General features: G+C 41.4%; 2 protein-coding genes across 2 annotated transcripts; one reads left to right on the plus strand and one right to left on the minus strand.

Moving 5' to 3' along the window:
* The first annotated feature begins 11,930 nt into the window (after positions 1–11,930).
* Positions 11,931–32,245, plus strand: NT5DC3 (5'-nucleotidase domain containing 3). The gene is given in 15 exon segments (XM_039708042.1): positions 11,931–12,070; positions 12,072–12,127; positions 14,956–15,140; positions 18,227–18,301; positions 18,767–18,822; positions 21,201–21,291; positions 22,949–23,086; positions 24,385–24,445; positions 24,680–24,782; positions 24,923–25,024; positions 26,108–26,189; positions 26,528–26,614; positions 28,040–28,180; positions 28,541–28,605; positions 29,691–32,245. Coding segments are annotated over 15 exon segments (1,629 nt in total). The 5' UTR covers positions 11,931–11,945; the 3' UTR covers positions 29,953–32,245.
* A 1,107-nt stretch (positions 32,246–33,352) lies between these two features.
* On the minus strand, positions 33,353–113,159 carry STAB2 (stabilin 2). Its single transcript, XM_039708353.1, has 67 exons — positions 112,898–113,159; positions 110,590–110,723; positions 109,550–109,665; positions 105,458–105,543; positions 104,552–104,621; positions 102,688–102,783; positions 101,446–101,571; positions 99,746–99,942; positions 98,866–98,999; positions 94,761–94,894; positions 93,118–93,200; positions 92,320–92,469; positions 90,882–91,025; positions 90,040–90,102; positions 89,828–89,947; positions 88,853–88,906; positions 87,971–88,051; positions 86,726–86,875; positions 81,912–81,998; positions 81,287–81,398; positions 79,879–80,059; positions 78,721–78,814; positions 78,367–78,525; positions 77,873–77,968; positions 77,061–77,156; positions 76,022–76,069; positions 73,111–73,247; positions 72,629–72,743; positions 71,637–71,714; positions 71,397–71,489; positions 71,173–71,280; positions 68,622–68,753; positions 67,464–67,589; positions 66,781–66,837; positions 65,271–65,366; positions 64,382–64,577; positions 63,344–63,439; positions 62,362–62,407; positions 61,219–61,295; positions 59,604–59,729; positions 59,043–59,116; positions 57,652–57,723; positions 55,697–55,816; positions 55,269–55,316; positions 53,732–53,815; positions 53,496–53,642; positions 52,977–53,102; positions 52,605–52,664; positions 52,024–52,200; positions 51,853–51,942; positions 50,388–50,534; positions 49,027–49,083; positions 48,522–48,645; positions 47,458–47,607; positions 45,587–45,691; positions 45,114–45,221; positions 44,295–44,488; positions 43,177–43,318; positions 41,796–41,929; positions 40,935–41,100; positions 40,596–40,702; positions 39,891–40,010; positions 38,521–38,679; positions 36,611–36,718; positions 35,810–35,938; positions 34,647–34,766; positions 33,353–34,057 (listed from the first exon to the last, which is right to left on the minus strand). The coding sequence occupies exons 1-67, from the start codon at positions 112,979–112,981 to the stop codon at positions 34,007–34,009; spliced, it is 7,497 nt and encodes a 2,498-aa protein (XP_039564287.1). The 5' UTR covers positions 112,982–113,159; the 3' UTR covers positions 33,353–34,006.
* Positions 113,160–144,179: the final 31,020 nt, after the last annotated feature.

Raw genomic sequence — 144,179 nt, forward strand, 5'->3', positions numbered from 1 at the left:
ACAGGGAAGGTGCAGCCCACGGCTTGCTTTTATTTCTAGAGCCTCTTTCTATGCAAACAGCTGCTGGACATTTGCAACAAAGACGTGAGAGTGAAGAAGTGACGGCAGGTCTATCTGGGAAAGAAGATACAGAGCATTGTGCGCAGTTTAAAAGCTGTTAAGAAAAGGCAGTACTTTGAGAGCATCTTCTGTCTTGACACTTTTATCTATGTAAAAGTTTTATCTATGTAGACCAGCAAATGCCTTCTGTCCTGGCACATCTGTCAGTCAGAACTGCAGCTGAAAACGCTTTGCTGTAACAATAGTCTCTGTCACTTTGAGAGAATGTGCCGATGTTATATATATATAGTTGAGAAGGAACATGCGAATCACTAGTGTGTTTCATTTAGTTTACAGACTGCAAACTATTACGGCCAGCACTGCCTTTTTGTTGTAGGACTTTTTCTTTGAGAGCAGCTGCTCCATCTACGTGATCTCTAGCTGCTTGGACATGATGATAATGAAAGAATATGAAAATATTTGTGCTGTGAATGTCAGTTTGCACAGGAAAGAGGGTAGACCGGCAAATGCCTTCTGTCCTGGCACATCTGTCAGAACTGCAGCTGAAAACACTTCGCTATTTTGAAACTTGTAAACTGCACAGCCAATAATGAAATTATTCCTCTCCCTTTTCTGCTACATGCAGGATCAATTCTGTCAGTGCCCAAGAGCCAGGATCCACAGTGGACTGGTCTAGAAAAACGCTTATCTTTTTCTTGGGCACTGTCAGCGCTCATCGAAATAACCACACCACGGCGCTGTCGACCTACAAAAGAAAGGCACGCACCGACCCAGCTCTAAACCACCCCCAGGACACAGCTAAGTCAGAAACGTCCCTGCTCTCAAATCAACTGTGTCAGGACAAAAAGATTTAGCCCATCTTCCCACTTATAAACTGCACAGCCAATAATTAAATGATTCCTCTTCCTTTTCTGCTACATGCAGGATCACATTCTGTCAGTGCCCAAGAGCCAGGATCCACAGCGGGCCGGGCTAGAAAAGCTCTTGTCTTTTTCTTGGTCACTGTCAGCGCTCATCGAAATAACCACACCACGGCGCTGTCGACTCACAAAAGGGCACGCACCGATCCAGCTCTAAACGATCCCCAGGACACAGCTAAGTCAGAAACGTCCCTGCTCTCAAATCAGCTGTGTCAGGACAAAAAGATTTAGCCCATCTTCCCCTTCCAAGTGGGTACTCTTCTTTGCACCACACTGAAAGGTCAACATGAACTCCTCTTCCCTAACAAACTTTTTCAGTCTTGCAGAGTCCAGTAACAAACTTGAAAACATCTGCCAAAAACAGAGCTTGCAAAACTGTCAGTGGAGGAAGATCTTTGCTGCCTACAATTTTAACTGCAGCCATCAAACCACAAACACACACCGTGCTATCACCACTTTCCTTCGCAGCTCTAGGTACCACCGTAAGCCTTCAGTCTCACAGAGTCAGGATCCAAATGGAATGGCACCAGGGACTGCTCACACACTAAAGCTACAAGGGACAAAAACTTGTCCTGCAGAGACCTGGTCTCTGCATTTCCACTGACAGTTCAACAACTCTAACCCAGAGAACTGCCTATTGGGAAAAGCCTTTAAATTCACTGAGACCATTCAAAAGTGCCCATCCAAACTTGCTTTCTTTGCCAAAGAGAGGAACTAGATGCCCATCTCAAAAGAAATGGCATCCCCTCCTCCAAAATCCAAAACATCCAGGGCCTGATCCTATACCAAGGTGTCAGAGCACTGGAGTTGGGCATTACCTGTGCGGGGCACTAGATGTGCTGCACACCAAGACCCAGTGCAGCTGCTTACCTTTTTCAAAAGAAGTGTGCTGGCAGAATTTCAAGAAGGCTGCTGCCAGTGGAGGAAGCTCTTTGCTGCCTACAATTTTAACTGCAGCCATCAAACCACAAACACACACCGTGCTATCACCACTTTCCTTCGCAGCTCTAGGTACCACCGTAAGCCTTCAGTCTCACAGAGTCAGAATCCAAATGGAATGGCACCAGGGACTGCTCACACACTAAAGCTACAAGGGACAAAAACTAATCCTGCAGAGACTTGGTCTCTGCATTACCACTGACAGTTCAACAGCTCTAATGCAGAGAACTGCCTATTGGGAAAAGCCTTTAAATTCACTGAAACCATTCAAAAGTGCCCATCCAAACTTGCTTTCTTTGCCAAAGAGAGGAACTAGATGCCCATCTCAAAAGAAATGGCATCCCCTCCTCCAAAATCCAAAACATCCAGGGCCTGATCCTATACAAAGGTGTCAGAGCACTGGTATTGGGCACTAGATCTGCTGCACACCAAGACCCAGTGCAGCTGCTTACCTTATTGACCAAAAGAAGTGTGCTGACAGAATTTCAAGAAGGCTGCCTCCAGGAAGTGGAAAACAATGCCAAAAGGATTCTTTCAGGAGGGAGACTGCATTGCAAACATGGATACCGACTCCATGATTTTACAAATTGAGTCAGTGCTTCCAAACCAAATATGCCAGGACAGAAAGTTGCTTCTGCCCTTAAGCTGCATGACACAGCTTCTTATCTGCACCTCCAACACTGGGGGTAAGTTCTTTCCTTCCCATGAGAAAGCATTGCTGTTCTCATTCAGGAACTTACCAAGCAAAAGTTGCATACTACATCTGGTACTGACTATGTCCAACAATGGCCCCTAAAAGAAAAGGCCTCCAAAGGAATACTAAAATATTGTTGATTAGGAAAAAAAAATTCTAATTAATTTTGTAAAATCCATTTTTATATCAATGAAAAACCCTAGTGCTCGTTGTATGTCCAAATTTACTTAAAAAGAATGTCAAACCTTATTTTGGGATTGTGAAAGGAATATTAAGGATAACACCACCATTTTTTCCCTTACTAGACTAGTCTATATTGACCAGGTGCAGATGAGTCTAGCCAGGATATCACCTTGAACAAGCCAGGTATACCTAAAGCAGAGCCTAAAAGCAAACTAAGGCCCAATCCTGAGCTTAACTGCAGCTCAGGAGCCAAAGAGCAGGAGGTGTGTGGGTGAAGCACAGACAAGCCTTTCCCAGCTGTTCTCACAGGACCCTGCTCCAGGTTACACAGCTGTGCTGCATCAGAGCATGGCTTGAACACTGGCAGCTGAGGCTTTAGAGGAGGGAGGGTGGATGATGAGGGTTACAAAGGTTTTGTAGGGAAGAAAGGTTACAGACTCCTCAAAGTAGTTATAGCCTTTTTGTGGGCCTGGGATTTTGGTTCTGAAATGTTTCCTTTTTTAAGTTAGGGGATAGTGAGATACACTGGCTGAGGTGCTCCAGCTATGCAGACAAATATGAAATCTCTCTTCTTACTGCTACTATGGGGTGAGTTCAGGAAACTCCAGTGACTCCATGTACTTTTATCACTGTAAAAGCACCAGGTAACATGAGCAGCTTGGTAAGTGAGCTACTGGTTAATATAGTGAAAAAGAAATGAAATATTTATTGATCAAGACAAAACTACTTTTTCTCTAGGATGTGTTACTCTTCTCCACTGCAGTTGGTTTCCTGGTTCTAGAGTACACTAGTTGCAAAACTCCTCTTTAGGTCTTCTCTGTGTCATTAGATCATCCTTTCTGTTCCTGGACCAAATGATTTAACTGTTTCATGTGAAGTGGAGCAGCTTTAACAGGATGAGTGACAATATCTGTTTTAGAATACTCAAGACTTCCTGTCCAGATACTTTTCTCATGTGCTTTCAGCTTGGCATTTCTTAGTCATTGTAAGAGCCGATTGATTTGACTCTGTTCTAGATCTTGGTGTACAAGTGTTTAATCCATAGCTGCTTTGCTACCCTCTTGTATTGGGTGTTTTCTCATCTATGTTGTGTATTCTGAATTATAATACAGAATTGGAGGGTTGAATATAAAGAAGTAGTTTTGAGATTTCATTCTGTTTGTAGCCAAAAGGTTATGAAAATGCCTATAGGAATGATTATATAACAAAAGCAGACAATAATAAAATTTAAGATAGAGAAATAGACTTTGCATCTGACAAGATGCTGTGTCAGATGAAATGCTGTCATGCCTGGCTCATTAAATCTACAGGGAAAGAAGGGGGAGTGAATCTTCTGCATTCTCTCTCAAAAGACAGAAAGAAGAAAAAAAAGCTGAAATCTGCTATAATAGCTTTGTAACAAGTGACTCACAAGTTCTCCAGCTACAAGACCTAGACAATTCTAAGGAAATAAATGCTTTGCTGTGAGTTTTTATTAACACTATGCTAATGTACATTCTTCTAAAGAAGCAGCAGAATGCAGTGGATGGTGTGGTGAAAATATCAATCTGAAGAAACTAATGAAGTCTTTCAAAGGATTTGCAGTAGATTTTTAAGAACAAAAACATCTATGGTTTCAGATTTTCTGAGTAAGTTGTATTTTAAGAATTATGTGTTACTAGGTTTTAATAGATTTAGCTGTATTTCTTTAAATAGAATTTCAAAGACTTCCCTTATCTGAATGTAGATCTATCACTAGGTATCCAGAATTTTAGAATGTATAAGTGCTCAATAGGACATCAGAGTCAAATGTTAATCAAGACTTCATACTCAGTCTGTACCCAACAAGTCCTTATTATTGCTGTTAAGTGAGAGCTGCTTAGCCTTTAATGGTTCTAGAAACACTGCCTCCTGTAATTAACTCTTGGCTCAGTCCCAAGGAAACAGAGGCAACACTTCTGTTGGTTTCAGATGTGCATGATAAAGTCTTATTGATAATACGGACACTTAACCATGTGTGTTACACTGCAATGAGAGATCTCTCATAATATAATGTACTGTTAGGTTATCATATTGATACTGAGTTTTTTCTGAACTCTCAAGTGCATGAGAAGTTTTCTTTATCTTCCAATTTTTATAAGGTTTTCTTTCAATTTTTATAAGCAGCAGAGAAGGCAAGAAGATACTTTCAATTATTTGCCAGAAATGGATTTCTGTAGGAACTTCTTGAATTGTATACACTAGAAATGAAGTGTAGATTAGAAAGTAAGATTCTTCATGTGGGATGAATTATCATTGATTTAAGAATGATGATGTTTCCTGAGAGGCTCATTAAAAATGTTTGTAGTGTTTAATTCATGCAAGATAGACACCAGGAACTTGCCAGGTGGCATAGTGCCACACTGGATGGCTATAATGTTATATTTCTTCTGTGTACAATTCTTAACAGTAAGAAGTTTCTAGAACAAACAGGATTATTAGCTTTATGGTGCGCAGTTCTTCAGGATATTGAGACTTCTTGGATGGGCATCTGCTGCTTAAAATATCAAAAATAAAGGACAAAGGCAAACGTATTTAATTTTATATCAAACTGTAGAGAACATGAAAACCACTATAAATTAACTGTCTATTTACTCTGTTTGAAATGACATAGTCTGAGCCTTTCTTCCGATAAAATTAATTACAGGGTTCAGAAATTACTCAAGACTGCAGACTCAAGCTGAACCAATTTTATCTGAGACATCACTGTAATTGCAGCAGTGAAGTGCCTGCAAATTCATGTTGCTTAGTAACATTATGGACAAAGTTTTGGGGATAGAGTCATCCTTTTACTGGCTTCTCTGTTGGAATGTCATTCACAACTTGCATATCACTATTTTATCATTATGCCCTGGCAAGACACAGTTTGTGAGTCCTGTGTTCTTGGAGCTTGTGCCTATGAAGACCCCCCTCAGGGAATGAATTTGTGCAGTCAGGAGCTAAAACTCCAAGGATATTCCTAAGTCAAGTGTATCCATAAATGTTTGCAGGCTCCAGACATGGTGTAATTATGCTAAACTTAGTTACAACCATGGTGCAATGCAATGGAATAGATTTTTAGTAATTTTCTAGTAATTAATTTCTTGCCATATTTGTACTTTTTAAATTACTTCCTTTTATCTTCCAATTTTTTGGGGTGAAGGATATTCCCCTTTTTGCTTCTGTGCAAGATGCATTTTGCATAGCAGGATGAATCCTTTATTTGGAGGTCAAGTACAGCTGGCAGAGTTTTCAAGCCATCTCAAGAAAAGTCAGGGCTATATATAAAGTGTTGAGTAATAAGTGACATATGATATGATCATGTCACCTAAATTTGTCTGTGAAGAAAATTATGGGTTTTGATAAATTTGAAACCTTAATCTGTGACCTGGTATAAGTGCTGAACTCCATAAGTTGTTTTTTTTTCCATTCTGCCATGTTGGGGATGAATTGTTGGACACATACTGAACCTGGGGATAGAAAACCTTCTGTCCTGATGTAAGGCAGGATAAAATTGTGTCCTGACTCCTATGAATGTGATGCCCACATTTTGGGACTGCATTGGCCAAGTCAGGGGTATATCTACATTTCTTTGGGCTGGTGCTTGATGTGTTAAGACAAAATTTCAATTACATGTAGTTAAGAGTGCCTGGTGGATTTGGTTTAGTCCAGGATGTTTTATGAGGGAGTGGTTGAGGATGGTGACAGGTGTTTAGGATGTGCTCCATCTTCCAGATGGTGTGATGGTCTCTGTAGTGTGCTTCTTTTCATTTCCTGTCCATTGTGAATTTTAGTAAAGACACACTTGGCTGTTCCTGCTTTGCCAGCATTTTTGTTTTGAGATTTGGTATAAAATAACTCAGGGTTGCTTATTTTTTACCTTGCAGACTCGGAGTCTCCTTTGGACCAGATGCTAGCTAAGTGCTCACCTGTCACATAACGGGTAGCCTGTGCTGTTCTGGATGGTGTTAACAGAGAATAATGATGGGTTCTAACTCCTTTGCTAAGTTTGCTTCTAAGTGAATCTGTAGTTTAAAGCATATCTCGTGTGAAAAGACAGGTGGTCTGTTGTTGTTTTCTGGTTTTTTGGTTTTTTTTTCTTTTTTTGTTTGGTTTTTTTTTAATTGCCATTTAATCTTCTCAATACACTCTTAGGCTGCAAAGCTAGGAAGTTGGGCAAAAGCAGTTACAGAACTTGCATCCCTATTTAGGATTGCTTGATATTGGTCCCTGGATGGGCCCTTCACTTAAGAGCTGGATTTGATGATCCTTTTTGTGTACCTTTCAATTCAGATTATTCTGTTATTACTGTATCTGTCTGTTGGTTGTGGTTTGTGCTTTGAGGTTGTTTTTTTTTTAAGTCTGTACAAACTGTGTACTATTTGAAATTGTATTAAAATATATTGAGAGTTTTGGCAAGTTTTTAGGATGTCTGATGTAGTGGATGGAATAATGTACGAGAATTCACACTCCAGGGTGCCTGGCTAGTAAAATTGTGCCACTTCAGTTACCAGGAAATCTCATAACTTGTTTGGATTACACATTTTCTTCTGGGAGGAGGGATAGCTGACAAATGCTCGCCAGGCAGAACTAAATAGTCAGAATCTTCTCTACCCAGCTGTGTTGTGGAAGTGTAACACTGAAAGTATTCAGATCTGCTTTACACTGAAGTTTACGAGGAACAGTGCAGGCACTAATATTTCTGATTTCAGTTGCTTTATTTCTCTGCTCTCATTTTAACCATGTGCTTGGCTGATGTGCACTTACATTCTCTCTTTTCCATGTCAGATGTGGCAAATTAATTTCAAATGATGTCTTATTATTGGAATAGAAGCAAAGAAAGCAAGTAAGTAGTTCAGGCAAAAAATAGTTAGATACTTTTACCAAATAGGTGCAAATGAACACAATTACACTTATTTTAAAGTATCAATACCAAAATGGAAAGCGTATCAGATAAAAACAGAGGCAAAAATTTTCACATGAAAACATTTGTTAGAAATTACTCTTGCTAAAGGGACTATAAAAGAGTATAGTTTCCAAGAAGACTTGGGTTAATAGCATCTGATGGTTCTGTAAAAAAGCAAAATAATTTTTGCAAACACATTTAGGAAGGCTTACAAAAGAAGGAAATATAATAAAGATAAGGAAAATAACATACCTCAGATTCTTTTAAGGTGGTAAGAGACTGTTCTGTCTTTCTTTATTCTTTCACAGGAGGTTGTTTCTGTGCTGCCTTTGCCAATTCTCTGTCAGTCCAAGGTCATTCACCTCTGTGATAAATAACAATCTGACAGAATGTGTCCAATGGTTTTATTGCTTAGGAAGCTGTTCTCTTTGGAACACTGCACCACAGAAGCTGCAGTAAGACATTGTCAGCTTTCCCAGCAGTGCATTTTAATTTCATTTAATGGTGCTTTAATGAATTGCAGTATCTCTTAGCCTAGTCAGAGGCTTTAGATGAAGGCTGTACAAGCTGATAAGAAATACATCCTCAGTGACTTAAGTGCAGGAGTGTCTTTATTGGCCAAGTGGTTTGAGGTGTTGAGTGCTCTCAGTGATGCTCAGATGTGGGAAGGAGACGGCAGGGCTGAGCAGGCTGCAGGGAGGTTTGTGCGTTTTCCCTGTGTCAACAAAACTTTCAAACCAGAGAAATTAGATGTGGTGCCTGACCTGTCATCTGTAATATACATGAAACACTTAACAGGTTCTCAGAGGTATTTTATGTATGTACGTGCAGAGATCACTTGACATCTGCCCTGAGCCTTCAGAAGTGCTACAAGAGCTGGTGTTTGTGAATGAGGATACTGTGTAGCCTCTCTCTGAATTACTGCTGGTCACAAAATTCAGCCAAAGTGAAACAGTTCCTAAGTATTCTCTTTAGCTTGAAAGAAATCATGCTTATTATCCTCACCGAAGTCTTAGTTAATTCCACAGGCCATGAATAGTAGTGGGATGCCAGATATAAATCAGTTTGTGTGGTATGTACATAACAAAACTCATGACATTTTCCTTTTAGGCCCATGCTCTTTCTTATTCTGTAAGACAGCCCTCTGAGGTTCTTCTTTGGAAGGTAATTCTTCTGTGAAACTCTTTGTTCTGGGTGTGGGGTTTTCTTTTTATTTTTTTTTAATTGGCAGACATAACTAAACGCCTTTCAGTTTGCACCAAGTATCACAAGTGTGGTCAACGCTGGCAATAAAATGAGGGATAGTCTGGGTTCTCTTGTGCATTGTGTCATCACAGTCATCTCTAGGATCACTCAGACTCATCTGATTAAGAGGTATTTAATGTAACATTAACCTGCAGGATTGTATTTCATGTTAAGTGCCATTTTAGAAAAGAATTCTTGAAGTTTACATCCTCTACTTCTGCATGTTCTCTACTGGTTAAATAAAAGCTAGTTTAAGTATTGGAAGAAGTGATGTGGACCCCAAATAAAGACAAATTAATTTCCACGTGTGCTCCTTCATACCAGTTTACATTATCACATATTTTCCAGTATTTGAGTCATTACTAGGAGACCAGCAGACACAGGAAAGAACAGAGTTGTCTGAAGTTGAATTGTTTAACAACTTATTTTTAAACACCATTACCTCATGTTTGAGTTCTGTCTCTAGTCTCACTGCTAACACTTAGGGATTAGTTTGATCTGTGAGAATAACTTGCTGGCAAAACACCCCATGGAAGTTGTCTTAGCTAACAGAATTACATATAGAAAACAACTTTTCTTTCTATTTGTATTGCATATATCAAACCTTAGAAAAACATATTGTCTGATATGTAGGGAGAATGATTTTTTTTTTTTTTATTGGCTAGTCCTGGTTATCTGGGGACCTAAACTGCTTGCAGCAAAGATGGGATTTCTACCACCAATAATAGTTTGCACATCTAAGGTACATCTAAGCACATGCTTGCAGATGAAATAGAAGTATTAACATTCTAGTCTGATAATATGAAAAAGAAATTAAGGTGAAGATTTAAAGCCTTGAGGTTTCAAGGGATGACTGAGTGCTACAGAATACTGCACTGTCTTTTTCCATATTTCTATTAGACTTTTCTAACCTTAATGTGGGTGTCACAGTGAGGGAACATAAATCCCTGTCTCTGCAGTAGCCTCTTACTGCTTATGGCACAACAAACACCACCTGTGTCAACACATTGACTGCTGGAAATGTCTTCTTCATTACTACTCCTTGTATCATTCAGAGGAGTTCTTGTAATTCTTCCTTGAGAATGCCTCACCTACCAATATAACCAACCAAAGTGGTTATTGTTCACAGTATTTATAATCTTAGGACTTGGAGACCAGGCTAAGCTGTGCTCAGGAGAAGAACAATGAGACTTTTTCCATTAATTTCAACTGAATTGCATATGGGATTAATTAACACACAGGTTGGATTAAAAAAGCTGTCCAGTTATTATACATTTTTGTTTTGTGGAAGGAGTGCTCAGGAGAACAATGAGACTTTTCTATTAATTTCAATTGAATTGCATATGGGATTAATTAACACATAGGCTGGATTAAAAAAGCTGTCCAGTTATTATACATTTTTGTTTTGTGGAAGGTGATGAAGAGTTGGGCTAAATACCCAACTCTACCTACAATACCCAAGAATACTGCAATACTCTAGAAATATACCATAAATTCAAAATTGTTTTTACCAAACTAACTTCACAGATGACTTAATTTTTTTTTTGTAGTTGTACATCAAAAATCTGATGCTGAAAGTTAAATGGCAGTTTTCATTTTTTCTGCTGCAAAAAATATCCTTACACTAGGAACATCAAAGAAGGCAAGCACCAGATTATAGTAATTCTCTAGGATGTTGTTTTTCATCTCACCTTCTCTGTTTTCTAAATATTGATGATCTTGTTCTCTCCTTGTTCCCAGAATTTATTGTGATGGATTTGTAGCGATGCTTACCAGAATCATACTGAAATGACAATGCAATTAACATAAAGGATAATGTAGGAACTTTGAAAGCTGTGTCTGTTCTCTACCAGTAACCAAGCCTGGGAAGTCCAAACCATATCAGACTTTTGGCAATCTCAATTGTAATAATTGTGCTGTCAAGAACTCAGCCTTGGTTGGAAGTACAGAACACATAGCTACTGACAGACACTTTGAAATCCAAAGTTGATTATTTTTCTTTCAGTTTGTCGTGGTTTTGCCTGTAAAAACAAGGTGAGAGTAATTCTTTGTTAAAAAAAAAATAGGATTTTGTCTGAAATCTTTCAGTTTTGTATAGGATTGCCTTTTTTTTTTTTTTTTTTTTTTTTTTTAGATGGATGGGGATGAAAGGCTGAGTAACTTGCAGAAGTAAGTGACAATGAGTTATGTAGATCTCCTTGAAATAAGAACAAATTGTATTCAATGTTTACTGTACTGGAAAAAGAATATGTTCCTTTTGTTGTAAAAAGTTTCTGAGCACATCAGGAATTCTGCATGTGGAGCTGTAACCAGTTCACCAGTTCACTGTGGCAGTGGTCTGGTCTGGTTCTTCTTCATCCATTGCATCATCTATTTTTTTTTTTTTTTAAATTTTTTCTTCAAGTATAGTAGTTATGACTCAAATTCTTAGACTGCCAGGGTCTACAGCTATCGGTGGCCAGTGCTTCACATGGATATGAGGGTCTCAAAACAGCAATAGAACGTCTGTTTTTTTACTTGCAGCTTGTGTTTTGAGCTCGTTTTGTTACGGATGTAAGCAGGTGTACATAGTACCTCGGAAGTGCAAGCGGGTTGGAGTAGTAAATACGTGCTGTTGATGCGGTATTTGTGGTGAAAGAATCCCAGACAGCTCCGAGCACAGCAGAGATCCGAAGAGCAGCAGAGCCACGAGGTCGGGGTTTGTTCCCCAGGCAGCTCCCCTTGACCTTGCTCAGCAGCGCAGGTTAAACGCTGCCGGCGGTGCCGGTGGCTGGGGGGACGCTGCTTTCCCTGCTCGGGACGGCAGATGGGAGACGCGGGGCCCGGCGCACCGGCCGCGCTCCGCCTCAGGCACCGCTGCGGAGAGCAGGAGCCCGGCCAAGCCCTGCCTCCCGCCGCTACCTGCGGGGCCGGGCCCGCCTCCCGGCCCGGGGCGGAGCCCAAGGAAGTGACTTCAGCCGGCGGCGGCGGCGGAGCGGCTCGGCGGGGCTGAGCGCGGAGCATGGCAGCGGTGGCGGCGCGGGCGCTGCTGGCGGCGGGCAGGGCGGCGGCGGGGCCGCGTCCTGCCCGCCGCGGGCGCCGCTCCGCTCTGCACCGTGGCCCCGCAGCAGCAGCAGCAGCCGTCGCCCGACATGAAGAGCTACCTGTGGTCGCGCTACAAGGAGGCCAAGAGGGTCACCAAGGGTGAGCGGCTCTCCCTGGGCGGCCGAGCGGAGCCGTGGTGGCGGCTGGGAGCGGAGCAAGGGCGAAGCCTGTGGGGGAGCGGGAAGGGGCCGGGCGCCGAGGCGTCCGTGTGCGCTGCGCTGCCGTGCTGTGCCCAGGGCCGGGGAGAGCCTCGCCCGGTGGGTCCTGGGGCCCGGACAGCGGGGACTCGGCTCTGGGGCGGCTGCCCCTTCATCCTCCCCTCGGAGGGAGGGCCGAGCCCCTCGCACCATCGCCCGTCCGGGGCCGCGGCTCTCGGAGCGCCTTTGGCGCAGCGCAGCTGCGGCCGGGCCAAGGGACAGGTTTTGGAGGTGTGTTGGGTGTAGGAAAGCAAATGTACCAAGAAAATCGAGCAGTTGGTCGTCTCATTGATGACTGTTATGTATATACACAACGCAACTGTTCTGAAATAGACTGCTTTTCCAAAAAGTTAAAATGCTGTGAAGTTTGGATGACTCTCTTAATTCATAACACTGTGCGAGGCATTATAAAATGCTCACAGCACATACGTGACCCTGGGAAGCCCTGGTCTTCAGCCCAGCCAGGCAAAAAGCTAGAGGAAAAAGTAAGCAAAATGCTTGCCCCGATGGGAAGGGAATTACCAAGATATTACTTGCTTGAAAATGTGGACTTTTCTGAGAGCTGAAAGAAAAAGCAGCAGAGTGTGTTCTGTAATGCCATGGGGAAGAGCGTGTCCTGTAGTGGCAATGGATAATGCTTTAGCTTGCATGTTTTGCCTATAAAGAAAGAAATTATTGTGTTTTCCTGCACTTAGGAGTCTTAAATGTGAACTGGGACTTCACAGCACTGAGTGCAAGCAAACCATTTGTGAATGTAGAATAACGTCAGCATTTCAGAAGTGAAATTAAAAGTCATGTTAGAGATCTCAAGAGAGGTCTGTGGGCTTTGGAGGGTGAGATAAGGGATAGGAAGAAGGGAAGTGTGTTCTATTTTGAATCTATTTTTTCTTTTCCTGTTCTTGGAATTAACTTTCTCTTGTTCTAAACCACACCCAAATAATACTTAGGAGCTGAGGTAGGGTAATGTTGTGAGAAAATAAGTTGGTCAGTGGGTGTGAGCTGGCAAAACATGAGGCAACTGCTTCTAGAATATTTCAGGCTATTATATTACAGCTAAGTCACCCAATGGCTTCAAGTGTGTGATATTTCAGTTAGTTATGATGTTGAGATGACAAGGCTACAAGGCTCTCCTGTTTTTTGACCCAAGGTTTACAGCACTTGTGATGCTGTCTGCTGGCCAGAATGTCTAATAGCTGCCAACTGTTCATACTGCCTGTTTTCAGACAGCCACCAATCAAGCTAGTTTTCAGCTGAAGTGTCTTTTTATCTATATATAGCTACATAAATATTTTTAAAGCAAGTGTTGACTCACCAAGCTGCACAATTGACATTTGAAAAAGTACTTTATAATACAGAAAAGGGTGTTTTAATGTGATCTTGGAAGTTGATTAAAAACTGTGCTTATGACTTCAAGTTAATTGAATGCTCCATGGCCCTTTCTATAGAGGAATAGGAATCTAGTAGGAATATTTGCCTTAATCATAGTATGTCAAATTGTATTTGATTTGATTGCTGGACTTTATTTGAAGTTTGGAATTAAACTCAGTGAATTTTCTTTTTTCCCTCTCTTAAAAATTAAAAGACTTGGGTGTCTGCATCTGAAGTCCCCACACCTACCTGCCTTGATGAGATGTTTTCAGTGGTGGAGCATGTAGGGGGTCTGTCCTCAGAGCTGAGGGTTTTGAGAGAACCTTGGTCAATTCCTTTCAAACCTATATGGAAAGTAACAAAACAAAAGCATATTCCCTTTAAACTCACCTTTCCAAGCACAGATTTAAGATGAATGTTCCCCATTTTTTTCCACTGTTAGGGAAGTCTGGAGTATAAAGAAAGTATGTGAGAAAAAAAGGAAGGAAAACATGCTCATGTTTTATGCTGCCAGGAGAGTAGCGTTTAACCTCCTCATGTTGCTCTTTAAAGTTTTGTAAACAAGAACTATAAACACTCTCAATGTTTAGTACTGACATTGGTGTTGGTCCTAGAGTTACTTATTATATCATAGTTTTAATTTCTCTGCCAGTGTACTTTTTCAGTCAAATATCAACAGAAACATACCCTTAAAAACAGAAGTGTTTTGCACACTCTGTGTGTGTGTGTGTAGAAAATAAAGATAATATTTTTGGTTTTCTGATTCTCTAGAAGGTTAATCAGCATAACAATGTGTATGTAATAGTTGTTATGTACACAGTCACATACAGTTTATTCATATGGGCTGAAATTAGTAAATGTGATAACCTTGAAATGGTGAAGCAAAAATTAAATATCAAAGTAGAACAATGTCAGTTCTGCTTCAGGGGCAGGAGCTGGACCAAGTAATCGGAGCAGAAGACAAGACTCCTGGAGTCTTATTATTATTAGTAGCAATAATAATATAATAATATTTTTCAACTACTAATTAATTTTCAAAAACATTGATAGTTTTTTGCTAACTCAATTAACACATTTATGTCTGGTGTTCTCTGATAAGCAAGATGCCAAAATGCATCTTCTCTTCAAACTTGGACTGCAGACAAAAGCGTACTTCAAATATACCTATGGATCACCAAGACAAGTTAGGGACAGCATGTTCAATAGCATCATATTGTTAACAACTAGGTAGTAAGTGTGAATTAGTTTGATAGTTTCCATTATCATTTATCTATATTTAGCAATTGCTAATGGATTTCTGTGTCTTTATTGAAATAAAGGTACAAGGCTGGTATAACTTTTTTTCCTCTCCCCTGTTCACAGAGTTGGTTCCTTCAATTATGAGTAACATGCTGAACCCAGATGCTATTTTTTCAAACAATGAAATGAGCCTGTCAGACATTGAAATTTATGGGTTTGATTATGACTACACCTTGGTCTTTTATTCTAAACATCTGCACACGCTCATATTCAATGCTGCTCGAGATCTTCTTATTAATGAGCATCGGGTAAGTAAAATCAATGGAATAACAATACACTGATGAATAAAGGGTGTAATAAATAAGTTTTGTCTGAGAGGCATAAATCATTTTTTCACGCCTCAATCCTAGCTTGGCTTCCTTATAGCACATTTTGTACAACAGCTACATATTCACAACAGAAGCCCTGTTTTATTCTCAGCTGCAATTTTGTGCAGAGAACAGTCTGTCAGGGAATACAGTTATATTTGTCTTATCTTTTAGTGTGGGTTTGCGGTTTGTTGTTTGTTCCTGATTGTCATTTATTGGAGTCACATTAATAAATAAGAAGCTTAAAAGTTACCATTACTGTGTTTCATCCCTTGCTGTGAGTGCAGTGATTAATTTCCCTATGAAATATTTTTAGCTGGACTTCACAGCAGGGCTTTGATTGCGCTGAGGGCTTGTGATGTGCTCTGTGTGTACCTGGCATTTCGGCTGCCTTGGCTGAAGGGTGTGCAGTGGTCAGAGCCTGGGTACAGGGAAGTGTTCAGGTCAGAGCACTGCCCTCCTGCCTCTCCAAGCAGTGTTCTTGCATTGGTGACCACTTGACATGCAGGCAGTTTGGAGCTGCTTGTTGTCTAGTTTGGGGATGGGAAAAGCTTCCGTGTGTCAGGAAGTGGAGGGGGAGATGGGTGGCTGGGGAAACGGAAGGTATTTCTGGGATAAAGACTAAAAAAAAATCTGTGGACTAAAAGAACCAAAATTAGTTAAACTGTAGGACTTTCAGGAAAGGAAAAGACAGAAGGTCCATGGAGTATGTTAATAAAGTTGCTGGTGTATTTTTATACAACCGAAATCTGCATGCGTGGTGTTATTCTACTTTCGTATTTGAATCTAAAGGTTAGGAGCTATTTATAAACACCTATAAATATCCTTGGAAGAGCAAACAAAACTTCATGGGTGCTACAAGCATACACAGCTTTATACCCCTGCAATTTTGGCATGTCTTGATAGCAGTTTCTGTGGGATGTGTAAATATACTTTATTAAAGCTATATGGTTCATGGGAAAAACCCATGTTACTGTAGGAGTCAAGATTAATTCTTGTAGACAAAAAAATCTAATGGTGTTCTTCCTTTTCTATTTGAATGGATTTGGGTAGCAATAGCTTTCCAATTTGTCTTGGTTAAAATCTCCTGAGTTCTACTAAACAAAGCTGTAATTACTTTTTGAGCCAGCTTGTTGAAATTATCTCCTTTTGGAATTTATCTGCTTATACTGTTAATATATTTTTTTGCCTTTACCATTAGCAAAGGACCCTGTAGATGGTATCCATTATGACTGTCACAGTCAAGCCAAAAGATGGCCAATTTTGCTCATGGCAGTGGGAGGTAATACATCAAAAATTGCAAAATGCAGTGTAGGAAGCAAGGAATTGTCCAAGAGCATAAACGTCAATTTAATGCTAATCACAGAGGTGACAGCAGGTGTTCTGTGTAAGCTCTTCTTCCTGGGTTCTTTTTTTTCCTGAGGCACAGGCCTTGTGCTTTTCTATCAGGACTGCTGTTTCAGTCCAGTTACATTTGTCCCTACCAAAAGTGGGATAAGCAAACAGTACAATTTTTATAATTTCTTTGTTCGGTTTGCAAGGAAGCTTTGATTTATATGCCAGGGTAAGCTCATGTGTACTCACATGTATCTGAAAAGACAACTTTCTAGTAGAATAATTAAAGTGGCAAGTCAAGTATGCGGAAATTTGATGAAGTCAGAAATAAATTTCCTTGTACATGCTTGATGTGGTTGCTCTGGGGCACGTGCAGTGCATGGTATTTTTTAGTTGATCACATTCTGTATCGTTCTCTGATGATTTCCCTTGTGTCTCTGCTTCATGTTCCCTGACCAAACCTGTGCCTCTTCCAAGCTGGAAGGCTTTTGATGCTGTTTTTCATTCAGATCAGTAGCCTGCCCCACGCTTTCTGGAAGTGCCAGTGTAGGGATGATAGGGCTGTTTATTTAACTGTAGATGCCTGTATTTGCTACAAATGTAGTCCACAGCACTTTCAGAGCAAGTCCTCTTCAGCAAGACAAGAATTTTGGGGGGAAATGGCAGTTTATTTCTTATAAAGTAGCTAGAGGCCTCTTCCAAGCTGGAAGGCTTTTGATGCTGTTTTTCGTTCAGATCAGTAGCCTGCCGCACGCTTTCTGGAAGTGCCAGTGTAGGGGTGATAGGGCTGTTTTATTTAACTGTAGATGCCTGTATTCGCTACAAATGTAGTCCACAGCACTTTCAGAGCAAGTCCTCTTCAGCAAGACAAGAATTTTGGGGGGAAATGGCAGTTTATTTCTTATAAAGTAGCTAGAGGCGCTGTTGAAGCTGTCTAATGCCCTTTTTCACCTGAAGGCTTGTAAATTAGCTGTATATGTGTGGAAACTGTTGCAGAGAGGGTGAAAAACAATGTCTGGGTCTAAGGCTGCTGTAGCCTGTGGGAGGAGAAGGAAGGTTTGCCTTTCAATGTCTTAATCAAAGAAATTATAGTTTTCTCAGGCCTTGTTGAAACTACTGAAGTATTTCACCCTTTAAAAACAAGCAAACAATGCACTTAGCCCAAGACGTGCACCTAACATTTCTTTTCATGGCAACCTGTGTTTAAAGCAGAACACAATTACAGTTGACTGATAATGGGCTTGTGCTGAAAAATGTTAGACTACAGCTTACACCATATAATGGTGTAAGCTACCTGCCTTATATATAAAGAACCTAAGGGAAGAGTACATGACAGACATTCAGTTCATGTGGACCTGTAAATGAATTTTTTTAAATGTATTAAGAATATATTAAATTAAATTTTTTGAACCAGAGGCTAATGTTCAAAGGTAATCACTACAGACTACCTGGATGTCTGACTTCAGATACCAGGATGGCCTTAGATTTAAAACAATGACCTTGGACTTTGGAAAAATGTTTGACTTGTCTTGCAGGCATGTTCCTGCAAATCTCACCAGCCTATAAAAATTCTCCTAAATGATTACAGCAAATGAGAAGCATAGGAAACTTAGACTTGTAAAATTCTGCAGAAACAATTTTTATTGTTTTGATTATGGTTTTAAAATCAAATAATTGCTCTCTTTTCTTAGTATCCTGCAGAAATAAGAAAATACGATTATGATCCCAATTTTGCCATCAGAGGGCTTCATTATGATGTGCACCGGGTATGTATAAATAACTTTGTGATGAGTTATGTAGTGCTGAGAACATAGCCAAAGAAAATAAAGAGAGCTTTTAAGCCTTTCAACTTTGCATTGATGTGTAAGGATTTTGTTTCATGTTTTTCTCTTTAATAGCAATCTTTATTATTTATTATTACTATTATTATTATTACTGTTATTAAAATCATCAATAAGAATAATATTATTTTTAAACGGCCCTTAAGTAGAATATGTTTTGGGTGTTTTGTCTTTATGGTGGGTGGGGAAAGACAACTTAGAGTGCAGCAGGATAGAACTAGGTAAAAGTCATTGATAAAAGTATTTTGGAAGCTGTGAAGGAAGTTGCAAGGAGAGTGCTCGGGTGTTCTTGAGGCAGAAAGGTTGTAGATAAAATTGCTTTGACTTTTGTAATTTCATCTCAAATAGTTGAAGTGATAAAAATGATTTTCTTTTTTTTTTACTTGCAAGGCATTATTAATGAAGATCGATGCTTTTCATTATATTCAGCTGGGAACTGTTTACAGGTGGGTAAAGTTATTTTTTCTGTATAACAACAATGTGTGCTTTTACTTTTGTCTCTTTTAACTGCGTTTATTAGTGTACAGATTGGATTCTTACCAGGCTGACCACAGACATGAATGAGCATTGCAGCCTTGCTGGAAGGGCTTTTCTTTGCATCTCTGTGTGCACGCACAGATGTGTACACATCCAGCACAGCTGAGTCCCCAGATCAGCCCTGGGAGAATTGGCAAGCTGGTTGGTCACATAGTGCTGACTCACTTTGTTTCCGGCTGTTAAATTGTGCTGAAAGACATCCAAAAATACCCTGATTGCTTCTCTGCTGTTGCTTTCTATGTCAATAATTGTCACAGGGTACCTGATAGCATGGCTTTGGCGGGGTTGTGGAGACACTTGAGAGGTCCTGCTGTGTTTGCATAGAGCTTTTTAGTTTGGACACATCAACCAAATCAAACTTGCACCACACTCAGTTCCAGACTTTAAATTAGACAAGAAGCCAGCCCACCTTTCTTAAAGTCATTGGACAGAAAGACTTTTACCCAGGTTTATTCTGTTACACTCTTAGTTGTGTTCCCCCACCCACCATGAGGATAGAACACCCAAATTTGGATTCAAAAGGGGATGTGACATAGAAATTATGGTTTTCATCAGACCTTCATGCTGTTTCCTCAAACACCTGTACAGGGATGAGGGGAGGAAAAGAGGCTGAGGGTCATGTGAGAGCTGCTGTCAGGATGATGTGTGGTTATACAGCTGCACTGTGAACTGTCAGGACTGTGAGACTTGTAGTAAAAGTAATCTGCAGCTTTGCCTAGGCAGTCATCTCCACTTTTCATATTGTCCTCTCTTGATCTGTGCTTAAGTAGCTGCTGATGCATGAGTGTTTTCTCGTGCAGTATTCAAATAGCACTTGGCACAGCTGTCTGCAGACCAGGTGCCTCCTCAGTTCTGATGGTGTTACTTGGTATCTTGGTATTGAACTTGGTATTGAAAAGTTCAATAGGGAAATGACATATTTGATGTTACTCTTAATGGTATTACAGGAACTGCCCAAATCGAGGATTTTCTGAGAATGCAGTAGAATAAATATGTCTCTTTTTTGACACAACAATTACTTAATTTTGTGCTGTAAAAATTCAAGGCAGCCTATGACATTACTGACCTTCACCTCGTCGCCTGTGAGGAAACACAGTGTATATTTTGGTTGCATTTCTTTGTGCTTGCTGCTGTGGAGGGGTTGATGCTGAGCTCTGTATGCTACAAACCCCAAGTATTATCTGCCCTGTTGGTGCACAAGACTGACTTGAATGCTGGAGTTCTGCCAGCAGCAGCTCAGAGTTGTGTCCCAGCTGGTGTGTGGAGACAGAACTGCAGTAAAATACCTGGTTAATGTAGGATTCTGCCATCACAGAAACCCTGAGGAAGTTCATGTATCATGCCTTTCCACTGCAAAGCTGGTATGGACTCTAAGCACTGAAAGCACTAGGCTTGTGAATTAATTTATTTTTATTTTAATGCTGGCAACTCTTCTTGGTCGGACCAAGAAAGGGAGCCACTGAAATAATTGTCTGTCTTACAAGGCTGCAAAACATCATTAAGTAGGTTTGGAAAAAGAAGACCAGCTGACCTGGTTTGCATTAGTGTTTTTTTTTTTAATCCTGAGTAAAATATCAACACTTCTGTGGCCTCTGGTGAGGATGTTTGCATGCCTGCAGTCTTTTAGATGCTTGAGTGCAAGATGCTTGATGCTATAAACATTCAAAACCAAACTAAAGCCTGTACTCTCTTCATAGTTGATAAAATCTGGGGAAATGTTAATCTTCGTCTTCCCCATTTGTTGTTTTATTTGAATAATTTAATTACCAACCATCCTTCAAGTAGTTTTAAATTTTGGGAAACTAAACTGTTCATACATTTAAAAAGAAATTCTTATTTAGTTATTTAGTTAAAGGTTGTATATATTTTTCACTCCCTTAAATCTTCAAGGTCATGCTGCGGAATAATCTGATTTAAGCACTATCATATCATCAGTGCTGTATAAAAGAAAAGGCAGCATGAGGAATTACTTTGCATTAAGAAACTGGAAGTTCTAACCACTTCTTAAAAAAAACCCTGAGGCGTAGCTTTAATGGACACTAATAAGCTCTTTTCCCATAAGAAATTAGAAAGGACTTAAAATTGGAATGTGTTTTGTGTGCATGAGCCTGTTAAAATGTTACTTGTTTGGTAAGGATAGGTGCTGTTTTAACTTAAAACACAAATGTTCCTGTGACATTATTAGGGTTTTAATAAGATCCAAATCTAAGTGTTCATTTGTCAGGGTTTGGTGATTACTTGAAAATTTTAATCTGACTTTTGAACTAAAGCTAGTGTTTTTTTCCAGAGGCCTCAGTGTTGTCCCAGATGAAGAAGTCATTGCAATGTATGATGGTTCCCACGTCCCTTTAGAACAAATGAGTGACTTCTATGGAAAGGTAAAACCACAAACGGATCTTAAAATTGGGTGAGGTTTTTTTGGCATGAGGGTAATGGTGTTTAAATTTTGTTCTCATTATATATTAGTAGCAGTTTTATTTTCTCAATATATGGTTGACTTCAGTTTAGTGCTGTATGTGAAGTTTGCCATCTAAAGTGACAAATTGCTTTTTTCTCTCCTGCTTGCTGTAGTTTATTCTCTGACTGTTCCCTTACCAAGTCATACAGACAGAGTGGTGGAACACAGAAAACCAAGTGACTTGCTCATGTTGCACACAGATTCTGATAAAGGTTGGCAAATGAGCCATATCTGGTTCATGTACTTTACTTTTTCTTAGTGGTCTGATGGCTTTGCTGGAATAACAACAAATAAATGTATGGAGGCAACTCCTGCATGCAGCCTGGCAGAGTCAGAGTAAAAAAGTCACAAAAGATGAGTGACAAAAGATGAAACTTCTATGTGAAATCCTGAACTTTGCCAATAAAGTTTCCTCTGGTGGGTTGCTTCCTCTTTCCCAAATGAAGGGTGAAGATGACTTTTTGCTAAAAAGCCAAGTTTATTTCACCCCTTTTAATGTACAGATGTTGATTTCATGTTGACATGAAAAGCACTTCTTCGTGATGCGGAACGTTTTATTGTTCTTACACTTGTTCTTATTTTAAGGAGCTGAATTTAGAATTCCTGAATCTAGTCTCTGCAGCAGTTTGAATATCACTGTGGCATTCCCAGGGGGATGCCTTGATCTGTTTAGGTCCGTACTTTCTTTGATCTTGGAAAGGACAGTGGCAGGATGAGAGGCAAGGGACACACCTTGAAACTCAGGAGGTTTCCTCTGACCATCAGGAAATGCTTCCTTTGCTGTGAGGCTGCCCTAGCAGTGGCACAGGCTGGTTGCACAGGGGTCTGTGGGGTCTCTGTTGTTGGATACTCAGGAGCCACCTGGACAAGGTCCCGGGCAGCTGGCTCCAGGTGGCCCTGCTTGAGCAGGGGGCTTGGACAAGATGATCTCCAGCAAAACCTTGCGACCTCTGCTCTTTGTTACTCTGATCCTGAGCTTCTTGCCTTACCTCCCTTCTTACTGAGAGGTATTTGGGCTGTATTTGCTGTTATATAATGAGATTTTCTACTTCTGTGAAACATAACTATTGTTATTATTATAACAGCTTTTGCAGGCTAGAAATCTCTTCCTCTCTTACTGTGGTAGTTATTGGAGATCCTTGCGTCTTTTTATTATCTCATTTCAAGGAGGTAAATTGGTTTGCAATCCTAATTAGTATTCCACTTAATACAAACCCCATCAAACTAAGAAAACCTCCATCCCTCATCCATCAGTGCCCTTGTTTGCAGAAGTGCAGACTTCTAATGAAGGCCTTCTCTTGACTTTTAGCTGAGCACTGTCTTGTTTTTATGAATTAAAATACCACTCTTAAGAGTAATCATTTGGATTTATTTGAAGAATTAATCACAAGACTTTTGTTGGAGATAACTTTATTGAAGCTCTTATTTGAAAAACAAGCTTTAGCCATGTGAAGAGGCATTGCAAAAGCTGAATATCTGCAACTAAGCTGAAGTGTTTATACTGAACAAATTAAAGTATTCTAATCTGTGAAATGCCTGACTTTGTTTTTTCTTTCCTTGTCTTCCCATCACTGTAGAGCTCACAAGGAAATACAATGAAGCAATTCATGGATATATTTTCCTTGCCAGAAATGACACTCCTTTCCTGTGTGAATGAATATTTTCTGAAAAACAACATAGACTATGAACCTGTTCATCTGTACAAAGATGTCAAGGTAGGTGTCAAGCTTTGAAGATTTGGATAAATTTGTATATTTGGGTGTCTTCTCTGTGAGCACTTAGGAAGCTTTCACTTGTTGTCCTAGCCTCAGTGAAATACCTCACTTTAGGTTTTGTATGGAGAAATTATAGGTATACAACCGTAAAAATGTAAGTAAAATTAAGGTAGAGTTTGGAAAAGAATAAACTGAAATTGGTTTGAAAGCTGACATTCTAGGACTTTTGCTCTTTTTGTGAGTTTTAGGGGTGAATAGGGGAAAGTGATCATCTTGTAAGGTGATAAAAGTTCTTTTCATTGCTGTTGAACATATCTTTTTTCTCACTCTCAGGGATTTACTAGGTTATAGGGCATGTGAGAGGCTATAGGGAATTCCAGTTTGGAGCTTTCATTTTGGCTAGTGTACAATCATTTGCTGTCTCATACTTTTGAACTATCTATTTCCCTGTTTACCTCTCTTCCTCCTCCAGATAAGCTCTAGTACTAGTCTAGAGTAATTTGACCTTTTTGATTCCTCAGCATGTGTCCTGCAGAGGAGATAATCTTATGTCATGGTTATGTAACGTAGAGAAGACCAGTTCTTGTGGTTTCTCTGAAGCACGTAGAGAAATTTCTGTACTATTCAGCATTACAAGCAGTTTGGAAACCCTATAGTGGTATTTTTGAGGATTTTGGGGACATACCCTGAGTAAGCAGCAAAATGGCACTACTGCTGTTCTCAACAAAGCTGTCTGGTGCAGAGCGGGCTCAGGAGAGCTGTTAAATGCCTCCAGAGTGCCTTGTAAGTACTTTGTTCAAACGTTTAACTTCTTTCATCTGTTCATAAATTTCTTATGTAAATAATCAGGGCATTTGTGAGTGATTGTAATCTAAAATCTGTCAGATGTACGACTTTTTTTTTTTAAGGGGAAAGGAATGTGTTCTGCTCCAAAGGTCACTGGAAATCTGTGATGACTCTGCTTCTGCAGAGGGCTTTCACCCCACTTCACCTTCCTGAGCAACCTTTCACAATTATGTAAAAGAGCCCCTCTGCTATATAGTTTTGTACTTCCCAGAATTATGAAGTTAATTTCTCAGAAGAGAAGCTTAGTCTTTGTCTAGTGGTGACATCATATATATATATATATATATATATATACAGACACACACACATATATAATTATATTGAACATTACATGGCATTTCTGTAAAATTGGAAGTGTTGAGAAATAAGTTGTTTTAAAAACAAATTGCTATTGCTATTTGGTGAACACTTGAAAAGATGAAGTTCTTTACTGCTCATTGCTTTCCTCACAGGATTCAATCAGGGATGTTCATATCAAAGGAATAATGTACAGAGCAATTGAAGCAGATATTGGTAAGTACTAATGGTATAATCTATCAAAGCTTTTCTTAATGATAGTATATGATTTTTCTGGCTTCTGTATTTAAAGATTACAAATTCTAAATTTTTTAAGTCTGAAAGACTTATTCCCACTTGTCCAAGGTGTGTTTAAGTATAACCTTGTGTTCTGAGCTCTTGGTTAAATGCATACAAAGTTTTTCACAAGAGTTTTCTCAGTTAATGCTGTGTTTTCCCCAATCCTCACAGAAAAATACATCTGCTATGCTGAACAAACTCGTGCAGTGTTAGCAAAGCTGGCTGATCATGGCAAGAAGATGTTTCTCATCACAAACAGTCCCAGCAGCTTTGTGTACGTGAGCAGTTGTTTGCTGTTTAACTATGCATTTGTAAGGGGTGGGGAAGATGAAGTTCTCTAGTATAATTCACTTTATTGCACAGGCAGCTGCATTTTGCTACTGTTAATTGTTAATATTCCTCTGTCTTTTTTAGGGACAAAGGCATGAAGTTCATTGTTGGCAAGGACTGGAGAGATCTCTTTGATGTGGTCATTGTCCAGGCTGAAAAACCAAACTTTTTCAACGATAAGCGAAGGTGGGTGTCCAGAAAGTAAAGAATGATTCAAGCAGCTCTTCCATATATGGCCAGAGAGTGTGTTAGGAAATATTCTCCTTTGGCTGCAATGTAAAATGAAATCATATTTGATGAAATCCTGGGTAAGGTCATTACAAAATGCAGCAACACCCAATGCTGAAGTCTAAATATTTACCTTTTTTGCCTAAGAAAGTTCTAGGTGCTGTCACAGGGGTACTGGAATGAATTATGGCCACAGAAGCCATTTTTAACTTCTTGTTTGCATGTTGGTGAAGTGTGCTTCTTTTCTAATAAACCTGAAAGGTCTTGATGCCTTTCAAATCAGACCCTTATCTGGAAATGTCTTCCATTGCTTCTGGGTTTGTTTGTTTTGTTTTTTTTTTTTTTTTCTTTCCTAATAAACCTGAAAGGTCTTGGTGCCTTTCAAATCAGACCCTTATATTGCTTCTGGGTTTGGTTTTTTTTTGTTTTTTTTTTTTCATCACACATGATATTTAAAAGACATCTGGCTAGCTGACAGACTGGAATATTTGGACTAGTTGTGATTAAGTAAACACATCTCTAATGTGTGTGCCCTACTTTTACCCTTGAAGAAGACCTGTTCCTTTATGTGTGCTTATGAAGATGGGATTATTTTCCCTTTACTTTTGGCATTTAATTAAAAAAAAAAAAAACTTTGCTGTATGTCTTGGCCCCAGTCCTGTGCTCTCTCATCTTCAGGTGTCCAGGTGTGCAGACTGAGGGATTGGGCAAGATTCTTACACATCTATTTTTTTTGTGTTCTCTCCTCCTCAGTGGCAGACAATTCATGCTGTTTCCTCTCTTCTGCCTGGGGTCCCTGACTTACTTCTCAGCAGTTGTTCTCAAACTGTGTTTATAAATGTCATAGGTATACTGGAAAGTTACATTGCTTTTCACTGGTTAAAGTGGAGGTTTTGGAGTTTTGCTTTTTCTCTTACAAAATTCAGATGCTAGAGATATTTTTTTCCTTTTCAGAGATGAATATTTTTAATGCTAATACTTTAATTTCCTAAGAAGTGTCAGGATTCCTACAGCAACATAACAATTGCATTTCTATTCTAGACCATTTCGAAAGGTGAATGAAAGGGGAGTCTTGCTCTGGGACAAGATTCACAAGCTGCAGAAAGGCCAGATTTACAAACAGGTATGCTTTCAATAGACTCTTTCTATTGAAATTTCATACCTATTTCCTAGAATCCCAAGCTTCTTTGGATATAAAGGTTTCCAAAATGCAGATGCATTCTTTAAGAGAGTTATTTTAATGTCTGAAGTTGTACAAATTAATTGTTGGTATTGTATGTCATTGTCTCTTGGAGTGCTACTATCACTGGAATCACCTGTAAAATTTGGGATTCTTAATGTATACACTGAGGACAAGATTTGTGCTGTGTAATATTTTTAGTGGTGTACTAAGTTCCTTTTTTGTGCCTGTGAAGGTGCAAGTCACATGCTGCTACAATGTCCATGTCATTATTTCTGCAGGGTAACTTGTATGAATTTTTGAAGCTTACTGGCTGGAGGGGCTCTAAGGTTCTCTACTTTGGTGACCACATATACAGTGATTTGGCAGTAAGTACCTTGCTTTCCCAAAATTAGAGAAAAAATTAGGCTTTCTGTTAGTTTTTCTCCCTCCCTCTGCAGTTATTCAATGTAACACACTTTCATTTGAGATTTTAGAATACAACAAAATTTGGTTGTTAAGCCATATTGCTTTTTTTTTTTTTCAGCAAGGAACCTTGGTGCTGTAAAATGCCAACCATATTTTCCACCTGACTTGTAGCATTTAAGTTGTTTACTAACTGTGGTCAGGAATGTGTGAGGTTGTATTCCTGATCCTGATACTGATTGTGTCAGATGTTCTGGAGAGTAAACACAGATATCCAAATGTAGAGGATATGCCTGACTTGGATTACAGCTCAATGAAATACTGTTTTGAATGCAGGAGTCAATCTTCCTGTCACTAATTGTGAATGTTCTTCCCAAGATCTTGCTCTGATTTGTATCCCCACTCTCCAGTGGGGATTTTTTTTTTGCCACCTTATGAACAAATGCTCTGTAAATTGTTACTTTAGGGTAAGTGACCACCACTTGGCTCTTTTGTAGTTGATTCCTATTGAATGCCTGGGTGTGACTTTTCCACTCCAAGCTTTTGTAACATGTTTCAGCAGCAGCAGATGTTAACATTTTCCCCTCAGTCTGCTTTTAAAAAGAACAGTAACGTTGGATGCTTCATTTCCCAAGATCCTGCTCTGATTTGTATCCCCACTCTCCAGGCATTTTTTTTGCCACCTTATGAACAAATGCTCTGTTAATTGTTACTTTAGGGTAAGTGACCACCACTTGGCTCTTTTGTAGTTGATTCCTATTGAATGCCTGGGTGTGACTTTTCCACTCCAAGCTTTTGTAACATGTTTCAGCAGCAGCAGATGTTAACATTTTCCCCTCAGTCTGCTTTTAAAAAGAACAGTAACGTTGGATGCTTCAGCAGACGGAGGGCCAAGAGGAGGATGCAGCTCTGTTTCACTCTGCCACAATGCAGAGGAGAGCACAGGTGGCAGCTGCCTTGTGTTGTACCTGTCAGGAGCAGCTTGAATCGCTGGCGCTCCTGGTTGTAGCCTTCTGTCAGCTGGGGGTGTGGGTAACCAGCACAAACCCAGCACACAGTTCCTCCAGGTACTGCTGGCAGCAGCAGAGCTCTCATCTACACAGGCATTTCCTGCTGTTTCTTTTAAACCTAATGAATTAGTGCTTATTTGCAAGAGCTTGTGTGTTCTTCATCTCTCTCTCTCTTCAAAAATGTAGGATTTGGTGCTTAATCTGAAATTAAATTCTATTGTCCATTGGCACAGTTAAGTCCCACTGTTTCATACTTCTATTTGTACATAAAAACCAATTAAATTAGTTCTGCTTTGGGATAAACAATAGTCAGATTCTTTTCTTTTAAGTAGTTCTTTTTAAGACTAATACCTGTATTTTGTAATTCTTGGTAAACAGGACTTGACCCTGAAGCATGGCTGGCGCACTGGTGCGATTATTCCAGAGCTACGATCGGAGATTAAAATCATGAACACAGAGAAGTACATTCAAACCATGACCTGGCTGCAAACCTTGACAGGATTATTGGAACACATGCAGGTTTGTGCTCTCTGTGTGTGTAATCAGCTCTGGAGAGCCAGAGGGATCCAGCCAGGTTTCTAAATGCTGGACATTGATGTTTGCAAGTGCTTTCAGTCTTGCTGAAGAGTTGGACTGTAGATAAATGCAATTGTTTGTGTGGGTAGTTAATAGGAGTTTTCTCAACATCTTGTCCCCTTTCTCCCCTGGTCAGCCTGGATCAATTCCTGCTTCTGGTTGTTTAAAATGCACGTGGATAAGTTCTGTATAGTGATGTCTGAATTATTGCTCATGTCCTGTTAGCTTCTAAGGGTTTATTAATAGAAAGGTTTATTTACAGACTTATCCTTAGTTACAGGTTATCCGTACTTCACATTTCAGGTTCACCGTGATCCTGATTCCCAAATGATTTTAGAAGAATGGAAGAAGGAAAGAAAGGAAATGAGGTAAGACACAGGGCATGAAGAATTTGCAGTGTGCTTTGGTAGCCAAGGGTTCTATGCAATATCTTCCACAGGTTTCTTTTCCATTTCTTTCTATCCCTGGTTTACATTCCCTGGTAGTTACAGATATTATAAAATATTTTTGAAGCAATATTCTACCTGTCTCTTGTGCAGCTCTTCTCCCCTCTGACACTTTGTACATATGGACCCTTTTGCCTGTTCCCTGTCTTTAGAACAGATGTAACTTTTCTGTGGGTAACACCCTATCAAATCCCTTTCCCTCTCACCTTGATTGTACTGTCCCTCTGTGTTCAGCTGTTACTGTTGATGACACAGCTTCTGCACAAATAAAAACTGTATTTCTTTGTCAAGGCTTAGGTCACTTTACCAGGTTTTTTATGTGATTTCTGCAGATTGTTTGTAATACATCTTAGAATACATAGAAGCTGAGATCTGCACTAGGTTGGATTTAGCATGGATTTATCACAAAGTTAGGTAATAGGGCTAGAAGTCCTAATAATCTGTTGCTATGAAGGAGAAATCCCTAAATGCAGGGGGTGTGAAGTGCACAGTTTTCAAGGCCATCTGTACCACCAGCAGCCTTCTCCAGAAATGTGGTAATAAATGAAATGGGAATGATACTTGGCAGTGACTAATGCCCAGAACTTAATTCCAATAGGTATTTAAGCTTTTTGTGTGCATGAAGCCAAATCTTTGCTTTTCTTAAGAAGTCTCTTATCTTTGGAACATTGGATTTCATTAATATTTAGATAAAGGCAAAATCTTCTTTGACAATTCCTAGAAAAGAAGGCTTGAGATGTCATGTTTCTGATGTCAGAAGCAACTGATCTCTAGTGGGGGATGTGTGAAGCTCTTCACAACTGTGATTTCTAGACCTGGGTTGTACATGTGCAAGAGGTGAAAAACTTCTGTGGCACATTCTAGTATTTTGAAGAGCAATGGGAAGAGAATAATGCATAGAACAGGTTTTAGGATCTGCTTGCTTCAGGTTATGGGTGCCAGCTGGTGAAGAGATGTGTGCAGGTCTGCTCACTTTGCTGTCTTTGTTTTCTCTTTCTGGGGGACAGGGAGATGAACAGGAACTTCTTCAATGCACATTTTGGAAGCATATTCAGAACTGATGAGAATCCAACTTACTTCCTGAGACGTCTCTCTAGATTTGCAGATATCTACATGGCATCACTGAGCTGTCTCTTGAACTACGAGCCTGATTACACATTTTATCCAAGAAGGACTCCTTTGCAGCATGAACTTCCTGGCTGGTCAGACCAGCTGTGCACTGGTACATTCAGAATACCTTTCCTGCAAGAGACAGTTCAGATCAAATAAACTCTTGGTGGCTCTTCTCTAAAATGGACAAATATCTGTTGGTTTTCTTGAATGTACCTGTATTTTATTTAAGTCACTTAAATCTGTTACCTTGGTTTATATGCATTTCATACTTATTCTCATAAGCTTTGTACCTGGTTTTCTCCTCTCCTGCTCAGACATGTGAAAATTCCTCTTGCACACAGAAGAGATGATGGACTGCCAAACTAGTAGTGGGCCAGGAGGGAGGGCACATTGGAGTGAGAGGACTGCTGCTGTTCTGGGGTGCTTGTTTCAGCTTGTTCATTGAAAACTTTGATCTGCAGCCTTGTGGTTTACAAAGAAATACCAGAACTCTCTCTTCTGGCCCTTTTCAGCACTCCAGCTGGAGCCTGCAATGGATTGTGGCATGGAAGAGCTTAAATCCAGTATTAGTAATTCAGTGATACAAGTTAGTACCCAGCTTAGGGTGAGACTGAGAAGGAGGGGTCACACTTTTTACCTTTCCTTGCTGCTACAGACGGAGCCTTACCTGTGAGGGGCCGAGGGCTGGAGTGCCCTGGCTCTGCTGCACTGGGCTCAGGCTCCTGGGCTCTTTCTCCTGTCTGTGCAGTTTCTGTTCTTGCCATGTCTGTGCTGGGCTGCAGGTGGACCTGAGCCTAAAGTGGAAACTTGCAGTAGCTTGGGCTGCTTCAGCTTCCTTCTCTTAACTTTTAGGTACCCTTTTTTTGAGTTTCAGAACACTTCAAGTATCCACTCTCCAATAATAGTAGTTTCAAGAGGTTTTGCATTTCGAAGTGCAGACAGATCTTCTATCGAGCTTTAGTTTGATCCTAAATGCTGCTTTTAAAGATTTTAAACAGTGTCTTATTCCAGTGGTATGCAATGTGGCTTTGCTGTTTCCTAGGAGAGAATGTATTTTATATAGCCTTCAGTAACGGACTTCTAGAGTCAAAAGTAAACACGCACAATGGGAAAAGGACTTAGAGGAAGAATTAAGAAATGAGAAACCCAGAGTTTTCTGATGGTGTGTTTTTAGCTCAAGCCCTGAAAGCTAAATTAGGAGTGGTACGCATTTTGAATAAAGAATAATAGTTTTGGTATAGATTGAAGCTTTACTGAATTACTGATACTGAAGGTAATGCGTGAACACAAACTCTGGGTAGCATATGTGTTTCAAAGATTTGAGATGAAAAATGTCTATTTTGCACAAGGAAAACATCTGTTGATGTATTTCCTCAAAGAGGCACTTTATAGAACTGCTATATAGTTGTTTTTAAATAATAATTGTTTCCTTTCTCTGAATCCAAAGGAAATGTTTGTTTTTTAAAGTGGTGCTTCCCACCCCAGCCACTTTACAAGGCATAAGATAATTAATAATTTCAAATTTTAGTTATTAAAGGCTTGGTTTTTAAAAGCATGTGATTAACAAAACATATAGCATTTGGTGTTCATTTAGGGATATCACTTGCTTTCTATCATGATTGCAGGCAAACAAACTTTTGTTGACCAAAAGTTTTCTGGTTTGGTTTGTTTGTTTGTTTTTTAACCTGTCTGTATGTGCAAGTACCTGTATTGAATTTCATATACAGTATATTTCATGTTTTTAAAAGCATGTTTTGCAAAGTAAAGAATGTACTGTAATTAAGCCTGCACAATTTTGTAAGTAGTTTTCCTGTATGCTTGAAATCAGTACAAAGTTCTCAGAAGTGGTTTAGATTTTATGATTTTCTTATACTCCTACTTCAAACTTTACTGAAGTGTGTGATTTAAACACCCCTGTGTTTAAACAGATGAATATACTTGAAATGAGTAAGTTCATCTGACTGCCCTGATGTTTTGCTAGAATAAAAAGGTAACGTGTTGCAGGAAGTAGTTTGACTGCAATTCATCAGGAGTTGACTTGGTGGGGATGTGCAAGAAATATTTAGCATAACTTGATAATGAAATATGAAGATGGAAATATCCTGATTTGCCTTCAGTTCTTTAGCCTAATGCTCAGCTTCAACTGAACTTGGTGTTATGTGAGTGGAGCATCTTTCATGCTCCAGAGATTTCAATGCACTCTTTAAGAAAAAGACCCACCCAAACCACTGTGCATTTATCCTGTGTTAAGCAGTCTGATTGGCTTGGATGGTTATATTATGCACATAATGCATGTTTTAGTTCAAGATTTTCTTCTCTCTCCCTTCCTTTCTCTTAAGTTTGATTTCTAACTTTTCTACCAAGCTATGTTGCAACAGCCAGCTGAAGTAAAATATTGTTTGTATTGCATGACTTGTTGAAATAAACAATGTTGCATGAAAAAAGTTAATTATTGAAGGGTTATGTTTCTTGAAAATAACCCAACTATATCTAATATAAATTAAAGAGAGAATATTCAAATGTATTATTTATTTCTCAGTGCTAAAGTGCTGCTTTGTAACTTTTAAAAATGTTTTGCATTTTTTTAATGATTTCACCTTGACACTCTCTGCATTGCTCATTTTAACCTTATGCTACTGATTTCAAAGAGATTTTTAGGCATGTTTAATGGGCCGTGTCTCTGTACTAATTTTGGGAGTATGGTTCATTTGAACACCAAAGCAAGAAAAAGTTTTTGTTCTGGTCTTTCAAAAGCAAAGAGCTGAATAGCCAGTCAGTAAAAAAAGAGATTAATGAATCGTGGAGCTTTTTTTTTTTTTTGGGGATACAAATATTTAATGATTTTTACAAAAAAAAAAATGCTTGGACTTTATCTTCTGGTCTCTGTGAGCTTTAATATTTTGATTGACTGGGGAGAAGGAAAGAACATGAGTTGTATCAATCGCAAAATTCTGTGGGGAAAACCCTCCTAGATGTGTGTGTTTAAGTGTGTTTGTGTTCTAAATTTTCTAAAGTCTGTGAAAACTAGGAGGCTTGTGTAGGGGGACAAGGGAAGGAGTTGAGGAAATTGACTGTATGTTTGTTTCATCCAGATAAATGTGTATTTACAGGTTGTATTTCCTTCCTTGTGCTTAATAGCTGCATCAACAACACTGGATTTGCCCCCTGCCTTGTTCTGAGGGAATGCCTCCTGGGGTAGTTCCCAGAGATAACTAAAGCTTCCCTGGGCTTCCCTCCTGCCCCTATAGACTGGGGGGATGTTACTGCTGCCAGAAAGAAAACCTTGCTTTTCTTGCTCTTTTGTGTTTTTTTCATGTTCTCATTATGATGTTTAATATTTTGATGGGAGGACGTGGCACTGAATCAAACTCAATTTTGAGCCATCTCCAATGGTGTGTGGTGACAGGGACAGCTGTTTCTGCTGTGCTTGGTAAAAACACACACTGTCTGAAGAATCTTCAGGCCTGAAGAACTGAAAGCAGACGTTGTATGGCCAGGGGCTGTACATCTTCACAGTCCACTTTTCACAAAAATGGTTCCTTTGGACATACTCACGTCACCTCAATTTCTTACTAAAGCTACCTTAATTACTGCTGCTCTTTGGTCAGCGAGGTGAGATGTAAAGCAAACACCAAGCCAAGGTTGAGGAAAGACAGAGAAGCTAGAAGAGGCAAGGGGGACAGGCAGGATGGCTTTGTTTCCTGCTGCTGACTATCTAACAGGAAAGTATACCAGCCAAAAAATCCCCTCTGTTTAAAAATAGACGTTTACCACATGTTCTGTTTCACACTTGCCTGTTCTAATTGTAACTGAGCCAAAATGAAAGCACAGGCCTGGAGTACTAGAAAATTTAGGATATTTGCCAAGTTAGCAGCCCTGTGTGCTTGTAGCCATTTTAGTCTGTAAAGAAAAAGAAAAGCAGTTAAATAGCAGGTGAGTGAAAATCAGCTGCTTTTCCCAGAGAGGTGTCTGCTTCTGGGTAGGTTAGTTGAGACTCAATTTTGCTTTTAGCACTCACAGTTGGCACTGCTCAGATTCAGCCAACACTTCTAAAGTTGGTATCTCTGTGAGCTATATAGAAGGCATCTTAAAGCTGTGCTCTTTTGATTTTTAATTTGTAACAAGATTTTATTCCCTGTAAGTGCTCTTTTTTTCACAATAAGTGTAAATAACAATGTATTTATTAGATGACTAATTCCAAATTCAATTTTTAATTCTGATCATAAGGACCACTTATCACAAGCTGTTGGTCATCTGAATCCTGTAAAATAGAATAAAAAGGAAATCAGACTTGAACACTGCATTAAGAAACAAAAGTAACATTTTGGCAAATTTGTCCATACAGATGGCAGAGTTGGCACCTGACATTTCTGCACCAAACAAGTCCTTTTACTAGATGCAAAATGGTGCATTTTGGTTTTAGACTCTGCATGTACATGAGGGTGCAATCCTTCTTTCCCTGAATTCCCAGCCCCCTCCCTGCTGGGTTTCAGGTTCTTCGGAGTGCTAGCATGGCTCTCAGCTGGGTAGCAAGGAGGCATGAAGACAAAATTAGGAGGCTTTTAAAGTTTTTATGGATGTGTCACTGTCATCCAGTGTTATCTGAAGTCCAGTTTAATTCAGCTGTCTTTGAAGATGGCCTTGAGATGCAGCTTTTGACCACAGCTTCAATTTTTCTAAAGGTGAGGCAACCCAATTTCAAGTAGGGGGAGACAGGAAAGCCAGAAACTCAAATGCTGGTTTCTTGAATTTATTTTTCTGTTCCAGCTAGACATTTTTTCTTTTATAAAGTCATTCCCTCTTACCATATATTAGTAGTGTCTCAATCTCAAATCAAAATGAATACTTACTGAGAAAAGATCATAAGTAGGCTCTGGTGAGGTCAGTGTTGAAGAACTTTCATATGAGGGGTTGGTGATATTTGAAGGCTGTGACTTGTCCAGTGGCGTTGTGTCAGTGTCATCTTTGGACTACACAAAAGCACACAAACTTGCTTAAATTTCATCCTCCTCCCCCAGTGCATTAAGTGGAACACTTGAGCCTCCCTACCAGCTGGTGCACTGTTGTGATTCAACTGGCCTTATTGTCTAAATCTGTCTCTGGGCTTGAACTGTGGTTTTGGTTGTTGTTTTATCTCAGGTCACTTAACACTGGTATTTCTTTTCCTCTCCCTTCTTATTTTTAAGCCTCAGCAAAAAATGGGAGGGGAAATGTGACCCTGAAATGGTGCTTGGGGTAAAAAGTAGTTGGTTAGTCCTGAGGGCTCCCTTTGAAACTATTTAAAAATCTGTTTCCTCTGGCTCTTGGCTACTGGGTTTTGTTTCTACAAGATGATTCACATTACATGCAGGGACTAGAACAGGAAGGGACTTCTATTCCCTTCTAGGTAGACTTTCTTTTTGGGTATGTTCTTGTATAAGTTGTAACATTTTTTTCCTCACCCCTTTAGCTTAGCTGTTGCTGACTGGTTTTGCATCTCTGTGTTGCTAGCAAAATTGGTTAAGAGAAATCAAGCATGAAAGTGCATCAGTATGAAAACCTGCACTTTTCAATTCTACAGGCATTTTTCAGTTTGTTTGCTTGTTGGATCATTTTTTTCCTATGAAATGTTTCAACCTCCAGAACAACAAAAGTGATAGTAATGGAGGAGGAGAACAGGTGCTCTTTCAGTGGTTGCAATTCCTCACTTCCCTAAGGGTGACCTTTTCTGGGGAGGCAAGGACTTCTGCACAGCTGTGGTGCAGTTAAATCAGCTTTGGGCCAGTCCTTGGTGCTGGAAGTGTCTGTGTGAGCTGACATTTGGGTGGAAGGGTCTGGGGCAAACATGAACTCATGTCCAAGGCAAGCGTGTGAGCCTTCCCCACTTTCTCTGTGTCTCAGTCTGAACAGTCTCAAGTGTGAAGTGATCAGGAATGTTTCTAGTTTAACCAAATGTATGGAAAAACTGCTAGTTATGAATCTGAGAAGTGCAGTTGTCCCTCCCCACTCCCCCCAGCTTCGTGTTCCCACCTACCTTGAAGTGCTGGAAGCTGATGTTTTTCTTCCTGAACCTGAGGTAAGAATATCCAATCAGAGCCACAATTCCAGTAAATAGACAGATGCCAAAGAATATTCCTGTCCCAGTACTGGCATGGAGAGGAGCCTGGAAGCAAGGGAAGAGGGTGAGTGAGCTCTGGATGGGCACTGGTCAGCTTACAGCACCCAAGTACACACAGTGTCCCTTTGATATATGCTCTGCTCCTGAGCTGTTCTTGTGCTTAGGTTTCCTAGGTTGGTGTTCCCTAAAGACATTTGAATGTGGCCTTTTGATAGAATCACAGAAAAGTTTATGTGGAAATAGATGATCAAATCCAGCTGTTCCCCCCAGCACTGCCAAGCCCATCTCTAAACCTTATGGATCAAGGAGACAGCTGGGTAACTGGGAGAATTTGCAGGAATTCATGCAAGCAAAAGATATCTACTTTCAAAACACTGTTTTGGATAGGAATGATTGCCAAGGCAAGAGTAAACAAAGTGCCTTAAAAGCTTGAAAGTGGAAGAACTAAATTTGGAGCTTTTAAAAATCCATTACATAATGAGCTCCATTATTTTACATACAGAAAACAAATTTATAACTGTGGGAAGAAATTGTTCAGACAAATTTTCAGTATCATTGGTACCTTGTTTTCAACTACTGATTCTCTTTGAAAGTAACCTTTTAAGCTGAAAGCTGCATATATGTCAGATGAGGAATATAAATGTCAGCAATGAGTTTAGGGTAAAATAAGGCAGTTACCTCTCACCACCCCCAAAACCTGAATCATTATGCACTTACAGGTTCTGATGGAGCCTTTAAAGGCTCTGAAATGATGTGGATTATCCCGTTGGAAGCAATTATATCCCACTCAACAATAGCACTTCTGTCCACATAGCGGATTTTACTCTGCCAGGAAAAGAAGCAATGAGAGCTGAGCTTTGACCCTTCTCTCTTTGGGACTAAAATTTACATTAAGATGGTTTCTCTGCCTCAGTTGCTGAGTGCTCAGCTCACCAAAAAGAAACAACACGTGGAAAAAACCATGAAAAGTTACACTACTGCCTCCCTGGACATCAGCCTGGGATGGCCCCTGGCTGGTCACAGTTCTCTTGTGCATGGAGTATCCATCATCATTACCTGCATGATGCCTTCATGTTGCTCTGTCTTTTTTTTTTTTTTTTCTTTCTTTCTAACTGAAGGTTTTTATGATCTTTGTAAAGTTGCAAAGCTCTGCCTAGAAGGGCAGTCATTCCTGAGTGCCAGGCAGCCACTTTCACTGCAGACAATGCCATTTGCCACTCAAGTTTGCTGGCTGGAGTTTGCTTGCTGTGAGCAAGGCTGTGTTGGTGTCTCCTGCCTCTCCCAGAAAGTCACCAAGAAACTTTACAGATGCCAACATCTTTTTCCCACTCAACAATAGCACTTCTGTCCACATAGCGGATTTTACTCTGCCAGGAAAAGAAGCAATGAGAGCTGAGCTTTGACCCTTCTCTCTTTGGGACTAAAATTTACATCAAGATGGTTTCTCCGCCTCAGTTGCTGAGTGCTCAGCTCGCCAGAAAGAAACAACACATGGAAAAAAAACTAGGAAAGTTACACTGCTGCCCCCCTGGACATCAGCCTGGGATGGCCCCTGGCTGGTCATGGTTCTCTTGTGCATGGAGTATCCATCATCATTACCTGCATGCTGCCTTCATGTTGCTCTGTCCTTTTTTTTTTTTTCTTTCTAACTGAAGGTTTTTATGATCTTTGTGAAGTTGCAAAGCTCTGCCTAGAAGGGCAGTCATTCCTGAGTGCCAGGCAGCCACTTTCACTGCAGACAATGCCATTTGCCACTCAAGTTTGCTGGCTGGAGTTTGCTTGCTGTGAGCAAGGCTGTGTTGGTGTCTCCTGCCTCTCCCAGAAAGTCACCAAGAAACTTTACAGATGCCAACATCTTTTTTTAATGACAAACTGCTGCTGTCATCTCTTTATCACACAGCCATCTCCCATAATCCTACCAAGCTGAGAGCTGGACATCAGCCTGGGATGGCCCCTGGCTGGTCACAGTTCTCTTGTGCATGGAGTATCCATCATCATTACCTGCATGATGCCTTCATGTTGCTCTGTCTTTTTTTTTTTTTTTTCTTTCTTTCTAACTGAAGGTTTTTATGATCTTTGTAAAGTTGCAAAGCTCTGCCTAGAAGGGCAGTCATTCCTGAGTGCCAGGCAGCCACTTTCACTGCAGACAATGCCATTTGCCACTCAAGTTTGCTGGCTGGAGTTTGCTTGCTGTGAGCAAGGCTGTGTTGGTGTCTCCTGCCTCTCCCAGAAAGTCACCAAGAAACTTTATAAATGCCAACATCTTTTTTTAATGACAAACTGCTGCTGTCATCTCTTTATCACACAGCCATCTCCCATAATCCTACCAAGCTGAGAGGAGGGCAAAATGAAGCCCATATCCCTATTTTTCCATTCCTGAAAGCTATTTCAACAGCTTCCTTTGAGTTTTTCAGGTATGAGATGTCCATTTGCAAGCTGGTAAATTTGCAGTTTACCAGCTGCTATCCTGCAGTCTCTGGACAGGAAAGAGCTTTCTGAACTCAGTCTCTCTTTGCTGCCCACTCTAATCCTATCAAAGTGCCCTCCAGATCTGTGTATCACCTGATTACAGGGTATAGCATAAGAGGAGGAAAAGCACAAAGATGGGAAATCTATTACAGAGGTACCTGGTCAGCTGTGGGAACTTGATGTTCCTGGCCCCCCGTGCTTGTAATGAGGAGTTTTTTCCCTAGACGAGTGAGAAGGGTGGTTCCATTGGTCAAGTCCTCATAAAACATTATATTGGCATTAGATAAATGATACTCGATGTCTCTCCCAGAAAGGGTCTGCAAATGAGGGCAAAATACAAGGAGTGTTAATGGAGCTCATTAATCCTTTGGATTTACTAGTAAGTTATGTGCCTGTGACCTTTTTCCCCCCTCTGCTGTTAAAGATGCAGCAAGTGCAACAGCATTAGAGGTTATTGGGAAATCTGCATGGGAACAGTGGGACATTCTGTCCCTGCTGGCCTCTGATGGCTACCTGCAGCAGGCAGGACCTTAATTCCAGGAGGACAAAGGATTTTACTCCTCTGTAGGATGACCTGAAGTGATGAGACTCAGAGATATTCCAAACAGCTTGAAGAAATGAACCAATGAATAAACCCTTACGAATTGTTTGCAACAGTGTTTGACTGAAGGAAGCAAAGAAAGAATAAAAAGGGGAAAGCACAGTAATGAAGTTATGAATGGGTACCTTTAATGTATTTGTAGGAAACACCAAAGCTTATGCTGCTTCCTCCAAATAACTGTGAGAGCTCATTAATCCTTTGGATTTACTACTAAACTACGTGCCTGTGACCTTTTCCTCCTCTGCTGTTAAAGCTGCAGCAAGTGCAGCAGCATTAGAGGTTATTGGGAAATCTGCATGGGAACAGTGGGACATTCTGTCCCTGCTGGCCTCTGATGGCTACCTGCAGCAGGCAGGACCTTAATTCCAGGAGGACAAAGGATTTTACTCCTCTGTAGGATGACCTGAAGTGATGAGACTCAGAGATATTCCAAACAGCTTGAAGAAATGAACCAATGAATAAACCCTTACGAATTGTTTGCAACAGTGTTTGACTGAAGGAAGCAAAGAAAGAATAAAAAGGGGAAAGCACAGTAATGAAGTTATGAATGGGTACCTTTAATGTATTTGTAGGAAACACCAAAGCTTATGCTGCTTCCTCCAAATAACTGTGCTCCATGCTAAGGAGCCAGAACAGACTTCATTTCAGGCAGACTCCTTTGTACCAGGGTAACTAAAATCCCTGATGGAAAAGTCTCTGTTGTGACTTGAACACTCAATAACCTTGCACCCCTAACCATGGAAGGGAAATGGAAACAATGAATTCATGTCTTTTGTGAGCACAGTTTAAAGTCTGTGGCATTAAGCAGAAGCCACATCACACTAAGATTATTTTTCCAAGCTTAAATTTCAATGGGATGCAGAAACCCATAGCTGTTGAAGAAGTGTTATTAGAACAAGGAAGTAAAAAAAAGAGAAAAGCCCTGACCTCATTTTCCTTTAACCCACTGTCGTTGGGAGCAAAGAGGGTGGCTTGCACTGACAGGTCTGTGAGGTACTGCAGGAACTCTCTCCCCTTCCTGGAGGTGTTGGAGTAAGCCATGATGTCCTAAGCAGAAAGAAAATCCAGCTTTACTAGAGAGCAAATGTGCATTCCTGTGTGGAGAGTGGAAAAGATGACACTGTACAAATGACAACAAAGGAACTCTCTTATTGGCCATGTAGCAGCTCTGGAGTGACTTTCCAAAGGAAGTTTGTATTCAAAACCCAGCTCCAGCTGCTGATTTGATGAGTACATATTAAACTGGTTTGCAGATGTTGGGCCTCTGTTGTCTTTGAGGCTGCTGATACACATAGTGCCCGAGTACTGACAAGAAAAGGACTCTTAACATTTTGTCTTTTCCCAGTAGTAATTCAATGAATTCCAAAGCACAGTGCTTCTTGTGATGCTTAAAAAGTTGTGTAGAGAGTCTCCTTTAAGCTAAAGCTGCACCAGACTTAATTCCAACTGAATTTAAAAAGTAATTTAAAAAAGTAGTAACTAAGCTCACGTTTGGATTTAGACCAGATAGGTGCAGATTTAGACCACTCTGCCTGGCTTTCACTGGTGTGTTTGATGGGCTAGCAAAGCAAACCCTGGGTACAACACACAGGGCCTGCTTTGCTCCACTCCCACCCCAGCCTTTGTGCCTACCGAGAGGAAGTTTGTCAGCGTTGGGAAGGACATCAGCACTTGCAGCAAGTTCCCACTACAGGAGATGCCATCCCCCACGTAGCCTGGCTTGCAGGTGCAGTTCACTTCTGAAATGTATAAACAGAGAGAGCTGTATGGGCAAACACCCTTTCCAGGAAAGCTTTAGGCTGCCCTGTGCCTGAAAAACTACTTGTAAGCAACAGGTTAGATTTTTTAAAAGTTAAAAAAAAGGCAGAGTCTCTTGCAGTGTTATCTACCAGCCTGTGACTGATGGAAGGAACCAAAATCTGGGCTGCTGCTCTCATTTTCACAGAGGGATGAGGCAAAGGCCCCTCTTACCTTTCTCCCTGTAGCAGAAAACATCCCAGGTTTCGCTCAGGTTGACTCTTCTCCCATAGTCCACGATGCCGACGTATCCGGAGCCGCAGTTTGGGGAGGAGAAGGCGGTGGGGTAGCCCACCCTCTCACCATCCAGCCAGCCAGCAGAGCACAGGTGGTACCTCGCCTGCAGCCAGCACAGCCAGAAGGGAAAACTCAGGGGAAAAGCCGGGTGGTGGGGCTGGGGAACTGCACGTGGAATGAACAGAGCCCCCGGGGCACTCAGGCAGCCCCTGCCCTGCCAGCACTGGTCCAGCCTCACATTTTGCTAAAGGCGCCTCTAAACAGTGAGTGTCTTTCTTCCTTCCAGAGTTGGAAGGAGCCAGCAAGAGAGAGAGAATCTGACCCATTCTTCTAAAACAAGTTTTGCAAAGCCAAGTTGGGATGCTCATCACACTGACATCAGCCACGTGTTGTCTATAACATGCTCAAGGGGGAAATGGGTCTGTTAACAGCATTTGAGAAAAAGAATCCTGGAGACTTACTTTAAAGAAATAAATTAAGCATAACTCTGAAGTGCGCATTTCTTTAAGAATTCTAATATTGAAATGCCCTTGAAAATACTCTGAAAGTCTGACTATCTCTCACCCCAGCATCACTAGAAACAAGAACTTGGCAAGTTATTTCAGTGCTGTGTGAGCGTGTGTGAAACCAATAAGAAGTCTGAAAATTTCTCCCAGCCAAACATTGCTTAGGGCAGGGGCAAAGGAAAGGAGAGAAAATGATGCTTGTTAGCACAGAGTAGCCCCCCTGCTCCTCCCTCTCCATTTACCCTTTGTCTGTCATGTTTGGGGATGTCCTCCCTGGGAGAGGCCTCCTCACCTTCTGTGCATACAGCAGCTGGTCGTAGGTAGCCACGGTGGCCGACTCATTGGCACAGGCCTCCCTGGCCTGCTCGTAAGTCATCCTGTACTGCCCCACGGGGGACCGCAGGTGGAACACCCCGACCGTGGTGTCTGCAAAGAGAGACAAGGACCAGCTCCTCCTGAAGGGGCTTCCATGGTGCAATGTTGTCATATTTCTGCAAAACTCTAGACCTTCTTGGTGATTTCTCATGGGCAATGAGAACTGTAGTACTGACTCTTTCCTCACAACACACTAACAAACTCTATCTAACTTCTCCACCACTCAACATACTCTTTTACTATACCCATCCTAATTGGATCTAGCTGTGGCCTATTAAGGGCAGGCCTGTTCCTAATTCTTGGTAATTAGTGCAGCTGTAACTCCTTATGGGTGAAATTACCTTCATCACTATCTCTACTCTCCTGCAGTCCATCTGTCCACAGCGAAGAGCCAGCTGTGCCATACAAATACCCGTGGATTTTGTGAATTGTGATTAGAGCAGACTGATTCCTCAAGGGTAGCATTCCTACCTGGACTGCCCTCACACATTGCTTCATGATAAATTCATGTTCACATGTAATTATTATCAAACATAACTTTTATAACCATTTATTGCTGGCTGGGGGCTGTGTACAAATGATGAATGGGATGGGACTGCTAGGAACATGTTTTGAGCTGTTTTATTTTCCAGCATCAGTCTGTCTCATTACATGGTTATGACAAAACGAAGATGCCATCAGCTCACATCTCAGGCAGCAGACTAAGAACTTAATGTTACAACTTACTTTAAAAGCTTTTTGACCAATCACACAAAGCAAAAGCATATTGACAGTAGCTATAAGCACACGTACCTTTGGTTAAAACAATGCTTACTTATTTTGAATACAATACCCGTTTGTTAGCCTTAAAACACAATGCACAGAGCTCCATTATTAAGCTTAGAACTTTCTAATATGCTGCTAGGTATACTTTTCTGCAGATTAGGGAGTTACTCCAGACAACATTTGTTAGCCTTAAAACACAATGCACAGAGCTCCATTATTAAGCTTAGAACTTCCTAATATGCTGCTAGGTATACTTTTCTGCAGATTAGGGAGTTACTCCAGACAAGAGTTAATACAGAGACCATTGTTCTATTCTGTCCTTACTTTTCTACTTCTTACATAATTTATCTGCTGACCAATTTTATGGCTACTGCTTAGCTCTAATCACAGTTCTGCTGCCTCTGAGGCCTGCCTTTTGCAGCTTTCCCCAAACCCTCTGATTTTAAGGATTCCCACAACGTTCCAGCTGTAACCTCATTGTTTCATGGGGACATTAAGTAGAGGCCTGAGTGAGCAGGGGGTGTCCTCCTCACCTTGGAAGTGCAGGTCGGCGCAGTCGGCGTCGGGGTGGCACTGCCCGTTGTCCTGCAGGCAGCGGTCAAGGGGCAGCTGCAGCACGGAGCAGTTCAGCCCATCACCAATGAAGCCGGGTTTGCATTCACACTTACGTCTGCCCTGCTCAGGGAGAGAAGGAAAAAGGCCAAGGTGAGCATTTAACTCACAATTCTGGTGTTTCAGGCAACATTCTGAACTGCTGGGGAAATTTCACTTGATATAAGCAGGAATGGACAAACAGAAAAGTTGCTACTAACAAGCAAGCCAAATATTTACACATGTACTTGGGTGCTTTGCTGAATTAACACCAAAGCATAATTTAATCCACAAAGTTAGTAACATGCACTGGAGGGTTATATTCACAAAAACGGATGGCAAACATATAAAAATGATATTTAAATGACTGGGCATGGAAACAAGCATGGAATTTAACAGCCCACTGCTAGTAATAAATGAGAGCTATAAACCAAGCAGGAATTGGTGACATCCAGGGATTGCAATGATTGACAGCTGGAATGTATTATCAGCAAGACTTTTCCAGATCAGGAAGGCAGCTCAGGCAAGACACCAAAATGGAATGGAGAAGTGATCCTGCAAGCACCAGGACAAATGCTGGATCAAATCACCTGCACAGGTTTTCCTTAACCACACTGACTATGTGGATCATCATGAGGAATTTATATCATGTGGCTGCAGAAATTTTCAAGTTGAGTACAAGCAATCAACAAGTGACACTATTCTCCCAGCTGTCCCTTTGTTTGGCTTCCAGAATGTGTTTAATTTTAATCCAAGAAATTTGTGTTGCAAATAGGATAGACAGGGAGAGCTAAGACTGGGACAGAAAGACTACATATGCAAAACATCCCAGCTTCTGTGTTACCCCATTCCCCAGAGCAAAGATGTTAAAATGTTTCTCAGCCTTCAGCTGAGGCATACAAAACTGATGTGGAAAGCAGGCTGGAGCTAAGTAAAGGTTGTTTTGAAAAACAGAGATTTAGAGAGGCACAGGGTGTGATCCAGCCAGAGGAGACTTCTGCTGGCACCAGGGAGAAACTCCTCAGTCTTCCCTGCTGGGCACTGAAATAATTAGACTTACAGGCCCTGTGACAGTGCAGATGGCATGCTCGTGGCAGCCTCCATTGAACCCATCAGCACAAGGGTTTATTGGCAGGCAGGTAAAGCCATCTCCCTTGTAGCCCTTCTGGCAGCTGCAGAAGACTTTCACCCCGTGCTGCGTGCATTCGGCCGCCTTGTGGCACCCACCATTGTTCTGTTTGCAAAGTTCTGCAGCTGCAGAGGAAAAATACAAATGAGTAAAGTCTGCTTTTAAAGAGGATCTTCTTCATAAAGACAAACCATCACCAGTCCTTTCACACTAAAAATACTAGAATACTTGTTGGGGAAAAAAAAAACTGTTTCCATTTCCTGAGGCATTACTGAATTTCTGTAAGTCTATCCCTTAGGGCTCAGACAGCCGTGTCAGGATGTTCTTGATTCAGGAGACGTGGTACCAACCTTCAGATTTCTGGCCAGGTTGACTTTGGAAGATGTAAGACACCTGCCTGAGAAAGAACAACTGTTTCTGTAGCAGTGTTACCAGGGAACTGCCTTGCCTCTGGGCATAAAAAAAAAATAATAGGATCATTTTTGTTGGAAAAGCCCTTTGATATCTTTGTAAGTCCTCTGAGGGAAACGCTGCTGTCTTCAAAACTTGACTGAAGTGCACTTGCTGCCCATGCTCCCGCTTGGTAAAATCTGGAGAAGTCTGATTTAGAAAAACCTGGACTCCATACATCCTAAACTTGTTTCACCCACCGCAAAGTGGAAGTTTTTAGGGTGGGCAGTAACTGCATTGCTGTGTGTGTGCAAGAGGGAGGAACCTGCCTTCTGGCCCTGACTGGGGGTGGGAGCTCACCTGTGCATGTGATTCCATCCCCATCATACAAGGGCTTGCACTGGCATGTGTTGTTCTCCGTGCAGACGGCGTTGGCCGAGCAGCTCGGGGAGCACACTGGTGGCAGAGCTGCAGGGAAGGCAGGACAGCTGGAATCAAACAGCTCTGGCACCACAATGCCCTCGTTTCATGCAGAAGGAGAACCCTTAGTACCAGTCTGGCTAACTGGAAAATTTGTAAGAATTTTATTTTGTGACTGCCACAGCCCAAAGCCTCTCCACAGGGGAGGTAGGAACTCGTATTGCCATATCACAAAAGAGGAGACAGTGGGGTGAAGGGACTTGTCCTCAGTCCAGAGCAGAGTCCCTAAGTGCTCTTATATGGCTCCTGACATTTATTAACCCTTTTTGCCTTATCTATGGAAACCTTCTGCTGAACTGCAAGTTGTTTCAGCCCATAGCTCCATGGACAGAGTGGTGAGAGCAGGCAGAGACCTAGCTTGGTTTCACACAGCCGGCCAGTCCATCCTGTTTCACAGAAACATCGTCCTGTCCCTGAGTATCCTTCATCACACTGCCCGTTGTTCTTGCATTCACAAGCTGGAAAAGAAGCACAGAGATCAGTTGCAGAGTGGGAGTCTTTCTCTAGAGAAACATCATCATGTCAGTTTAATACGGTATTTTCCAGAAATAATTTAGATGAGTCTACTTTCATGGTATTTCACCATGAGGCCAGTCAAGCAGAGGACCAGACTTCCCAGAGTGCTTGAGCAATCGTCATTCTTGGAGGTTTTCAAGTCCTGACAGGATAAGTCCTGTACAACATGAGCTCAGAACTGACCCTGTTTTGAGAAGGAGTTGGGCTCGAGACCTTGTGAAACCCCTTCCAATCTGAGTTAACCTGTGGTTCTGTGATTTTATAATTGGCATTTGTTCAATGTGCCTCTAAAAATGAAAATTAGTATTGACCTGCACATTGCAGTGGAGTAGTAAACTGCACAGAGAACTGTGTCAGGAGTTAACAGCTGAAGACCAGACAAATCAGTCTTAATGAACAGCAGCTGTAAATTGTGGGGAGGCCAGGGAAAAACCAAGGTGTGTTGAGGGATAGTGCTTGTCTGCTCTGTGGGAGAAGGTCCAGCTTAGTAAGGAAGCCAGATATGAGGTTAGTAAGCTTTTCTGTAAAATGGGGACAAGTTACCTATAGTTTATTTTTTTAGGGTTTCAGATATTTTCATAGCTAAAAGCTTTTGGATTCCTTCAGTTCCTTCATAGGTGAGGCTTTGCTGCTTCTGCCCTCCAACCTGAGGTGTGATGGTCTGTTTAATCCATAGATGATGTTTTTTCCTCTCGTCTTTGGGCCCTGCAATAACTTATGTGCTGAATCCTTCCTCAAGAATGATTCATAGCTCTCTGTTTTATAATGTTATGCTGAATCATCCTTTATGGTCTCATCTTTTCTCTTGAAATATTGTTGTTGTTTAGAGAAGAAAATTATGTGGATTTGTGGAACTGATTTTTTGCATAGCTGTCCTGCTGAAAAGGAGCTTCACTTGTTGTTTTTTCATTTCATTTGATTAGTTCATTTTTCTGTAAGTTAAATTTACATCAAAAGGAAGGGGTTTTAAACCTTTTTTCTCTTAAATTTTATAATCTGGTTTCAAGGTAATGGCTCATAAGTTTTATGCTATGGTGTACTATAAAGTGGATGAATTGTAGGTAGTTATAATCCTGAGAAGCTGTGTCCAAGCCTGTTGTCTTGCCTATAACCCCCCATCCTATGTGCCTCAGGAGCAGCACAGGGTCAGGATGGAAGCATTAATGTTGTAACTTCTTTTCTGAAAGGCTTTATGTCAGGAAAACATTTAAGTTTAAAGGGAGATATTGATCCTGCTCCCACCTAGTTTACATTTGAAGCCACAGAGAGGTGGGTTTTGTGAGCAGTTGCTTGGCTGTCCCTCTTTATAAACAACCCTCACTTTGATGTCCTTTTTTACTCTTTGTGGAAGTAGCACATTCCTTGAGGAGCCAGGTTACTAAAATCCTGTCTTAAGCTTTATGGGGATGGAGGCGAAAGCTGTGCTGTAGCTAAAACCACTTGTTGCTGGAGGCCCTTCTTCTGTTCTATTACTGCTGTACTGTGTAAGAGTAGGAGGTCCTGTGCAGATGCAGCCCTGCAGCCTCTGCATACCTTCTTCTCCTCCTCCCTTCTGAGACCCTGTGCCATGCGCAGCCGTGAGGAGGCACTCAGGAAAAATACTGATGTTAAGAGGGAAGCTTTCCTTGGCTTACTCAGAAACTCCTTGCTGACAGGACAGCTTAGGCTTGTCGTGGGGCATGGAAGAGGAGAGGGAACTCAAACGTACGCCTGCAGGTGAAGCCGTATCTGCCTGGTGAGCACAGCTCGCACGAGGTCCCGTTGAAGCCGCCGCTGCAGCGGCACTCTCCTGTCCCCGTGTACCCGTCGTCGCAGGAACCATGGCCATTGCATGGGGTCTCTGGGCCCCCTGGGCAAGCTGAAAGGTGGGGAAAGAAAAGTGGCTCTTTAGCTCAGGTGCGTGTTCGTTTACTCATTGTCACTGTTGGTTCTCGTTCTGTAAAAATTGTCAAGCGGGGAATGCCTGTAAATGCATCGCTCCTGAGGTGTGTAAAAGTGGCTGTGACACAGGACTACTGTGAACTCTTCCACAGCTCCTATCAGAAAGGTGCTGAGGATCAGCACTGACTTGTGGCTGCTGTTATCTGGCTGCTTGCTCATTCAGATTCATCTGCGAATGGCACTTCCAAAATCGAGCCTTTCTTGAGTGTCTCTGTGGGAGACTGCATGGGATCTGCATGTGTCTCTCTGTGAAACCGGGACAGAACAAGCTGGCAGGGTTTGTGTGGCTGGACCTATCTGCCAGCAGAGATCCTGACCTGGACTGTGCCCTGGTGGGGGCCCCTGTACTGCTCCTTGCAGGGCTGGTAGGTGAAGGAGGACAGTTTGTGTCTGCTAACAAACTGCTGAGATGGAGCCTCCCAAATCGTCTCCACCTGTTCAGAACTACAACTTCTCAGCTTACTCTGCTGATGAGTGCACTTTTCTGTGGCTGAGCAATTATGCACTGGTTCTCAGGTGTGTGCTGGTGTTGCTGTGTGAACCCAATCTGTGTTTAAAGCACGTTCAGCTGGTGACCTGCTCAGCAGGACAGCCTTTACTCTCTGTAGCACCCACCTGCTGTTACTATGGAGTTTAAAACTTTCTCTAAATAAGAGGAGATAATCTGAATTGAAGAAGCACTTGACACCTTATGCTCTTCAGTTCCCTCATTTTGCAGCTGGTCTGTCCTCGTGCCCCTTATCCCAGTTCTCCCAGTTCTGCCTGCTGGGCACTACACAGTTGTACTGGGAAGGAGAGGGCACAGGATGGCTGGATGGGTGGGAATCCTACCTTGGCAGTCTGGCCCGAAGTAGCCCTTGCAGCACTTGGCTATCTGGATGACCATGGAGCAGTTCCTGCGGCACCCATCCCTCCGCAGCCCGTAGGACTCGTAGGTGCACCAGTGGGTTCCTCCCTACATGGCAGCACAGAGAGAGGAGGGGGAGAACACAGGAGAATGAATGCTGCATGGAGTTTGGTTTTTTCCTCTTTAAATAGTAATTGCTGGTGTAACACTGAACCAAAATGTGATGTGTGAAGAGGGCAAGTGAGAGACCCCCACCGTCTCTGATTGCTGACATGCTGAGCAGTGCTCCTGGGAGTGCAGGGGCTGCTCTGTCAGACCAGCAAGCATCCCCCACCAGCACCCTCGTGTTTGCCCAGGGACAGCTTTGCCACTTAATAGTGTGGTAGCACTGTCAAAGGTTCTCTTTTTATTTATACTAAGAAACTTTTTCTAGTTTGCTCTTGTGAAAAGCATGTTAGTCTGCTTACATGTGAGGTTTGAATGTTTTACCTTTGGTTTTGTCCCTGGAGGGCATTTATAGTTACTGAAACAGCTAGCACAATGCCCCTGGAAAAGAGAAAAAAAGTATATTAAAATAATGGCTACAAAAGACCATTTGACTTGGACAAAAAGTTTCTTTTATGACAGCAGAAAGATAAAGTTTATTGCACTTAAAAAATAATAGAAAACTGTGGAGGAGCAAGAGAGGAGAGTGACAACAAAGTAGTTGCAATAATTTAGTGCCACAAAAATGCAATAAAATAGTTTTGGTACTGGAATATAAATTCTTATAAATTCTGGAAGAGGAAACTGGTCTGGGTTTAAAGAAGGAGGGAAGAGATAATAAATGTTGTTCAAACAAGTATTGATGTCATGTGTATTAGACCTGGATGTCTAATTTAGAGTACAGAAAAATGTTTGCTTTTCAGGAACTGCTTATGATATTTGAGGAAATGGTATCTGTTTAATTTAATTTAATGACATCATAAACAAAAGGCAACTTGAGCAGATGGGATATACACAACTGTTGGTTTTGTAACTGAAATACGTGTTCTGAGAAGCTTTTTTTAAAGACTACCTGAAAGTTCTTTTACTTCCAGGAAATTTTTTCATACTTTCCAATTAAACTGAAGTAAACTTGGTCTTGAAACTGTTTGAAGATGACTTTCAAAAGTTCTCATTTGTGGGACCCATCAAAGTTCATGGAGGAAACTTCCTCCACGCTAACAGTGCCTGTTCAGGTGTGTAAAAAACAAGAAATGTCAGAGACTGAGACAGAGTAAGCAGTTATTTGTCTTGTGTCCTTCATACCATGAGCTGCTGGAGTAGCAATGCTGTTCTTTTTTTAATAGGGAACTTTGTAAACGTGATCTCTACGGACAAATTTGTAGCGTGAACTTCCACTAATTTAAAAGCTCGACAGAAAGATTTGTCCTTGCTCAAGTTTTTGCTTGCAAGCTTTTTTATGGTCTTCAGTGGAACCACTTGTCCTGTGTGCTGCTTTGAGTGGATACAGGATTTGTGTTGTGCACCTGTGAGGCATTGTGCTGCACTTCTGAATCTCTCTCTAAGCAGTGCAGCAGATGCAGCCAGCCTGCAGCATCAGTGCCAGAGCTGCAGGAGTGTTACCCCAGTGAAAGTGGGCATCGGTGCCTGGGCTGTGTCTCTGTCAGGGTGGGGGACCCCAAGGGGCACTGACCATGAGCTCCATGGTGAGGAAGCTGTCACAGCAATACCCCCAGGCTGGGCTCTGTCAGCAGGGACCCCAAGGGGCACTGACCATGAGCTCCATGCTGAGGAAGCTGTCACAGCAATACACAGCAATACCCCCAGGCTGGGCTCTGTCAGCAGGGACCCCAAGGGGCACTGACCATGAGCTCCATGGTGAGGAAGCTGTCGCAGCGGCCCCCCAGGCTGGGCTCCGTCAGCAGGCAGTTGATCCCATAGGCGATGCCCCCATCGAACTCCAGCTGCCTCTGCACCACCTTGCACTGTCCGTCGTTCAGGAACAGGGCGCCCTGGGAGATGGGATGGGGAGAGGGGGACATGGCAGGTCATGAGCTGCTCCTCCTTGGGTTCCTGCTCTCTGTAGGAATGCTCTTGGGGCAAGGTGGAATGGCAAACTATCCTGTAAGTAAAACTGATGGCTATGGGGCTCAAATCCAGTTTTTGGGGCCTCTCGTCCTAAGGGCAGATGTGTGTCTGGAGTACTGTGTCCAGCTCTGGAGTTCCCAATACAGGAAGGCTGTGGACCTGTTGGAGGAAGTCCAGAGGAGGGTCATGAAAATACTCAGAGGGCTGGAGCACCTCTCCTATGAAGATAGGCTGAGAGAATTTGGTGTGTTCAGCTGGGAGAAGAGAAGGCTTCAGGGAGACCCTAGAGCAGCTTCCACTCCCTATGTGGGGATGGGCTGAGAGAATTTGATCTGTTCAGCTGGGAGAAGCGAAGGCTTCAGGGAGACCCTAGAGCAGCTTCCAGTCCCTATGTGGGGATATGTGAGAGTTGGAGAAGGATTTTTAACAAGGGCATGCAATGATAAGACAAGGAATAATGGCTTTAAACTGAAAGTAAATGGGTTTAGACTGGATTTTGGGAAGAAATTCTTTACTGTGAGGTTGGTGAGACGCTGGAAGAAGTTGCCCAGAGAGCTGTGGATGCCTCATCGCTGGAAGTGTCCATGGCCAGATGGAATGGGACTTTGAGTAACCTGGCCAAGTGTAAGGTGTCACTGCTCATAACAGGGGGCTTGGAACAAGATGATCTACAAGGTTCTTTCCAACCCAAATCATTCTATGATATCTTTCTTTTCTGAAGAGGACACAATATGCCAGTTCTGTGCTCACAGGTTTATCTTATGTGTATTTAGGTTTAGATGCTTGCCAGGTATGACCTGATATATTTGCAAAGAAAAATGTGACATTGTTCTGGTTTATCAGGCTATGTGTGTGCCTGCGGCCTTAGCTTGGAAGTGCCTACACACCAGAGTTTGCATGCAATGAAAAAAATTCATGGGGTTCAAAACCAGGCTGATCTTAGTGGTTTTCCACTCACATTGTAGAAGCTAAAGTGTGCTGGTATTTCAGTTTCAAGGTAACTGAGAGCTGTTTTGAACAAATAGCATCTTACAACAGAGCAAACGGCAGGTCCAAAAAGTCCTGCCGACCATACAGTTTGCTGAATCTGTTGGTGTGGCTCTTGGCATGCAGGGGTGATGACCAACGAGGTTTTGGTGCCACTGACCCTCCCTGGGGGCTGTGCCAAGGCAGAGTTTGGTCTGCAGGAGTTATCCTGCAGCAGGAGTGAGGAATAAACTTGCCAGCAGAGCCAACACTTACGATCTCCCCGTTATCCCCACAGCTCACGCTCAGGTTGGAGCCCTGCAGGGTCTTCAGTGGGGCGGAGCTAGGGAGCTGGTAGGCCAACACCTGGGGAAGAAAAAGGAAGCTGCACATGTCTGGGCTGGAGTGTTTTGCCTGTGGCAACACTCCCAGAATGCAAGGGCTTACCGCAGCATCACGGACAATGTGGAATTTGAGGTACTGCACCAGCTTGTTGGTGTTGGATTTCTTGAAGAGGAAGTCCTGCTGCTCCTGTGGCAGGGCACGGATGGCTGTGTCAGTGGGCCAGAAGAGCGTGACGGGTTTGTGAATGGGATCGTCGATCAGCCCCAGCAGGTTGTTCTTCTGCAACACAGCAACAATTGGGGCAGAAGATTAATGCTCTGTCCAAAGTGCCACTGACCCTGTGGGGTGAATGTCAGGTGTAACTGGGGTGTGGTGCTCTGTGGGCTGCCTGCTCACCAGCCTGCACACACCTTGACTTTAAAAAGCAGATGTGTGAGTTGAACTTGATATACAGTAGGACAGAGCTGAGTGGGGAAGGGCAAGGTGGCTGTGGGTCTGCTTAACATCCCCAAGCTCTTAGGGAGTGTGACTGGTGGTGAGCAGGGTTTTTGTGTACTGTATGGTGAGCCCTTTGGTTCTCCTGAACAAAATCCTGCCGGTGATGACGTGTTCTCTGTGTTTTTGTCTTTAAAAAAATTAATTTACAACCGTTTCCCAATGGCTCCTGTCTCTGGTGTCCTTACCTCCAGCAAAGTGTTGAACAGAATGTACCCATGCTTGGCTGCAACCATTTTAAGACTTTCCTACAAAGAAGAAAAGCGAGTAATTTACCTAAGAAATACATTATTTGGTATTAAAAAAGCAGGTAAGAGCTTGCTTTTCCCTGTAAGTCACTTTTTGTTATAAAATCAAAGCTGCTGTAAAAACCCTCTACAGAAATCCTCTTATACTGCCCTTACTTTATCTGTAATTCTGGTGAATTTGAAATATAATATTTAATTTATTTGTATAAGATCTTTTTAGAGTCACTTTTTTTGTTGACTTATATGATTTATATATCTGACAGTAACTGTGGAAAAGCCCTTTGGTTGGCAATGGTGATAAGCTGCACATACCTTCTTGAGGGGGAAATCCTGCATCTGTGAAGGGACCAGGATTTGGTTTATGACATGGATCACACCATTTGTGCCAACAACATCACTGAGTACAATTTCAGCTTTGTTGTTCAAAACCAGCGAGTTCTGGAAAGGCAACAAAAACATTTTTTCTGTGAAATCTTGTGGGAAAGTGAGGCTGATGATGAATTGCTTTGATATCATAAGCTCAGATCATCTTTTCTTTGCAGCAAACAGTACTTTCAGCTTTAATAAATTGCCCTTTGCTTTTTCAAACTCTCCTCATGCTCATAAAGTCAGAGTCTGAGGATAAAATAGCTTGTGTCAACACAAGGGTTGTAGAACTCGACTCTTGAAATACCAAATAAGTGCTGAACTCTTCAGCTGCACAGGCAATCTTAGCTGAAAGTAATTATTTTTGTGCAGCAGAGGAGGAAAGGGAACCACTGATATCTTTAAAAGGTAAATGAGAGTGGGCTGTTTTGCTGTTCTGTTCCCTGTCCCTCCACACTTGGTTACCTGGGAGTAGCTGATGTGTATGGGGTCACCGTGGAGAGAGGTGACGTTGGTGATGGCTGTCAGGTCCTTGTACAGCAGGTTGGCACAACCCACCACGTGGTGCCGGAGCACTTGAGCCATCACTCCTTTGGCAATCCAGTCCTTGACCTGCAGTGGGAAATGGAGGGGTTGAGAGGCAGCTGGGCAAGGCAACTGAAGAAAAAAAAAGCTCATTTGTACTGAGCCATTTGACTTACTCGTGGGTCACTGTTCAGTATGTCTGTGTGAGGGACAAACAGGGTGAAAGGGCCGGGGCCTGAGAGATCACTGATGGACAAGACCTGCCAAATTGAAGAGGAAAAAGCAGCAATGAGTTAATGCATGTGATGCCACACAGTGACAGGGACTGCCCTGTGGAGCTCCATTGCTGCCGTGTGTTGAGTTCCCTTCCCTGCAACACAAGGGTGAGAGAAATTCCCCATGTGGGCTTTGACTCCTGGCCTCGTCTGTCACCTTTGCTCACAGGTATTAAATAGAAGATTTTGTCTTATAGCCATGTCTTTATCTCCTCTGCAAAAACAAACAGGAGATGAGGGAATTAAATTAATTACTCTTAGGAGCACAAATGGACCTGGGCTGTTGCAGGCACTACTGATAAGATGTCCTGGGGTGACTTTATGGTGCTTGTATCCTAATTGAAAGGGATTGAGAGCTCTCCTAAAGCAGGAGGAAGCCACCTGTCTACCATGGTAGCAAAATTGAAACTGGATTATAGGTCTTTAGGTTAGCAGGCCAGTGTACAGGTCTGTGCTGCCCTGAGGCTTCTGGTAAACAGAGAATTGCTGTCACTAGTCTCCAAAAATCAGTGAGAGCTGACTGGCTGTCATGAAAGACACAGAGCACCCTGTGATGTTTCAGGGAGGCAACTGAAAATGTTGCCATTTGGAGATGCAGAAGGGGTAGGAAATGAGTGGTATACTCTTGCTTCAGAATTCACAAGAGATGTGCTGTCAGATCTCAGTCTGTGAATAGGTGAAAGCTTCAGTTTTATGCCCAGTCTGGATGTAGCCACAGTTCTCTCCATAGAGAGCAGCAGGCACGACTTTCCCAGGCCTTTTCCTGGGGAAGGCTGTGAGAAGGTCAGAGAAAAGAATGAGAAACAAGTCTTCTCTCCACTTGCTGCCCCTGTTGTTGTGCACATGTGGAATGTGTTAAGGAGATTTGTTTGCCAAAGGGTGATTTCTTAATTGGCCACTGGTGATGGTGTTTGGATTGATTGGCCAATTGGATCAGTCTATATTGGACTGACATACCAACAGATTCAGCAAACTGTGTGGTTTGCAGGACTTTTTGGAGCTGTCATTTGCTCTGTTGTAAGATGTTATTTGATCAAAACAGCTCTCAGCTCATTGGATTGTCCCAGCTCATTGGAAGGGTGATGAGCTTCTTAATAAGTATAGTGCAATATAAGAATAATGAAGTAATGGATTGGCCTTCTGCAATCATGGAGTCAATGCTAATTATTACCCAGCTGGAGCCCGTGACAGCATCTGGAGGCCTTGCTTTTCTCTGGAACTTTGGTCTTGATCATTAATACTGTTTTAGTGACAGTTAATAGCTTACATTAGAGCATCTCAAATACTAGTGACTGACAATCCAAATCCAGTCCCAATTACATTGCAGGAAGTTGGTGCATACCAGATTCTTGTCTGCTCTGCACTCTTGGAGAAAAAAAAGGGATGAGAACCCCCCCACGAAAACCTAGCAAACCCCAACCACTCAACCTTTTCTTACCTTTAAGTGAAAATAAAACCTAGATGTTTTGGAGTTCCTGAGAAGTTCCTGCAATTAAGAAAAAGTCTCTGTAACAATGCTGCAAATGTGAGGCAACATCTGTGGAGTGAAAACAAATGCAGCACTCGGACAAGAAAGGTTTGGATATCTGTATTGCTTCTGTTCTGTTCTTACCTTACTCTGCCAAACAGCAGGCTTCTTTGAAACCTAAAACTCCCTAATATTACAATCATAATGATTGTCCATTAGGGTTTTTGTTTGTTTTGGCAGTTAAGATTATATTGCAGCATCTTGTTCCTGGTTTCTTGGAGAGGGATAACTTCAAATTCTGGGCTACAACTTTGTCCAAGAAACAAGTGATGCGTTTCAACCATTGTATTAACTATGGGAAGAGAAATAGAGGACAGCAAACATGTGAAGCACTTTACCTGGAAGATGTTGCCTCGGCACGTAAATCCATCCCCAATGTAGTTAGGTTTGCAGGTGCAGGTCCTGTCTGTCAGCTCAGTGTCATTACAGATGGCAAATTCACTGCAGCCTCCATTATTCTTGTAATGGCAAAGTTTAAAATATATAATTCCTTTATTGCCAGGTGTATAAAACAATTCCAATTCACCCTTCCCCCCCCCACTTATATAATTTAGAACAGTTTAATATCAAGATCTTTTTGAAACCACATCTTCCTGGAACATCTGATGGCATATATTTTCTTCCAAACCAAAAAGCATTTAGGATTTGTAAAAAATAAGTCTCCTTTTATGCAGAGTTTTTAGTTTTGATTCCCTCCTTAATGTGTTTAGTTCATGAGGCTGCGAGGAAGCAAAATATTTGCATGCAAGTCTTACTCTGCACCTTAGGGATGAGTCTTAGATTTTCTTCCTAAGGGGAACTATTTAAACACTGTAAATCACTGGGATGGTGCCAGGAGCCTGAATTTATTGAGGAGCATAGCACAGGACTGTGTGATGGCCCAGGTCAGCTGTAACAGGGACTTGCCTTGTCCTTGTCTCTAAAACATCTCCTGTCTGCACCTGAGTCCAATGCTGGGTTTGGAGCAGTGGATGCATCTCACCCAGCTGCCTGCCTCCAGAGAGCTCCCTGCACTAAACCAAGGTATTCCTCACTCAGGAGCAGCATGTTGGGGCTCAGAGCCCTGCTCAGTCACAACGAGGTGCTCTCCTGTTACCACCTTGTTTTTATCCTGGACATGAGATCAAACTGGGGGAAATTGAAAAGCTTTCTTGTTTTTTCTTCAGGTACTTGCTTCATGGTGTCCTTTCTGTTGCTGATCATCTCAGGGATCCTTTCTCATGGGCCATGAGAGGGAGCAGAAACTCCTTTGGGAGCTGCCAGTGGGGCCTGCCTTGACAGGTCAGAGAGACACCTGGCTGCAAGGACTGCGTTTGGGTGGATTTCCTGTGGATTTGGCTTGGCTTAGGCAGACTGTTGGCAGCCTTGGCTACCTGTGAAGCTTTGCTGCACAGAGGTTTGATCATCATGGAGCCAGGTTAGCCATTGATGCTTCTCAAGATGATCTTTATTTTTAACACAAAGTTAGCCTGGATAATCAGTTAAGTGGAAGCAAAGCTGCTGGAACACAGCACAGGAAAAAGCAAGATAATTCAAAATCATAGGGAGCAATGGCTTAAAGCTTTAAACTCTCCTTCCTCCAGGTTGTGTTTTTACCCTTGCTCTTTCATCTCTGCAACCTTTCAAGGTCAGAGAAAGCTAGCTGAGAGGCCAGGCTGGGAGGGTGAGAATTGTTATTGCTGTGCTCAGAGCACAGAGGATTAATGTACACAGAAGAGTGGATATATCCCTGCTGCAGCTTGCCAAGAGACAGAGCAGTGCAGATGGTGCACAGAACCACACTCATTGCCAATATGTGGCTTGCAGTGTGTGAGCCAGCTTGTGCTAAACAAATGTGGCTAATTTTTAGCCTGCAGTGACAAGTGAGGCACAGAATGGGTAGTGCCATGGCATGTCCAGGGCTGGGTGTTGTGGAAGGAAATGGTTTTGTTGGCTTTTTGTAGAAACTCTATATGATAAATAATTTGCTGACTTTGGTTTTGGCACTACAGACCAAGGTTTGTTTCTCTGCATTGGATGTGAACTGAGTTATTTAAGACTCAATGATGAGTCCAGGCCCTCACTTATGTTTTATCCAGGTTGTGGTTGAGGAAAAGCCCTTCCTGCATTTTTTTTTTTAGTTTCTCCCATAGTGACAGCACTAAAGCATGTACTGAACCAGAATACTTAAAGATTAGCCAAGTTAATGTAAATAGATTCTTAGCACACCTAACTTAGTTCAGAATGCATACAACCCCCAAAAGTGTAATGATTATAATGAGACCTGAAATTGTACTCTTAAATGGATACTCACTTGTAAACACATACTGATATACGTGCAGATTTTGCCATCTCCAGAATATCCCTTCAGGCAATTACATACTGCCTACAAAGCAAAATCAGAAAACAAACATACATTGAAAAATGCTTGAATTTTTTTCAACACATAAATATACAGTTTACTTTTTTCCAGGTAATTTCATTGTGATATGATGTGGAATTTATTAATCTGAAAGTACATTATATCTCCTAGAGAAGTTTCTCGGCCAGTAACTATAGACTGGGATTGGGAAGTATATAATTTTCATTAGGCTCTATCTGCCTTTTTCCTGCCTATCCATCTCTGGTCTCCTCTCTGCTGTCCTGTTCATTTGAAATGACCCCTCTGATATCTGCACATTATTGTCTTCCTGACAAAACAGGCTAAACCCTTAATTTGTTTCCCTCATCTTTTTTGCATGAGTTGGTATTCCCCTCTCATCCCTTTCCTTCCCTGTGTTTTTTTTAAGTGATGAAAAGTAGCTTCAAAACACACCTGGAATTGTGTGTTATTGGCAACTTGCCATGCAATGGAAATATAGCTGACACTTTGTTCTGGTTACTATATTTTACATTTGCAGTTATCACAAAAGACGAAAAATAGCTGCAAAGAAATGAATTATATTCTCCAATTCACTGATAATTGTTCTGAAGTTAGAATTTACATTTAATATCTAGGAATTTGAAAATTCAGTGAGATATCTGCAGCAGAAATAAAACTGGGAGGTAGTGTAATTGTAGTGTTTAGGTACCTTCTGGATAAGTGAGAGCCCTTATTAGAGAAAGTAGCTGCATTTCTATCCTATAAATTTGCCTTTGCAGAGCTGGGGTTTTGTAGTGGAGGTTGCTATTACTCTGATGTTAATTACATTCTTACAGGTAAGGAAGAATAAATAAACAGGTTGTAGCTACTTCTAGAGATCAGCAAAAGAGTGAGTGGACTGCAGAATGTTGTAACTCCTGTGCAAGAGTTATGGTTCAGGCCATTTTGTTTCCTTGTGGATACACTTGAACAGTGTGGGGAGAAGGATTAGTCTAAAATGGAATTTTTTCCATGGACAGTTTCTATAACAATAAAAGAAACATCATCACTTTCAAACTTACAGCTTTTCACATCAAAACCTCTCAAAGTAGAAAAACAACCACTTGAAATAGCAAAACACTGCCTTCCTCTGCAGTTTTGGATTTCTTTCACTGAAATAGATTTTTTTTTCCTGTTTATCTGCACTCCCCCTCAAATGCCTTTGTCAGGGAAGCATATACTTTTCAGAATTGTTATGAAATTCAGTTTTCTACTTAAAAACAAAGTTGACATGGGGAAATCCTTCTTTGCCCAACACTAAACACTTGACTAGGTCTATTTTTCTTCAGCAACAAAGTACTCACTTGATTGGGTCCAGTCTGTGTGCATTCTGCATTTCTATCACATCCACCATTGTTCTCCAGACAAGGGTTGATTTCTTTATAAAACAGAAACAGTTGTAATAAAGAGAGAGTAATTCTGAAAACCCAAGAAGAATAAATTTTAAGCAAAAACATACTGGGAATGCAGATTTATGACAAAATTCATTCCCTCAGTTACTCAGTACCTCAGTCTAGATCTTCAGTTGTCTTGGTGGAGGCTAAAGCAGCATTTCTGAAACCAAACCTGGGGAGGTGTGGTACAGTATGTAAAAGTCTGTGATGGTCAGAGGAGTGTGTGTGTATCAAGCTGCTGGAGATGGGGTCATCCTTGCTAGGGGTAGATGTTGTTTGGCAAGGTTTGGTGTCACACGGTTTGCCAAGTAGTATCAGCCGTGTGTCAAGAAAAGATGCCTTTGGCATTGGGGGATAGAGTATCAGCAAGCTGCACTTCTGGGTCAGAGTGGGAGGAGGAGCATCCTCCTGGAGGAAACCCCTCTCCTGTGGTTTTCCTGTGAGTGGTACAGGGGCAGGGTGTGTGCTCACCGAGGCAGACGATCCCATCCCCGGTGTAGCCGGCGCTGCAGACACAGGCTCTGTTTCCTGGTGTTGTTCTCCTGCACTCTGCCTTGGAGGAGCAGCCCCCATTGCTGTTCTCACAAGCATCAATAGCTGAACAGGGACAGCAGCAGAGATTAAACCAATGTGCTGGACTGGCTTCTTGCTTCTCATGATTATCTGTCTCCATTTTTAAAGGGATTTACTAACATTTTTGGAATGAGTCTTTCTGAATTAGGAGGCCACAGATTAAATTAGTGCTAGTTACTTAATACCTATTATTGTTTCCAGAGGGAAAGCTGAAATGGTGTTTCTAGTCTGGAATGTTAAAATACATCCAGGACTGACTTTGAGTAATTCTGCCCATTTCAACAAAACACCAAAAAAAAAAAAAAAAAAGAATGTTTGTGTTCATCTCTGGTTTAAATAGCCATTTAAGTGTTCCTTGAGGTTGACATTTTCTGCACACAGATCACATAACTTCTCTTGCAGGAGGTCTAGAGTATAATACCACCTAGCCCTCCTGTGACTGCAAGTCTGGGTTCTTATTCAAATGGATACTCGTACTGTTTCTCCAACTCTGGATGAGCTGGATTCTCACAACTGGAGAGCAGAAAGGGAGCCTTGTCTGACCTTCAGTGTGATTCAAATCAGCCTCAAAATTGCCTTAAATTTTGCTTCAAATGACCCTAAATAGCTCTTTCATAAATTTCAGACCAGGGAGTTAATTTTTTTCTGCAACTAGTTTTGCCCAGGAATCCTATATAGGGAGCAAGGAGAGTGCAGAGTCACTATGGGTGGCTTGTGTGACCCAGCTCTTCCTGCACATGGGGAATTTCCCCCCAACAGATTAAAGTTGATTTGTCTGTTTTGTGCCATAAGAGAAAATGAAAACAGGCCGAATAAGAGTGGCAAAATCTGGGATTAAGACAATGCCAGCCATTGTGAGTAAGTAGAAAAATAGGCTTCTGTCTGAAAAACATTAGTATTTTAATCAGTTAACTATTAAGAAAAATTATAACTAATTATGATTATTGTAGCTGGAAGAAGTTTGTTTTGGATAACCCAGATTTTTGAAGGTACACTGATTATCCCTTTCTGAGGGTCTCTTAAATCTCTCTAGTCTAAAGAAATGGATTTTGCCACACCAGAAATCTGAGCAAGTTCAGAAAGCTGAGGAAATGGTTGAGCTAGACAGCTTCCAATAGCTGGAAGTGTTATTGTGCCCTGAATTGGCCTCTCTTTGCTGGGCTTTGTTGGGAAAGGGAGTAAAAGTCACAAACCAGGTTTCATTACTCTGCAAACAATGGGGCTGGGGTTGTGCACAGCATGTTCCCTTTTCTTTGCTCTCCCTCAGCACAATGCCTCACAACTTGGAGACTTGGAGCCCTTTGTTTGCTATGAATCTGCACCTGTTGGGCTGCTGTTTGTTTTGAGGGAACTGGCAACAATTCCTGTTTTTTAACTGGTGCATAGGGAGCTGCTCATCTCTCACCAACTCTACTGTGACCAAAGAGTGCTTCAAGCATTCTTCTTTGGTTTCTTTTTTTAATGTGGTTTTTTTTTTTTTATTTTTCAAAGGGAAGAAACAAAGTTCACTTGCCTGTGCAGAATGTCCCGTTCCCCTCAAAGCCAGCTGCACACTTGCAATAGGCAGTGCCATTCGATAGGAGGAGGCAGCTAATGAAATAAAAGGAGGGAGGCATCATTTAACAGAGAGGAAAAAAAATAATTGGTCAGGTCTTTTGTACAGCCCTTGTTTTTGTGAGTGTTTCTGAAGGTAATGTTGCATAGAAATAACAAGGCATTTAACCATACAGTAAGAGGTAGCTAAACCCATAAAAATGGACCTAGCTGGAACAAGTTTTTCAAATGTGTTTTTGATGTATTATTTTAGGTATTAGAATTCCATGCTTTGGTGTTTGAATATCCTATTTTTTTTTTTTTTTTTTGTGCAGAACTACAGAATTTGTATGTCTGCTCACTCAAAAAGCTGCGCACAATTTTTGTTTGTGTGCACCCAATTTATGGAGGGATGCAGCCAGCACAATTCATCACTGCCCCCTACTCCTTCCATGCCTGCACCTGTCCTCAGACCTACACGTGTATGTCAGTGAATGAAAAATACATAAGAGAGGAACAATCTGCTTGTGTCAGAAACACAGTCATGATTCCAGAATGTGTGGGGTCCCCATGAGCAAATGTGAGAGGGTAGTTTTGCCAAAAAAGCCTGGTCAAATATTGTTACTGTGAACTGAAGGCCACAAACACATAAGGGAGAGAATTACCTACATCTGGGAAAAAGGTGGTTTGCCCCTCTGGTTTCTCAGCTCCTACAGAAGAGCTGTGGCTGAAAACAAGGAGTCCTTCCAGCCAGTTTTCCTTGGTTTTTTTTGAGATGTCTTGACTAGTGTAAATCTTGCTGCCTGGTCAGTGGTGAGGGGACAGATGCACTTCAGTAAATGGTTCAGTGGGGCTCACTTGCTCCTCTGAAAACTAGTCAGTGTCCCAATATTGGTGCTGGACTGGTGAGAGCATTTTTCTGTTGTTATTTGTATATTTTGATATGAAGAGAGGAGATGTTTGAACTTTCTGGCCTCATCACCACATAAATTAGATTGACATTGCTCCTTATCTCTGTGAGATATGCTGCTGAGAAGTCATGAAAAAGGTGGACTTGATTTTTGCTTTGCAAGAGGTCCCCTTTTCCTCCCCTCTCCTCTAAATGAGTACATTTCATACATACTTAGCACTGGTGTGGCACGAGGCGTTGCATGCGTCATCTTTGATTTCTGCAAGTGGAAAAAAAAATGAAGTAGGGATCAGAACCTTTTGGGTCAACATCCTTCTAGATTCAGAGTCTTTTGTTCCCACCATGTGGAGCTGGAGGCTGAGTTCTGTGTTACACCACTGTGCTCTCAGTCTTGATAGAGACTCCACCTGTAGAGTCTGTATAGATCAGTGGATACCACTTACATTCATTTGCAAGGAAGAGTTGTGTCATATTGTCAGGAAAACATTTCACCTGCTGTCATTTACCTGTATTTAGTCTGGTGAGTCTTGTATAATATCAGAATTATATAAAGGTAGGTTTTCTAAAGGAGCTGCAATTTTTCTCAGAGCATATATAGCAACCTTCTTACAAAACTTGCAAAATTTTTTCCCTGGGAAAATTTAAAACTGATCTTGAATAGTCTTATAAACTTTTAAATTTTATGCTATTACAGCTAGAGTTTTAAAATAGTTACTGAGTGCATTTTAATTATGTATATATAGAATATAATTTGATTGGACATAGAAGCTGTATTAAGCCAGCACAAAATGATTTATTTGCTAATTATTTTTTATTGCATTAACAAGAACATAATTTAATATCTGGTGTTGTGTAGCTAAATCAACTTTTAGAAGCACTTGAGAGGCTTTTGATCTGAGAGTCAAAATGTGCTGGGTAATCCTGCTCTGGAAAACATGTGGCTTTAATAAATGGGATGTACTTTTGGGGCAGATAGAGGATGACACAGGTAGAGAATTAGCTAAGTAAGTGTTTCAGTGTCATGAGTGGTGTCTCAACCAGCTCTCTAATAAAGCAGTAATTAATTGCCATGGCACAGGAATGTGACCCATATGTCACTGCATGTGGGAAGCTGCACTGGGATCTGATTGTGCAGTTTTGTCATTCTCTGAAATGTTCACCTTTTACCTCAGAAGACAAGAGGCAGGACACTCACCAGTCTCACATGTCACTCCTCTCCAGCCAACATCACATTCACAGGAGCCATCCCCATCGATCCCGCTGCTGCATTTCCCATGGACACAAGTGCACACTGTGGGAGAGATGGGGGCAGGCCACTGTCCCTGGCAGTGTGGCAATGTGGGCAGCAAGGACAGCAAGGGTGGCCCAGACACCACCTGCTGATGGCACCTTCTGCTCTGGGCTATTTGAAGAAGGGCAATGTCTGGTGCCCTTTGGTTTCTAATTACACAATAACTCTAAATTCAAACTATGCTTATATTGCCTCTATTCCCAAATGCAGGGTCTGAAACTGTATTTTAATGGGAAAGAATTGGTGGAAAATAGCAGTACTACAGAGGATGGTTCTTCCTGGTTGCTTTTCTGTGGTGTGACAGAGTAGAAAGCATTGTCCCCAGCCTAGGGATTAGAAGGAAAACCACATAACGGGGAAAGAAAAGGGGTTAATGAAGTTTGTAAGACTGGCCTATTAGGAAGTGCTCTATGTTTCTAGAATCTGGACTGAACATGGTTAGAAGATAAAAGGGGAAGCCACTGTCCGTGGAAGTGTGGCAATGTGGATAGGAAGGACAGCAAGGGTGGCCCAGACATCACCTGTTGATGGAAGCATTGTCTCCAGCCTAGGGATTAGAAAGAAAACCCCATAATGGGGAAAGAAAAGGGGTTAATGATGTTTGTAAGACTGGCCTTATTAGGAAGTGCTAGAACCTCGACTGAACATGGTTAGAAGATAAAAGGGGAAGCCACTGTCTGTGGAAGTGTGGCAATGTGGGCAGGAAGGACAGCAAGGCTGGCCCTGACACCACCTGCTAATGGAAGCACTGTCTCCAGCCTAGGGATTAGAAAGAAAACCCCATAATGGGGAAAGAAAAGGGGTTAATGATGTTTTCAAGCATGGCCTATTAGGAAGTGGTGTACCTTCCCAGAACCTGAATGTGGTTAGAAGACAAAAGGAGAAGGTTTGGGCCCCTGAGGGGCCGGCCAAGCTGTGGTGCGGTTTGGGGACGCTGGGTACCTTGGTCACAGCTGCGGCCGTATCTGCCCTGGCCGCAGCCCTCGCAGGCCGTGCCCACGAAGCCCTCCTCGCACTGGCAGCTGCCGGTGCCGTTGGTGCCATCCAGGCACACGCCGTTCCCGGAGCAGGCGCTCCCGGCCTTCCCTGGGCACGGCTGGCACTGCGGGCCGAAGAACCCCGCGCAGCACTCCTTGGTCTGCAAAGCCAGAAATGCTGTGCTGAGGGGCAGGGGGAACGAGAGAGCTGGGTTTTCTCAAGGGTTTTAGGGATAGGGAAAGAGGGGGGGGTTTATATTGGATATTAGGAAAAAAATATTTACTGTGGTGAGGCAGTGGAACAGGTTTCCTAGAGAAGTTATGGGTGGACCCATGCCTGGGTGTTCAAGGCACAGTGGTGGGGGGCAGTGAGAAACCTGGTCAAGGGGAGGATGTTTCTGCCAGTGGCAGGGTGGTTGGAACTAGATGAACTTTAAGGTCCCTTCCAACCCAAACTAGTCTTTGATTCTGTGATTTTTAGCAGCACATCAGCTCTGCTGGTCTGTGACCACACTCCTCGATGTGCCAGGTCACACGCTGCCACTGCACGTCCTTGATGGGACCCAGGTGCCCTTCACCCCTTCAGGGAGAGGTGGGGAATTGCTAGGGACAGGCACAGGTTTATCCTTCCCAAAGCTGTGCTCCTTCTGCACCACAGGGACATGCAGCACTTTGTGCTGCAGCTATCATCAGTCTTTAACCTTCCCATCTCTGTTGTATCCAGAATAAAGGTCAATAAATATACAGTCAGCAGCTGCCCAACGTGCTGTGTGTGCTTAGTGGGAGTGATGAGGAGGATGAAGGTCGGGGAAGGGGGTTCCTGGTTTTTACCACGATAGAAGCAGTGAACTCACAATGATGGTTTTAGCACACTTGGGCTTGCAGCCAATCTGGATGGTGTACTGTCTCATGTGGTTTTCTGTGAGGACACAGTATTTCTTCACCCCTGCCTGAGCAAAGATTGGAGAAACAGATGCACTTCTGAATAATATTGATCAGCTACTTTCAAATGTGTTAATACATGGGACATTAACTTTATGCATACTGTGCACTGGCTCACACATTCACAATTAAAATGAAGGAAATATTTTAGAAATAAAAATGAACATATGATCAGGTTAACTCAGTGTCTTGTGGCATTTTAAAGATGTCTAAAATTGTCTCTGCTCAGAACTGAACAGATTCTATTCAAAAGTTTTATAAACTTTTTTTCATTTTTCACATTTTCTGATAATTTTAATTCTTCTTGGAAAACTGAGTTATGAAGTTGTGCAAAAACAGCTGTTGAAAAATTATCTTCTAGGTCTGAACACATTTGGGGAAACATTGTTTGCTGAAGTAAGATTTTGATCTCAATGTACACTTGTGAGGAACTTGAGACAAGAATCCATCCAACTGTTCATCATAAAAATGTTTATGAGTTTCATTTTTAGCCACAAGGAGTTACATTTGGTTTGGCCAGTGAAGTACTTTGATGCAGTGGATGGGACTTAAGCTGCTTTGGAGTACCAATACTGGCATAATTAATTTTTAAAAATTATTAAGGAAAATATACTTATGTAATCCCAATGGAGAGGCTTTCACAACTAAGTTAGATACCAAGAAACTCTAAATATCTGCAGCTCTCATGTGTTGGACCTGGGCATCCAAAGTCTCTCTAATCTCCAAGTTTTCTTGTGGCTATAGCTTACATCATATTGCTGGGGATGGATTGACTTTGTCCTTCTGTAAATCTCCGACTTGAAGGTCTAAAACTGGTGCTGTAATTCCTTCTGGAGCAGGCATACTCCAGACCACATTTCCCTCCCCTAATTTTGCATGGTGGAGGTAAACTTTGCAGTTTAAGGAGCCCTAAGTTGTCCCAGTGCATGTGACAAGCTGTCCTTGAAAGATAAAATTATTTTTAACTGCCCTTCTGTTGCCTTGATCCCAGGTAGATTTTTCAAAAAGAATCTCTGAGGTCAGGGTGGATTGAGTCTCTTGACTATAAGCAGGCTGAGATAACTGCTCAGGTGAAACTGAGACAATTATATTAAAAAATTATATTAAAATAGGATTTAATGTTTTATCTTTAAGCTGCCCTTCTGTTGCCTTGATCCCATGGAAAAATGGAAATAATGCTTTATAATTGAGGGCAGGTTTCTAACGACCCTTGGAAGTCTGATTAACAGGTAGATTTTTCAAAAAGAATCTCTGAAGTCAGGGTGGATTGAGTCTCTTGACTATAAGCAGGCTGAGATATGTATTTTGGTGAAACTGAGACAATTATATTAAAAAATTATATTAAAATAGGATTGAATGCATATATAGTCAGTTTTGATATGGAGAAACAAATGGCCCTAGCATTAATGAGAAACTACTTACGATTTCTTTTGTTCCTGGGGGACAACTTGATGGTTGTGAACAAATTCTGCACTGCTCCTTATGCAACACAAATGAGAGGTAGTTAAGACTTTTAGACAGTTAAGACTGTACAGAGCTGCAGGCAAGTTGTTTCATAGAAAAAGAACGATTTCCAGCCACATTTCTAAATCTAGTGGTTGAGGTACATTATCAGTGTGACCCCTTTGGTAAAGAGGGTGAGGGAAGCTGTCCTGCTCAGCAAGGAAGACTATCCCTAGGAATGGCTCTGTGGGGACACTCTTCCCCCAAGGGGAAGAAGGAAAGATCATTTGGTTATTTTTAATTTCCTCTTCTAAAGTGATACTTCACACATTATAAACAAGTGTTCTGGTTATGAAGATGTATTAGAATAATGCATTACTAATATTATCTGAATATTAGAGGTCAGCAATTTCTTATTATTGAGCTACTCTGACTGCATTTTATCCAGGCTCTCAGAACACTGATTTCAGGACCAACGTTGTCTTAAGAGTTGCTAAAACTCTGGTAGGAATATCCTTTGTGGAAAATGTGTGCAGTCCTTGCTGGGAAGTAGCATCACATATCCTATACTTTTGAGCTTTGTTTGGCGGTAGGTTTCTCTGAGGGGCTTTAAGGTTCTATATGAACTTCTATCACTTATGTAATCCCAATGGATCACTTACAATGATCACAGTATTATTGATATCACATCTGTTCTTCTGGATTTCCAGCACCTTTCCCAGTCCATGAATAATTCCTCTGTCTGTGGCAACGTTTGCATAGCTGATAGGAGCATCATTTATGTATAGCTGCAAGAGACATGCAATCAGTTAGAGAGCAGCAGAGATGCTCCATGGCTCTGGGATAGCCTGATCAGTAGGAGCTGGAAGAAAGAGAGAAATCCACAGGGGTCACTTCAGGAAAACCAGCAAAGGTAGTTAGCCTTGGACACTGGCTCATATTCCAGCTGCTGCCTTTAACTGCTTCACTGCCCTGGAGGGCATGGGAGGACTTGCAGCCTGTTAAAACTTCTAAGCAACAGGATTTGCCAGAGCAGCTTTTTCCAAGGGGTGTAAAGGCTATGGAGAAGGAGCCTAAAGTGTGCCAAAAGGTGGATTTGCTGTGTCTGGGGGATGTGGGGCTTCAAGAAAACCTTACCAGTAGCTGCTCTTTCAAGGAAGACTTCCATCATCTCTACCCCACATCCCATTGTGCCCTCAGCAGCAAGTCCCAGTGCAGGTGCTTTTTCAAAGCTCAGCTGTGGGCAGAGCCAAGAGCAGGGCTGAAACTCTGGGGGTGAGAAGCTTTCTGTCTTCCTTTGCCCACAGGGACTTCTGGGACAGAGAAGGAGGACCAAGCTCCCTTCCTGGCCCTGTCTTTTAATCTTGCTGTGCCTGATTTTTCCATGAGTGGTATTGAAAGGCAATTCATATTTGTTGCACAGTGCTTTGAATTCTTAGGATTGAAAGTGGAGTGAATCCACAGAAAATGGAAATAATGCTTTATAATTGAGGGCAGGTTTCTAACAACCCTTGGAAGTCTGATTAATGACTGCTTTGGAATTCAGGCTTGAAGCTGCTAGAGACAGATACCTAAAATTCAATTTTAATTGTGAACAGCACAGCTGAAATCAAATTCAATCAAAGATACCTTCAAGGGTGACTTTGAATTAAGCAGGTCTGAGACAGGCCTTGCATTTGAGTGACAACTTTTGTGCTGTTGAGTCACAGAAGCTAATGAGGGGTGCACAGTTCCTTTTGACTCCACGCAAGTTTAAAGCTGAAGCTGGATTTGTAAAAAGCAGGAAACCTGTTTCTCCCAGCAAGTGCAGACAGCAGTACCTGGCTGTTGTGGAGGAAGAACCCAACCTGGTAGGAGAACCCCAGCATGGTCTCCCTGTGCATGCCATTGTGCAGGTTGTTCTTCAGGAGCTTCTCATCCAGCACAACGTGATACCGGATTTGCCTTTCATCCTAACAACACAAAATTACATTCAGAATTATCTAATAAAGAATGAAAGCTTCCTAGGGAGAACATTTTCCAAAGGGTTTAAGCCAAACATAGATTGTCTGAATTTAAAGAGAAACTTTTTCAGTGGGTAGGTTATTTCATATTTCCTCCTTAAGTCAGCCTGCATTCTGGCCACAATGAAAATGTTGTTGACCATGGAGATGAAAGGTTATTGAGCTGGGAGCACCAAGGTTTGCCTGAGCCTGTAGTGTGTTTCTGTGCATAGGGCTGGCTGCTGAATTCAGGGAAATGCCAGATGATTTTTAGGACTCTAAACTTCATGGGTTCATTTTACATGAAGTGTTGCATATTCATGAGTGTTTTTATGGTCTTTCCATACCTATTCCTTATTTTTTTGAGAATCCCTGAATAACCTATAGGGGAATAAACTGTAGTGAATGTTTAGAGTAATTTTTGTATCTATCTATCTATGTTTTTATATCTAGATATATATAATCTTTAGGGGCATATTAAGTCAATAAAGACTGCTTTTAATTGTCTATAATTGAAAAGTTTTTTATGTCTGGTTGGTAGAGTATATTCATATTTCACGGTAAAGTGATGAAGTTACTCTTTATACATCAAAATTTTGTGTGGGTTTCCCAAGGCTTCTACATCATGTTCTGAAGCAAGAGACTCCCGGATCTCTTCCTGACTAGGAGGATGAAGCAGAAGCAGGATGTGTTGGTGAGAGATTGTTCAATGTGAGAGAAGCTGGGGTGTTTGGGGAGTTTAGGAGCTGCCTAGCCAACAGACAGTGCTGCTGCCACTTTATTTGAAATTAAATGTGCTTATGGGAAATCCTGTTGCTCACTGTCCCCTTATTCTGAATGCCCATGCTGCTCCTGCTCTTCTGCTTCTTCAAAAGTGTGTGAAAGCATGAAGCATCTTCAGGATGTGAGATTTGTGAAGTGGCCTGGCAGTGCCCACCAGAGTAAAAGACATCTCTTAGAGCTGGCCTTGTTCCACCGATTTGGCAAAAAGTATTTGCAAATGAGAAAGTGGGAATCAAGATAGAGGTAACCTCCATCAGTGTCCAGCCCTATTTAATCTCTTGACTTTGATGAATTGGAGGAAAAGCTGACACTGATCCGTCTTGATTTCTGTCTTTAATCATCAGCAGAGTTAGGACATCTTGCCCCATCAGGGCCCAGAAATTAGATCTTCTCCCTGTGCCAAACTCTTCACTCTGCAGTAGAGTTCTCTCAAGTGTTTCACAAAGAGATTAAGCCTCAGGCAGACTTAACCTTATGGTTGTTTGGGGATTTTTTTTCTTTTCTCAGATTGCTACATCAGGCAAGGTTGCGAGGATGGAAGAAAGACTGAAGAAACATTGATAAGTAGTGGAAATGAAAATGATTTCTCTGCATGTGTGTGTAATCCAGATCTACTTGGGTTGATGTCTTATGTGTCTCTCAAAGTTTTTATAAATTCTTCTTGTAGTGATGTGGTAATGATGATGTGTCAAGAAACAACTAAAATAGCGTTCAAAAGTCATTTGAGCAGATGGAGCTTGATCACTTGTGAACATGGGACATTTGCCATGGGTCTGCTGTTGTTGGTAAATGGTTTGGAATTAGTTATTTGAGCCCTGTGCTCCTCAGCTTCCTGGCTGTAAATGGAGACCATGCAAGTGGGGATAAAGTGTGGATAAATATTTTTGGAAGAGACAAGGAAGAATTAAAGCCACTGGGCAAATCATGGGTGAAGCTTCCTCTGCAAGGTGTGTGGTTCTTGATATGTGCAATCTATAAAGCTGTTTCAAATTGGAGAAAATATGAAGAAAGTTGCTGAAATAAAGCAGAAAAAGGATAGCTTATCTTGGGAGGAAACAACAAGGCTGAGAAAGGGGTTTGAACTTGTAAATATGTCAGGGTACAAATGCCAGAGATAGCGTTGCTGCAGCATTCCTGCAGGAGTGACAAGGCCAGCATCTGGATATTTTTAAGAAAGACTCACAATATTTTATGGCATTATTAATGATGGGGTATTAGTGATGTCAGGGGACTGGAGTTTGTTCACCTAAAAAACTCATTTCAGTGTTTTTTCTGGTCACTCCTATAGTGACCTTCTTTACATAAAAAAAAAACCTCTCTCAAAATCCCAAACAAGCAAACAAAAAAGTCTACTGACAAGATGTCTTGGAAATTATCACCATGTTTTTAGTCTAGAGAAGGCCAAAACACAGAAGAAATAGCTAGGCAACTCAGGGCAGTACAGGTAGATCCATCCCATTTCAACTTTGGTGTTACAAACAAAACCTAACATAATGGTATTTTTGGGAAACAAATCTCCCTATATCTGTGTCCTCATAACCCCCATCCACTTGAAACAAAGATGAAATACTGAGCTGTTAGGATGAGCCTTGTGAGTAATACATACCAGAGTAGCAGATTTCTTATCCTTTAGGTAATTTTCTATGGCATCATTACTTGGGGCAAAGATTGTGTATGTGTTTGCTGCTTCTATTTCGTTAGCCAGGTTGTATTGCTGTTGTGAAACACATTAAAAAAAAAAATCAGAATGACCACCGATAGTCTGAAATGCAAACAAAGCAGAGAGCTTCCTCTGCTCTGAAACACTGTGAGAATGGTGTGAAAGCTTACAATAATGTAGCCCTTGAACATGGAGTAGTCAGGCATTTGCTCCAGGCGGTCCAGCAGCCTCGGCAGGACAGCGCTGCGGAGCGGGGTCAGCACCTGCAGAGGAGCAGACACCCCACATCACCTGCAAGGATCACACGCAGTGCAAGATGCTGCTCTGTGCACAGTGTTTTCCACAGGAGGCTCATAGATTTGTGCTGCTCGTGGCGCAGAAGAGCAAATCCTGTTCAATACATTTGATACCTTGTCAATGACGTGGATGACCCCGTTTGTGGATGCGATGTCGCTGGCCACAAAGTGAGCGCCCTCGAGGGTCACATTCTGCAGAAGGGAGAGGAGAGAGGGCTTGCCTTTGCCTTGGTGGGGTGCTGCTTCCCAGCAGCTCATCCTGTGGGTTTCCACACCTCCCCAAATGCTTGCCTAGGGCTGTACCATGGCACCACTGACTCACACCAGAGGCTGGGCGACCCTCAGGGAATCACGCACAGGGGAGGGGACTGGAGGACCCTTGGCTGCTCCCTGGGCTGCTTGCACTGGAGGGGTTTGCTGAGCTTGGTGCACTCGCCTGCAGCACAGGGCAGGCTGAGCTCTGAGCTGATGCACACCCTCCCAGCTCTGTGCAGCTTTTTTCATAACTTTTCCTTTGGAGCATAGAGGTGGAGGAACTTCCCTCTCCCTTAATGGGGATGAAGTGCTTAAATGTGACTTGTGTATTTCTAGGAAATCCTTCTCAGAACATGGAATTTACCTGATAAAAAGGCTAAGGGGGAAGGGCTGTAACTTATTTGCCATTAAAAATACCTTCAGGTGGTTTAGAACTATCAAGTTGCACATGTGGAGATGTGTGTTATCACTGCTTCCTCCTACCTTCCCTGTTCCCCAAATTAAGTTATTTTGTTTCCTTCATGCTCTTTCATTAATTTAGCTCACACAATCTGCTCCAGGCAAGGACTGCCATTCTGTTTGGTTACAACTGTCCAGTGTTTGTAGCAGCTACTGGGGCATTAGAAAAAATTAATATTGTGGACAAATTTCAGTGATGTAAAGGGTGGAGAAAAACAAACTAATGTTTCTCCCAGAGGGCCCCATATAATTGAACTATGCCTTTAATTTTATGGCATGTATTTTAGAAAGAAATACATAAAATAGATGTGGTTTTGTAATACAAGAAAGTCAGTGGCAGTGATGGCCAGGGTTTGGTGTATGATACCACAGTGGTTTGCAGGTCATCTCACCCCATTTTCTTTAGACAAGTGTAGGAATTTGCTCTGTAGCGATGTTGGCAGCATGTCAGAGGACGATAAATTCTGGAAATCAGCAAAGCTGTAAGCTCCTGTCAGTACATGATACCTAAAGGAAATTAACTGGATTTGAAGATTTTGTATTTTCTCCCTTTTTTCTTTGTCTTATTTCAGATAAACATGCTTAGTGTGTCTCAAATGGTAGTTTTAAGCAGGAATTGCTTCTACAACACCTTGTTCAGCCATGTTTTCATCTTACTTCAACCTTTAAACATTTCTGACATAACATAAATAATCCCTTTTTTTTCCAGTGGCCTTGCTACAGAGATTTATATGCCACTGGAACTAGAAGGGGAATACTATGCCCTTTCTTTAAAATCAAAATACCTGTCTTGCTCTAGTGGCTTCAAACCAAAGACTCGTTTAGCACAAAAACAGTTAATTTAAAAAGCCAAACCCCCAAACCATGAACGTACTTAAGGAGAGTTGGAATGTTACTTTTTGTCATCCAAAAGGCTTTCTCATCTTCATCCATGCTCTCAATTGCTTGCAGAGAAGGCACAAGGACAGTCAGGTTTGAGGTGGTGGACAACACCGAGTTTATCTTGGCCTCCTGCATGGAAGTAAAGAGGATAAAATAATTAATTATAAGGATGGGCTATAAATAGTAGCTGGTGACATTTTAAGCAAGGTGGAATATGTGACGTGCTTTGTGACCAGCCTGGAAAGGGAAAAACTATTATACTGAGCAATGACTTGAACAATGGCACTCAGAGCTGTACAAAAATGGTAAACGAGTGTCTATTTTTTGCAGAATAGATTGCCAGCATTTAAAGGGCAGAGATAATGTGTAGGTCAGAATTGTTTTTTATGATGACATACATAACTTGACCCTCACAAAAGTTAGCCCGTCTCATAGGTTTCATATTATGCACTTGAATGCTTTAAAAAAAAATAGTGGTGAAAAATGGAGGTGATAAATGCTAGTGGTTATTGATAAATTCACGGAATTTTCTCTTACAGAGCACTCCATGCTGTTCAATAGATAGGACTATGAACCATGATATAAGAAACTCCCATGACACAGTGTTTCCATCTGGAAGAAGGCTATTTAACATGGCTGGGATTTTTTTCAAGATGTCCAAGAGTTATCTGTGTCCACTGCAGTGGAGCTTGCTGCTGACAGCTCTAATTTTAGATGGAGATTGTGAGATCTGTAGCATTCATGACTTAATTAATCTTCTATGGTTTTTATCTGCCTTAAGGATGGAAAGAGTTTCCACTGGAGAGGATTTTTCCAGTTGTGTGGATTTTTTTTTTTGAGTGAAAAATGGAAAGCTAAATATTTACATGTGATCTTGCTGAAGATGGGATTCTCCAAGCTTTTCACAGGCTCCACAACTTGCCATTTTTGATACTGCCAAACTTGAGGGAGCAATATGAGCTTGGGGTCTACCTTTTTGCAGCTGGTATGCTGCCTGGAAGCTGTCTTGGATAGTCCTTCACTACCCATCTTGGGTTCTGAATCAATAAGGGAATCAGCTCCCTTAAATAGCTGGGAATTTTGTCTCTGTTAAGATCATCTTTCTTCCTAGCCATCATCCCTATCACCTTCCAAATATTTAAATATAGAAAGAGCAACAAATTTCCCCTTCTCATCCTTCCTGAGCAGCAAGAAAAAAATTTGGTTATGAAAAGTGGTAAACATCACATTCCTGCTCAAGTACAAAGTTAAAAACCCACAGATGGATATGCCTCCCTATTTTGCTCGTGTTTGTAGTTACCAGTGTTTATTTTAAGTGATAGCATTTCTCTGAAGTGTAGCAGAAATTTCCACATCTGTTTCAAGAGATTGTACAGACTCTTCCCTCTGATTTGTTCCCTCATTATCTAATGAGCATATTAGCAGGACAACAGCATTTCTTATTTCTTCTTGTGCCCTTTCCTTTAAATTCTTTAGTTTCTCTATACAAGGTCCAGTGCCACAATCTCAGCTCGGGGCCAGGCAGACAGCTGGCCTGAATTAGCCACATGGAGCTCTCTTGAGAAGCTCCCTGAGGTGCTCCTTGCCATTATGATGATGCAATGATCCCCAAGCCATTCAACTTTGAAAAGCTTTAAAGCAACTGATGTGCTGTGACTTCTGCTTCTGAAGCTAGTCATTAACACAGCACTGTCTTTTCTTGTTCACCATGTATTTGCTGAACACTTCTTACATTTAGGGTTTAAGTTCTTGTGGGAGCACCAGTTTTGTTCTTTATTCATACTGTTCCAATCACAGTGGGGTAGGACCTTAATGTTACTGCTGCTCCAGCAATAAATGATAGTATGTGAAAGTAGAAAGTAGATTTTGACAACCTGTGTATCCAGAACTTTGGGATTTGAAACCTACTTTGGTGCTTCTTCCATAACCTGGAGCCAAACAAGTTAATCTTTCCTCACTGAGGTTGTTCACCCTGGAGAAAAGACTCCAGGGAGACCTTTTGTGGCCTTTCGGTACTTACAGGGAGCTTGTAAGAAAGGTGGGGCAGAATTTTTAGTGGGACCTTTTGCAAAAGAATAAGGGACAATGAAAACTGAAAAATAATGGATTTAGGTTTGATATAAGAAAGAATTTTTAATCTTTTTTTAACAATGAGGGTGATGAAACACTGAAGAGGTTGCTCAGGGGTGTGATGGATGACCCATCCCTGGAGACATTCAGGATCAGGCTGGGCAGGACTCTGAGAAACCTTGACCTAGTTGAAGATGTCCCTGCTTATGGCAGGGAGATTGGACCAGATGGACTTTAATGGTCCTTTTCTACTCAAACCTTTCTATGATTCTGTTTCCTGCACCTCAGCCAGGCCTGCACAGACTGAGCTTTTTCCTGCTCTCTTGCTTGGCAGCAGCACACTGTCCAGCCACACACTTGGATTTTCCTGCCATGGGGCATGTGGAAATGGGGGGGAAGGGCATTGCCTTCCCTTCCCACTTGTCATTTTATTGAATGAGAGAAGTTGAGACACCTGGGGTCATGTTCAGTCTCTGCTCACACCCTGCTGCTGCTCATCTGGGCTGCAGTGTGTTTTCATGCAAAACTAGTCATGGCTTATGTAGCTCCTTGCCTCAGAGAGCAGGCTTGGAACTAGCTCTGCTGCTTGTGGAGCTTCCTTACTCGCTGGATTTGGGTTCAGAAGTTGTTTCTCAGGCAGAAATAAGGAACCAGATGATCAGCCCCCCCCCCCAAAAACAGGTGAGAAAGGCACCTGATATCTCTCCAGATTTTCAGCTTCCTCTCTCTGGTGGAAATATTGCTGTGAGGCTCCCATTTCTAAACTCTGCAAGGCTCATGTATTTCTGCAAACTTGAACATAACTACAAAAATCAACCACCAAGTGTACTTACATTAACCCACTGGTTAAAAGCAGCTGCTTCTGACAGGGTGGATAGCTCCTGATGAGAAAGAAGAGAGATCAATGAGTTTGTAAGCTATGATTAGCTGTATCAAAGTGCTCTTGACTGTGGGGCCACCCACCATGTCTGGCCTGGCTGATGTGACATGGAGGAGGAGGAGGTTTTCAGTGTGTGTGAAAAGGGATGGCATTAATGGTTTTTGGGGTTTTTAAAAATATTTTCTGGTAATAGGAAAGGTGAATTATCAATTCTTGAAAATCAGGCCAGGGATTGCTTAGGTGTGTACCCGACCTTGGTATGTATTGTGTACTGGCTAAGCATTAATTTCCTGTGACTTTAAACTTAATTCTTCTCTTAACTCCATGCAAAATTGATTGAAACATATGTTGTTTTAGCTGATATTTGTACAGCATCTTACACATCACCCAGCCCTTATTCTGCCAGAGTACTTAGAACAGAGATAGATGATGGTATAAGCGGGGGTGGCAGATAGTGCTGAGAGCCATGCAAGATTATTGCCAGGAGCTGAGACTGAGGACACTTTCATTTTTCCTGTGCTGTTAAATGCATATTGATTTCACCAATTGACTTGCTTTGGTTTTATCTGCCTGTGGGTCAGCACAGTTTGTTTCAACATGATAAATTGATCATTTCCACTGAGAGAGAGACTGCAGGGCAAAACTTCAGAAGAGTTGACTGCTTGGTGCTCCCAGCTGACAGGTGAGTGCTTAGCACTTCTGTAGGTTTGGACTCTGTTTTTCAATTTGTTTTCAGTTTCAAATTTTCAATTAATTTGAAGCCAGAAACACGCTCTGCTCCCTTAGGCCCCTTCCCAAGCCATGTTTTGAAACACAACAAATAATTTATGTATCAGGCGAGTGTTCCCACTGGAACATCCTTTGCAGAGGTCACTGGTGGGCACCATATTTTTCTGACTGTTTGTAAAAGATTTGCGATCCTCTCTGGTTAAGATGCAGGGTGGGACCTGTGCAGCAGGTGCTGTGCCCAGAGGCAGTGACCCAGTACTTACATCTGCAGCATTTCCATAGCACATCCTGCCGTCCCCCTCGTAGCCCTCGGGGCACACACACTCCCAGCCACGGGAAGACTCAAACTGACAGGTTGCCTTTGAACCAGAAAGAGAGAATTCATCAAATACTCAGGAGACCACTCCAGCACGGATAGATTGTGAAACCTCTTACTAGGACCTGTTTATATATAAGCATAAGCTTACAAAGGAGTTTTTACCATCTTCCATGGGTGTTCTCACCTTCCTGTAGACACACTCCATCAGCCAAGGGCACTAACTTTCTCCCCTACCCACCATGCACCAAGTCTATAGGAATCGAAACCCTTGCTCCACCTTTTTGTTCCCTCCCTACAGGTTTGAGGTTGTATTGTTTCACCTGACTATGGCAGATCCATCCTCTGCTCCCCAGAGCTCCTCACCTCAGCTCTGTGCCCCACCTGAACTACAGGGCACACCAGAGCACATGCAGCTACTCATAAAGCTGATAGGTGCCTGGATAGAGATTGACTTGGGTAAATATCCCAACAGGATAGTGGATCCAAGTTGTAATTGCTGGTAGAAAAACAGCATTTATTTATTCCAGGCTTGAGATAGTCATTCTGTACTGGCAGATTTGGAAACAGCCCTTGCAGTCTGTCCTCAGCTCGGGTACCAATGTACACAGTTTTTGGTGCTTGTAGAACTGCTTTGGAAAGTGCTTTCTCTAAAGGAAATTGCAGGCTTGAAATGTCAAATAAATTCTATGGTGTGCGCAGGAGGCCACGTGTGATATAAATCTGAACACTTTGTTCAGGGAATGATTAATTACTCACCAGATGATGGCATTTTCCATTTTGTTCCAGGCATGAGTTTATGGGTGTGCATTCAATTCCATTCCCCTGAAATCCATCCTTACACTTACAGTCATTCTGTCATTTCAATAAAACACGGCAATTCATTAAAATGATTAAAATAGTGTTCATATTCTAGACATGGTGAATTAGTTTCTCTGTGTTTCTATAGCTTGGCATTGACTTTAATGGAATGACACTGACTAATATCTGCAGAAGACCTTCATACCTGACATCTACTAATGCACTTTCTAAAAATGTGCTTGCTGCCAGAGCACCACCACGTAGAAAGGAGGGAACACTGGGACTGGAATGTAGGGAGACTGTTTTGGATAGAGAGCACCATGTGGAAATAACATTGTGGCTGTGAGGGAGAGGAGGATTTGGGGAAGAAAACAAAGTCTGAAGACCAAGCTCTGGCAGATCAAAATGGTTGAGGACAGGCAATGAAGGTGACATTGAACATGAGGACCTACCTGACCTGGCCCGATGTATATGCAGGTGGCATTCTGGTGGCACCGTGCCATGGTGGGCAGCAGGCAGGGGTTGATGGCTGAGCAGTCCCTCCCATCGCCTGTCCAGCCTGCCTGGCAAACACACCTGTGCTCCTCTGGGCCTGTCTGAACACACTCAGCCTAGGGGAAGATGCAGAGGCAGCCATTCAGGACTCCCAGGGGACATCTGCCTTTAGCCATGAGGCTTGTCCAAGCTCTGCAGTGGTATCTGGGGAAAGAGCCTGGAACTCCAATGAAAACCGTGACTCTTGTGCAGAAGTTTCTGGCCAAACCTTCCTCTTTGCTTGCCTTACTGTTGGAAAAGCAAGTACTTACATTGATATTGCAGCCACCAGGGTTTAAAACAGCACAAGGATCAACTTTGCTGCAGCTCAAGCCATCTCCCTCATAGCCAGGTTTGCAAACACAGCTACAGAGACAAGACGAGGAAGGAGGCGTTACACGTGACAGGACAGCTCTAAAATAAAGTGATTGTTTTCCACTGCAATGTGCTATTTATAGGCAGCTTAAAATTGGTAACCTTGGATTCGTGATGCAAGTAGCTCAAGTGTGTACTTTATGGGGTTTTTTTTCCAAAATAATGACTGGGTTAATTGAGTCAAATCAGGGATCCATTCTCTGCATATGAGACAGGGAGTGAAATTAATTCCGAGCTGATGTTATCATTGCAAAGCTGAGCTAACAGCTCTAAAATATTTATGGGCTGGCTGTGCTCTCTCTCAGTTACACAGAAGATGCTCTATCCCTGAAATGTGTGTGAGACAATGAGCCCTCCTGTTTCCCTGGGTCCCACCCCAGGATTAACCTATATTGGAGGGAATTCCTTGAGCACTCAGGTTCTGCAGCATCCCCCATTGTGCTGGTCGTGACTCATTATGGATACACTGCAGCAGGAGGCAAACTTGCTGCATGTGAGGGGGAGCTTGAGGCAGTGAGGGCAGCTGAAGCAGTAACAGAGTTTTGTGGCCAGTCCTGGCAGGACTGGGGAACCTGTGCTGAAGTCTGTGGTGTGCAAAACTTACCTGGCCTGACCAGAGTGAGATATCCATCCTCAAACTGTTGAGAATTGCATTCTTTTTCAGCAAGTCTTAAACTCCTAAATCACTAAGGGGTGGTTAGAAAGAAGAGCTTCCTAAAAGCTTCTGTAGGTGTTAGTAGGAAGGGATGCTTTTAATCAAGGATCAGCTCTGTCTGCAACAATCAGTGGTAAATATATACGGTACAGGGTATTGAGAAAATTCATAATTATTATCTTGCAACGCAAGGTTGATGTGGTGCATGCTTGTTTGCTGCATAAGTAGAGGGTATTGAGAACTCATAATTATTATTTTGCAATGCAAGGTTGATGTGGTGCATGCTTGTTTGCTGCATAGCAGGGTTGCAGTGGCGGCTGGCAGGGATTGTTTTGGTCAGGCAAACAGGAAAAGCTGCAGCACAGTGAATATTAATGGGATGTGCAGGCTGCTGACTTACCTCACTGTGCAATCGCTGAGCTGACAGTCTGCATGTGCATGGCAGAGCTGTAGGGAGGGGTCACAGGGAACAATCTGCTTCTCACAGAGCTTCCCTGTGAATCCAGCTCTGCAGGATCCAGGCAGACAGCTCCCATCGCTGTCTATCCAGTTATCACACTTCCCATTAATGCAGAGGCACTCTACCAGAGATAAACTACAATGGGCAATTCCACAGTGGAAAAGACATTTATACTCATATAGCATTTCTTACGAATCAGTTCTTCCTTTTTTCTTTTTTTTTCAAGAATCTAAACTTTTGGATTTTTTAATCTCACTCTGATGGGGGACTTTTGTTTATCACAGCCATGTCTTTTCAGGCATGTTTTATGGGTAACTATTTAAAACCTGCTGTATTTTTACGCTGCTCTAATCAATGATTTTCAAAGTGCTTCAGAGAAGTAGGAGAAGGAGAAAATGCTATGTCCTAGACTATTAAAGTTTTTCATTGCATGACTTTTGCTGTGCTTTCAGTGACAGGGTAAGCCTTTAAACATTGAGCCCACAGATCCTCCAGGTTGCACTGAGCATCAGCACAGACCTACCAGCACATTGCTAGGACTGGGTGGATTAGAGCTGCTGGAGGCACAGCAACGTGCCCAAGGGACACAGCAGGAAAGCTTTGTGCATTCCAAAGAAGTGTCAGTGACTAGTCAAGCAAACACTTATTACTTTGGTGGGACTGAAGTTTAGGCTCTACCACAATTCCTTACGGAATTTGTGTCTCAGCTTTTGTCCATGTACCTTTGAACCTTCAAGGAAGCTTTGCTTCATGAATGGCAGGCTATTTCATAACAAAAAGGACTAAAAATGGTTTTGTAGATGAGGAATGTGTGTATGTTTGATGTTGTACATGCTGTAGACTCTCAAATGTATTATGGTTTGGCTTAGTAGGATTAAATCTGTCGGTGAAGAACTGTAAGCTATAAAATAGATCAGAAATTATTCCGTAAGGGTAGTTAAGTGACCTAAACACAACCTGTTTATAGATCTAGTTGTTCTTAGATTACATATGTTTGTCATTTCAGGCAGAATCTGTTCTGTTGTGGGCAACAGCAGATGGGAACAGAATAGCAAGAATTTTCTTTTCAGTTACTTGTGTGAGGGAGACAGAAATCAAAAGAACAGTGAATTGGTACAAAACAAGCTATGCCCCCTGCAAAAAGTCATTTAGAGTGTTTACACTGACCCTGGCCTTATGATGTGTCCCTTTGAAATAGGAAATGAAAATACCCCAGTAAAATCTTGCTCATCCTCCACAGGGACTGTTTGGCAACCATTTAACTCCTGCCTGAACACCACTAGGGTCCAAAAGACCCTGTGGGGCTGTTGCTCACATTCTGGTGCTGAGGCTGTAGATCTGCACTTACCTTTGTCACACTGAGGTCCATATTTGCCAGGATCTGAGCAGAACTGGCAGCTCAAACCTTGAAATGCCTCAGAGCAAACACAAGTGCCATTTCCATCCAGGCCATCCATACACTGTGATATAGAAGGGAGGTGATGGTTATGTATGAATTCAAACAAGTCTTTACCCTAGAAAAGAGGCTACATGCCCATCCATATTTTGTGACTCTGATAGACTCTCAGGAAGAACTCCAGCTTTGCTGAGACAGGTGTTTCAAAGAAAATCTTTCTTTATTCTTTTTCTTTGCTGCTGTATATTCTACCTTTCTTTGCAGTTTCTATGTGAGAATAGTGAGCTGGGGGGTCATTAGTGCTGTGCAAATTAAAAGTATGAGAATGGGTCACTTAGCTTTGCCTGTGTGTTGGAGCCCTAGAAATGTGACATTTGGACATCTGAGAGGTGACAGATTCCCTTTCCCTCCTACCAATAACTGAACCTGAAATCCACAGCCATCACTGAACACAGATTAAGGGGGCAGCCCTTGTGGAGCCCAACATTGCTGTTGTGTAGAAAAGCTCCAGGGGCTTTTGGGACACAGCTCCTCCTTTCCCCCTGGAGTGCAGGGTGCTGATGAATGCTCTGCTTACCTGCCCATTCCCTGAGCAGGGTTTGGAGGAACCTCCCGGACATGGTCTGCAGTTAGGGCCAAAGAAGCCTTTGCAACACTTTTGTTCCTGCAAAATAAAGAAAACACCCTCTTTTTCAGTGCTTTAAGGCAGAGGCAGTGCATAAAGACCAAACCTTTGTTGTGTTTTGGCCCTCTGAGAAATGCCTGCATGGATAACTGTCTCTGAAAAACCTTGTGTTGAACCAGAACCAGCTCTGCAATGGCCTGGTTAAAAACCAGGAGGGGTGTTGGTAGTTCAGCAAGGGGTGCACAGACCACTAGATACTGCCCTTGTTCTTATCAGTGCTAGAAATCCTCATCCTGTCCCCACTTGCCAGTGGGTATCTGCACATATTGTGTGCAGTCTAGTGTTGGCAGTTCAGCAAGGGGTGCACAGACCACCAGATACTGCCCTTGTTCTTATCAGCGCTAGAAATCCTCGTCCTGTCCCCACTTATGAACCTGCCAGTGGGTATCTGCACATATTGTGTGCAGTCTCATATTTGCCAGTGGGAGTGCAGTGGAATTAGGATGCAGGCAGTTTCCTTGGAATCTGAGATCAGGAACCTAAGGCTGTTTCACCCCAGGGAGAGGCTGTGACAGCCAGACGTGCTGCTTTGATCCTCCTCCTTCCCCTCTGCACCAGGGTGGGATTTACTGAATGGCCTTTTCATTTGTATGTTGTTTTATTTGTGCAATGCCTTCTTGATCTGTTTATTTATAAAGAGAAAGTGTATTAGAAAAGACTGATTTGCATGTGTGATTCTAGAGAACTAGGAATCAGCAAAAGGCTTACAAAGCTTACAGTTTTTAGACCTATCTGCCTGTCACTAAGTGGTGCTCATGAAGGGCAGAAGCTTATTTAGGAGCCCCAGAAGGGTGGGGATCTCTTAGGGCTAGTGACTTCTGCAAGAACTGGACTTCCCAAGCAGTAATTGGGGTCTGGTTCTCATGACTGTTCCCCACTCATTGTTATCCAGTATCATGGGAAGTCCTGGGACAGGAGTGGCTGGGACCAGGAGAGGATGAGTTGTCCTGTTCTCCATGGGTGAAGCTCTATGGGAAAATGAAGGCTCCTGGGCTTGGAGCTTCATGTGAAAACTCCTGCATGGCAGAGCATAAGTGTGCTGTTGTCAATAACACAGGACAGCTAATCTGTGTTTCCCCTGATATTTATCTCTGAGATGTACACCAGCTCCTCTCAGCCTGGCGTTGAAGTGCATGGAAACTGCATGGACATGTCCAAACATCTCTGAACTCCAAGAGGAAAGTTCATCTTGTATAAGAGAATATTTTGGAAAACTTTTACAAACATTTCACCTTAATGAGCTGTAATTTTATAGCTTTGCTGTTGTATTGCAGGCTTTAGCACAGCCAATTTTTTGAAAGGTTGGGCATTCAATAATGCATCTCTGTTTTGAGAAAGGCTGGAACATGCACAAAAAGGAAGCATTAGCATTTCTAAGCTATGTAGAGTTCTGTGATACAGTCTTAATATCACAGCATAATTTACCTGAAGAACAGAAAGCACCTTGCTGGTATTGCATTTAAAAATTTTATTAAGTTATGTATTTTTTACTATATGAACTTTCTTTTCATTGTTTCTGACTACTGATTTACAGAACTATTATTGGTGGATTTTTATAATATGAGGAATAACATTCCTGTGGTATCTAGACTTGAATTTTGTATGTGGAGAAATATGCAGCTAAATTTGCATCTCTTAGATACAAAGCAGATAGGAGATCTTCAATCCTTCCTGAACCTGTGTCTGCAGACTGTTACTTCAGGGAGGATGCTTAATCAAAAGGAAATTTTTAACAGATGTGAGGTCTATTTTAAATGTATTCAGTTTATTAACTCTCAAAGCATCATCATAGTGATTCTTATTCTTCACATCTCCTCTCTGCTGAAAGAGGACTTGCTTCACCTGTGAAGCAAGAGCTCCTATGAAGGATACAGGGAATTTTGCAACAGCAAACAAAATAATGCTGAAATTGTCAGATGATTCAGTCATTGCCAAAAAGAGATAAAAGTACCATCTATATTTGTATTTTTTATGCAGTCTCCTGTTTCCATGTGTGGTTCTTTTGCTCTCTATATTGGCAGAGCAATAACCAAAATATGGGCATGTCTTCCCCCTGTGCCTTTTGTACAACTGGTGAGTCTGCTGGGAAATGTCTCAGGATGGTTTTAGGGTGGGCTGTGCATCCTGGGGACAGGGAGGCAGTGCATGCTGTAAACAGCCTGCACACACACCCTAGATGGAAACAATAGAGACAGGGATTTGAAAAGGTGTTATACCAACTGCTGAGATGCATACTTATAGATTACTGTAAATTTTGAGTACCTCTGTTTTACAACTTCTAAGTGTTCCAGCATGAATCTGCAACCAAAGCACAGCACCAGGGCTATATCTGCTGGCTCTGATTTTTGAAGAATCGTTGTTCATTTCTACACTCTCCTTTCTTTCCCCATTTTTCCTTCCCTCACTCCCTTCTTTTAATGAACACGAAGCTTCCTCAACTGAAGAAAACAAGGACATGAATGCACTGGTGTCTTAGACAGTATAATGTATTAACTAATATTGTCTGAGAGAAGAAAACACGGACATGAATGCACTGGTGTCTTAGACTCAGTATAATGTATTAACTAATATTGTCTGAGAGTCCAGTGAAGTCTAAACATTTAACTTCTATGAGAATATATTATTTTTTTTCCTGGAAAAACACAGATTAATTGAGTCTAGAATGCAGGCATTGTGAACAGAAATTTGTCTTGTGTATAGGTGGCAAAGAGAAAAGTATTCTTTGCTTCCATGTGGTAGATCCTGCACTCCATTATGATCCAGTGGTACGTAGATATTTTTTGTCTTCACCCTTTGGTTGCTTTTCCTGACTAGCTAATTTATCACCATGTGGTGGTGACAGAGTCTGGCAATTACATTACTGATGAGATATAAACTCCATTGGCAGTTTTAAAGGTGAATTCTCTACATGCAATAACATCTGAGAGGCCGAACCTTCCAGAGAGTGGATATGGAGTTTGTCAAAGCTGTTGTCCTTGTGACTGTCAATGTCTTGTTTTTCAGTCAAGTTAGCATAAATCCTAGAGCCAGCATCCATTGTGTTACGTGCCTCTGGTTTGTAGCCATTGGACAGGAGACCATAAACCTGAATTATGGCGCTTCTCCCACAGATTTATCACTGGGGTTGTGTGGAAAGAATCAGGGACTGGTTTGGATTTAGTTGTCCTTCATGTTGTACAGGACTTAAAGGAATAAAGGATCAGAATTACAAAAGCATTTGTACAGCAAATAGCTCAGGTACCAATACCACTACGATGCTTTAAAGGCCTGTGGGTCAGGTATATATATTTTGGCAAATACACTATTTTTAATAATGTTATTATAAAAGCCCTTTTGTGAGCTGCATAGTCATGTCTGAAGCTGATATAGGGTCTTGCCTTTGTGCTTCTGAGAATTCCTGTAAGTGTGCCTTTACCCCTTTAGAACCTAAAAATCTGGCTGATTGTTGTGGGCAATATTTCCCGCTGTTGATGCTCAGAGAGTGATGGGAATGCTTGGTGCAGAGTAAAAATTGCAAAAGCCATTGTTCCTTTGTGTTTTCCTGGCTAGGTGTGCTCTGCTTAAATCTTGGAATATATAACTATATTTTTAACTATGCATGAAGCTTTCAAGGCTGACAGAAGTTCCTAACTTAAATTTGGGGAATAATTTTTGTGACCAACAGCGTTTGCTTTGTCTTTAAATATTTTTTTGTCTATTTCTTTAGGATAGATTGATGTTGGACATAATTTTTAGGTAGGTTTTGGTAAAGAATTCAGATTAGTGGAGTGTTCTGAGTGTGGATTGCTTTTTGCATCAGAGATTGCTGCTTGGAGCTCTGCCTGGTTTATGATTATATTGCACATACAGCACTCTGCAGTTACTGCCAGAGGTGGTAGATCTTTACTGCCAGTGTTTTCTTCATTACATTTTGAGGCTGTCCAGCTCTGCTGGGAACCTCTTTGCAGGCTGTGGCTCTGGACTGTTGTAAGCTAAGACATTAAATGTTTTCCTTTTGTACCGGAACTCTTACTGGCCCAGATGTGGGCTTGAACGTGGTCCAGAGGCAGCTTGCTGGGGCTGTGCTTACTCCAAGGGAAATTTTGGTCTGACATTCAGCCTCTTACCAGAAATAGCATCTGAATGTTACCAAGGCCTGTACTGTGTTACCTAAGTGAGCAAGATTTGTCAGAATCCACCCTTTTAAGTGGGAGAAGTTTTGTTTCTGGAGGAAAGCAGGGCTAGGGGAAATTATGGCTGCTGAAAATGGCATGTTTCTAATATACAATTACAAAATTATTATGTTAATATTTTAACTTGCTGTTTCCTTTCCCTGCATGTTTAGTAGAAATTAAAATATTGGTCTGGAGAAGTTTCTCTGGGAAGCAGGGAGTAGTTTTCCCTGAGAACATGACACTTGTAAATTCCCACTTGTATGCACAGATGAGATCCAGGAACAGGATGAAAGAGTTGGACAGAAGAGACAAAGGGTATTTCAAAGGGTTAATGAAACAATGAAACAACTAGATTTTTTTAAGCTGGTATAGGATGTTTTCATGTGAGCTCCCTGTTTGTAGCACCCTACTAGGCTGGTGGCCATTGATTGATTTATTTCCAAAAATACCTCTTTCAAATGGATGATATCAGAGAAAGTTAGTAAAGTGAAGAGGAAGCTGGAATGCCTTCTTTGGAAGAGCTGGAGACATAGATTTTCATGATTCTCTTACCTTTGTGACCTGACTTGTCTCATCACACCAATGTGGTAGGATTGGAACAATTGTGGGTGGGATGAGAACCCCCTCAAGGACATAAATGCGACCATTTTTAGCAACAATATCTGTTTCTTCCATTTTTTCTCCGTTCACCAAGACTTGTCCCTATGAAACAATAAATTATTATTAACAACAAAGTGGTTTTAGCTCCTCAGTTTCTGTTGATTTAATTTTTAAATGTTTAAAATTACTTTCTAGTCATATTTCTTTTGAATTTGCTATCTAATTTTTATTATGCTTGTTTATGCAAGAAGCACACATATATTGTGTGTTTTCTTGAATATTGATCTTCAACAGAGCTATCTAAAGTTTTTCTATGAATCTGCTCTGTCAGCCTGTGTAAGTGGTGAACAAGAGACTGGCCAAAATGGGAAGACTGTTGATGACTTCAGGCACTGATTTCAGTGGGTTTAAGCATACCTTGGTGCTCCCTTTGACAGAGGAGGGGGAAAGTGAGGGAGAGTCTGGGATCTATCCAAATTCACAGGAGAGAGGGAAAAAAAAGTATTTTTTCTGCATTTACTCCTGCAGCAGCTCTGCCCTTGCAAGAATTTTTATAGGTGCATCTCTACTCCAGGAGAGAAGGAAGCTAATCTAACAGATCAGCTTGGTTTTGCACAAGTCCTGATGAATTAACACTTTTAAAAATATGTTCACTGGGTACATCAGTATAATATTACACAGAGAAAAAGAATATTTTTGTGTGCACTAATAAGTGTTTAAAATTACTAAAATATGTAACAGAATGATTTTAAATATTTTAAAGAGATATTTTTTTAAAAATGTGTTCACTAGATACATCAGGATCAGAGACTATACTATTACAGAGAGAAAAAGAATATTTTTGTGTGCTCTGATAAATGTTTAAAATTACTAAAATATGTAACAGAATGATTTTAAATATTTTAAAGAGATATTTTTTTTTTTAAATAAGGCAGAGCATGAATGAGGAACATTCTTGGACTGTGAATGAGCATAAGGACAAAACCCCTGTGGTCTGTCCTTGCATCCCAATCATTTTCTCTGCATCCTTCACAATATTAATGTTAACAGTAGGTGGGAATGAGAAGTTGAAAATTTCTGACTCATCACAGCAAGAAATTCCTCTGCTAATGCCTCCCCTTGTCCCATTTTACTGCCCCTGCATGCAAAGCTGCCTCGGTCAGAGCGAGCTGCTCCCAGGTGAGGGCTGTGACTCACAGTGCTGCTGCTGTTGAAGTGAATGAACTGCTCTGCCATGGTCCTGATGTGCTCTATGGAGACAAGGCTGGCAACCTCTAGCTGAAATGAATAGAGGTTGGTTGAGACAAGTGTAATATCAATACTCTTTTCAAATCCTGGCAGATTTCACAAGAAAAGCTTTCTTTGGGGCGAGGAAATCATTATCAATGTGACAATAGTTATCAGTTGACAAACCAGCTTGTGTAACAAAGTGAATGCCATCAAATCGTGACTGAGCATGCTGGTTCCTGCAGGTGAGGACCTTATTGCTCAAAAGAACATTACTTTTTCTTCCAGTTATAACAATCAGTCTAATTAATGTTAATACTTTTCTCTAAAAATAGCCCTGTTTGCATCCATATCCCATTGCGGTGGTGCTGGTACCATGAAGGTCCACGTGGTTCTCGTGTTCCCTCTGTTCCCACTCTCTGTGCTGGGAGTGACCACATCAGATTACATAAACTGAGCCTTTCATTAAGGACACAGCCCCTTCTTTTCTTCCTTTTCCTTTTCCTTTTCCTTTTCCTTTTCCTTTTCCTTTTCCTTTTCCTTTTCCTTTTCCTTTTCCTTTTCCTTTTCCTTTTCCTTTTCCTTTTCCTTTTCCTTCCCTTTCCCTCCCCACAACAGAGACTGGGGTGGGGATGAACTTCCCCCCAAGAAAAACAGGGGGCTTGCTTAGAGGATGGAAAAACCATATCTTTCTAAAAAACAAGAGGCTGATTTTAGCAGAATAGGCTCAGAGGTAGCTCGGTTTCAATGGCAGAAAGTCCTTTTCCTGCTCCTCACACCTGCAGTCCTGACAATACCCCTAACAGTGGCTCTTGCTCCTGCACTCTGGGCTGGCAGAGCAGCTGTGCTCACCTCGGTGTTGGAGACAAGGTGATATCGGACCAGCTCCAGCAGCTTCCAGGAACCCTGCCAGTGCAGAAAAGAGGCTGTTTTAGCCCAAAATGAGCCTCAGAAACCCAGTCTGGCTTGTTGAATGGACATGGGGATGAGAACAGCATCACTGGCTGGTGCACCAGAAACCTCTGGGGCAGTGGTGGTGCTCAGCTTGTGGCAGGCACCCTGGCATTCCATGCCCTCATCCCTACACCACATTTTATTTTGATATGGGCCTGTCATGCATCTGTTTGGGACAGGCAGGAGGCGTCCAGGGGACAGGATACCAGTATCCAGCTCCAGCAGTGACTCCCAATCCAGTGGGACCCTTGTGGCAGCTGCTTCCCTTGACTGTTCCCACCAAGGGTGGTGCATTTCAGGGGAGGTTTTGGGGCTGTGCCATGTGCCTGTCCAGGCTGGGATGTCTAGGCAGAGGACTGGGGGCCTGGTGTAGAGGAACTTCATCACTGCATGTGATGGGAGACTCCAGATCCTCTTCCTCTCTAGGTTTTGTCTTGATCTTTAATTGTTAGAGATGGCTTTCAACCTTGATCATAGGAGCTAATTTAGATGAACACTGGAAAATGCATGTATGAATCTCCTATCTATCTCCTGTCTGAGAAGGATTTGCTTTATAGAAAGACTGTACCTCTGCAGAGAGCAGGTAATCCAGGGGCAAAGGCAGAGGACTGGGGGCCTGGAGTAGAGGAACTTCATCCCTACATGTGATGGGAGAATCCAGATCCTCTTCCTCTCTAGTTGTTGTCTTGATCTTTAATTGTTAGAGATGGCTTTCAACCTTGATCATAGGAGCTAATTTAGATGAACACTGGGCAATGCATGTATGAATCTTTCAATCAAAGGATCTAATTTAGATGAACACTGGAAAATGCATGTATGAATCTCCTATCTATCTCCTGTCTGAGAAGGATTTGCTTTATAGAAAGACTGTACCTCTGCAGAGAGCAGGTAATCCAGAACCTCAGCCTTCATATTACTCAGGGCCTTGTTACTTGGAACAAAGACTGTGTAAGCCTGGTTGTCCTGCTGTAAATCCATTCCTAGGCCAGTTTTCTGTTTTGGTTTAAAAATAAAAGTGAAATTACATATTAATGTTGAAGAACATCTGAAAGTAGCTTTATGTAATTGCTTTAATGGATCCTTACCTCTATCAGAGATGTAAATTTGCTGTATCTTCCGTCAGCTTGAAGTAATGACATTATAGTTTTCTGAAATAGGATAAAAGTATTTGTTTTAGCTGTGAATATGAAATAATTGCCAGCTCTTATGAGACATTTCTTGACTTATTGCGTGAGTCTCAGTTGTTACAGATTGAATATATTTCATTTGGGGGGCTGGTGGTGCTTGGAAATGACTGAGATGGCAGCACATTTTTCCTGGTGCTATGCTGGTTTATTGTTAGATTTTGTCAATTTCCTGAAATACTGGGTGGTCATAGGAAACACAGCTGTGTATGTATGGGGATAGGGTTTTTATCTCTTTATCCCCAGTAAAAAGGTAGAGGAGTAAAAAGGTAGAGGAAATATTAACCTTAAAAATACAACATAAGGAAGGGAACTTTTATGCTGGGCACCAAAATCCCAAAGCATTTAAAATCACTTTTTTTTTTTTTTTAAATATTAACCTTTTGCGGGGAGGAATTGAAACTTTGAATACAAGTCTTGGCTGGTATCTGTACAGATGTCCCTCCTTTTACCGTGTGATTCTGGCATTCAGTGAAATTCACTGATCACGGCTGCCAATTTTCCAAGGAACCAATCAGATGCAGTGAGAACATCCAAACCCTCCATGGTCCAGCTTGGCAGAAGGGTGAATGTCTGTTTTCTGTGAAAACTGTGCCATTACCTTTCACTTTGAATATTGCTTCTGTGAGCTGATGGGCAATGGCTCAGTAGAGTTTGTTTAGTTTCTGTCAGTCACCCTCCTTCACATTCACCTCTATTTAAAGAGGAAGATTGACATTGCAAGTCTGTAACTTATGACTCACCTCTTTGCTGCTCTCAAATGTTGGCCCCACGTTGTCCATGGCTTTGTCAATAATGTGCAAAATTCCATTGGAAGCAATAATATCTCCCTGCAAAATTTTTCCTTTCCCCCTTCCTCCTTGGATTCTGATCCTTAATTGATTATCCTGAAAGAAACCAGGCAATGGATAGTGAATTCTTTATTAGGAAATGACAGCAGAGTGTGTACACAGGTTGAATGTATTCTAGGACCCCCTTCCTGTTGCCAACACCTAAACAATTCAAATCTGGGGAGGCTAAAGATTGCTTCCAATGCTTATCAAGGAAATGGGAAAAAATTCCTTTGGATCGGGACCATGTTCTTTTGCTTCAGGACAACAAAATTCAGAAGAGAAATAGAGACAGGCCCTGAGGGGAATTCAGGGGAATTTCAATGCCTGAAAGCATTGTGGTGACTGTTAATCATAAAAATCTGCCAGGAAATTATTCAAAATATTGTTGTACTGGAAAGGTCCTTTCCTATGATCTTGTGGGACTCTAACCCATTTCCTAATATTCGATGTATATTTAAAACAACAAAATGTTGCTGATTCTGCACTGTCCTGAAGCCTTCAGGAAACAAACAGGCTTCAGACAGCAATGATATTTTCCTGTTACGAATGGAGTGCATACTCACTAAACATACAAAATAGATATCTCTGCCCAGATGCCACTGATCTACTGCAAAACATCAGAAGTACTTGATTTCAGTCTCCACACAGGCCCAGTCCATCAAGAGACACATAATGGGCCAAGACCAATAATTCCAGATTATAAAATCTAGTGTATCATCCACAGAGAACAAGTTTTTTTAAACCAGACTGCCCTGATGATTACTGACGTTGAGTAATCTGGGCTAACACTGAGCTTTGCTATATATTTCCCATGGTTAATTGCCCTGTGTTCTCTCTCTGCTGGGATTCCATCTGCTGCCTCCTTCCAGGGCTGCTGATGCTCACTGGGAGGTGGGATCTGCAGCTCAGCCAGTGCCTGCTCCATGTGAGTAGCGTTCACAGGTTTCCAGCATAAACTCTGTGGTTTTTTCTCCCCCTGCCACCTCTTACTTCACCTGGGCTCTCTTAACATCCCTCCCCTGTCCCCCCGCCAGCTCTGTTGGTTGAGCAGATTTAAGATAACATCATTTTAGCAAACATTTAAACCAGTCTGTGTTAGTTTGCCAAGTCACTCAGTGTTGATACATGACTAAAGCAACTTTTTTTTTTGCTGGATTTGGTGGGAACTTTGATGCCAGTCAGGTTTCAAGTTTGGCTTGAACTCCTTGTAGTACCTGGCCATGGCTGTGGATTTTCCTAATCCAACAGTTATCTTCACCCTGATGTCTCCCTGCAGAAAGCTTTCCTGCTCCTCGTGGAGGGAGCAGAGAGCACTATCTTGGCTGTGGGAGGCTGAAAGGCCACTTACCTTTTCTCCCTTTGACACCTCTCCTGACTTGCCAGTCAAAGTATATATTACATTAGCATTGTTCAAGCTACTGGTGTTCAATTGACCTGCAATAACATGGAGTTTAATGAAGTACTGGGCTTTCTGTTTATTTTTCAGGAGATCCTTTACCTAGAAAAGCAGAGGAACAGAGATTTATTTCAATGCGGGCTTTATCTAAAAAAAAAAATTAAAAAATTTTACGGTGAATACTTTTTTGTTCTCTTCAGTTGTTACACTCTGAAATTACATCTTTGACCCTGAAGTGAAGTGATGGAGTCTGAAAACAGTGGAGACCTCTCTTGGTTTTGGTTGAGCTCACATTGTACCCTTACATCCCTGCATGAGCAGCAGGTGCCTCCAGAATTGTCCTGATGTCAGTGGAAGGTGCTGCTTGCATGTCAGTCTTTTTTTTTTTTTTTCACTAAAGCCATTATTTTTTATTATCCCCCTTATGTACAAGGTGACCTGCAGGCCTTGCTGCTGAAAATTCTGATCTTAGTTCAACCCCTGGCTCAACTGAGTGGAAAGACTTTGAGCATGGCCATGTAAGACAGTCCAAAAGTTAGCTTGGGGTGTGACAGTGTTTCACCCTAACTCACCTAATTATTTTGTTTTTCTTTAAAGTGGGAAAATGCAGCCTGTGGCCCTAGATTTAAATGTGACTGGAAGTGTACCAGAGCAAATTATTTGTATCTGCTGAATCAAAACACAACACAGATGAGATTTCTGCGGAAGCCAGATCCCCCAATTGTGAAACCTTTTCTCTTGTTTACTTACATTTGTGCCTTTGAGTCCCTTGTTTGTTGGTACAAGCACAGTAAATGGTCCCAGAGTGCTCAGCTGCCATTCATAGGTATTTTCTTATGAGAAGAGGGAATAAAGAAAGTTTAAATGCCTATTGAAAATCTCATTTGCCAAAGTGAGTGTGCAAAGCTGTGAAGGGAGAATAAGCAATAACAGTATCTGGTTATTAAATATTAAGACTCTAAAGTAGAAGCCATTAAAAGATGGGAGACAGATGGGATGTGAAATCCAGGTGATGCTGCACATTTGACACAAAATGAGGCAAAACATTCAGGATGCTTCTGGCAGCCTGGATTCCGTGGCATGCAGGCCAGAGCAAGGACACAAAACCAGCAGCTTCTTTGGGGATGTGTCCTTACAGGAAGACAGCCTTCTGATTTAAATCAATTCAGTCTCTATGGGGTGTGAAATATGCAGCTGATAACCTGCTGGTACTGCAAATATCAGCAACCATACGATTGGTAATCAAAACTGGATGCACTGAAAGTTAATTAGAATTCATTTACTACCCAGAGGCTATTTCTGTATCCAAGGCAGCAGCATGAGAGACCACTGGTTCTGCAGCTGAAGGCATTAAACATTTCTGATATTCAGCTCTTTTTCTAGAGGTATAAAATCAGAACTGGAAAAAATCTTTACAGGTGTATTGTGCAGAGAATCTCAAAATTAATATGCTGTCCTACAAAACATCTATAAATTAGCTTTTGAAAAACAGCAGTGTGGAGTGAACATATTTGAAGTTAACCTGGTTAGTGGTTAATGCGTTGTTGTAGCTTCTGGCAAGTAGATCATATGGCACATTTATGTCCAAAACTTAACCAAAGCACATGAAATCTGGGTTGTTGTTAACTCAACATGCTGGGCACTTTTCAGACATGTGAGGAGAAATGCATAGAGAAACTGCAGCTGAACTCTCAGTGCTGAGGCAATGGATATTGATCTTCAGTGCTGAGTATGAAAGTCTCTGCCAGGTTTTGACCTTGGCCAGCTATGGGGGATTCTTATTCCTTCAGTTCAGGAGTTCATAGTCTTTATTTTAATTTCTGGGCTCTGTGGGACTGAGCAAATTATATTAAAGAGAAGGATTTTTTCCCCCACGTTTACAAGTTTAAGTCAAATATCCAGCTCAATTCTAGCAGTGTTTGTTCATGCCTCAAATTTTTGGCCATAGAGAAGATGATGAAGGCTGTTAGGTTGTTCAGTTCACCGGGTAACTGGGAATGCCAGTGCTTTTGATGGACTAGTGTGGGTCATTCTAGGCCAAATCCCATTTGTCCAAAACAGTGGGGGCAGGGAGAAGTGGGGTAACCCCACTTGTTACACTGTGGGGCAAAATCCACTGGTGATGTTAAATGATGTGTGAGTGGTTGTGGAAGAGGTTTAGCACTTCTGCCTGGAAGTCCTTGCAGTCTGCAAGAACTTTTCATGGTGTGAGGAGCAGAGCCTCACACCACACTCATGATGTGAGGAGCAGAGCAGCCTCAGATGGTCTGAGGGTCTTTGCCGTGGGCAGCACATGTGTTGTCGTGCTGTGGGTGGCACTTCCCTCTAGCAGGGGCTGTGGGGGAAGACAGGGCAGGATCAGCCCCCTGGGCTCTGCTTGTGTTGTTACTCACCCATGAGCAGGAGGCTGGATGTCAGCTTGCCCTGCCACTGTCCTCCCACTTCTGCATTCAGCTCCTGGAGGCGCTCCACGATGTTCCCGTAGCACACAAACCCGTTCCCCACGGAGCCCCCCTGGCACGTGCACCTGGCAAGGCATTGGGATTTTAGCTGTGCCTCTCAAGAAACTGGCACCTATTGCTCCTCTGAAGGCATTTCCAGGAAGCACTGGTGCACTGTGGTTAATTCTCTGCCTCTGCATGCTGTGAAATGTGTCAGGGTGTGGGGCAGCCTGATGCTGCTTGCTTCACATGGTGGACTCTTGTTAGCTGGGCCAGGAGACAGCAGTGTCTGTCCTTCAGGACATTTGAACAGAGGCTATGTGCAGCCTCTGCTCCCAAAAGTGTTGTGGCTGCTGGAGCCCAGAAATTTACAGAAACTACCCTGTTTGTGAGGAGAGAGCAGAGCACAAATGTGTCAGGTTTGACTCCTGCAGCAGGGAGTCTGTTTTGTGAAGAGCTCACTCATGACATGGGATTTGGCAGGATTAGTGGTAGTTAAGGGAGGTGATAGCATCTCATCAGTCCTTGGAATAGCTGCATTGGTTTTGTAGAAAAAGATTTTTCCTTTCAACAAACCGAAGTGGTGTTTTGTTACCCTGCCCTTTAAGTAATGCCACCATTGTGGGAATTAATACTTTTAACATTATCTTTTTTTTTTTTTTTTCCCTACTGCAGCACAAAATCTTGTGCTTTTTTAGATGCATGTGTTGCTGCTGCTGTCTCTCTTCTGGAAATAGCATCTCATATGTAGCACCCTGTCTGTCTCCTGGGGACTCCATCCTGTGGGAGGTGCCAGTGAGTTGTGCCTGGCCCAGTACTCTGGGTGTCTAAAGCACTCAGTCACAGTGCCCATGAGATGGACAGACAGACACTGGATTAATAGTACCCTTCCCAATTAAGTCTGCAGCACGTTCAATATTCATATAAGCTCTAACCACAATGGTTCATCTCTCTGGATATTTTTTTCCTAATGGCTTTACTGGAGATGGAACATTACTTCATGTCAGCAAAAGATGTCCTTTCTATAATTGCTCATTTGCATGTGCTGGTTGTTAGGAACACAGCCCTGCCACTAACACCCCACAGTGGTCCCAGCCAGATGCCAGACCCTCTCCTTTTTCCCATGGATGGTCTCTGCTGCAGCTGGTTCTCCAGTGAGAGCAATATTATTGGAAAGTCCCCACAAGTCCCTGCAATCTGGGGAGCTGCACACAGGTTCAGAGGAATGTTGAGATTTTGGCCAAGAGTCTCAAGCTTTGACTCTGGTCCTAGGTAAAAATGGCAGTCTAAAAGCAACCTAAATTTTTAGGATGCTATTCTGAGCGTGAATCCACTTCTTTCTAAGGGGATCTCTTGAGCAGAGAGAGCATGACTGTGGAGCCTGGATGAAGGGTTTACAGCTGGGAGAGAGGAACAGCTGCTCCTTGGGAGCTGATCCATTTTTTCTGGTGGTGCAAATATTGCTGAATTGCTGTAGGTAGCTCCCTTTCACTTCTGAATAGAGAAAAAAGTAACTGAGGCTTCAAAGGAGCTCAGGAATAGCAAAGTAGAAAAAAGGAACTACCCTTGAAATATGGCACAAATCAGATGCAGGTTTCAAAATAAAGCTCTCCTCTCTTTTTCATCCAATTTTCATAAAGAAGCAGGCATTTAAACATAATAACTTTTTTGGCTATCATTTTTGGGGGCACAGTGAACTGCAGAAATGCCTGCATGGTTTGACATTTCTCTCCTGAGGACAATATTGCTCATAACTGAGTGGGCTTCCAAGCGACATCGTTTGGATTTTTGTGCCAAAGTAAAGCATTGAGCAATTCCAGATTTGCACCTATTGCAGGGGATTGAACACTTCAACCTGTGTGCTTCCTCACTCCTTGTGATGGAGGAATTGACTTTATGTGGCTGGGCATGGAGAAGACCAGCAGGAAAAGATGGGAATTTTCACTACTTCAGCTTATTCAGGGAATAAAAAATCTCTATCTCCCTAGAAAAGGAAAGCTCAGCTTTCTGTCTCCATTTTACCAAACCCCTCTATAACAGAGTTCTGGTTTATGAAGCTACTAATTTAGACTTTGAAAACCTAGAGAAAAAATAAGAGTGGCATTAAGAGAAAATAATAGAGTTTAACCGACAGTAGGGCAGCTCTCCTTGGAAACCAGAGAGGTTTGTGATCTAATATGCAGTGTAATTCTGCACTGGTTGGAGCTTCATAGCTCCTGGGCAAGGCTGAACATGATTACTGTGCTGAAGCAACACCAGAGAAATTGTCAGCACTCATTCAGGAAAAATCTACATGGGAACATAAGACAAAGGCAATTGTGATTTTTGAGGAGGTTGCTGTGTTATATTCACAAATCAAATGTTTGGGTTTTTCACATCTTTGCCTGTAAGAGAGATTTATTCCTGTACAAATAATTTGGTTCTGGAGAAAGTAGAATGGTGTGAGGAAAGCTAATAGCACAACTGCATCCTTAAAAAAAAAACAAACCAAAACAAAAATAGAAAGGAAACAATGCAGTTTTGTGGCCTCTGTTATAGCTCTGTGTTTTAGAAAACAAACAAACAAAAACAACCAAAAAAGCCTTCCCAAAATACATTTAAAATCTGAGATGCAGCCAAATTATAGTGTCATTTATCAGAATCTATTTTTTGAGCCCACATTTACAAATGAATGCTTTTCTTTTTAAAGTTCCTCTTTCATAAAAGGATTTTCCTTACCTCAAGTTTTATTTCAAGCCCACTCTATTCTTCTGTATTTTTTTTGTTAAATATCATTAAATGAATGATGTGCAGAGAATTTTTATTGTTCTTTTCCATACCCAGTAATACATTTTTAATTTTCTAATTCTAAGATTCTCAAAACTTCTCAGCTTTCAAAAATTGTTTTACAATGGTGAAACAGTGACTAATTCGGGGAAAAATCTCCTGATTTGGAATTTCATTTCAAAATTTCAGCTGCTGTTGTGCAGTATAGTAGTACTCAACACTGAGAGTTGTGTGAGTCTGCAGTAAGCAGTTTGAGTAGCACACTATGGTGCAGAAGAGAGCCAGGGGATATTCTAGATAAATTTCTTTGAAATGCACAATAGCTGATGCAGAAGTGATGCTGGTATTACCCTGCCAGGGAAAGCTGCATGATGGCACAAGCACTGGCAATGGGAATACTCTCCTGAGTGAATGCTTTCTGCCTATGGATCTAGGTGAATATTTGTTCCTAACTTACAATAAATGGCCTGTATTGTCCTTCATGTTCAAGCTCTCAGCTCCCAAAAACTGTTATTTCAGGCACAGCTCTTTAACCCAGTACCTGCCCTCACTGGGCTATGGAAATGCATAAGCCAAATTCTGTGGTTTAAGAGACCATTCTAGAGTTTAGTGCCATCTGTGCCTTTTTCCTAACATCCATGTAGCATATTTCTGTACAGCAAAAGCCAAGTCTGCCAGAGGTTTTCCAGTTTGCCCCTTGTTTGACTCGAGGTTTTAAGGAATCTGCTGGGGCTGGTGTTACTTTCACAGCTTGGGGGGCAGATTCCCTGGTTGTGTCTGAATTAGTACACTCAGAAGAGGCAGGGCTCCAGTGCTATCCCATAATTAATGCTGATTAATTTTCAGCATGCTGCCTGGCGTGTTTCTGGCCCACACCAAGGAGCACTTTCCCTGGCAGTGCCCAGGCACAGCTGAAGGGAGAGCATGTGCCAGGGACTGCTGCCAAGAGGCAGTTACTCTGTTTTGGAAGAGACTTTAGCTGTGAGACAGACAATGCTGCTTGCCCTGAGGAAGAGAAAAGAGGTTGTGGTCCCTTTTATTTACTAGTATAGAAATGACCTCTGAGTGCCTTAAAAGTAAAACTTAATAGGTGTTAGCAAATGGCCTGCTGAAATCTATCACTGTGTTAATTGGCTGACCCTAACCCCATTAAATCTTGTGATTTGTCCTTGGTAAAGAAGCCATTAAAGATAACTCAGGAGGTGTCCATCTACAGGATTTGTTTTAGTAGCCTGTTTACTAGGGAAGGAGGGAGAGACTGTGGGAAAATTTCATAAGCAAAAAGACTCACGTAATCTGTCCCGGTGCAACTGTTAAGCATTTGGCTTTTTTGTGGCAGGTGTTGTTTGTTTCACAGCTGTCCGTCATGCTGCAGCCTCTCCCAGGTACAAAGTTGGTATAATGCTCCTTGCATTCACAGTGGGACTAAATCAGAAGGACGTGAGAGGGGAGAGAAAATTAGCTGTGCACAAATTGTGGATTTCAGCATAATTTCTGAAACTAGGGCTTGAACACAGTGTCTTAGTTAACCACCTGGTGAGCTCAGACACAAATATAAAGCTTATATTTGTACACACCAGCCTGTGTTTCAGCCATGTGCACTTCACTGAGACATGACCATGAACTGCAAAAGAACCTGGAATGATCAAATCCCTTTTTGGCTCCTCAGGATGTCCAAGCAAACCAGGCCTTTTGAAGCCTTGCTTTTTTGATGGTGCGAGTTTTTCACACAGAAATTGGAGCCAGTTCCCAACACCATGAGTAATATGTAGTCTTTGTAAAGTGCTGTTCATTGATTGTTTTCAAAGACTCAGATTGCTTCTTTCCTAAATAAACTAAATTTAGACATGTTTATGTGGTACCAGTATAAGAACCCTGCTGGTTCTACAAGTCCCCTGTGTCAGACAGAAAAAATTTAACTGTGAGAAGATTTATTTCAGTTGCCCCTATTTTGGGGAGGCAAATCAAAGCCAAAATAGTCCCAGAAAAACCAAAAACACTATTGCCATTCCAATTTTCAGAGAGGAGCTAAAAGGACTCCCTACTGGTCAACAGCAGGGCTTATGGTAAAGGTGGGAATAGCATGTGATTTCCTTGGGAGCTGTTTCCATTACCCCCATGGCTTCTTTTAGGAGAGAGAACATTATTTCTTCTTGGGTAGTTACACTGACCTTTCCTGGGCCGTCGTAGATGCAGATGCTGGACTGTGCAGGGCAGCTGCCATGAGCTGCCTGACAAGGGTCTATGGGCAGGCAGATCTGACCATCCCCTGTGTAACCCTCTCCACAGGTGCATTTGTGCTGGTTTGGCCCGAGGTAAACGCAGTCGGCATGAGGATCACAGACCTTCTTGGAGCACGGGTTGATAGCTTGTGAAAAAAGGAGTGAAGTAAATGAATCATTGCCCACAGTTCTAAAATTGAAGAGAAGGATTTACCAGAGCACCTCAGTGACAAACAAAGCCTGGGCAGACTAAACTTTTCATAACAGCCAAGTCTGAAGTACTGTGGCCGCGTGGAGATGGAAGGGAGGAATGTGTTTATGCTAACATAGCAACCAAGCGTTTGCTTTTGAGCAGAAATGATCTCTTAACTTGGCAAATCGAGTTATAAACAGATTAAAGCATGTAACGTGCTCATTAAAATATCACAACTATTTCCTTGTTCTATGGTGGATTTTAACTAGAGAAGGTCAGGTGGGAGGTATGAGGTCCATGCAAGCTTCAAGCACATGTTAGATCAGTTGGAAAATATTTCTCAATACAATAGGCCTTCACTGTTTTCTTTCCGGTAGTTAAACAATATAATGTCATCGGTTCAGCTGTATGGAAAGCTGTCCAGCAAGTGCTTTGGTCTTCCACACTCTTCTGCTTTCAGGATAGCTTCAGAAGTTCACTAGTTATTTCCATGAACCATTTTTTTGAGGCAATAACATTACTTGTTCTTTTTCAAGACCAAGCAGTGCTTGGAGAGCATCTTCTCATGCCTTTGTGTCCACGTTAGGTTATGGTTAAGCAAATGTTGTATCTAGAAGATGGCATGCCCTGGAGACACCTAAAAAGTGGTGCTTCTCACTGTTTTCTCCTCTTTTCTCCCTTGATTTCCCCTCAGCTAAGACTGATCTGAGCCAACCTCTTCTAAATTGTGCTTTCAGCACCAGATGAAACAGTATTCTTTGTTGCAATTAGTCTAGAAAGAAGGACTGGTACCATAAGACATAAAGTGAGTAGGGAAAAGAAAATCTGGACTCTTACACAATTAATTTGGGCATGGAAGTTGAATCTATGAAGACACCTCTCAGTGTCTTTATGATGATGGTACTGGCAGTGTTGAACTTGAATGGCAAGTTGAGTCTATAAAGACACATCTAAGGTAGAGTTTACTTGTAGCTGAGATGCTATCAGCTTTGTTTCATGATAAACAGGAAAGCTAAAATGGACTTTACTTGCCTGTAGAGTTTGTGCTTGCTGACGGAACCGAGCTGTCACATGATGGATGCTGAATAAATATAAGCCCTTGGTTGCTGTTGTTATGGAAGCAAGCTTTGAGGCTGAACTGTGCCAAGCAGAGGAATATGACAGCAGTGGATTTGTAACCACTGATGACCCAGTACCCACCTAATGTGTTTCAAGGGGGTTGACTAGCTTTAGTCTGATTGCATGGACTGTAACTTGTTAGCAATTGGATGGATGGGCTTCTGAAGCACATTTTAGGATTTTGTTTCTTCCTGAAAGAATCTAGTTTGTGCTTTGGGATACGATCCAAAAGAAAAATGAAATGGTGAGACGTGGCTCAAAAGCACGTTCCATATCTGAGCAATAACACTGAGGGTGGTGTATTTAAGGAACTGGGGCAGACGTGGAAATTACTCACGTTCACATCGCGTGCTGTCCCCGTGGAAGCCGGGCAGACACGTGCATTGCAGCTCTCCTCCATCCTCCCCTGAGGCAGCACACCTGGAGTGTGCGGGGCACCGCAGCACCTGGCACTCGGCTATGGCTGGGGGACAGAGGGGGACAGGTTAAGCTGTGCCTGCACGCTCTCAGGCTTTGAGGTGCTGTGGAAACCCAGGGCACCGGGAATATTTCTCTCTCTGGGATGTCCTGACCCCCAGTGGAGTGTCACTGTGATATTTTATGAAAATCCCTTTGCCAGGATTTTTTCTCCTGAGAAGCCTTAGAGGGAAAGAAAAACAATAATTATCTGCTGCTGTGGAATGCAACAGGTGCATCTTTCATTGATCCATGTGGATTGTTTTTACTTAATGACCAATTGCAGTCCAGCTGTGTCAGGACTCTGGTCTGTCACAGGTTTTTGTTATTCATTCCATTCCTTTCTAGCTTTCTGATGCATCCTTTCTCTCTATTCTTTTTAGTATAGTTTTAGTATAGCATTTTAATATAATCTAATATCAAAATATAATAAATCAGCCTTCTGAAACATGGAGTCAAGATTCTCATCTCTTCCCTCATCCAGGGGACCCTCAAACACAGTCACAGGGGGGAGCACTGACTTTGACTTTCATCCATGGAGAAAGTTTCCTAGACTTCAAGATAGACTAGAATCCGCAAAAGTGTGAAATAGATTAGAGAGAGTAGTGTAGGTGTATCACTTGGTGAGAAATTTAGGTTTTGGGATTTTTAGTAGGTTGTGCATGGAAGCAAGATGGAGGGCACAGGGCGTTGTCCTGGGTTTTTTCTTCATGCTTCTTCTTCCTTCTTCTTCTTAGGTTTGGGTGGCATTTTGTAATTGGGCAGAAAAGTCTGCGCTGTGGGCTTTTTGGGATCAGTTATTGGGTTAAAAGGGAAAATAATCTAGGTGTCAGTTCTTGAATAGTTTAGTCTTAAAAGACCTTGTAACAAGAGACAGTTAGCCATTTTGTGCCTTGCTGCCAAACTCACAGTAGTGAGACTGTTTTACTGATGAGAAATAATAAACAGCTGAGTCCAAACATGAACTACTGTCTCAAGTGCCTTCAACCCAGACCCAGAGAAATGATAAGGTTCAGCCTAGGTTTGCTTGCTCTTGCATGACTAACCTGAGATCAGTTCATCCTCACCAATTCCACCTGTATCACAGCTGTTGAATGCATTTCCTGTGGAAAATGCCACTTACGCTGGTCACAGCGGAGCCCTTTGTATCCAGACAGGCACGTGCAGCTCCCATCCCCTGCAATGCCACTGTTGCACACTCCATGGACGCAGTCACAAACTGCAGGGAGAAATGGATTTTCTTTGCTGAACAAGGATGGTGCTTGGAAAGCCAACATAACTCATAGCAAGGTGTGTCCTAGCCAGCAGCTTTGGCCAAACCAAGCTCCAGTGTGAGGGCCTGAATTTGTAGGTGAGGTGATCAGCACTTGCAGTTGCATGTCAGGAAATAACACATGAAGTTTTGAAGGCTGTTAAGAGCCCCAAGTCTGAAAATCTGCAGAACACACACTGTAAACACCAAACTGACTTGTTGCTAATGTCATAAAACTTGCAAAATTTGACAAACAGTCTGAAGCCAAAATTGGATGTAATGTGCAACACAGACCTCTTTAGTAACAGTTAACCTATTGCTTGGTTTTGCTTCAACTCTGTATCTCTCATGAACCTCAAGAAGAGATGAGATTTAAGACCTTTTTTTCTCCTCCCGAAACAGAATATATTTAGTTAAAAGCATAATTAATCACTGTAGAGGTCTCAGACTTCTCTCTTCCTATAGTCTCTCATTTCTGGTTATATTCTGGTTATAAACCCAGTGACAATATGCACAGAAGATGATGCATTCACAGTCCAGACAGCTAAGAGACTCTTTAAAAATAGTTTTTGAAGCCTTAAGTATTCTGAAAAAGCTTTAAAGTTATAACTGTTTGAATTATGGCAATGATGCTTTTGAAAAAGGACATTTAGAGTTGCACTTGGAAAAGTCCAAAAGAGGTGCAGAATTGTACTGCTGACTTCATGTTTAAGCTGCAGTGATGTAGCATATCCCCTTCCCCCTAAAAACATAGCTTGTGTTCATGCAAATGACCTGCACTAATTAATTAACAACTTCCTACCTATGTTAATAGTCATAATATAAAAATCAGGAATGTCTAAGGTATTACTGAAAAGCAGCCACAAATAGACATTGTTTATGTCTTATTTATTTTAGAACACTTGGAGGAGCTCAAATGTCTGACAGCTGAAGTGTAAAATATTGTTTAAATTAATATGTAATTGAATCCTCCAGTAACTTCTTGGAAAATAATTACATTTATGATTTCAAATGCATTCAATTATCCTACTTTCCTGAAAATGCTGGCTCAGTTACATTTCTGTGTATCAACACTGGCATCCAGTGGACAGCTGGTAGAAAAAGGGCCTTTGAGCCAGCAGTGGTGTAGGATTAGTGTAGAAAGGCTGACACAGATTATTTAAATTGAGACCATTTGAAACGCCTCAAAAGTAACATTATATAGATCTTGAATGAAGAAAAGGAGTTTTACTTTGAGATAAGCAACTATTACCACTTAAGAATAAGACTATTTACATTTTTTTTCAGGCAGTTTTGTGGTTTTTCAGTGTAATTTTCAGCAAGGGTCAGAAAGGTAAAATAGTAGAGACCATTAAGAAGGAGGAAAAGTGGAAAATGTTATACGTATTTATACACTTGTGATACATAAACGATTTAGAAAGTGTACATGGCTGTGCTTGCTCCTTCAGACTTCCACATCTGATAGATGTATTAATCAGTGAATTAATCAACCATCCAAACCCCAAAACTAAAGTAAACACATCTTATCACACTTTCAACAGAACTGTGTATCTTCCTGGTACAAAATAGAGCAAAGAGCTCTCTTTCCTTTCCCCACTGTGTTCTCTGAGGCAGACAGCAGCTCTTACTGGGAACTCTTTGGGCCCTCTACCCATTTCACTGTGATTTCTTAGAGTCTGAATACAGATTTCACTCCCTTCTTTTCCCTAATCAAATAAAACAAGTTCAAATTTACCTGATGTGCAGTCAGGACCGAATAAATTGTCTTCAGCACATTTTTCACAGGCTGTCCCACCAAATCCTTCCTGTGAATTACACAATGGAAATCAAAACTTAAGTTTCTCATCTATCTCTATACAGACAAATACATGCTTAGCAGGCTGAAAAAAGCAGCTTTTGCTGCCAAAAGAAAATAACATGACAGTTTCAATCAATAGCTACCACAATCTAGAAAACACTGTCTTTTGAACAATCTCGGCCCCACATATATTTAAAAAATAATTTGTAGATCTTCAAATCAGATGTTCTAAATATCTAAGTTACAACAATAAAGTACAATAATCAAGCCTAATGTCCAAATCAGGCTTACAGTTGTTGGGTTGTATTTTCTGGCTGCTTCTACCTCTGTCTCTTTTTCCTATCTCCCCAGAAGAGTATTTTTGATGTAAAGTGAGGATGAACCAGTAGAGAAGGATGTAAAAAAAGATTAATTTGAATTTGTTATTAAAAGTTTATTCACCTGAGGTTAAGCACTATACCTTGCACTCTCAGCAAAGGAGCAATGTATGGAGAGTATAGCCCCATGCATAAGTTCTTTCTATTTAGGGAAAAACGTCACAAGTTTAAAATTTAAAAAACAGAGGAACAGCACAATTTAAAAACCAGAGGAACTCAAAAAACCTGTCTCAAGAAGGCAAGGTGAAAGAATTTCTTAATAATTCCACCCAAATACGCTTAAGTCTGGAGAAATAATAGTGTGAAAATTAACGCAGTCCAAGCAAAAAATGAACTCCAAGCTGATCATCATTGCTGTTTCTGGAATATTTCCTTTAATCTATTTCTAGAGTAGAACATACATTACTCCTCAGGACAGCTTACCTGCTATTGTTGCATTTATTTTCCATTTAAAGAGAGGACGTACCTGACAAGCGCACGTTCCGTTCCCAGCTATGCCCTGTGAGCAGCGTCCTCTCCCGCTGCATGGCGATGCAGCTCCTCCTGGGCAGGCTGGAAATGACAATGTTTGAGCATTAGCCACCTTGCTCTGAGCCTTGTGCTCCCCTTGCACACAGGTGGCCACCTTGGCAGCTGCAGGGTTTTGGGCCAAGCAGGGGCTCTGGGGGACAGCTGCTGTTGTGCAGCTGCCTGAATCTCTTTGCTAGAATCTTAGCATCAGCACACACCACCACCCTCTCTTTTCTGGGAACTTAGACTAGTGACTGTAGTCAAAGGATTGAAGAAAAAATATTTCTCTTATTCTAAAGTACCATATGGTTTTGTTCCTGCTGATCCACCTCTGTCTGCAACACCCTAAGCTGTTGGCTTTTCTGGCATAAGTGGAGCTTGTCTGAGCACTCCTGTGTGTTGATGTAACTCTGATGGATTGATAATTTGCTCTCAGTCAGGATTTTATTTGATGCTAAGTTAGGGTTTAATAAGCTTTTTTTTCCCCCCACCAAAAATTGCATTTTCTTTACGTGAGAAATTTTTCTTTTTCCCTGCTACCTTCATAAGACTGTCATAATTTATTCAAATGATCTTGGAAATTGAAATATCTCACAAGCAAATCCTGTCCAAGGGGATATGGTCACTAATCAAACATGTGTGCCAAAGATGTGTTATTCTCTTCAGTGCCTCTGGTGCTAAAACCATGGTTACAGGCAGCAGTATAGGAGGTGAGACAGTCTGAAAAAAACCCCAGCCAGCAGGATGAGATAAGAAAAAAATTACCATATTTATAATAAAAATAGACTAATTGTTTTGTCTGAAAGGTTTCAAGATTCAAATCTTTACTGAAAAGCTGTCTACAGGAAGTGTATATTACAGTGGTTTTTAGTCAGATCATTCTGTCAGGTTTTCTCTCCTATAGGGATACCTTTATTTTCCACAACTGTCCTGCCCCTCCTTGGAAATGATGTATTAACTCTCTTCCATAAGCCTTTCCTTCCTGTAATTAGAATTCCCATTAAGTACCATAATTTTGATGCAGGTGGTATCTAAATGTATCAAACTCCTGCTGGCATCACAGGTACTCTGCTGCACCTTACTAGTGGATTTATTACCTGTAAAGAGTCTCAGAGTTTGTTCTGTGTGGGTGGGGATGGGCAGCACTGGATTTATGCTCCCCCTGCCTAAGTTAATCCTGATTTAAAGTATTTAGGAAATGTGGAAGTTTTAGTAAGAATTAATTTGATTTGGACAGAGTGATGAGCAAATAAATGGATGTGCATATGTGTACACTTAATTCCACTGAAAGCTCTGGATTTATACCAGTTGTTAATATTTCTTAATTTATTCCTTAATGTAGTCTGAGATCTACTGCATCTGCCTAAGCTTCTTTTGAAAAAACAATAAATTTAAAGATTAAAATTTAAGTGCTTTTTATCTCTTACATGCTGAAATAATAAGATGTTTTAAGAATTTAGGTTACTAAATAACTACATATGAGGGAAAGTAATAAATACATATCCTTTAATCTTTAAAGTGGCTTTTAGTGAATCTTGTTTTCTGCCTACCGTATGACAACTAAATCTTAAAGATTCATGACAACTGTTTAATAGTTGCACAGAATAGAAAAAAATATATTTGCATTGATGCCTTTGTTGAATGTGCAAGTACAAAGAAAACTCAGAGTTCATGGTATAATTCCTATAAAAAGTTACTTTGAAATTGTTGGCAAAGCAGGTTTTATTTTTGCCCTCGGCATTCATTACACTCCTTGTCTTCACTGCATCTTGTCTCTTGTTTTGATACCAGCACCAAGGGACAGTTTTATCAGCAGTGGGGTAAATTACCAGATTGTTGAACAAGTTTGGCCAGGCAGATAAAAGGCTTCCTGCAACCAGCAGGGCCACGGGAGGCAGTGCTGGGACACGGGAGCAGCGCTGGCACAGTCCCCTGCTGCCACCCTGGGGAGAGGCCAGACCTCTGCTTTTATTGAGGATGCTTTTTGAAATGCAGTAAGGAAGAGAAGCTCTTGCTTATCTCTTAACAGCAGTCAGAGTGTGAAGGCCAAATCTTTGAATCTAAGCCAAAAGAACCTAAATCTATCAGCATTTTTTCCCTTTCATGGACTTTAATTCAGCACTTTCCAAGTGTTATCAAATAGAGCCTCTTAAAATACTTCTCTTTACCCGATTCCCTGTGAGGCTGAAGCAGTGAAGTACTTGAAAATAAGTATTTGGAACCATATAATTTGATAGCATTAAATTTAGTATCTTTACTCTTGGCCTTTATTTTTTTCTTTGAACATTTCCCCCCCCTTTATTCTTACAGTCCTTTCTATCTAGTTGGCCATGCCATACACCTTTCAGCTGGTATCTAGGCTTTTCTTAGGAGCTTTTCTGGAAATATTTGCCCAGAATGGGAACTTGTGCTGGGGTAGGGAGCAGCTCCTGCTGCACCTGAGCCCCACCAGCTGTAGTACCTGCGGCTGGATGATACTGGCAGTGTTGAAAGGCTGTGCTCTTTCCCCCTGGATCTTTTCTGATCCTGTGCTTTTCTCTTTTTGACTTTATGACTTTTTGCAGAGGGGATGGTGCGCAGTTGAATGGCTTGGTCTGCTTCGTGGGGAGGGAAGGTGACAAAAGATCTTTCATTCACACTGTGTGTTTCAGCATGTGCTATCATTTAAGGAAGTCAGAGTGCTATTTAAGACCTAATTTTGTCCTTGCCATCAGATGATAAACGTAAAGCAAACCCCTAGTCAGGGATTTTTGCCCAGCCTCAGGAAGGACTGCTTTTCCTCCAAATACTACAACTTGTGCTGTATTCTATTACAGAGGTTGTGATAATGTAGCGATAACTATTTTTTTTCCCTCCAAATGAATGCAGAAACAATGCTGAGACCTTGATTCTTTGCTTTTTGGGGTCAGGAAGTTTGTCCAAAGGAAGAGAGGGTTTCCTTGCCTTGGCAGCCTCCTTCACACAGTGGTGCAGGCAGGGCTCTGGCTCTGGGGCAGGGGGCTCTGCCCCTCTCCAGAAATACTGCTGCCCCTCATGTGGCTGCCCAGAGCACCCTGATAAAGGCAGGATGAGCTCTTGGGCTGCACTTGGAGTTGGGGAGGTGAAACCACCCCACAAGTGACTCTCTTCAGAAGACATGGCCACTCACTGTGCACTCAGCTCTTTGCCTGGCTTTTCTCTTGAAGCAGCTGTGAGCTGCAGTTTGACTGCTTTCCTCTAGTAGATAAATCACTGGTGTGACTTATCCATTCATCTACTGTTTGCCTTTAGTAGATAAATCATTGGTGTTTAAATAACAGCTTGGGCTAAAATTATATATTTTTTTAAATCTGTTTTGTGGACAAAGGACTTCACAGACATTGAAACAGACCTTGAAGCCATCAGCTAAAGGAGGAAACACTCTGGCTGGGCAGGGAAACTTCCTCTGTGGGTCTGGATGCCCATCTTGGTAGCCTGAGGTTTGATGCATTTGTGGAGATGCTGAAAAGCTTTTCCTGAGAAAAGGGGCAGCAGGAGGGCAGGCACTCCTGATTCTCTTGATTCAGTAATGGCCTTCAGCATTCACAGGCAGTTAAAGAAATAGTTTTAAGTGTAGTTAAAAGAAAAGATCCTCCCTGCACCAGAAAATCAAGAATTAAAGATATTTGGAAATATTTCAGATGCAGATGAAGGTGGTTTTGGCATAAAATGAAACATTCAATTTGTGGTTTGAAAATCTTAATTTTTAAAATCCATTTTGGTGATCCTCCTGAATGAAATAATTTTGCAGGCATTGACTTCAATGATTTGTTTTGAAAATCTCAAAATCTAGGAGGTTTTCTGAGGCTCTTTACATTTTTCTATGAATTTTTCTTTGTAAATGAAAATTTGAATATCTATTTTTCATTCAAATCCCCTAAATTTTAGCTGAAAACTGCTATTTATTTCTACTTTTATAACAAGCTCTGAATAACAAACTTCTTAGAGCAATTGTTTCTGAAAAGAAGAAATGTTGCTGCTTTATTTCTGTTCAAATTCTGTATGAAAATAAAACCCCAAAACAACTCACCCATGCAGTCTGGGCCCCAGTGTCCCTGGCAGCACTCAGGTTGTTCAAATTCCTTCACACAACGGTGCCGACAGCCCGGAAAAGAAAGTGTGAGTGTTTTAATTTCCAGGTAATACCTGTGGGAAAAAGTTAGAGCTTCTTTAAAGTACTTAAAAGCCTCCTGTGGGGGAAAATGAAATTCTTAAATTCTTCTCCTTTCAGTGGCAGAAAAGAGAACTTTAAGTTTGGTTATATACATTTTTTTTCTTCTTCCTTAAAACATGCATTGAATGTCAAGGTCTGAAAAGATCCTTGGAGCTGTTTTTTTTGAACAGTGTATTTATCTTCCCACACAGGCCTAAATACAGCACATTTCTCTAATTTTTGATTTGAAACAGTATTTTAAAAATTGCTTAATATCAAGGTTCTTTAAATTCTAAGTAAGTTCAAAATAGTTACATTTTTCTAAAGTACTTATATTTTCTCTAAAATACTGCATTTTCCCCCCAGTCAGAATGGCAAGATGTCAAATAGGTTTTGAACTATCTCTTCCTGCCCTTCACCCCCACAACTCCCTGATCTAGAAGTGTGAAAAATACTTTATGTGATATAAAGATTACCACCTAAATACAATATATAAATTTATAATATATTTTTGTATCATTCATATCTAGTATGCAGAATAAATATAAAAGAGACTATGATTTTATTCAAGAGAAAATCTGTTAGACCATCAATAGCAATGTTTATTTTCCTCTTACATCACTTGCTGTTTAACTTCAAGCATGAAATACCCTTAATGCAGCTTGAGTTCTAGAGTTGGTGAAACCAATGGTAAATGTTTGTAAGAAAATTGCACAGACTAGAGAATTTTTGAAGTGTATTAATATTTTATAATTAATATTATAAACAATAGTAATATTAATATTAGAAAATGAATGTTAAATACAACATTAATATTATTAATAATATTAATATTAAGATTAGAAAAATAATATTAATTAATATTACTTAATATTAGAAAACAATATTAATGAGAAAAGCTCTGACAGAGGAGATACCTGCAGTCTGGTGTCCCAGTCCCATTGGTAATTTTGGTGTAACCAGCAGGGCACTGGGTGTCAAGGTTTAAAGAGCAAGGTACACATTTGGTTTTTATTCTAATGAGCAGCTTTTGATCACATTGCTTCTTCACCTGCAACAGGAGCAGAATAATTAACAAGAAGGAAAGACACTACCCCAAGTGACATTGCTGAAAAATGACAAGTTTAACTCAGCTTTGTGCTCACTCACAGCTTTTTCTGTTCAGCAGGAGCTCCTTGTTTTGGAGTAAACTAGGAAATAGACCACATATTAGTGCTGTGCAGGGCTTTGTCTGCACAAAATATGTGCAACCACTGCAGGATAGACCCTTCTAAGTGTAATATTTTTCCTAACAGCGCTTTATCAACAAATGCTAAGTTTGTCAGACTTAAAAGCCAAGTTACAGAGACAGCATCAGCCTAGAGAGCGTTAGTTCCAAAGCTGCTGACAAGTGCCTTCCCCACTCAAAGGCAAAATTAAACAAGGTGTGGAGGAGGCACAATTAAATCAGAACCTCCATACTGATCTAAAGGGCTATGGCTGGTGTTTTCAGACTGGTGTCAAAGAATGACATCTTGCTTTGCATTCAAATCTGGTGGAGATTTTGGGCCTGACCCCACCACAGCACCCAGAGAAGAGCAGCCTCATTCTGTTTGTTTGTTTTTAACCTGTTTTTATGTGTCTATTTTAAAGCAATAAGTCCTTGCTGAACTGCATCTAATGTTGGCTTTATCTTCCTTCTTATTGGTGTTTGTAGAAGCAAGTTCCTCATTCACGAATGGTGAGAAATTACCCAATTCGGAGTATGGTTTTTAAAAACCAGCTACATAACCCTGTGCAGTCCAGAGGGTCCTGGACCTTCTGGGCACTCATGGGATGCTGCAGCCTCTGCAGAACCTCACAGCTGGTCTGGGTGGGGACCCTGGCACTGTGGGCAGGATTTCTACATGTCCCATGGTGGTCCTGGATGAAGCCCTCACTCAGCAGTTTCTCAGATTTACAGCTGGACATTTCAGCAGCAAAGGGTGTGAGGATGGATCACAGACACTGATAAGGAGATTTAGCTTCATAACCTCTGAGCCACTCTATGTGATTGCCACCATCCACATGCAAGCACATTTCAACATCTATTCAGTTGTCAAATTTTAGTTTTCATAAGTGCACTGTTGAAATCTGGTCTGGGTAACATTGAAATATTTGGGTAGTGAAACCCTTTTGTTGTGTAGATGCTTTTCAGGTGTCTTTGAAGTAAAAATGTGACCTTTTTCCCAGATATGAGCATAATGTGAATACAGCTTGAAAAGAAATTTGCTTTTCATCAAAAAATCACTCCACAAAATTTCGTTTTTGGAACAATAAATTTCATTGAGTGTTTTGAAAAGGAAAAATTTAAATAAAAATAACTTATGCCCTTTCTCTACCACCATCTCTAAAACACTATTTGTTTTGGAATGCTAACAGTATTTCTATTTTCTCGCTATTTTTCATTTTTCCGTTTTGTTTTTAGAGAAAATGGAACAAGGCTGACTTTTTAGTGACTCTTCTTTTAGTATTTTTTTTAAGAAAAACATATTTCTCAGTACTTTTTGTACATTTCAATGTATGTTTCCATTTAAAAACTGCAACCAACCCACAACAATAGCAACAAAACACCTGAGTGTTTTCCCCCTTCCAATTCCTCTCTGTCTTTTTGTTTCCTCTTCTAAATCTGTTGTGCCTCTCTACAAGGGTGGTGAAAACAGATGTTGTGAAATTCCACAGATTCACAGTATTTGTACATGACAAATGCAACACTTCCCCAAAGGTCTACAAACCCCTTAATTATGTTTATAACTTTGTGTTATTACTTTACATAGCTGAATTCCTTTGATTTTTTTATCCCTTACCTGTCTAAAATAGCTTTTCCTCCTCATAGTTAGTAGGAACAGATGATTTTCGCTATAGAAAAATTTCTGCTTTCATCTTCTGACTTACCAAAAATCCCAATCAATTTCTTTTGATAAATGCATAATTTACAGTCTTTTACCACATATGCCAGTTTAGAGACTTTTTCAGCGTACTCATGCTATCTAGCTTGAGCCAAATTCTCATACAGAATAAACAGATGCATTTCTGTTATTTCAGAGGACTGAATTACAGAGCTTTCAGGTTACAATTCATTGTCATATGTACCAGTGACTGTCAAAGTGAGTTTTTCTGCCATAAGATACAGTATCTGATAACTTCTCTCTATAACACAGAGTAATACAGACAAAAAAATCCATTATGTAAAAAGCTGCTTCTTACCTCATCTTGGAGTCGTGATGTCAAACATAGTTTCATTGCAACCAAAAAAGCAAAAAAGAATAAAAATCCTGGACTTTTTTCCATTGTGAATTGGACTTTTTTCTTTCAGAGCTGTCCAAGCATGAAAATTCAAATTCTGACATGAAATTATTATTAGAGGTGCTGTTTTTTCTGCATTCTCAGGCAAATACTTTTAACAGGACTGTTGTCTTCCCCAAGGTAAATGAGTGAAGGATAAGGCATGCAGAGCTTGCCTAGGCAGGAGAGATTCCAAAATGCAGGGTATTTGCTGAAAGCTGTCACTGGAGAGCTGAATAAAGCCTCTCTCCCTGAATGACAGGATATCCTGACAGGGCTCCCATCATTTATTCCTCTCTCTGGAGCTGCTGATAGTACAAAACCAAGGACACTGAACTGTTATGACAGAAGATGATTCTAGGTGAGCATGGATAGAGGGCTGGAATAGCTATTGGGCTTCTTATTATTATAGTTATTTAACTAATCTAAGGGAGAGCAAGGGATCTCTGGAAGTTGGTTTATCAGCCCTGATAACATAAGGATAGCTCACCCCAATGGGGTTCTGGGAGAAATACTATGGATTTTATCTCAGGAGGCCAAAAGAACTTCTTCCAGATTTGCTTATCTAGATAAAAAGGGGCATATTTTTCTCCCTTTTTTCTATTTTTGTTAAATCATTTTGACTGATTTTCTGGAGCTAAGCAGAGGAAAATTGACTCAGCTGTATTACTTGAGTGTTGTTGGGAGAGATGAATATTCAGATTTGCCAAAAGTATTTTGATTTTGCCATTTTTATTTGCCAAAAGCAAGACTTTTTCTTTCTTCTCAGAGTTTTTCAGCCATTTCTGGTGCTGCTCTTTGCCACTGCTCTGGTCAGCCCTGTGCAGGTTTTCTCATGTCTCAAATACCCAATAATGTGACTCCCTCCAGTTTTTCATCTTTGCCTGGTCCCCCAACCTTAGAATTTTTTTTCTGTCATTAGAAGGTGCTCCTTATACAAAGCTGTGTTTCATAACACCCTATCTTTAAATCTGTGTGGTTTTCCTAAAGAACTGAGTGGTCATAAACATGCGACATAATGTACGAATCCATCTACTTTTGTTCCATGCTCTAAAAGAACTCTGCAAAATCACTGGGATGGCAGGGCAAGGTGTTTCCTGTACACTCATCAAATCCTGTTCCTTTCTCTATATGATGAGGAAAGTAAATCATTCCTTGTTTATGCAGACATGATAGCAGCCAGGGTTGTGATGGACATGATGACAGCAGGTACATTCCTTAGAAGGGCTGTTTCTTCTTTCTGAGGTCAAGGGATATTTGCAATGTACAATGTAAAAATTTGCAAATTTGCAATTGTACAATGTGCAATCTGGCCTGGAGGAAGGGATGGCTCAGGTTTTACTCCAAAAGCAGAATCCTGGAGGATCTCCTCTTCAGGGTGGTGATAGCCTACAGCCGCACCCCATTCTGTGTGTGAGTTTTGGGAGTGCAATTCACCCTCCCAAATCTGCAGAGTGGCTGTCTGGGCAGGATCAGTGCCACCTGGGCAAAGCACATCTGCCTGGTCCCTGTGTGGGTGCTGGCAGGAGCTGGCAGCTCCTTCAGCAGCTTGGGGTCGGCTGGGTCTCTCGCCTGTCACCGCTTCGGGCAGTGTGGTGGTGAAAGGAGCTGTAAATCAAGTACGTCCCTTTCCTGCCCTGTGGGCTGAGATAAAAAGTAACAACATCAGCGCTCTTGTTATCTGCTCTTGCCTCTTGTATAGGCATTTGTGTGAAGTAAACTATTTTTTTCCTTTCCTTCCTTTCCCTTCTCATCAGGCCACGGCCTCTTCACTAACTGCTACGGTGACTGCTTTCCTTGTTCCAGAGCGACCAGCCACCCTTTCCTCCTGTTGCTGATGGGCATTTTTCTTCTTCATGGAGGTTACAGACTCTGCCAGGCTCTGAACAACCCTACAACCCTGCCTGGCTGGCTCCTGCCCCACTTTGGGCAGAAATTCAGACAAAAAGGCCTGACCTGGCACCCAGGGTGTGTCCCTGGGGGTGGGAAGGTGTCACCTCCGTGCTTGAAGCAGCCTGTGCAGGGTGGCAGGGTGTCTCCTGAAAGCTGGGATCAGTTTGGCATGGGGAGCCCAGCCAAGCCTCCCTCCTCAGATTGCCCTGTGTCTCAGCTTCTAGTCACCCTTGTGCCTCTGAAAATTTTTAGGCTGCAAGCAGCCTGGTGAAAAAGAGTATTAAGAGTCACTGTGTGTACTTTAATACTGCAAATACCACGTGCTGGGGCATTCCCTTCTGCATGTCACAGTTTTGCTCTGCTTTGCTATTGCATTCCTGGACTGGGTGCTCCTACTTTAGGTAATTATGAACTAGTTGTCCTTTTGCTTTCTTCATCCACCTGCTGCCTCTCCCCATGTTACTGCTTCTATTTCTGTGCTGTAAATATCAACCAACCAGAGAAAATAATGATGGCTCATTTATTAGATGTTTTTGAAAATAATGTTTGTGCTTATTTCAGCATCACCATGAGGTAGTTGCTCTTTCTCGGAGCCAGGTTCCTGAGGTCAGTCCAAAAATAAATCAAAATCAGCAGAGATACAGACATGATGGTTGCAGCGCTTGCTTTGTTCTACACAGTTTTGATGGCTACTCAACTTCCTGCATTTAAAAAGTTTTTGATTGAATATCGACCACATAGCCTGCATTGTATTTTGTTCTCCTTAACTTTCTGAATGTGAAGCTCACTCAACCAGAGGTGACTGAACTTCACATGATAAGGTCTCAGAGACTCATACAAAGCCAAGCTATCTCACAGTCATACTGCCAAAGCACCATTTCAGAGGAAGAAATAAGAAAGAGACAAGACTACATTGAAAGAAAGCCTGAACATTTGTGAACTCCACATGATAAAAGCTGATATTGCTTTCCTGGTACGTTCTACCCCACCTGCAGCTCAGCTCTTCTCCCAGGGCTGTAGTCTATTTAGTGAGATCTTAGAGTGCCAAGGGTGAGGGCAGTATTGAGCTAAATTTTATATTCTTACTTGGTAATTTGGAAGTAAGCAGAAGAAAATCAATGAATTATTGTTTTTTACTGTATGTGGCTTCTGTTTTAGAGCCAGTCACAGCAGGAAAACTGTCACAGGGGTGTTTGAATACAGTTGGAGGCTCCACATGTCTGAGGGAAGTCACTTTGCTCTTTGTTTGGAAACTGGCTAAAGCACCTTGCAGAGGGATAGGGAAATATAAAATGTGTTCATAAGAAGAAAGCTTCCTAGGGGGAGGGAGGCTTTGGATCTGCTGGGAGAAACGTCTGAATGCTAATTGTAGGTGGGAGGAAGGGGGGTACAAACCATTGAGTTGCCTAGGAAGAGGCCTGGGGAAAGGAGAGGGGGGAATATTTGGGAAATACTGCCTTTGATTAACACAGACTTAATTGGAACATAACAAAGAGATATAAACAAAAAGGGTTTGGCAAGTTAAATCTTTCCAGTGCCATACATCTGAGGAAGGCAACGGTGGCCTATGGAGAGCCTGAATGGGCAATGTGGAAAATGCCAGGGGTGTGTAATTTTATCTGCGGGGTTATGACAGCCATCATTTTGAAACACGGTGACTATCAGAACTAATTAATTCTCCAGGCCCAGAGGATGCACTGGGCTGGAGCTGCAGCTGGTATGCTGAGGAATGCCGCGCACCCGGCCGCGCCAGCGCCTTTATCCATGCTAATGAGGGAGAAGGCACCGACAGCTGATCTAAGCCCCAATGTGCTCACCATGCATACAGCTGATGGCAATGCAGACTGCCAGACAAGGGGTGGTCTTAGCCATAGATTAGATCCTCATAGTGGCCTCTTCAGCTTTCTTTCTTTCCCTTCTGGGTTTTTTTTTTTGGGTTTTTTTTGTGTTCTCAAAAGAGCCTTTCAGCTGGTGAAATTGTAAACAAAAGGCATTCTAGCTGAAGCCGTGGCGAGAGGGCTTTGCTAGGGAGCCATGAGGAGAGCGGTGTGTGTGGTGCTAACTTGGACTTTGATATTTACCACAAATTATCAGGGCTGGCTTGGGCTGGGGAGCTGTAATGCTGAGCTTAGAACCAGTATCGTAGTCCAAAATTGAGCTATCACAAAATCAGAGGCTGCTCACAGGCACCTCTGCTACCCTTTCATGTTATTTGTAATTGCATACTGCGTAAAAAAGTGGAAGTCATTCTTGAGGAATGGCTAAAGTCCCAGGTTGTGTAGGTTCTGTAAGATACAGGAGTTATTGGTAAGTCCCCAGTTTCTTGGAAGTGTTCTCCACGTACAGCTGTGAGACAGATGTACAAGGGGATGAATCTACTGGGTTCCTGGGCAGCAGTGCCATGGGGCAGGGGAAAGGACTTAGTAACCTAGATCTGGAAGTGCAGGTGGCTTACAGGTATATTAAAATGATCTTTGTGTCCCTGTCTCTGCTTTCCATCTACTGCCTTGTCATTCTTGATAGACCATGCACAGACTCTGATCCCATGTTGCTGCCAGCCAGTGGTGTGATCAATGGAGGAGGTACAAAAATCTCAATTTTCTTTGAACACTGTGGCTTTTCCTGGTGGTATTACACACTTCAGAATAATTAAATTTCATGTTTAATGGAGTTTAAATAGAACATGTATTCCTTGCAGAGATTTGAAATAAAATTAATTGCAATTCTGAACTGCTGGGTAAATACACTAAATTTGTAGTTTGAGTTAACTAACATCTGGCTGTGTAATGCCAGCATGTAAGGAGCTTCAGCTTTAAGATGTGATCAAAGAATATTGGAATCTAGGAACCAATAATGGGCTTTCAAAGCTGGCTTAAATGGATCTTTATGGCATTTCTCTAGCAAACATATTTTGCAGTTTATAAACATGCAGGAAGGATGGTGGATTTTTTTGGTATGTCTTCGCCTACAGTTCTGCTAAGGTTGCAGTATGTCAAGGAAACATATGAGGAAAACCCTGAGATTCCAGGATTTGGGATGGGTAGAGGGATGTACAGCATGGATTTCTGGTGCTGTAAATTTTACATTGATTTTTCTAACCCTGTGGTAGAGAAGCAAGATGGAGAGTGGCACATACATTTCAGATTTTAGCAGGTAGATGTGGTAGGACTGGGGATGTTTGGGAAATCCAGGTACCACAAGTTAAGGGATTTTGTGGAGCTGAGGAAGGAGCAGAGGCTGTGTTTTTCCTGCAATGTAACTGCAATGTAATAAATGTTTACTGCAATGTACTAAATGTTTACTGCAATGTAAACCTGACGACTTCCTTCCTCACACTAGATAATGTAGAGAGCTTGCTTTAATTTTAGCCTATGTAGAACTTGTCTGCTTTCATATTTTTGTAATATTTTTGTTTTGTCTAGTCAGACTTAAAGCTAAATTAATATAGTTAATAATTCACTACAAATGGAACTGAATTGCAGATACTGATAGGGAGCAATCAACCCTTGTTCAGCTTTTTATTTTTCTTCTTCTCTCCTTTTTAAATGCAGCCTTTATAGCATTATCCAAATTTGCTTGTTTGTGGCTATAGCGGATTGATTTCAGCCAGTTATCTTGTCTAGGAAAAGCCATCCTCAAATCTGATTGAGAAAGCAAATTGTGCAGAAAACAATGTGACATGATTCCCACAAATAGAACAGTAACACAATGTTATTTTTCGTTGTCTTCCTCCTCATCATGTGTAAACTTGTCATGGCTTACATCAAGTTACAGGGCTGTGTGATGTGCTGTGCTGGTTGGGTAACTCAGAGTGGGAATGCAGAATGGGAATCCCTAAGCCCAGGCTGGCCACAGGGACACCTGGCATTGCTGGGCAGAGCCAAGTGTGGTGTTCCTGGCGTGGGGAAGGGGGCTGCAGGCCAGCAGAGACTGTGAGCTTCTGCCACAGCAGACAGAGCTGGACTGGGGAGAAGGAAGACCAGGCTCTGGTTTTGGCTCTGTTATTAAAAGATGTGGACAAGCCACTCTCCCTTCTGCCTTGGCCCTGCCTTCTCTCCTTATGCCTCTCGATGGTTTGTCTGTGTCAGCGCCTCCAGAGGCGACCCCCGAGGCGAGGATGCTCCTGGCGAGCAAATCTCCACCAGCATCCTCCGTCCCGCTCCAGATCAGTGCGCAGGACCATGGAATGCTCCGGGACGGAGGGGACCCCGAGCGTGACCCCGTGCGGGACCCTCGGCGGGGCCACCGGAGGGCAGCAGAGCCCAAGGCACGGCTCCGAGCGCCGGGAAGCGGCTCCAAGAGCCCGCGGAGCCGGAATGCCCTCGCAAGACTGCGCTGGTTTCCCAAAATTGGTCTGAGAGCACGTGGGGATAGAGAAATATAGAAAAGAAATAGGGATTAAAATGTGTGATGGTGGTTTCCCAAAATTGGTCTGAGAGCACGTGGGGATAGAGAAATATAGAAAAGAAATAGGGATTAAAATGTGTGATGGTGGTTTCCCAAAATTGGTCTGAGAGCACGTGGGGATAGAGAAATATAGAAAAGAAATAGGGATTAAAATGTATGATGCATATAGAAAAGCATATAGAAAGCATATATAAAAGCATATAGAAAACAAATCAGTGAAAGGAAAATATAAAAAGATGTATATAAAATATATATATTATTATAAAAATACATAAAACATAAGAGACAAATACATAAAATACATTAAATAAATATTTAAAGGTATAAAATTAGCATAAATATCTAACACATCTATAAAATAAATAGAAATGATATATAATAAAGATATAGAAATGCAATTATGTCAATATCAAAATTATGCATGTTTTCATGTTATATATATATATATAACATGAAAACATGCATCATAAAAACATGCATCATATTTCCAAATATATATATATATATATACACACATACATATATATTTGGAAATAGTCATCTGTTGCAAAGAGTACAAAGTACGTGAGGTAGAAGAGAGAGGATACAGTCAGATACCTGCACAAACATATGCTGCATCTCAGAAAATGAGCAGCCAGGGAACTGTTCACATTCCCCTCACTCACACAAAGTTATATATATACTATGAGTAAGAAATTTGAATGATTTCAAATACACAGGAGCATCTGCTGAAGAGTCATCCAAAAGATTCTGCTCTGTTGAAGACTAAACTTTGTTACAAAGTTAACTTGGGTTTGGTGTGGGGTTTTGTTTGTTTGTTTGTTTTATGGTGATGAATTAAACATACAAGGATTCTTTCCAGTTGTACAAAAGCTATGCTAAAAGGGCTAAACTTTGTGGTAAACACACTGGAAAGTCTAAATAAACAGAAAAATGTAGAGGCAATGTTACTGGCAATGAGATTAGGCTGAGAACATGCAGAAAACCTCTTCAAAGGCTCACCTATTGTAGCAAGGCTCTTTACAGGAGGCACTTTGAAAGGACTGTGCAAAGTCCTCACCTACAAACAGATAAGTTTTGGATATGTCTAATGTAAAACAAAAGAGCTACAATTTAAAAAGCTTTGATGAAGAAATCAAGTATTTAAGCTGAGAACTAGAGTCCAGAATTAAATGTCCTCCCCAAGGCTGTTATTCACTTTAGCAGTTAGACAATATCATGAAGTAGTCCTCTGAAGAGAAGAAAAAAGTAGAAAAGGAAAACGTTATGTAGGGGTTCTAAAATAGAAACTTTCTACTCTGTTTTTGAGTTCTTGTCTTATTTTCAAATTTAAAAAATATTTTTTTTTTTATTTCTTTGGCTTTTATTTCTGTGGTTGTTTTTTGGTTGGTTGGGGTTTTTAAAAAATTTTTTGGAAATGTTATCAACTAAAATATTTTTTAAAAAAAGAAAAAACAAACCCACCTGTAAATAAAGTTTAAATGCAGTTATTTCAAATCCACACAGATTATTAGCTACAGAAACAAGAGTGATGATAGGAAGCTCTAAGGAGGGGTAATTTAAATCTTTGGGCCCAGTACCAACACTGGTATTTTCAAATGCATCTCTTCCTGGAACTGCCAAATACTCTTCCAAGACTCTCATCCAGCAGTATCTCTCTCTTTCTGTGATTGCAGAGTGTATTTTAATATCATTTAACATGAACAATGTTAAAGCAGTGTAAAAGCATATAATTTCACATTCACAACTTTTTATTAGCATCCTCCCTTTGCCCATCATCATCAATAACACTGAACCAACCAGAACCCCAAAGCCCCTGTAAGTGTCCAAACATGACAAATGCTAACTGGCTGCCCACAGGTTTTTAGGGATAAGGAATGGCACTGTAGGACAGTGAAATTTAAACCTCGAAGTTATCATTTGTTTGGTTTGTTTGTTTTTGTTTTTTTTTTTTTAAATTTTGACCCACAGCTGTAAATAAAAATGTCAGGAATCATTTGGGAAAATTACTTTATTGATCTCTTGGGGGGAAGCAACATGTACTTCCTAGAAGAAAACCAAACAAATCATTAAAAATATGGCCTGAATATTTTAATGACAGAGATTCTCTTCATTTTTCTTCTGACTCTAATTTCCATGAAAAATATAGAAAGATCTGGAAGAATCTGGAGAATGAAAATGGCAGAAAATAGAACATTAGGAAGTGATAAATGTCTGTGTGGAGTAGGTAGAAAATTAAAAAGGGATAAAATGAATAGAGGTATTATGTGTGTAGAAATCATAAATAGGTTATTCTTGTTTTTTCTTATTCTACAGTAAGATTTTCTTTGAAAGAATTGCCTTTAAAAAACAACAACAGAAGAAAAGCTGTTTTTTTGTAAATAAGAGGTGAAAGAGCTTTCAGCCATTTCTGCTAATGCAACTTCTCTCTTCCTTATTGTGTAATTGTAGGTAACTTCATTTTTTAGAAGTTTGTGGTTGAAAATTGTTTCACAGACTTTCTATGCAGCATTTAGCTAGAATGTATAGGAAGTAAACTCTTTTCTTCTTGTAGAAAGTATTTGGAATAACTTTTTTGTTGAAAAAAAATTTATTGAAGGAAAAACATGAATGTTCACTTTTTTTTTGCCTCAGTTGCTGGATAAAGCATCTGCCTGGCACACTGGACTCCTCAAAAATGTAGTAGCTTGTCTCAAACTTTGTTGAGGAGCAATTCAATTGCCTGAACACTGGCATCTAGTTCTGCTTTAGATGTCTTTGGTACTAGTGAGTGCTGTGACTTCCTGGAGTAGTATCTGGCAGCCACATGGGATAGCAGGAGGCCTCAAAAACAGCCCTAGGCAACTAAAACACATCCTGGGGGTATAAGGACTCCAAGGAACTAGAAACCTGAAAGCATCAAGGGCTGCAGAGTTAGTCTGGCTACTGAGGGCTGGGTGTAGGATGACCACACATATCTCCTTTCCAAGTCCCATCAGGCAAACATCTATAGAATCACAATTTTTAAGATGCAGATTTCCCTCTTTGTCACTTGTGAATCCAGAAATCAGGAAGCAGTGGCTGCCTGGAGGTCTTGAGAACTGCAGTGCATGGAACCAGTGTTCTGAGGGGAAATCAAGCTCATTCCTGGAATCAATACCTTCCTTCATAAAAGGTCTTTTTGCAATCCAGGATTTTTGTTGGGACATCAATATAACAGAAAAGTCACAACTTGTTTATCTGATGGAGGCTGCAATCAGAGGGTAGAGTAGATACTCAGCTGTTCCCATCAACCACTGCTGAGTATTTCAAGAGGTGTTATGAAGCAAGTTTTCTGTCTGAGATCCAGCTCTCACTGGCGTGGCACTCTCAGCTGCTGACTCGTTTTCCAAAAGAACTCAGTTCTCTTTGTGACTACAGGTTTTCAAAAGATTTCAACAGACTGAGCTCCTTTGAAAATATCCTAATAACTATTTAGGTGAGTAAATAGCATCTGACTCTGGTTCTAAAAGCTGATTCTTTCTGGGAAGTCTAACCACCTCAGTGGTGTATATTATCAATTTTTAATGTTCCCTGTATGTGATTTGCTTTTATATATTTTCAGCATTTGAGCTGTTGTAGATGCAGAATTTCTGCAAAATTAGAATAGCAGAGCAGCCATTAGATTGCAATTATTGCATAGGGTGCAATAATTCAGGATCAATGAAATGCAGCCTTCCTGCTGATGGGTTGATCACATTAAAACTTGAATGCTATTATTGAGCAAAGTTTCCTGAGTTGCTGATAAGGAGCAAGAGAGGATATGGTAGAAGAGTGAGGGTGAATTCTTCACTCAGTGTTAACAGAACAAAGTCTAGGGTGAAAAGAGACAGTGCTGATGGCAGTCTTGCCTCCAAGGATGACAGCACTGGGGAAAGCAGTGAAGCTTTTTAACACTGTGTCCATTGCAAAGTTGGATTTAACTAATTCCTGTCACAGTGCTTAAGAGGCAAATTGCCCAAATTTGTGTTCTTGGCAAAACTCCTGAGTGAGCATGTTATTCTGAATTTAACCCTTGAGATATGTCAGAGGGCAAGAACATAGCAACACGCCATGTAAAATCAAAGACTCATTTGATGTTCTCTTCTTGATAGTGCTCAGTACTGGAGGTCGAGCAAAAGAGTATAAGAAACAGGCCAAATGCAGCATAATGCTCTCAAAGTACTTTTTCAGGATTCTGCCACTAACAAGTTATTTTTATCTGGTTTGTATCATTTCTTTTACATCCATGGCATCTTGTGGCCGTGACTTCCACAGTGCAGTTGCACTCTGTGAAAAAGCTTGTCTCTTTTATTTCAAACCTTCTATCAGATGCTGGAGTGTGAGAAACATCTAATACTCTACGACTTTGTGAAATTGTACCATCCCTCCAAACTCTGCTCCTATTAGTTTTTTTCCAGGTACAAGTGCGATGGTTGATGTAGTTTCCCCCTCATACGTGAATCTCCGTGGATCTCTGACCTGAGTTCTCTGAGCTAAAACCTCTTCTGGTTCATCTCTGTAGCTTTGGAAATGGGAAGATCTAAGCTGCCTACAGCAGTCAAGATGTTTATGCCTCATATATTTCTCTTGCTATATTTATTCTTCTTCATTCTCAATTCACCTAAAAAAATCTCAGCATTGAGTAAGTTTTTCTGTCTATTATTAAAAGTGGAGCTGATAGTACAGAGAGGGAGGCACAAGGGTGCCATATTTTATTTATGGGGTGTGGATACTGGTTTGAGGACAGTTCTTCCCTCATGGTTATTTTTTCCATGCATGAGTGGATTAATGCAGGATTTCATTTGCTGCTCATCCCCCTGGCTTCTTGTGAAATGCTCTTGCATCTCCCCAGTCAGTTAGTTTTACAATCAACCTCTCTGAGCATTTACATAGCATGTTATGTTTTGTTGCCTCATTAACAGCTCCATTTTCAACTATGATTTCAGCATACTAATGCATCTCACTTCCCAGCCAGTATTTTCTCTCTAGTGTGAAAATCACCTTTCCCTCATTTCCTATATTTCAGTTAGCTGCTAAACCACTTGAGGAGCTTCTTTCCATAACCACTTCCATTTCATCTAATGTTTTTTATCCAAAAGCCAGGTGTTGGTACAGACATGTGCTCCCACTTTCTTTTACTCTTTGAGGCAGAGAAATGAGAATAGTTTGGTCGTTTGGGACTTGTGCAGAAGTATGGCAGTGATATTGTAAAGTGAAATATTTATTATTTTTGTTTCAAAATGGGTAAGAATACCTAAACTATATAATGTTGGTTTCATGAAAACTGGCCAGTGAACAGTATATTGTTCTGTGCTTTGAAAGCAAAGGTGGTGCAAAAGATAGAATTACAGGATTATTTTGAGCAGTCTTTGAATAACTTGTTTTCTGACTGGCTTGTTGCTATAACCTCATGCTGCCCTCAGTGTATTGTCTTTGGTTGGAAATTAGATACCTGCACAGAGCTGCAAACATCATCTGCACAACATGAAATAGAAAATCTCAAATGTATTTGGAGTGAGACTGCCCTATATATTAGATACAAAGAAGTGTACTTTGAGACATGATGTTGTGGAAGTTGTATTTTCTTCTTTCAATTATTTAAACCACTTGAGCTTGTCTCTCAAACTTAATAACACCATGAAAATCCCCTGGTGAAGCTACAGTTTTATGATACCAGGTAGGGTGTATTTTATTTTCTATTTCCTAAATTATTATTTGTCAGCACTCTAGATTGCTTTTCTGTAATTGCCTTCCATGTGATAGGTGCTCAAAGATGTTTTGTCTCTTAGACTCTTGGTCATGGAGAGCCCTTCACAAAAGAAATCTCTCTCATTCTGGTTATTGCTGACTTCAGAAGGGTTTTGGTTTTTTTTTCTCTTTGCTGTGTCAATGTTTAGAAAGTGCCTGGATGTTTGCAAAGCACTTCTTTACCTAAATCCCATGTAATATATACGGAAATCAGAATAATTTTAGTAAAATACTTTTTTATTTTAGGAATATAAAGCATAATTTTGGTTTTTTTTTTATGAAAAAAATTTCATATTGATGTTGTTGGTCTAAAATGATCAGTCCAAATATTTTGCCTGCTTCTAATATGAGCATTGGCAATTATGAATTCTGAAACTGACGCAGAGAAAATAACATAGGTTTAACTTTTATTGATATAAGAAAATAATTGCCACAACCAACTAATGAAAATGTCCTAATGTTAAAATGTAGTTCTTGGAAAATGTGTCTTTATGCAAGAGATTAAAAAGGTTAAGTCTGTTTAATTAAACAAACCCAATAATAACTGGTGTCAAAAGAACTAGGTAGTAACTCTACAATAAAGGCAGTAATAAAGGAGGAAAACAAAGCTTAATAATTTCAGAAGAGAAAAATATTGCATATTCTTATAGTTGAGGCAATTAGTCCAGATAACTATCTGCTGGAGTGAGCTGCATTCTCCAAGCACTGAAGGAAGATTTTGAGGTAACTTTCAAAGCAGATGTTAGTTTTATGAGTAGTTATGTGCCAGAGGGTTTAGGCTGGATTGTGAGGACTGGTCTGTAACTTCCACCCTACAGAAGTTGTGCTTTGGGGTTTTAGCCTTTTTGTAAATTTTGGCTGAGGTGTATGTTTGAATTCTGACTGGACAGGATGGCACCTTTCACTTAAACCACCTGATTTTGGGTTGTTATGAGAGAGATGCTAATGGTGCCAAAGCTGAATTAGGTTGGATAGTCATTGCAGCCCCAAAATGTGGCATCAGAGCAGAGAAATCATCCCTGCTTGCAACTGAAATGTTTTCAGAAGAAGGAGAGAAAAGCTGATTTGTGACTTAAGAAGATATTTCCAAAATCCATTCAAGAACAGCTAGTAATGAGACAGCTAATTGTAAGAAAAGGAGCAATTTAAAAAGGGGGAGTAGGTTGTTCACTCTGGTCAGTTGGTCTGTCATAGGTAGGACCCCAACAATAATTAACATTTTGTCAATTGCTCTGAAAATCAACAGCAAAATACAGAAAATAACACAAGCTGCACAGTGGTGTGATGCAGTTTGGGATGGATCTGGGAAGAAATCCTGTTGCAAACTTAGATGCTTTTATCCCCATATGCTCCATCTTGCAGCAGGACTCTTGTGAAACCTGGAAATTCCTTATCCAGACCAATGCTACAGGAAACCTGGGATGTGCTACTGTCTAATTTCAGTCTTGGCTAAACCTTCCATTAAAGTCATGATTTTCCTGTGTGGAGATAGCAAAACATATTAATAATACAATTCATGAGAATGTGAAAACTTTCAGAGACTGGTTTGGGAGTCAGACTTAGCAGGAAGAATGCATAGAATGGTTTAGACCCTGCTGGATGGGAGGTCCAGCAGCACTGTTGCTTCCTCTCAAGTGACAGAGGTATGTGTTTTGGTTTCAAGGACATGAAATTCATCCTCTGGCATCCTGTGTGGTATGGACCACTGTAAATCCGTCTCTAAACTTTCATTTAGAAAGAAGTGCTGGAGTCTGTCCACAAAAGCTAACATTCTGTTTTCCCCAGTGATAAATTACCGTAACATTTGATAAACACAGTATGCCATAAGAGGGTATATCAGCCACTGTTATCAAAAGTTAATTTTCTAGACTAAATATTCATTTGGATCATTAGAGCTATTAAATCCTGTGTCAGGTTTTAAGGAGCTGGCTGTGCCTGAGTGCTAGAAGGAGCCTGAAAAGAATCATATCCTGTCAAGATAAATGATTGAACTGTTCAATGAACTCTTTGACTGGCATTGGTTCCAGTCATGCCAGCTGAAGCTCAATTCCTCTTTGTCTGTGTGGTCTTGTTTTCACCTTGCCTGTGGGGTGAAAGCAGTTTGATGTGACCCCCTTGCAGACAGAGGCATGAGCCTAACCTCTATTTACACCCTGTCATAATGGGGAGCTGGCAAACACCGCTGCTTGCTGCTGCTCTCTTCCTTTTCCCTGCTTTTTTTTTTGTCAAATAGTTAGAAGTTGTGCATTCTAATAATAACCTAATTAGCATAGTAGGCTTATAACATCTTGTTTATGTTGTCTACTCTATTTTGAACAGAAAGAAGCAAAGAAAATATGCTCTTTTGTATAGCTCAAGTACTGCCTTAGGGACGGCATATGATGTGGAGCAATAAGGTAACTGGGTAATGTAGTAGAATTTTGTGCTTTTGAAATTAAAATTTGAGATGTGAGCTAATTCAGTGGTGTTCAAAGTCCAAGGCTCACATTCTGATTTGAAATTTAGTGTATGACACTCAATACCTGATTTATTTTTTGGTCTTCAGCAAACCTCCTAACAAGTTGAGTTTGTTGATAGCGCTGTATGTTTGCACTGACTCTAAACTCATTTATTTTCTATAACAGTAAAACTATTGTCCAGCCCTTTTTCTTTATGGCCAGACTTTCTGTGTCACCTACTGCCTCCTGCTCCCTCCCTCCCTTTCCCTCTGGTTCACTGATTGTTTCTTGGCCCAGACTTGGAATGTCAACACAGCCAAGTACCCCAAGGTCTCCCTACCCCACGCTCTCACAGTGACTGACCTGGAGCACTGCGGATCCCACAGAATTCAAAGGAAACATGCATGTGCCCTGGGAAATAAAAGTGAGGAAAAACTTGCTAGGGAATCTTCTGGAAAATAACTGTGTGGATCTCAGGATTTTCAGGTGAACTGAGACACTGCAGGTCCACTTGAATGTATTGTTGCATTATTGTGGGGCAGGGCCTTGGTTTATTCTACAGTGACTACCTCCTGACAGTGATTTATCACCATAATATGTAAAAAGTTTGTGACCTACAGCAGTGACTGATAGCTCCCTGAGAATTCACAAAAGGGAAGAAAAGAAGCCTTATTTAAAACTACAAAGGAAAGAGATGATTCTAAAAAGAAAGGGAGGAAGGAAGGAAAAATGTGCTGATGGATCTCCTTTGCATTTTGAGGGATCATTTCTGTCTCTACAAAGAGATAAGTTATAAATAGAACAACAAATATATAGCATTATTTTATGACTACATTAAAGGGAAATCATGGAAATTACATAGAACAACTTGTGGAGACAGCTAGAAACCTCTCAGATAATATATGTAAATATAATGTTAGGAAATAAAGAGTCCCTTTGTAAGCAATAGAAAAAGAAAACAGAAGATTTTTAATGTATTCAATCTATAATTAAGATTGTTAAATTGTTTTGAATGTAAATCCTGATTTGAGGAAAGAGAGCAGGGACAAGTTGTGTTAGTTCCTCTTGAGCAATTACACATGTGTCCCTCCCGGATGGGAGATCCAATGACAGTCAAGTCACAGTGCTGCTGCTACTATGCAGCAGGTTGAAGAAAGCCCCTAAATTTGAGGCTGTGCAGAATACACTAAATGAAATTATCTGAAAGGATAAAAATCATTGTCCTCTCAGGGTGCTGATGGAAATGGAGGAGATGTGTGGGAGGAATCTTTGGTAATGCTCAGAGGGAGCCTTAGCAACTCCTTCCCCATGTGCCCAATCTCTACTTTCCAGGTCCAGGAGTTGAGGAGTGATTTAGATGATCATGTGTCTGACCACTGAGACCAGCAGGTCTCTCTTCATATCTCTTCTTACACTGTAACACCTCAGAGAGGAAAACTCTCCCTTGTCTTCCTTCATCCTGTTTGTATTAATCCTGGAAGGTAAAAATATGCAAATTAGTCTATGGCTTTTAAACCTATTTCAGACCTGTTGTCATGTAAGGTAGTAAGGTGTTGCATGCACTGTAACACTTCACTTTTTGGGTCCAAAGATTGCTTCTGCTGTCATGAGTCATTAGTGAGAGTGAGCTGTGGGAAAGTGGCACTTCTGCTGTGCCACAGCTGTCCTGTACCACTAGTCCTGAGTGACTCAAGCATGCCATGAGGGACACCTGGAGTCAGCTGGGGATGGGTGTACATGTAATAGAGGTAGACACCTCCAGAAATGTTCTCTTTTCCTGTGAGATGATACCTAGTTACAGAAAAGACTTTTCAGGGAAGAACATATCTCAACATTTTCTAGATAAAATTTTTCTTCTTCTGGTTTGGCACACTCGAAATTATCAAAAGAAAACATTCCAGATGGACTTCCTCTTATTTCTCCCTGTACAGCTATTGATTTGCAAACCTTTTCAGGATTTTGGCTTTTTGTTCCATTGAGAATAGGAAGGGTTTGGATCCTCGGATTGGCAGCAGGGAGGAAGGCTGCCCAGCGTGGCTCTCACACCCCGTGGTGTGGTTGTAAGGATTCATGCACATCAGCAAAGCCTTGCAGTGTGATACCCTGGCTGCCTTCTGGTCCTGAGTGGGGCTCCAACACGGAGCAGCAGCTCATGGCAGAGAAGTTCCATGCTAAAGCCCTTTCTCAGAGCAGCTTTGCATGCACTGCAAAGTCTTTTTACATGTGCTTTCCTCAGCAGCTTGGGGTTTGTCCCCTACATTGCGATGAGCACCGTGCTTCCAGAGGCTGCTTGGTTTTGGAGTAAGCCATGAACTTAGAGCACCAATTGCATTAATTGCTTTCACGCCAGCGTATTTCCATTGTGGCTGCCATTATAGTTGTGTAATGTTTCTTCTCTCTCTTCTTTCATGGCTTTCTTTGCCTTGACAGGCTCAGTCAGATTCCCTCATTCACATCTGCTAATGTGAGGGCTGAATAGAATAAATCTATGCAACATGGCTTCAGAAAAGACAGGAGGAGGATGGTGGAGGGAGAGATGTAATAATCTCAAAAAATAATTTCTACTTAATAAGAGCCATTAAAAAAAAAAAAAATCAGTCAGTTTGTCCCAAGAAAGATGCTTGTGGTATGAGTAGTAACAGGGCCCCCAATCTAAAAGTCTTATCACCCCCCTGTTCCTTTTTTCCTCAGCTTAAAAGTCACCCAAGCGAAGGAATAGACAATGCACAGATTACTTTATTTGGCTTCATCAGGTTTGCCAGGAGAGGAGAATGCTGCCAAGCTCCCCAAGACAAGCTATGCTGGGTGCTTGCCCCTGTGCCAGTGTGAAGACAAAAAAAAATCAGGAGCCTTGAAAAGAAGCTGGTGCAGCACATGGCTCTTTCCCACTCCTCACAAATGATGGCTGTTGTGCTCGTTAACCTCTTCTGGGGCTCAGTCAGTTCACGCTGTGCAGCAGCGGAGCGCTGAATGAAATGAAAGGCTCGCAGGACCCATAGAAACGCCATAACTCCTTCATTCCCAACACGCAGGCGAAGGCCACCTTCCCCGTGGAATACCAAGTGCCTCTCGTCAAACTCTTAATAAGTCAATCCTGGCTCCATGTGGCGGTGACAGCTCAGATTCCTGCACAGGCCCGGCTCCTGATTTACCCCACTGGCTTTGGCAAGGCACCTCAGGCTCGTGCTCGGCTCCGCTCTGCCCGCACGCTCAAACGAGTCTGAGTCTTCAGCAGACCTGGGTTCAGTTTAGTTAAACCAGCCCTGTCTCTGTGCAAAGCCTAGCCTCGCTCAGATCTCTAGCAGGGATCTAAAAGGAGACGTGTAATGAGCTTTTAGCTTATAAGATCATTAAATAACTCCATAACATCCCTCATAAAAAAATGTCTTTTTTATCCAAGTGGCTACAGTTCTGATAAAGAAAAGAGAATCTCTTCTTTGTGCTTATAAATGAACAAAGGGGACTGTACAGGCTGATCCAAGGCCCACAGAAATGAAAGGAAAACCAAAGACTTCAAGGCACTTCAAATGTAGGCTCTTCTAACTAGTAGCCTTTGATTTTAAGGATTTTTATCTCAAACTGAAGAGGACAAAGCTACTGTATAAAAGGAACTATGAGCAGTTGAAGGGCATGATAAACTCCCATCCGAGTCTGTGTGCTGCAAACAGACTAAAATATGAGCTCTGATATTTAAAACAAAAGGGAAGAAAATTTGCAACAAAGCCTAGAGCTAATTAGGAAAACCTCAGAAAACATACCAAGAAAAATAAGAAGCTGTGGCAATTTGAATGATACAGGGAAAGCACATTGAATTCAGCACAACCGATTTTTTTCCTTTAACATTTTTCACCTGAGTTTATCTATCAAAGGGTAAAGCATGCAAAAAAAAAAAAAAAAAAAAGAAGAAGAAAATGCCAATGCAACAAAATGTACTTTAAAATGTGAAATATATTTAATGGTGTAATATTATTGTATTGCCTTGGATGTCAAATTACAATATTATCCAGTGCTTCTTAGATGTCAGTCAATGCAGGATGAAGAGCTGCTTTCCATGTCCTGTGATTCTATTGCCTTTCTGGATGAGGAACTATTGCTGGATCACCCTTTTCTTTTTTTTACCCACCCCAGATCCAAATCACCATTGATTCACTGAATTCTGTGAGTTTTTGGATGGTGCCCCTTCTGTTGAGTCAGTGGATACTTCATTTTGCTGTCAGACACTGAAGGATCTGTTCCCCTGATTCCTTGGTCAAGCTGAGAAAGCTTTCTAGGCTCACCATGCAGTGAAAAATAACCAGATCAGGAGCTTATATAATAGCAATTTTCAATTTGAAAACTACCTAAAAAGTGTTTTTTAAATAATCCTGTATATCTTTAAAGGAAATAGCATCAGAAAGTTTATAGCTTGTCTGACTTAACTTTGGGGAGAAGCATGTAATCGAATTTACTTTTGTTTCATTTCAATTTAAATCCATGAATGTCTGCGTGTTGGTCTTATGCTTGGTATGTAAAAACCAGAAAGCAAAGCCTAGTTAAGAGAAGCAACAGCAAAATGGTATGAGTGTTTCCAAGGGATGAAAAGTGTGTGGTCTTCATTCAGATTTCAAACTGGTTTGACCCCATGTCATCCCATTGGCTTTAGTTATTGTCCTGATTTATGTTAGCACAGACAAGAGCAGGATTAGATATAAATGTGGTAGTCCATTGTTTAGATAAAACATGTTTGTTTTTCACAGCAGCATTCAGAGAAGTTGACTAGAACAAAATAATTTTTTTAAAAATATATTTTTTTAGAAAGAATGTGTCTAAACCCATCTGTATGCCCATTTTATGCAAAATTAGAATTAGATATTGAAACATTTTAAAACCCTCTAGTCCTAAATCATTAGCAAAGCACTCTTAGACATATTTCTATCCTGTTTTTCAGTAATTAATACAGATGAAAAGATGAAGTTTTTAAATGAACTACAAATTTTATCATCTGCTGTTGCTGAGATTATACTTTCAGTGAGATGTACCAAATTAACTTAAAAATTATTTAAAATGTGCTGCTTGCCTTTTCATGCATACCTCACTTGCCAGAACATTGCACTGTTACTAAGGTTCACCTGAGTATGCATATTCTTATAATGAGCAGCTCTTCAGAAAAGAGAGTAATTGCTTGTGAGCTGAACATAACATAAGGCTGGCTTAACTTGGCTGACTTTTTGAGTTTTAATATAGTTAGGGGAAAGATGTCTTCACTTGTGTACCACTCTACAGCCACTGGGACAAGGTAGAGCCTACTGAGTGTAGAATGTGGCCCTGATTTAAAAGTCTAACATGGCTTAAAGTTAGAAAGCAATAAGAATAATACATATAATGTATTATTAAGCTGAGCTGGTGAAACCTGGTGAACCAGCAGCAGGGAATGGAGAGCACTCAGCTGTATGGGGCACTGGAAAACAGGAAGAGGCCAATGGAGCACGGCAGCATGTCAGGAATATGTTGGAGCATGAAGACAGGCATGAAATCCATAGAAAAGAGATCTCTTTAAAAAGCAGATATCCAGTCTAAACCTGATAAGTATCAGGTTTAGATTGGATACCAGAAAAAATGTCTTCATTTAAAGGTTTGTCTTCTTTGGAACAGGCTGCCCAGGGAAGTGGAAGAGTCACCATCCCTGGAAGTTAAAGATGTGTAGATGGTGGAGCTTGGGGACATGGTTTAGTGGTGAACTTGGCATTGCTTGGCATTTCTGGACTTGGCATACTTGGCAGTTTATGGTTTGAGTTGATGATCCTAAAGGTCTTTTCCAACCTCAATGATTCTGTGACTATATATTGGCTTGAGGCTATATTTCGTGACCTTGAGCTTGTGATGTGGTCCCAATAAACAAACCTTTGTGGAGTCTTCCTCACAGAATGATGTGGAACAGTGATGAAAGGAAGCTATCTTCTTTGTGCTATCTCTTTCCCATAAAATATAATTGGAGAAATTGAACATGATACTGTGTTGAAGATACGGCTTGTCAGATAATTGTGCCCCTGGGATTTATACTTCTGTTCCTAATTTTGTGTAAGCTGTTTTAAAATGCCACATCAAATTATGCTGAGAACATAAACATTGTGAAAAAGATGTTTAAGCGTTAAGAAACACTGCAACTGAATCACCTTCAGCAATCTCCTGCAGGATATATGTTATCATACAGCTTTTAATTGAAGAATGACACTCAGGTTTGCAAAAGAGTGCCACTAAAAGGTGAATAGACCATTTTAGAAAAGCTTTTTAAGAACACTTGTAATTTTGTTTGGTTTTGCTTAAAGAAAAATAAAAATAGGTGAACTAGAAACCATGCTCCTATGATATTTAGTGTGGCTAAATTGTGATGCAACAGTGTGAATGCTCTTCTGGACACACAGTGGAGCTGCCTCTCAACCTGCTGCAGTGTTACTATTGCCATGTAGCTGTAGCAGTGTGCTCTCAGCATGACAGAAGAAATGATCATTTATCCAGATTCTTTGTGAACTTTGGAGCTTGTATTGTGCTTTGTGCTGCTGAAGCCTGGGTGGTTTTAGTGCCTGAAGTAGCACGTTAGCATCAAACTCCGTGGTGACCTGCAAGCACTGCCTGCAGGGTAAAGGCAGCCCCACTGCCAATCACTGAACTTGAACTTCATGTTCATAATGAAGCTTCCTAGAGATGATTCCCTCTCTGGCTTAAGAATTGCATGTATAGAAGGATAGCCTCTAGCTCTACCTCCCATTACTGTAGGAGGAAAATAGATGGGTGTTCTGGTATTTTGGAGTCCCTTGAGGATGCAGTTTTTTGGGAAAAAATAAAAAAGGTAGGTGCTACAAAGATTGTGCCTTTGTGTTAGGAATCAGGTGTGTGCCTTTGTGTTAGGAATCAGATTGATTAATACAGAACTTCTTCAGGCATAGTCATGTTCCCAAAAACCACAATGTGCCAGAAAGAAAAGCAATGAAGAGAATAGCAAATAAGTGCTCTGCCAGTGTGAAATTCTCTGAAGTATGTGAAGCCTTAAATGGGGCACCATTTTTTTTTCTTTTGTGCTTCTGAGCAGTGTGGGCTTGTAAAAGACAGCTGCACAAAAAGTCTCATTATTTCTGCAGGTGATAGTTAGCTCCATATTCTGGCAAGTTTCAGTAGTTTCAGTTAAATCTGGCCGGGCAGACTTGGTGTGAAACTGTGCTGAGGAATGTAACACCAAATCTGTATCAGAAACCAAAGTGAAAGATGAAGCATTTTTGAGTGACCTTTCATCATTGTGAGACGCAACTAATTTTTTGAGGGTTAGTTTGTGACTGCATCTCAGAGCTGCACACCTCACAAAGTTGAGCAATTCAGAAATAATGCCAAACAGCATAGCTAGACTTTGCCAATCCAAGAATTACCCTTTTCAGAATGAAATTTATATCAAAGGATCAACAGTTCCCTGAAACATGGTTGTATTGGATTTGCAGTCAGAACATCAAGAAAGAGAGCTGACACTAAAGCCATTAGGAAAGGTAGAGGATTAATCAGAGCTCCCTCTGATTGAAAGAAGATTGAAAATACATACTGAGTCTCCTTCCTTGCTGCATGATTCCCAAAACAATGTGGTAAGCAGGGTCTCTTATAAAGAGAGAATTACTGGGTTATGTGTGCTAATTGGGCTTCTGATAGACATTGTCTATTGATTTGTCTATCAGCCTCCTGATTAACATTCATATTTCTCCATGAAGAAAAGCACTGAAAGATAGCTTGAGTCTTTTTTCCTGCTGTCAGCTGGCTGAGCAAAGAGAGGAAACCATTGCTATGGGTGCCTGCCTGGCTCCTGGGTGTTTCCATGTTTGAATTTCCTGCTTGTGACAACATAATGTGATTTGTCTTTTCTTCGCCATGTTTACAAACTTTTCTATTATCTGAGGAATCAAGCACAATACTCATCTATGGCTGCTTGTGATGAGTTATTAATCTCAGGGCACTCTGACAGAAGGTTGCTCAAGGCATTGTCATGGACAGTAAAAAAAGCAAATCCAGCCTACAGATTTTAGAACATATGAATTTAAATACAAAGCAATTACTTATGAAGACAAATATTACTGTAGGTTTGCTCATCACCAGCTTAGTATTGATCTTTGATGCCAAAGTGCTAAGATGCAGTCTTTGCCCTCCTTGGTAACAGAGATTTCGAGAGTTTATTTTTTGTAGTTAGAAGAAAAGAAGAGGCATAGAAAAATATGGTGGTTTTTTTATTTTATTTGTTTTTGACAGCGTCACTTTAGAAGAACTTTTCCCCTTTAAATAAAAATTTCCCTTGCTGTCAGCTTATTTCTCTACATTATTTTAATTCTATCTCATAGTAAAGAAAAGGTAAATGGGGTTTTGTTAGTTCTATGGCATTGGTAGCAATGCAGAGAAGAAAAATAACCCATGCAACGAGCAAATGCAGGATAGGTGGAGAATACCTTAGAGCAGAATGATGAACAAATGTAGAGTAAATAAGAAAAACAAGTTAATGGCAGAGACAAAGACTCTGAAATTAAACCCTAGATAAACTATGCTAAGAAACCAAACCTGCAAGTTCAAATATCCCAATTATCTTAGATTTGTGAAAGATGCAATGGGCAGTCAGTCCTGTTTTCCATTTTCACTTTGTCTTCCTTGGAAAGGCTACTGTTATTTTTCCCGCTAGCACTGATCAATGCAATGGAAGCCTGTTTTCAAATAAGATCATTTATCAGAGGATTTTAAAAATGGAGGTTAGTTAAGGAAGTGTGGACACTGTTATTGAATGTGTGACCATGGGAGGTATGAGAACGCAATAAAAAGAGGCCATGTTAATAGACTGCAGTAACAAAATAACTCTTCTGTATTTAGCTGTCTCCAAGATGCTTTTGATGAGACATACCATAAAGGGAGAAAAGCTGTTTATTGGTAAAGGTCACTGTATATTTGCTATCCTGGATTAAATGAATGTACACACAAGTCACTACAACTCATGCTAGGCTCTGGAACTGAAGTGCTGCAATTCAAGAGACTTAGAAAAAGAGCTTCTAGCTTCCTTTACCATACCCATGCAGAACTGCTGTGTAAACATTAGACCTCTTATTGCAATTTCTCCCATACACTCACCTGCATTTATATTCCTTCTCTGCAAATGGAGGGCAGGTGGTACTTGATCTTTGCTTAAAAGGAGGCAGACATCATCCCCTTCTACAACCTCTCTTTAGCTGCTGTTCCTCTACCCTGAGCAGTGACTGTGATTCTTAAAGCCACTGAGAAATCTGTAGAACTCAGAGAAATAATCTGAAATTTGTATTTGTTAAAAATGCCTTTGTTGGTTTTGAAATGGGACATAGGCCATAAAAGACATGCTTGTATCAGCTCTATCCTTACATCTCTAGAGATTATTTTCACAGGCATTGCAGACCAGCTGGGCTCCATTTACATCTCTTCTCTTAAAGACAGGAGATGATGTCAAGTGATTCTACAGAGTTCTGGGGCACACTGAATGTTATGACTGGATACATTAAAACATTGATATTGCAGTCTCATCCATTCTCTCTCACACTTGCACACAGAAATACTGAATTGGGATTGTATGTTCTCACCCAAAACAATGAGTTCAGATGTGTATTGAAAAAATTGGGGGACTGGCTGACAGTATGAAACATCAGACCCACATAGCAAATACAGTGCATTTGTCAGTTCACAATAAATCATCTCATTGTCGTGTAACAGACAGCATGGAGCATGTTAGTCCACATGAACATCCAATTTGCCTACTTGTAATGAAAATGCTGTTTTCTGGGAATGCTGCTGCACTCTTTTACATGCTCTCTTGCTCACATGCACATGTTATATGAAATGATGCTCTTTTCATAACTGAAAAATATCACTGGAGAATAGGCAGTTTTATTAAAAGTGTGTCTCCTGCTGACAGTTTACATATTTTGACAACCTCTTGGAGAGCAGCAATAATCAGCTTGAGGCCATGCTGTGTATGGCCTCAGTGATGCATGGCAGGAGCGCAGAGACCCAGCTCCGCATCCCGCCCGTGCTCACCCCCGGTGTGCTGGAGTGGAATTCCAAGGGCAGCTCTGCATTCATTACCACCTCATTATCTGCCTCAACGTCTTTCAAAGTCATTTTTCCTCACGACTAAACTTGGTCAAAATATTTTTATTTACCTGTGCTGGCAAATTTTCATGTGTGAAGGAGTTTTTATCGTCTCAGTTTGCATTGCCTCAGTTGGAGCTCATGGCTCCAATCACAGCAGAGGTGGCACTGGCGTATCAGACTAAAGTCACTTGGGGACACAAGGTTGCTCTGCTTTCTGCTTGTCAGCCACAGGTAATTTTACAAAAAGGGGAATAAGTTCCAGGCTCCCCTCTCCATATTCTAGTACAATTTGAACCATCACTTGCATAAAATTAATTCTCTTTTTTTCTCCCCCACCCGCCAAAAATCATTTATAGCAAATTCTTGACCACGGAGTAAAGGCAGTAAGAGGGTGACAGCACAGATCTGTCAAAAGGAACAGTAGGTTGGCTTCTACATGGACAAGCTGTTATCTTTCCAGTGCTTAATTTTTAGAAATTAAACTGTTAAAAGAAGATCTTTGTTATTACATGCTTCTATTGCTTACAGGTGGATCCTTTGAGTGTAAATGAGAATAAGCACCACAGTGTTTTTGTGTTGTGGTGGTGGGGGGAAAAAAAAAGTTGCATTTTATGGATTTATTAGTGATTTGTAGATAATTGTATGGAACTTTTAGAGCAACAAACTTCCAAGACATGGTAGTAGAGGGGATGGAATCAGTTTTGAAAATAAGGATAACCTGTCCCACACAGAGTTGCACAGACTGTAGCTGTGGTCAATAGGATTAGCCTTTGTTATTACATGCTTTATCTATTGCTTACAGGTGGATCCTTTGAGTGTAAATGAGAATAAGCACCACAGTGTTTTTGTGTTGTGGTGGTGGGGGGAAAAAAAAAGTTGCATTTTATGGATTTATTAGTGATTTGTAGATAATTGTATGGAACTTTTAGAGCAACAAACTTCCAAGACATGGTAGTAGAGGGGATGGAATCAGTTTTGAAAATAAGGATGGCCTGTCCCACACAGAGTTGCACAGACTGTAGCTGTGGTCAATAGGATTAAAAAAAAAAAAAATTTAAAAAAAAAGAAAGAAAATTGTTGTGACCTGTAGTTTCAGAACTGCTGCCTGTACCATAGTGGTATATTTTGGCTTTTAGATGTTGCTCAGTTTTCATCTATGTGTGAACACAGTGGACCCATTCTGGTAAATTCCACAGTAGAGCAAACAAGGGTCTAACCTACATATCATTGATATCAGCTGGAAACCAGCTAAAGATATATATCCCTGAAACATGTTGTTCAGAGGGTTTGCTTGGAAACCCTAAATAGCCATAATGGGTGGCAGAAGCCAGTACTGGAGAGTACTGAATATGGAAAGTAGAAAAAATTCTCCTCTCTAGATACTGACCACTATGACCTGGTATAGAGTATCCATGATCCTCACATAGGATTTTTGAAATCTATTTAGGTCATTTAGGCTCCAATTAATAGAGGAAAGAAGGATATACTGTTGCTAGTCCCTGATTATCTCTAGAGATCTCACTAAAATTTTCTACCTGGCATTGCATGCATAGAATATGGCTTTTGGATAACAGGGGTCAGAAAAAAATTATTATGATGTCTACAGGCAATCCCAAATGAAAGGACCTCTTGCAAACCTGTGTGACTACATGACCTCCACAAGAAAGGCTTTCTTTTCCTCTGATGAAAAGGAACCCCAATTTAGAGATAAACTTTCTGCCCATGGCTTTAGCACAGGTTGCTTCTGGTCGGATCCAGTACTCAGCACAATTTCTTAAATAGAAGAGTCTTACTCTCCATGGCTAGAGAGGTTTCAAAAAATACCTTGCCAAAACCTTCCTTCAAGCTTCAATGAAAAACAAATGTTTTTCATTTGTCCTTCCCCTTGGTGCTATTGTCTAAATCTCTCTGGGGTGGCTCTCTGATGTGTCTCAGGGAGACAGGCCACTCTTTCCAGTTTACACTGCTGAAACTTTCACCCAAGCCTTCACTTGCAGATTAATTTCTGTAACATCCTGAACGTCTGACCCATCCAGTGTACATGCTTACGTGCTCCTTTTGCATCCCATAGATAACCATCATGCTGGAGTAATTTCTCCATATTTAATATATTGATTGATTTTGTTTCTTAGTTTTACTTTGTCTTCTGCAACATCCCTATTTAATGTATTTTCACTACTTTTCAAAGACACCTAAAGTCCCGTTCATTTTATTTAATGAAGACAGATGGTTTATCCATTCCAAGTTACACTTTATCTACTACTGCTGTTGCTGATTGTTCTAGGTCAGGACCCAACCTTTTCTTTGTTGAAAATACTAGCTGAGAGCAAATTATCATTAATTCATATGGGTGACAACCTGCATATATCTGGCTGGAGAAACTAAGAAATCTTACTGATGTTACCTACATCTGTTTCTGTTGACCATTTCAGTATTTGTTCCTTTTTCTAAGGTATACTGCTTTAGGGAATACGAAAATGTTTTGATCAGTTGTCCTTCTTTTCAGAAATTTGCTGATAATAGTATCCAAGGGAGAACTGGTATTACATGGGGCCCTGAATTCTAATTTAGTATAAACAATGAAACTCCTGATAAAGGTGAATAAGTTTCTACATTTTCAGAAGGAAATATGGGATAATTCCTGTTTTGTAGCTGGTGCTATCAGCAGGATGTCCTGCTGAGCCTGGTGACAGGACAAGAGACAATGTGTACAAACTGAAGCACATGAAATTCCATCCCACAAGTAAGTACCTTACACAAGGAGGTACTTACTGTTCTTGTTGGGGAGAGGCTGTGGAGCTTCTGTCTGTGAAGATACTCAGCCCCATCTGGACACACTGCTGAGCAGGCTGCTTAAGGAGGTTGAACCAGGTGATCTAAGAAGGTCCCTTCCAGTTTTGATTTCGGACTTTTGTGATGACTTATGGTTCAAAGAGTGAATCTTTGTTTATGTTATCTAACGCATGTCACTTTCATTCTACACAATGCTGGTTTTCCTGATGGTGCCAGGGTCTGTTAACTTATCCACAGAAATGTCCACAGAAATGTTCACTTTGTTTCTCTTGTGTAGGCTAGGTCTTGATGTTCTGAATTCCAAGATTTAGACTGGAAAAGATGTTCAGGATATCACGTCCTACTACATGGAGTCTAAATGCCTTACTGAATCTGTGCCTAAGACAACAAAAGAATAACAGAAACCCTTTATTAATATAAACCACAATGTTTCTTTGGTTTTCTTGTTCCGATGCTTTGCATCTCAAATTGTAAACAATTAATTAATTGAAATACTCTTTCTTGGAAAAAAAAGTGGGAAAACAAGCTAGCACTGGAGATACAAACAACTTCCTCAATAGTTTGGCTAAGGAGATCACAAAAGTTTTACTTTAGACAACATCATGAGATGTGTGCTTGACCTTTGTTTCTCAGTATTAGTTATCCATATATTGATTTTAATTTTCCTAGAAGTGATTCTTTCAGCTTCTTCCACATTTATTTATAATTGATGAAGCAACCTTTTGTTGACTTAGAAGTATACTAAGTATATATACTTTCAAATGCAAGCTAAATGCAGAATTCAAATACTCCATACTCCTCCCATGAGGATTGCTCTGAACTATGTGGTAGTTAAAAGAATAATATTCTGAGAAAAAATATGCCATCTTTAGGAGTCTGGTTTCTTCTTACTGATTCATGTAAGCACTGAGGTCTGATTCTTGCTTATATCTGCTTGGTTATAGCTTTGGAAAGCACAACATCATTCAAATTCAATGTTTGTAATGAATTTTGCTTCTAGGTTTTCATCTGAGAAATCTGCTCCCTGAGGAGTGATTTGCAGAGAGGAAAACTCTGCAGGGCTAAGAGTTTAACTTGGCTTCTCTTACACTCCTGTTTATAAACCCCTCATCACTGCCTGGACCTTCCATTTGGGGCTAGAAATAAAAAAAAAATGGCTAATGAGAAACTCAGCAGACTGCCAAGATTTGCCAAGGGTTTTGCCCATTTGTTTATGAGGCAGTAGAGTGTGACATTGTCCTAAAATACCTGTTGTTGACTTAGAAGTGTAACTCCATGTGGATCTTCAGTGATTCCAATGGGGGAGGAACCTCAGCCTGCTCTTGGGAGAAGCTGCTTCACAGGTGATGATGTTTGAAACCAAATGCCTGAACACGGTGAGCATTGGGGCTGGCTGTGGTGCAGCTGTAAAACACGGAGAGCAGGCACTGCTTTGGCAATGGTGCAAAAAACCAAAAAGCATATGAGAGGATGATGTCTTGTGAGAGGATGATGAGTGTGTAGGGGCAAACATGCCCATATACAAGTACATGAATCTCTGTGTATGGATACATAACCTGGCCCTGGTCAGTGCAGTTGTACACAGCACAGAACGTGCAGCTGGAGCAGAGATGCCAGTGCCAGTGCAGGGAAGAGCAGGAGGCAGCCAAAGCCCAGGGTACCACACCTGCAACACTTTATCTCCTCTGACAGTTTCTGAGGGACTGGTTAAGTGCTTTGATACTGCCCAGTCTGGGGTCCAGGGAACTGTAATTTATCTGCTTGTTAAGTGGCCGGTGTTTAACATCAAACATGTCCAAAATTATCAAAAAATCAAATAATTTTGGGTCTGATGATATACAGACTCAGCATTTTATTTGCATTCGTTACTGTACAACATCTGAGAGTTTTTCATTCTTTTTGTCCCTTACATTAAACCTGTGTAAATGCACTGAATTTGTGGTGCTATTAAAATAACAAAATATTAGTGCTATTTCCGTATCTTCTTCCAGAACGTTTTCTTCTGGGCTTGAGGGAATTCGAGAGCGCTGTGCGTTGTTTCCCTTCTGTGGCTGTGGCCGTGAAGTGCCTGGCTTTGTGGGGACCCCTCGGCTGCCCTTTCTTCCCTGCGTGTCCATTGTGGCGGGCTCACTCATGCATCCCTAAATCCAGCGTGTGCAGCAAAACGCTGACTTCCAGGGGCAGGAAGGGCCTTCCTGAAACCGCCCCGCTGGCTCAAAATGCTGCATTTTGTTTTACGTCCCCCCGTGGAAACAGCGGAGCCCGCTCGGCCTCCCACCTCCGCCGGTGCCTGCCCCACACGGGGAGCGGCCCCCGGCTGGGCCCCCGGCCCCCTTAATCCCCCCGCCCGCGTTGCCTGGCCAACAGGCCAGACAAGCAGGTGATGCATTGACAGGGAGCAGATGGTCTCCCGCCGAGGTAAGCGGGGCTCAACAATGAAACCATATTGATCATATTGCTCCTTTTATCTCCTTCGGCTTCAACTTCGGTCTTGAGGTTTCTCCGCTAATAACGCGCGCCCTCCCGCCGGCCCCCCGGCCCGCCCCCTGCCCCGGCAGCATCGCGGCGTTCCTTCCACAGCTTCTGGGGAGAGAGGAGCCTTGATCCTGCCCACCCGCCTCCAGCTCTGTTTCCTCTCCTGCTGAAATCCCGCTGGAAGGAGGGAGGGCCAAAGGGTGCCCACCATTTTCCTACTCCCCGTGACCCTTCAGCCTTGTACCCCTCTCCCTCCTGCCCTCTTTCCCATTTAGCAGAGGGGTGAGGAGACTGTGAGACCCCTCTGCCCCAGCCTGACCACTGAGGCACAAAATCCCTCACTGCCTCATTGGGCACCTCTGTCTTCCTCTCCCTTTGGCCCCCTTAACCTTGTTTATGTTTGTGTGTGTATAAAACATGATGGGGAGATGTCTCATTTGCTCCCACCTGCCCTGTGCAGGAGAGCGCCAGGGGCCCACTCTCCATTTGCTGTCCTCTCCTGTTCTGTGCCTGTGGTCACAACTCCTTCAGGCTGCTCAAGTGGGTTTAGATGGAAGCAAATCTGATGCCTTTCAATCCCTGTCCCTCTCACGTCCTCTCCTTGACTTCACATCCTTCTTCAACAAACAAACATCCAGAAACATGCCCAGTCTCTCTTGGTGCTCACGTCTTGCCCTTTCTCCTTCAGCATGCAGGGCCATCAGGACGAGAAGGAGCCCTGGAGCTCGCATCCTGCTCCTTCCATCACGTGCCCCCCCTCAGACGCTGGTGTACAGATAAACAAGGGAGAGAAGCCAGGCCCTCCACCTGCCTCCCCCCTTGCTCCCCTCCCTTTCAGCAGCCCCAGCCCGCATTCACTGCTGTGTGAAGATGCTAAACACCGAGGGCTCGAGCACTGTTAGCCACTATTCACAATTTTAATACTTGCTTCATAGCTGTCACATAAATTCATTGCTGACTGCAGGCTTAGAATAGCAAGAGGGAACTTTAAAATAAAGAAAAAGAAGGAGCATGTAAGGAAAAAGAAAAAAGAAATCCTAAGGGCACTTTGCTATGGTATCTGCACTTGTTTGCAGGTGGTTTTGGAAACTATAACTACTGTAACTCCACACAGTGCTCTCTAAAGGAGCTGTCACATTGTGTTGTTTTTTTTTAATCTATTACGCCAGCACACATGAGCTTTTTTTTACAGTAGATAAAAATGCCTATAAAGGCTTCACCCCTCTCTTTTTTTATAAGGGAAAAAAAAAAAGAAAAAAAAGAAAAGCAAAGAAAGAAGCTTGTGAATGAATGAAAAACAATGCAGGGTCACAAAGCTGTCGCAAGCAATGTCATAGTGG

Source organism: Passer montanus, unplaced genomic scaffold (assembly GCF_014805655.1).
Source record: "Passer montanus isolate IOZ18808 unplaced genomic scaffold, ASM1480565v1 scaffold20, whole genome shotgun sequence".
NCBI lineage: Eukaryota > Metazoa > Chordata > Aves > Passeriformes > Passeridae > Passer > Passer montanus.

Bases quoted from the DNA above. Each gene is read 5' to 3' on its own strand.
- STAB2 (XM_039708353.1), bottom strand. From the start codon at position 112,981: ATGGAAAAAAGTCCAGGATTTTTATTCTTTTTTGCTTTTTTGGTTGCA. The intron at 76,070-77,060 runs GTAAGTACTGGG...CTTTCTCATCAG, and splicing joins GCTATGGAAATGCTGCAGAT to GAGCTATCCACCCTGTCAGA. The intron at 44,489-45,113 runs GTGAGCTCCCAC...TTTCCTCTGCAG, and splicing joins GGATGGAATCACATGCACAG to CTGCAGAACTTTGCAAACAG.